General features: G+C 33.0%; 1 long non-coding RNA gene across 1 annotated transcript; it reads right to left on the reverse strand.

Moving 5' to 3' along the window:
* Positions 1-3,437: 3,437 nt before the first annotated feature.
* Positions 3,438-114,435, reverse strand: LOC144375389 (uncharacterized). The gene is made up of 3 exons (XR_013435125.1): positions 113,929-114,435; positions 24,820-24,924; positions 3,438-3,813 (listed from the first exon to the last, which is right to left on the reverse strand). It is a non-coding gene; the product is annotated as an uncharacterized LOC144375389 (long non-coding RNA).
* Positions 114,436-144,179: the final 29,744 nt, after the last annotated feature.

Here is a 144,179-nt window from a genome sequence, read left to right on the forward strand (position 1 = left end):
TGTCTGGTTCTTCACCATTACCTAGTTACAAGACAAGTGCTTCAGGTTCCTCATCATTACTGGTGCTAACAAGGGCAGAGGCATTTGCTAGATACAGTTAATATCAGCACCAATGTATAGGGGTCATCATTTCTATTGTAGGAACAAGCACACAATGAGCACCCCATGCCTACTGCTGTCTATACTACACCTGCCTGAATTACAAGAGTGTTCCTACTTTTGAGTGACCTACAAAGAGTGGACCCCTCCAACTCTGGCTATTATGTGTCCACATTTACAAATAACAGCCAAAGAAAATATGGGAAAAAAGACACCATAGTGTCAAACTAGAAATAAGCCAATATCACATAACAAAGTGACATCTCAAGACACATCTTCAGTGGAACGCCGCTTTCTAAGAAGCACATGCATAAAAATAGGAGAGATATATCATTCAACAGGTGTTTAATTCTCAACACAGGAACACAAGAGATAAGAAAAACAAAGGTAATATGAAATCTCCAAAAAATTCATAACTTTCTAGCAAATTCCAAAGATTCCAAAGAAATGGAAGATGCATAAATTATCTCATAAAGAATTTATAATGATTATAAAGGGCTTGATAACATTTTAAAAAGTACACATAAATAGTTAAATGACATTAGGAAGACTTTGTAGGATATGAATGAGAAATTAGAGAAAGAGATTTTAGACAGACAAAAAGAACTCTTGGAAATAAACAGTACAATAAGTCAAAGAAAAACTCAGTTGAAAGACTCAACAACATATAACATAAAGCAGAAGAAGGAATATCTGAAGTTGAAAAAATGTCTTTGAAATATTCCATTTGTATCTTTTAGAAAAGAAGAAGAAATAGTGAGGAGAGCATTCAAGATCATTGGGATATAATTAAATGAAAAAATATCCCATATTTGGAATACCTGAAATCGAAGAGATAAAGGTTAAGGAAATCAGAAACCAATTCAATGAAGTAACTACAGAAAGCTTCCCTCATTTTGGGAAAGACATGGATGTTAGCATATAGAACCCCAAAAAGTCATTACCAGAAAAGATCTTCATCATGGCATATGATAGTCAGATTTTTGCAGGAGAACACAAAGATTTTTAAATCTGCAAAAGTACCTAGATATATTCAAGGGCAGTCCCTTTATACTAACAGTTTTCTCATAAGAATCTTTGAAGGCAAAGAAGGAATGGAATAACATATTCCAAGTACTGAAAGAGTATAACTATAACCAAGCTTACTATAACCCGCAAAGCTGTCTTTTCAGAAAAAGAGAAATAAAGATCTTCTTAGATAAGAAAAAATTAAGGGAATTCATGACCACCAGACCAGCGTTACAATAAAAAGGGAGTCCTACATCAAGAAGTCAAAGAAGATAATTACCATCATGATAGCATGTAAAACTATAAATCCCACTAGAAGAGTAAATGCACAAAAGAGAAAAAGAAAAGAATCAAACATTATCAATAAAATACATCATCAAACTACAAAGAAAAAAATAGGAGAAAACCAAAGAATATTCAAAACAACCAGAAGAAAATCAATAAAATGACAGGAGAAGTCTTTACATTTCAATAATAATCTTGAACATAAATAGATGAAATTCTCAAATTAAAATATACAATCTTATTGAATAGATTTAAAAAAAATGTGATACCTATAAGAGACTCATTTCACCAGTAAACCACATATAGAGTCAAAGTGAAAGATTGGAAAATTATATTCCAAGCAAATGGAAAACAAGCAGGAGTAGCTACCCACAGAGTAGGGTAAAATATTTACCAGCTATTCATCTGATGGAAGGATAATATTCAAAATACATGAAAAAAATCTAAAAACTAAATAAAATAATTAAATTTTAAATTCATTTAAAATGGTCAAATGATCTCAATACACACCTATCTCAAAAAAAAAGAATTACAAATGGCCAATATATACATGGAAAAAAGTCAAATATCATTAGCCATCAAGGAAAATGAAAATCAAAACTGGAATGAGATACCATCTAATTCCAATTAGAATGGTTATTATTTTAAAAAAATCACAAATACTGGTGTTAACAGGGAGAAAATGTAACTCTCATATACTGTTTGTGGGAATACAGAGCTACTATGGAGAACTGTGTGAAGTTTACTCAAAAAATTAAACTAGGTGTGATCCACCATGTGATCCAGTTTTCCCACTCCTGGATGGATATTTGTATTTATATATTCAACATGCCAAAGATGTACCTGTATGTCCATGTTTTTTTGTGGAATTCTTCAAAGTAACAAAGATATAGAATCAGTCTATATCAAGAGATTAATAAAGAAAACAAGAAATATGTACACAATGGAGTTTAATGAAAAGAATGAAATTTTATCATTCATAACAAAACTGGATGGAGCTGGAAGATATTATATTATATGAAATTAGCCAGACACAGAAGCAAATACTTCATTATCTCTCTCATTTGTAGAAACTTTAAAAAGTGGACCTGAAAGTAAAATAGTTATTACTAGGGATTGGGAAGGGTACAGGATTGGGGGAGGTTGGATATGATCAATATACAGTGTATACACATTTGGAAATATTCATATGTACACTAATATGTACAATCAAATATGTTCAATCAAATATGTACAATATGTACAATCAAACCACTGATAAATTTTAAAATGTATATCCATCTTGTAGACAATTATTGGGAAGTTTAAACAATATTTTGTAATCTAATGCTCAGGAAACCTTAAACAATTACCTCATGGAAGTGTCATTATATTTTATTTATGTTTCTATATTTATGCTATAATTTAATGAATATTTATAAAATCTCTACTTATGTAGGGTTCTGAATTAGGTGATGAAAGTACAAATGACATAATCTCTCCTTTTATGGATTTTGTAGGAAAGCAAGATGTAATTAAAATCAATGTTTTAATTACAAATTTTGATATCTTTTAAAAAAAAAGTAGATGACAGAGCTTGAATACCTACAGCAAATGTCTATAGGTGACATTTGGCCTGATGTAGAAAGATGAGTAATAATGAAAAAAGAGAATATAGAGTGTTCGGGCAGAAGAAACTAAACATGCAAACATTCTGTAGTAAGAGTCTCATGGCTTATTCACATGACTGTATATTGTGTCCAACACTTCACCAGTTGTGTTTCTTTCACATAGATGATTGTGACATATTGTAGTGTGGTTTTCTTTTATATTTTTATGGATGAGTGTGCAGTTCTACCATTAGAACAGCAGATTTCCCAAGTGTTAATTCACCACATCAGTTTCTTGACTGCATACAACCATATAATCCAAGACCTATGTTCCAAGATTTCTTTTAATGGAAGACATTTTGCTGTGTTAATAATCCATTGTGTTTAAAGAGTCTTTGAAGGTGTTTGTTTGTTTGTTTGTTTGTTTGTTTTGGTCATAATTCTAGGTTCTGAAGATCAAAGTTCTTAAAACTTTATTTTAGGAACAATGACAAGAAATATGAGAAAGATTTGAAAGAAAAAAGATGCATTGGTGGTAATTTACACAAGCTAGAGAGGCAAGGGAGTAAGCACAGGTGAGGAACTTTAGGAGCAGCATGGCTGTGGAAGGCCTGTGAAAGTAAAGGTGAAAGGAAAGAGGCTACTGTAGGAAGAACAGCTCAGAGAAAACCTCCGCCATTCCAGTGGGGAGAGACAATGTCAGAGTTGGTCCTGGCCTGGGCAGAGATGGTAATCCCTGTAACACTGCCTTCTTCAGTTACTGCCTGCACAGTGAAGAGGTGTGCAGAAGCAGAGGTGCATCCAGAATGCGTCTTCAGCTACAGGTTCTCTCCTGCAAACAGACCAAAAAAGTTATTTCACCAATGCCTCCATGTCCGCCATCATCTCTTTTACCAATTTTTCCTTGATGCTTTTTTTCTTATTGACTTTCTGGCCTTGGATACATACATTCTGGATAGCATCAAATTTTGGTTCTATATTTATTATAATTTTTCTCAGTATCATTTAACTTCTCACTTTATATGATTTTTTTCAAGCATTTTGTTCTTATTCAGAGCTCCTGAGTTTATAGTTTTCTTTTTTTTCTTTTTTTTCTTTTTTTTTGAGAGAGAGAGAGAGAGAGAGAGGAGAGAGAGAGAGAGAGAGAGAGAGAGGAATGAGAGAATTTTTTTTATCGGTGGACCAACATCTTTATTTTTTATTTTATGTGGTGATGAGGATCGAACCCAGCGCCGCACACATGCCAGGCAAGCATGTTACCGCTTGAGCCACATCCCCACCCCAAGTTTTTTTTTTTTAAATCTCACTTATCCCCAAATTATAAAATTTTCTTTTAATAATAGATTTATAAACTAATAATATTTAAAGCTTTGTGTTTAAATTTATTGTTTTATGGAATAATTTATTTTTGATGAACCTACTTTATTTTTTTCCAGATGAACAGAATATTACATTACTACCATTTATTAAGTGAACTAATCTTTTCTCATTCATTTCAAGCAACATTGTTGCCTTTCCCCATATTTTATCAGCTCCTTTTATGTAGTTGTATTTATAGACTTGTAAATTATATTTGCTCCAGCTTCATACTGTTTTGATTATAGCACCCTTATCGTAAGATGCAAATAAATTACTATAGCAAGTTTCCACTAATTTTTTTTTTCAAAAGTGTATGTGACTGTTACAAAATGAAGAGGCTGGCAAACACATCCTCCCTTGGGTGGGGAGAAGAAACTATGAAGTTGTGCAAAATTGGCAAACAGAACTCTGGAAAGTACTAACAGGAAACAAAAACTGAAAAGTTATTTCTCATAAAAAGCTGCCAAAACCTCAAATCAAAGCCCTTTTGAGGCAGCAGTCTTTGTGCCTGGGCTTGCTCTCATGCTCAGCCCCTATGTGGTCAGCATGGTGCTGGCCAGGTAACAGAGGAGCTTCACTACACAGTGTGTGCTACCCTGACCTGCAACAAAGGATTGAAGCACAAGCCACTTGGTCAGTTAAAGTAACAAGCTCAAAATGCAATGAGCGGGGATAGTCTTTAATTCAGCTGGCCTTGGATGGCAGTCCCAGCTGGGGAGAGTAGTGGACCTGTCATGTATTTTACAAGAAAATCTGAGACAGGAAAAAGTAGTACAAGAGTAAGATAAATCTGAATTCATCCCTAGTGACAAGCAAGATACATTCACATGCAGGGGAGTTCCAAGGGGATACAGTGGAAAGCAAATGCCAAAAGAGACTTGAAAACTACCTTGGCTTTAAATGGGCTCCCCAACTAAACACAGATCCATCTTCAGAGGGTGAAAATCCCATAGGCTCACACAGAGCCTCTCACTGACCACTGGGACCACTGGGGTATATAGATGTAGTAGTAACCCCCAGGAAGAAAGACTGAAACAACTCAAACAAATGAACACATATGAGCAGAGACCTTGACTGCTTTAGAATCCAGAGTAAACATGATGTGTTAACAAGTGTAATGTTTAACAAACAAACAAATAAATAAATAAAAAGAGAGAAAACTCATGTGACATATAAGAAAAAAAATGTACCCCTCAAGAAATAAAGTTAACAGAAGCTGTCCCAGAGTGAGTATATATGCTCTTTTTAATAACCACTTTGGAGCAGAAATGATAAATGCTTGAAGATTTAAAAGAAACCACGATTAAAGAACCAGAAGAATATATGTGGTCAATGTGTCAACAAAAAGAAGTTTTAATAATGAAATAGAAACTCTTTAAAGAGAATAAATGGAGGTTTAAGTGCTGAAAAGTATTAAAAACAAAACAAAAATAGGTTTGCTCAATGGCATGGCTTAGATCGCAGAAGAAAAGAAAACTTGAATATGAATCAAATTAATTTATCCAGTCTGAATATAAAGAAGAAAATTATGAAGAAATAGAATCTTAAAAATCTATGGGGTAACATCAACCTTACCAACATGTATGTAATAGGGATTACAGAAAAAGGGGAAAGGGAAGCTTTTTGAAGATATAATTACTTTAAGTTTTCAAATTTGATTAAAAATTAATTTATGGAGTGTCAAGAAGCTCAGAAACGTCACATGAGACAAAAATAGATCTATATCTAACCGTCTAGGCACCTCATAGTTAAACTTGTATGAGACAAAGAAAACAACTTGACAGCACCAGCAGAAAAATGACTAATCATGGCCAAGGAAACAACAATATGATTAATAACATGATGAATGGCTGAAGTCTCTTCAGAAACAATGGGATCCAGACGGTGGTGAGGTGCCTATTCCATGGTGCTGAAAACAAAGCAAAACAAAGAAACTGTCAACTCAGAACAAAAGTGCCCATGAAAAAATGAAGGAAAATAAAAATATTCAGAGATAAACCAATATTAAGTGAATATATTGATAGCAGAAAGGCCTCAAAATATATTAAAGGACATGACACCAGATGAAATCTGCAGGAAAAAAACAAAGTGCTAGAAATGGCAAAATAGAGATGTATATAACAATCACAAATGTGTATTTTTCTCTTAAATGAAGAAAATATTGTAATAATAAGGAATTAGAACAGTATATTATTTTATTATATATAAAATAGATGGAAATAACATGAAAACAGGAATAAAAATGAAATCATGCTAGAAAAATGTTGCTCTTTCCAGAATAATGAGTTATCATTATTAATCTGAAATTGATTGTAATAAGTTAAGATTCATATAGTAATCCCTATGCTGACAATTACAAAAATAGCTGCTGTGGTTTCAATGTGTCCCCCAAAAGTTAACATGAAACTTAACCTCCAAATTTATATGTTGATTGTACTTGGAGGTGGGGCTTTTGGGAGGGAATTAGGGTTAGATGAGGTCATGAGGCTGGAACTTCAAGGTGACATTAGTAGTATTATAGGAAAGGGAGACTTGATTTGACACTTTATATGATACCCTCTGCCATGTTATATAGCATCAATAAGGCCTTTACCAGGTGTATCTGCTCAATCTTGACATATTGCATTATAAATTATGCAATCTCAGGTAATCTGTTGCAGCAACACAAGACAAAGTTGATCCTAAGAAGTGGGATTGTTGCTAAAACAAATATGTAAACACATGGAAATAGCTTTGAAACTGAATAGCAGGTTGAAATTGGATGAACTTGAAGTTTAGAAAAAGCCTGGATTGTTACAAAAAGAACACTAATGGTGATTCTGCTGAGGGACTGGAATAAGAGAAGGAAAAGTTGAAATTTAGAAATTATTTAATTGGTCATGATCAGAATACTGGTAGAAATTTGAACAGTAATGGCCATCCTGAGGTCTCAGGTGTAAGTGAGGAAAAAATGAAGCCAAGGTCATCCTTGTTAGATAGTCAAAAGGAACTTGGTGAAACTGTGTCCATGTTTTTGGACATTGTGGAATGGAGAACCTATAAGCAATGATCTGGCATATTTGGTAAATGAAATATATAAGAAGCAAAACATTCAGAATGCTATGTGTCTACTTTTAACTCCTTATAGTGAAATGAGTAAGGACCTGCAGATTATTGAAGACATAATTTATAACTAAAAAAAAACAGAGTAGAAAATATTGGATTTTGCAATATGGTCATGTAAATAATAAAAAAAAATTATTTGGGAGAGAAAACAAAAGGTGCAATCAAGTGACCTTTGCTAAAGAGGTAAGCATGCCTAGAAGGCAGCCAGGAGCTATTCATTAAGACAATGGGAGAAAGTCCCCAAGGTTATTTCAGAGGTCTTTTAGGAAGTAGGCTTTTTCTAAACTTCAAGTTTTCTAAACTTCAAGTTTTCATCAGATGCCTAGAGATTTATGAGGGTAGAATGGTTCTGATAATAGGCCCAGGGCACCCTTCACAGACTGATTGCCAGGATACCTTGAAACTTTGCTGTCTGCAATCTAGCACGACATTCCTCTCTCCCAATATATCCATGAAGGGGGATTTACATTCAAGGAAGATAATTCTGTATCCCCCAGACTTTGTTTTTACTGTTGACTTTATATGGGTTTTAGATTTACTTGGATTCAATTACTCCCTTTCTTCTTGCCTATGTCCCCCTTTTTGAGTGGGAATATGTATTCTATATGTGGCTCACCATTGTATCTTAGAAGTGGACATCTTGTTTTGATTTCACAGGCTCATGACTGGAATAGAATTGGGCTCAGGATGAGTTGGATCTTGAGTTTTACCCATACATGATTCTACTCCAGTTGTATTTTGGAGTTGAAGCTGGTCCTATTTATGTATTAAGACTTTACTATATGAAAGGATATGAGTTTTGGGGGGTAGGCTACTATAGTTTGACTATCTCTTCCAAAGAAGACATTCATGTTGATTTAATTGCAATTGTAACAGTATTTAGAAGATGAGTCATTGGAGATAATTAGGCTCTGAAAGAACTGTCCTTTGTAGGATTAATGTCATTACATTTGAAATGGATTAATTATTGTGAGAGTGAGTCATAATAAAAACAAGTTCAGCCCTCTCTTTCTTGCCTTTTGTGCAGCACATGTGCCTTTCTGCTGTTTTGACTTGGTACAGAAGCCCTTGCCAGATGTCAATACCATGCTCATAGACTTTGCAGCCTCCAAAACTGTGAAAAATAATTTTCTTTGCTTTATAAATTACCCAGTGTCAGGCATTTTTAAGTAATAACTCAAATGGATTGAAGACAACAAAAACAAATTGCTAAGAGAACAACAGAGGAATAAGAATAGTACAATGAAAAATATTTAATAATCACAAAACAAGATAGTAAAGAAAAAAACAGACCAAATAGATGTGACACATAAAGAATATAAATAGCAAAATGGCTGAGTCTGGTTAATCTAACCTTATACATTTAATAATTATATTAAATGTGGGTAAGGTTAAAACTTTAATCAGGAGGTAGTGATTTCTAAAAGGAAGAGACTGTTCAACTGGTTAAGACAGAATATTCAACCCTTGTTACATAACACCTCCAGTATCTGATCAATTCTCTCATTCCACATTGTCCACAGGTGATATCTGATCATCCTCCTGTGTCTTCAGCAAGCATACTGCTAAGGTGGGTTTTTTTTTTGTTGTTGTTGTTTGTTTGTTTGTTTTTTCTGGAATTCCATTGTTACTGTATTTTCTCTCAGTTTTTCCTCCCACTGACCTTTATCTGGCTCTTTGGCTAGAAATTCTCTCTTGTCCATATTGTATTCAGAACTGAACTCAGGACTGTCCTGAGGACACCTTTTCCCTATTGTAATAGTTCCTGATTAAGATTTGTATTAAATGTTTTAATTACTGTTCATATCTGCTTTGAACAGTCCTCATGTCAACCAAAAACTGAAGATGAAAACTATGTAAATCAGGAATGAAAGAAGAGATATCATGACACTAATGCTTCCTGAGAAATTAAAGGATTGGAAATGAATATTAGGAATTTTAAGGAATTTGTCCATTTTATCTTGTGTTTATTAAACATGAAATGGACAAACTCTGTGAAATACATCTTACCATAATTGATGCAAAAAAAATAGATAACCTGAATATAAAGTAACAAAATGAATGAGGAGTTAAATATTTCCCCCATAAAGAAAAACTCAAGCCCAAATAGCTCCACTAGAAAATTCAATCAAATATTTAAAGAAAAATAGTATCAATTTTACCCAAATAGTTTTAGAAAATTTCCAAAAAGAACACTTTAGAAATAATTCTATAAGGACATTATTACCCTGATGTCAAAGTCAATCAACCAAAGACATAAGCATTAAAAATCACAGATCACTATCACTCAAGAATGTAGCTATAAAAAATACTTACAAAATACTAGGTAAACAAGTGAATAGGTAAATAAATATATACATACATAAATATACATATATGTGTATATACACACATACATAAAAAATATATATGTCTACATACAAATATAAAATATGTATATAAAAATATAAACACACACACACATACATATAAAAGATAATAGGTCATGTTCTAAAGGGGTTTATTTCTGGAATTCAAGATTGATTTAACATCCTCAAATCAAATAATATACCATTTAAAAGGCTAAGGAATAAAAGACATGATCAACTCAATACCACAAATGTACTGAGTGACAAAATTCAACAGCCATTCAAAACAAAAAATGGAATTCTCAATATATAGGAGATGAAAGAAAACTTCTTCAACCCAATAAAAGTCATATATGCAAAACCTACAGCTAAAAGCTTACTTAATGTTGAATGGAGAAATGTTTTCCTCTTAAGACTGATGGGGAAGAGCGAGATGTCCCATTAGTATTTTAGTTCAACATTGATCATTAAGTTCTACCAAGAGCATCAACGGAAAAGAAGAGAAAAAGAAAGGATACAGAGAGGAAGGGAGGGAGCAGGAAGATTGGAAAGAATATTTAAGAAAAAATAAATAAATAAAACAAATGATAAGTAAAGAAATTAAATCATACAGATTGTGTGCCAAATTATCCTGCAAAATGGTCTTACAGTATTCTTCATTGTAGCCTCAGAGTGGAAACAATTCAATTATCTGACAACAGGAGAACAGATAAAATGTACTATATATCTATACAATGGAATATTATCCAATGATAAGAAAAAATGAATAAACTCCTGATACTTGTAACAACATGGATAAATTTCACAAGCCTACTAACTGAAAGAGGCTAGACACAGACCACATGTTGTATGATTCTGTTGATATTTTCAGAAAAGTCAAGTCTTTAGAGCTAGAATGCAGACCAGCAGTTGCCTAGAACTATAGCAAGTTGTATGGCACAAAGGAACTTTTTGTGGCATTGAACGTGTTCTAAAATGTAGTAGTTGTAATGAAGGTTCAACTTTGCAAATTCACACACACAAAAAATCATTGAACTGCACATTTAACAAAGCGTAAATTTTATAATGTGTGTACTATACCTCAATAAAAGTTTCAAAATTATTTAGTTATTCTGGCACATTTTCCCCTGTGGAAATATATATATAATTTTGTCTTACTCCAAAAATGTACTTTTTAAATCTAAATGACAATGAAAATGAAATAAGCATATATACAGAGCTTCAGTAACTAGATATGTACTTAAATAACTCACAGTTTGAAGTGAGTAAATTTTATGGGTATCATTTTCAAAACTTCTTTCCTGCATCCTTAAGAATCACACATTTCCAAATCTAAGTCTCTTCTTTACTTTTACCCTTCTTTCATGCATGTGATAAGCATCACTGATTGCTGTCTACAGATTGTTGCATTTTAATGTCTCCTATTTATTCTTTCTGAATTTTTGTACTATTGAATCTCTTGGCTTTTTTCTCTGATGTTTCATTTCATTATTGGGATATAAGAAGCATGTTAGAATTTTATTTTCTACCAATTTTAGATTCACAGAAAAATTACAAAATTGCATAGTGTTACCTCATTCACCTCCCCCAGAGGTGGACATCCTATATGATGATGGTGTGATTGTCAACACTAGGGAGTCTGTGCTGTTTCAATACTTTTGATTAAACAGACTTTCAGTTTTTATGTTTTATCCCTAATAATCTCTTTCCAGGGCTTTCTACCCAGGCTTTCAGGTTGCACACATTATTTCTCCTTGGTTTCCTGAATCTGTCATAGTTCTGTCTATAATTGTCTTCAGTGATTTAGAAACTCTGAAAGAGTGTTTGTAATTTATTTTTAAATTTATCTACATATTTGGTTATTTAAATTATATTTTTATTATCTAAATGTAGTTTTTTGCTTTTGTCCAGATTACCCAACCCCCTGACTCCCACAGAAAATGATGTGCTTTCACTGCATTTTATCCCCGGGTTACCAATGATGCTGAACTTGCCCACTAGCTCTAGGTGTTGACTACTAAGTTTGTTCACCATAAGGTTACTTCCCATTGCAATAATGAGTAGCTTGGGGAAGGTACTTCAAGACTACACTAATATCCTGTTTCTCTGTAAAATTTTACTCACTAATTTCAGTACTCATCTATCTGCAATAATTATTACCATAGTGGTTACTTAATAGAGGTTTTGCCTTTCCCTTTTGCATGTTTTATTGTAATTTTTCCATGATAAAGAGCCATTTGTTTCACACATAGAAATACTTTTAAAATTTTTGTATTTTTCAGAATAAACTCAAGGTTATTTATTTTATTTTATGGATTAACAAACAAAAAAATCATCATGAGTTTTGTCTAATTTTTTTGTAGATTTGGTCATTGAAAACTTCATTGGATTAGCACCTGTGTTCTAGTGATAAGCTCTCATTCTTTTTGAACACTTCCTTACATTGTAGAATCACAATATGATCTGAGTTCATTCAGTACTTTTCTTATTCTGATCCTGTTGTCAATCATTTTTCCAAGGAGTTTATGCTCCTCTTATTACAGAGTAGCTTTCAGAAAAAAAAATGGCCCCTTTAATTAAAATTTCAGAAAAAGATTAAAAGTCATTTTTATTAAAGTTCTGTTATATAGTGGTTTTACCATTTCTTGTCAATTACTTATTAAATATGTTTCTGAAATGTTTATTGTTGTGTAGTATGACCAATTTTCATTCCAATCAATCTAAGTGTTCCACAGTTTTCACAAATTAGTAAAGAAAAACAAATATGCATAGTCAATGGAGATAGCATTTCTTTTGTTTTTTCTATTTTAACACTACTTTATAAATATTCTTATTTGTAACACTATATTTTTTCTTTAACTTATGAAAATTATTTGGGTGTCTTTAATGTTTTATGTTATTTTTATTATTTTATCAATTGTATTGTTGTCTACTCATAAAATAGCCCAAATAGTACAACTTTTTTTTTAAAACTTGAAAAATAATAAATTGGGATATTTTCATTCATTGAAAATAGGAGATAGTTGACCTAAATCTAGCTTTTTTTTTCTAGCACCAATGCCTTAATCTAATCTTTTAAGACTTAGGAGCAAAAACTTAAGGACATTAACATAGCACATTGCCTTTTTAATCACAAAAAAATAGCAGAAATATGGGAATAAAACATTTGGGCTTATACACAAAAAGATATTTCCCATCTCACATAGCATGTATGCTGTTGATTGAGAATTAGTATTAGTTATTATAGAATTAAAAGCAACTCCCAGTCAGAATCTAGAGATTAAAGGATTTCATATCATTACTAATAAAATTATGTATTGGTTGACTATGTTTTTAGTCTATCTTCATTTGTTTTTTGTGCTAATTCTAAGAACATTATCTGGAAGATAACTGTTTCATATAATTGTTGTATTACATTAGATTCAAGTAATCTCTTACCTTGTATTTGTTTTGGTGATATTTGAATATATGCAGAAAATGAGGGAATTTTTTAGTAGAATTAATCCTTAAATTATGGTTTTAGTTGTTTTCCTAAAATGTTTATTTTATCTGGTTCCACAGTAAGTATAAAAACATGTTACTATATGTACCATATGTGCTTTGGTAGATATCATAATATTTTCCAGAATGAAAGAAACCACCTGCTTTGCCATATAGTATACATGAAATAAGTTCACACCTAGGAAGTTTGGCCTAACCAAACTTAAATATGTTTTAGATTATCTAAGTGTAGGGATGGTTCAGTGTTTATTCTAAGATCAGCAGATGTAATAACTTTATCCTATTTTCTCTCTGCACAATATTAGAAGTCCTTGCTCTGCCTACTATTTATCAAGAGAAAGATTTATCAAGAGAAAGGAACACCTAATCAGCCAAATCAATAAAATCAGCCCTGATAATAAAGCCTACCAGATGCCCCCATAATCAAGAGAAAAACTCATCATTTTTACCATTCAGAATTTTAAAGTAGAGCTTATTTTGATGGTGGTGAATGAACAAGTAAAGAAAAACTAGTGTCTGCAAACTGTCCAATGAATCTCTCATCCCTACACTAAACAGATTATGCCCACATTTCAAATATTCTTCCCCAAGATAGATCTCAACCACAATGGTTGTGAACCCAATGTCTTCTTATATGCAAATAATGGCTTCTTACATGTAAATTGCATATATGAGTCTGTCTAAGACTTTAACTTTTGGGCAGGTGGAGCATTGTGGGGTTCAAGAATGGGAGTCAAGCTGAGTAAGTCTCAAAATGTCCTTTCAAAACCTAAGTAGAGCATCGACCATGGTCAATGCCCCCTCACTTCAGGTTTCAGAAGTCTACAACATAAACATCAAAGACTCACTTCTAATTGATTTATTTATCCAAAATACTAGTTCCTTAGATGTAAAGAACTACTTCTTTGGGTTAAAATGTTTCTTTCTTATCTTTTTTTTTTTTTTTAATTTTTTTGGTATAGCAAATTTACCAAGATGGGTGGGCAGAGGTTAGGGAGAGGACATATTGACCAAATGTGAGGTTTCCCTGCTTCACTCAAAAGAGTATATTCCCAACAATTTTAACTTCTTTTTCACTTCCCTGTGTTCTACGGCAAGATCTAGGAAACAAATTTCTTTATGAAAACTTCACATAATCTGACAGTCCATACTAATTTGGTTTCCTTTAAAAGACTAAACATTTCTTAAAAACATGGCATAGGATTCCCCAAATTATCCAATTCAGAGCCAATTAAAGGAAAGAGACATCAAAGAAAAAAAAGGTAGACTTTGGAATATTTGATATTTCTCTAATTATAAAAACGAATAAATCCATAAGTCGAAACAAAACAAGTAAAGTTAATGATATTGCCAGATTTTTTTAATAGGGACTGAACTATGCTTACTGCCACAGAAATGAAAACTTCTCCTTATGGTTCTAAAATTATAAAGAAAAATAAATATCACCATGACTTTATCCACATGAGTCTTCTACTGAACATATATTTTTTTTAAAATCATTATTTATTTATTTATTTTTTATGTGGTGCTGAGGATCCAACCCAGTGCCTCACTCATTCTAGTGAACCTGGTGCCTCACATGTGCTAGGCAAGCGCTCCACCACTGAACAACCCCACTGAACAACCCCAGTCCTCTGATGCTTAATCTTTGCTGCAGACAAATGCCAAGCTGTCCTCACAGGACAGGAGGTTAGACACCACTGTACCAAGGGAGCCACTGAGACATTTCAACCAAAGCTCCTTTTTCTTCCCAGGATTCCCATTATTTTACCTTTTATGGTTATGTTAGAATTGTTATTTTTCTCCCTTTACATATAAACTCCAATCATCAATAAAATTAGAGTTTATTTAAAAAAATCATTTTGGTTATTGTTGACAAAGTCAAACATGATTAGTGAATTTAACTGATTCCTGAATTTAGAAGACATAAATTAATCAGAAATTATTATAAATAGGTGAATTAGTACACATTCACCTTTTTAGCATGAGATTCTAATAGGTTATTATTTTATTACAGAAGAGTTTTCTTCAGTTGTTAAATACTGAAGTTCTTGGTTTGAACTAGTGTGAGGAGACATCCTTATCTTTTCTGAGTTGTTAATTATTTATTTTCTTGTCTTTTTTTTAACTAGGAAATTAATTTTATTTGCATTTCTTTGTCCTCTGCTAGCCTATGAGTTTCTTGAAAGAAGGGACTATATTTATGTATGTCTTATGTTCCTGAACCTAGCAAATAACCTGATATGAAATAGGTTCACACTCAATATTTTCAATAAAAATGAGGCTCACAGAGAACATTTTTCTTCTTCATAAAAATAAAGCTGGTAATTTTTTTGCAGACATATTTTCAAAATGTCTAATTTTTCATGATTGTGACAGTTGCTGCATATGTCCTAGAATTTTTTTAAAAGGATAAAATAGCTAACAGATTTTTATATAAAATAATTTATTTCACCATATAATTTTTTAAATAGGCTGATTTTCTTACATTCTCAGGGCTTGCTCCAGACATATGAGCACATACTTTAAAATAAAATACAATTAGTGATTTTCAAAAAGAGAAAACCATTGCCTTCATTTTACTCTCCCGAGGAAGCTGATGCCTAGTGACAGCTCTTATCCTCTATGGGCTTGTCTAACAATTCTGACTAGGCAACTCTATATTGTAACACGGTAAGAATATAATTGTGCTCTTGTTAAAACATGCTGTAATGTCAGGCACACTAAATTTTAATTCCCATGGTGAGTCCAGATAATCAGGAAATTTTCCAACTGCAGGAGGACTTTGAAATAGCATGTGACATTTTTACATCTGGCCATAATTTCATGCTTTGCCACCTTTGATCAAAGTGTCATCTTAAAAGAAGACAAGGAGACAGAAAACACTAGAATGAAATTCAAAATGTAACAGATTCATTTGAATCTAAAGGTAAAGCTCATGTGGAGTTACAATACTCCACTCCCCCAAATTTACATGGTGAGGAAACCACATTAAGTTAGAAAAGTTTATAGCTAACAATAAATTTTAAATGATCCCAATATTATTTTATATCTGATCCTATTACAAGTAACTTCCAAGCATGAGAATGTGAGAATGTAAGAAGGAGATCAAATTAACAGACAACTACAAACAACTTATATACTGAAATACTCACATAAGACATAAGAAAATACAGCTTCTGTGATAAATAATATATGGGTAAGTATTCTCCAAGCTACAACTGTTACCTGACAATCCAATACCTGAGGATCAAGCAGCATGTGTTGACTCTTTCATGTAAAAGTAGTTCTCACTGGGAAATTATCAAGGGTTAGTTTAGCAAGATGAAATATTTAGAGGAACCAAAAAATTTTAAGATACGATATTACTTAGTGGTGGGGAAGGAAGTTATTTGCTCTAAAATCTCTGGGTTTGATATCATTTTTATATCATCATGTTAAAACATTTGTTACCTAATGACACTACAGAATCTTAGAGACTTTTCAAATACAGTTGGAAATCAGCCACCCTATACATAGGAAATGTATTCATTTTATAGCTGACAAATCTAAGATTCAGATAGTGACCTGATAAAAGTCTCTAAGATAAATGACAGAGTAAATCTTTTATCTCAGATTCTTTGAAAGACAGCTGACTTGGTTTATTATGTACTGCTATAAGAACATATTTGAGTCTGAATAATTTATAAATAACAGAAATTTATTCTGTCACAGTTATGGAGGTAGGAAGTCAGATCAAGGCAGTGTCTCTGGTGAGGGCCTTCTTGCCATGTCATTACATAGGGGAAGACAGAGGGGCATGAAAGATGAACACCAAGTCCTCACATGACAGAAAAACAAAAGAAAAAGAGCTTATTCCTGAAAGCCCATTTATGGCCTCATTAATCCATTCATGAGAGCAGAGATCTCATGACCTAAACACTTTCCAGAAGGTCCCACCTGCCAACACTACTGCATGGAGCAGTAAGTTTCCAACATATACATTTTGAAGAGACAAAAACATTTACACCATGGTGACAGGCTCTTAGTAACTGTCACTCTAAATATTTCCTTTACTATCTTATGATTCGTTAGGGCAGTAGGAGAAGGAATTCCTAATCCTTCATGGGAACAGTCTCAATATATTATAATCACACTGAATTTTCCACAATATATTAACACAATATATTCAAAAGGTATAATAATTATATCATTCCTTTGCCCTGATTGAACATCTTTATGCTTTCTGAAAAAATGTCTAACAGGAATTTATGTTTATCTTAAAAATAAATATCTCTAAGCCATGTTGAAATATTATAAAAGCTTCCCTTTTAGTTTTATATTTATAAAATATTAGATGCACATTAATTTTATTTGAATGTTTGTAAAAAAGATATAGAAAATCATGGTAGCCACTTCAAAACAGAAAAGAGCTATGCTAACCTTTTATTTCTTTGAGGATCAAGAGTTTTTGGACAGAAATTTCTAGAAATTTCATTTTTCCAAAAAAAAAAAAAATACACACACTCACACACACACACACACAGAGAAGAATTTATTAAAATATTTGTATCCTGAACAAATGATGCTCTGTGATTACTTATATTTATCAAAATTTGTTAAATGTTTTTTAACAAAAATATTTGTATTTTAGGATTTGTTTATATTTAACGGAAGAATTTGTTTTTTTAACATCAATGGCAGAAAACCCAACAAAGTTTTTCTTTTACAATAAAGTTTGTGAATTTGCTCCAATTTTCTTAAAAATCAGGTAGATATTTTGAAATTCGAATTTCTTATAAAATTCAACAAATAGAAGCACAGATAGCCTTAACAAAGAAAGAGCTCTCAGGTTTACAAAGTTCACTTTATTCCCATGCTTTAAATAAAGTTAATTTCCTGCTTTAAAATATTTCCATAAATGATTTTATATTTTTTGTTTAGATAATAGCTTATATTATTCCTTGAAAGCAGATCAATCACCTTTTTAAAAAAATCTTTGCTCTCAACCACACTTTCAATGAAAGAGGAGAGAAAAGGGAAATAGCACCTAGAGCACACCAGGCTCTCCTAATTCAATGGTCTAACCAAATGTCACCTAATTCAATGATCTAACCAAATGACTACTTTCAACCTCAAGAGTGAATAAATTGATGCTCATGTAATTATTAAATGATACATAGTTATATGCAGGGTTTTGATAATAAATTCAGATAATTTTGATCTGAAAATCCTTTGTCCATTCTTTTGGGTTTTCTGAATTTATAAAGTAATTTTGTAAATCAACTACATAGATAGTGTCCATTATTTGTCAGAATAAAATTAAAACTAAAGAAAGTACAATTTTTAAGCAGAATAAAATTAAAACTAAAGAAAGTACAATTTTTTAGGTGTGAATACCCTTATAGGCATATGACTCCCACTGGCTCATAACTCACCTTTTAAATTGCTATGCTGGTATAAAAGTACATATAATTAATCAGCGTTTTGCAGATGAAAAAAAATTCATCCAAAATTAGGAAAATGATGGACAAACTCATCAACATATGCCTCTAAATGCATAATTTTATCTTTTATAACACTGAGAAATAAACTTAGGTGGGCTTTTGTGTATGCTTCAGTTCCCATTTCACTATAAGATATTAGATATATTTGCACACATTTGAATAGTTACCATGACTCCATTACTTAACATTGGGATTAAAACAAGAATCTATTTATGTTTATTTTGTACTGTTCAATAACTAGAATTGATCAAATATTGGAGACATTCAAGTTTTAAGGTGGATTCACTTTTCAAACAGGCAATTTTTGATTTAAGGGATTTTAGCAAAATATATATGTCAATATTTTATTACAAAAACCTTAAACTCATACTGAAGTAAAAGAGATGATGCTGTGTTATTTCTTTGACAGAAGAGATCCCTGGAAGCAGCTGTGGCCAAAATCATATTTCCTCACATGGAAGGATATGAAACCACCAGAGATGTGAATAATATCCAAGAAAAGAGCCAGGTGATTACCAAGGCTAATCAGGATTTCTGAGGACTCAGAAAAATTTGAGACTATAATAGGATTACACTCTCTGCTACTCAAGGCCTCAATATTTGCATATCACACTAGCAGGGTTTAGAAATTGGGATGGCACTAATAAGCCCAGATTAGTGCCAGACACAGCCAGAACTTTCTTGACTTTTTTTATTGAAAAGAAAAAAATAAGCCTCCTTCTAAGTAGTTGTTTCAAATCCTCATGGGATTCCATCTGATATCAAATCAGACAGGGAAGGTTGAGCATGTGAGAGAACCATTTCAAGTGCTAATTGTAAGAAAATTCAAAATGCAACAATAGTATTTTTAAAAATTCCTGTACTGAAAAACGCCACATAAGACAGAACACAGATGAAAGATAATGTTGCTTTTTCCTAAATAAATACAAAGGAAAGATGTTATCTTCTAAAGTATTTTAACAGACAGCTACAAAATTGAACAGCCTGACATCCAATATTATGGAAGCATTTTCTCATAGTTGAGCAGTTAAATTGCAGTAAAGGAGACCATTTTTTACTAGTGAGCATCTAAATACAAAGTCTAATTTTTTTTATCATTTTTGACTGATGAGCATGGAAGTACTAAATCTAATTGCAAGAGAGAGTAATTAACTTGACATGCCAAGATAGATCAAGTTGGCTGATTGTATTGCATCACTCTAGTTAGTTCTTCAGTAACATGCATGCACTGTCCATGCAAAATAGCGATTTAGCTATATTTTAAACCCTTAAGTTTAAAAACCATATATCTTAACAGAATTACCTCCCTCCTTTTTTAACAGAGAACCACTCAAAAACATATAAATGTACTTTAGACCTACACTCTTCATAAGGTAGTCGTTGACCACATTTCACATCCAGCTACTTAAATTTAACCATAAATTTGTTTAAATTAAATACATTGAACTTTTAGTTTCTTAGGCAAATTATCTCCATTTGAGGTGCCAAGGCTACATATTACTATCATACAAGACAATGCTAATATAGAACATTTTCTTCATAATCGAAAGTTTTATTGAACAGACTGCTCTAGATGTTTTCCGTCAGTGAAATTAAATCTTTGTTTATTACAATACAGAATAAATATTAAGACTTATAAAATCCATCAGAGGTACAATAGCATTGAACAAAACATTATTGATATCATAGCTGATAATGTCTGTAAATGGAGAAATAAAATAAAAACAATAATTTCCTTAATTAGCCCTGAATAAAAAGGGCAGAATCTAAATAGCACACTAGCACATAAAAGTATGACAAATAAAACAAATGCAATACAGATGACTTTTTATTCAATATATAAATTAAACTAAACTTTAAAAAATCCCTCTTCTTTCATAAAGAACGTGACTGTGAATTCAACAAATAATCGCGTATTATCTTTTATAGTTAGAAATTCACATTTTATCTACATTTTTTGTCTTATCTAATAAAAATAAGGCCTTGCTATAGAAGGAATTTTATTCATAATATTTTTTGTGGCAGAAACTTGGAAATAGCAAGAATGTACATCTATAGAATAGTTGCATAAGTTATGGTACTTCCAACATTTAAAAACCATGAAGGTATTTCCAAAAATGTGATATATTTTCAAGCTTTTATCTGAAAAGATAACACAAAATGTACAAAGTTGACATAGTTACTGGTAAAATGTGAATGGAAGAACAAATGTGGGGAAAAATAAAGATATGTGTAAATGACAGAATAATAAGGAAGACCTAGAGTAAGTAAAAAATGTAAAACCTAAATTTAACCCTTTCTATATTTACATATTGATAGGAAAAGAGTAAAGTTGTAAAGAGTTATGCATTGGACTTTCAATTTTGCTTATCTCTAAAAATAAAGGGAAGATATTAATTTGTTTCCTTTCTTGCATTGCTTATTCCTAAGAGCACATCACTTGGCAATTTAAAAATATTTAATTAAAATAATTCACTGTACATCTCCTATACACAAGGCTCACTTTGCAATTTGGGGATCGAGCAATTAATATTAATAAATTAGACTTAGACTAATAAGGACTTCGTAATTTATAATGCTTTCATACATATTTGACCCTTAAAATGACCTTGTCAGGGTGGTTAAGCATAAAATGTTTGTTTTTCCAACTACATCCAGTCAATAACTGGAAAGGCCAGGATTAGCACCTGGGTATTGGGTATCTCTGTTTTATCCTTTCCTTACTATATCCCAAAATGAAAAATGAAAGACTCAGTTTTCATTCCCAAAGAACATATTTTATAGATAAAGAAATTATGGCCTAAAACAGTTGTTATCTTATGTCTTTCCATCTTACTTTACTATTTTAGTACTTTTCTTCAACCCCATTCTCTTTATCCCAACTAAAATCTTTTTTAACAAAGAGTCTGCATAAAATGACGTTGGTAATTAAGATTTCTAAAACCATATATACAAAAAATTATAGTCTCTCTCAAAGATATGCTTTATGCATAAAAGAATATTTAAATGCTGGGAAATTGTTTGTAACTAAAGGATGATGGCATCAAATAGAAGCACCCTTTTAAAGTCATAGTTCACAGAAATATTTCCGTTCAAAAATCTCATTGATCACAAAACCCATCATGTGATCATATCTTGTGGAAGCTAGGGAAATCCTTACACATCAAGTGTTAGAATAAAGCATAACATTGCTGTCAGGCAATAAAAATGAAAGAGGAAGTAAGTACTGGCATGACCAGAAAAGTAAAGGTATGGAAGGAAGTGGGGAGACAAATGACATGTGCAGTCACAAAGCTGGGAGAGAGGAACTTGCCTAATAGAGGTGTCACTAACTTACAAATAGTATAGCATAAATTATGAAAAACTATCATGAGAAGGAATTATGAGAAGCTAGGTGTAAGATTTATCCAGAAGGAATAAAGTCATATTAAAACAGTAATGAAGAATAGCAGTCTATGTTTTAATCCATTTGGGGCTGCTATTACAGACTACTATAAATTGGGCAGTTTATAAACTACAGAGATTTACTTCTCACAGCTCTGGAGGCTTGGAAGTCCTGGATCAAGGTGCCAATAGATTTGCTATCTGGTGAGGGCCCACAGCCAGTTTCCTATGGGATGCCTTGCACAGTGTCCTCACGTGGCAGAAAGGGCTTTCAGAGGCCCTGTTTTATGAGGGTGCTAATCCCATTCCTGAGGGCTTCCCTTTCATGACCTGATCAACTCCTCAAACCCTCATCTCCAAATTCTCACACTGAGGATTAGGTTTGCACGTACGTAGTAATCCTAAATTTCAGCAATTTGGGGAGAACATAAACATTCAACTATAGCAAAAGGGTTTATAATCTCTCACACAGAATGAATCAACCGAATCCTTAGAAAGCTGTTGTTGTACATTATGCTAAACTATATGGGGATAGATGGTGTTTTTAGTACTGATAAATAGTGTCATTTTTTAGGTTGACATCCAGGAAAACAAAGAAAAATGAACACCACCCATCCAGAGCTTCAGTTGGAAAGGACTGTCGAGCAACATTGTACACTTTCCTAACATAGCCAGGCTTTCTGTTCAGCTTCTGTCAGCTTGTTTCAGTTCAGGCTCCCAGGTGTTGTCAGACTCCGTGGTAACCAGGTGGTATTAATGAGCACAGTTACTTAGCAGGGTGCCTTCATGCCCTAGGATTTCTGAAAAACCTCCAAGGAGAAAAATGGCCTGGAATCCAGAGTCAAAAATCCCTGAGTCTGAACTAGCAGAAATAGAAAACAACAAAAAGTAGAATACATAGAAAAAGAAAAATAGGATTTTTGATTAGTAATCTTCTAGATGATTACCAAACCTAACATCTTTGGTATTTTTCAGGTGATTGGCACCACTGAACACTGATTACATGAGTTTTAACATAAGCTATTGGTTATTTTTGGTCACACATTTATTTTCATAGGTCAATATAACTTATGGTAAAGGCATTTTTAAAAAAAACCCACAAAATAGAGCTATTGGAATTGAATACATAATGTCTCTTGAAAAATAAAAGGGGAGAAATAGTGACTTCATGAATGAGAGAAAAAAGAATCAAATTTGCCCAAATAAACATTATGTTTTTTATCTCTGAATAGCAGGAAAAAAGTTTTCAGATTTTCATAGGCCGAACAGCGTGGACTCTTAACTATACAATGAAAACATTTGAAAAAGTGGTTTATCTTCAATTCCAAGTACCCGAATATGGTGTCCCGTGAAGCCTCATAATTCTAGCTAGTATATACTTTCATATTCCAGTGGTAACTCTTCAGGTTTCAGTAGACAAAGAGAAAAAAATATGTAGGAATGTAGGAACTGTGTCAGAGGTTGTATGGAAAGTTATTTACAGATGCCATCTAGAATGCAAAAGTGAAAAGTAAATTTTAATATGTGCTGAATTTACAATTTTTAATTTTTTCAAGCATGAAAGAAAAGTTGTAACATTTGACATATTTATACAAATACTTTTGAATATTATTGACTATTATGAGTTTAAATACTGTGCATTTGGCAAGAACATCAGATACTAAAATCTATGGATATAGCTTAACATCTGATGTTAATAATAAAAGTAGAAACATTTATTCTCTAATATTTAATACAATTTTTACCATAACTTATTAATGACTATTGTCACAGATATGAAGGCTCACTTTCCCTTTTTCACCATTTATTGAATGTTGGCTGTAGTTTTTCTTCACTTGATGAAACTTGACAATTTAATCTAGATATTCCGGGCAGATAATTTGATTCCATGGCTAGCAAGGCCTCTCTGGACTATGTGACACTAAGGATCTCCTAATAAGTGTGATTATTGTGATTCAAGGACACTAGGATAACAAGTACTGTTTCTCCACTCCCTGAGCCTGAGTTGGTGGTCAGGTCATATCTCTGGCAAGGGTGAACACTTGGAATTTATAGTTGGTAATAAAACTCATTTATTCCTATCATTCTAATTTCCCTTAATATGATTATCATGTCTACAAATAAATTTTACAGTTATGTTTACTATTTTTATTATTTCCTATAGCCTATAGTATTTCATGATGACAGGGGCTTTTGCTTGTTTTATCCACTTGCCTGATGGTAATATGTTCTCTATAAGTGTGTGTTGAATGAATTAAAAAAAGGAAATATGAATGTGTTCTAAAGAGCAGTGGATATGATAATTAAGGTAACATTTAAGGGAGAAAGGGAGAGGGGAACTGTATTTTAGCTGGAGGAATGTTTGAAGAGTAAAGGCAGGTAGTAATGCTCATGGTGTGTTCAGAGGACCATGAGGAGATCAATCTGACATGTGCAGAGGTTTTCAGTAGAGAGCATAAGGAGATGAAGTTGAAGAATTAATGTGCAGCCAGATTACCAAGGGCCTTGAAAGTCAATTTAAATAACTCTGGTTATATTATTCTCTGAAATTAAGAGGAGGAGTAACATAAGGTTCAACAGAAATATACATCCCAACTTTAGTAAAATGACTACCAAATATATTACATTGCTCATGAAGCAGAAGGGAAAACTGACCTTTCTATACAGTCTTCATATTACATTATATCCTCCAGCTAAATTTGCAACCCAAACCCAAGATTCATAGAAATTTCCAGTATCATGCAGCAGTAAAGGCAGTTTCTGGGGAAAAGAAAGAGAAAGAAACACATCATTACTGTCTTTCAATCATATCCCGTGGTTCAAAGTACACTTGTGGAAAAAGGATTCATCTTGGGGTAGAGTTCAGAAACATAGGCATCAAAATTGGATAATACAAGTTGGGAGAGGCCATTTTAGGAATGGCTGCAACCTGGAGACAAGACTTTCAAAGACAGACTCAGCAGCCCAGAGGCAAAAGACAAAGTCTAATATCTATTTAGGGACTGCTGTGTTCAAAGTCCAGGACCATTTTTCTTGAATACATACATTGCCTTTCATTGATTCTTTTTTTTAAACAATGCACATTTTCTCCCACATTTTCATATCTACATACTTGAACTGACTCAAAATAAATCTTTCAATCATTTTAAGCCTTTAGCCACATGTCATAATGCATTTGTCAAACCTACATTAGTGAACTTGATTGTTAACCAGGTCAGTGTGATGAGACAAGTACAAAATTACTTAAAGGTTAAATTTAAAACCACATCATGGCCAATTTGAAGAAAGAATTTCATTTGTTATCATTTGAAAATCTTCAGTTGGTATCTTCTGATAAAATAATTTTACTTATTTCTAAAATGCAAACTAGAGAAATATACAACTTTAAATCATTGACCTGAAAAATGGACGCCGAGAGCCAAGAGATGAACATTCTTTACAGTAATATTTTTATCATAATTTATGCAGAAAAAGATGAAATTTTGAGTTACAAAGATATTAAGAAAAGTGAATCTTAAAATGTTCTAATATTTCAGAAATACCCTCATTGATTTGTTTTGCTTTTACTTTTAATGTATGCAAATATTGCTATATGAGAACATAAAAAGTTTTTTAAAAGTACTTAAAGAATAATCTGGGTTCAATCCTCAGCACCACATTAAAAAAATAATAAATAAAAGTTATTAAAAAAGAGAATAATCTGTCTAATTGATAGAAAATAGTGTATCATAGTGTAATTTATAGAACTTCCACGACCTCTCACTATGTATTGAACAACAATGTATCTAAAAGTCAATGGCATATGAGCTTTGATGAAATATAACATGTTCTAGAAATTGTGCTACAAAATTGTGCTACAAAATCATTTTACTATTTCCTTACAATTATATATACTACTGTTTTACTATACCAGTTTTCAGGTGAGTAAAATGAACCACACATGTTAAGTCAATTTTCATTTTCCTACTTCCAGAAATTGGCAGTTTTATTAGAGCCAGATCAGACTGATTCCAAGACTCTTGATCATAATTATGGCAGCATACATCAAACTTTAGTATACTGAATTGCCACCCAGAAAACTTGGCAAATTTAGGATGCTGAACCATTTTCTAAGATATTCTGTTTCTATAAGGTTAGCATATTCTATGTATTGTGCATTGTAAAAAGTATTTTGTAGTAGGGGGTCTGCAAACCTTACTACATTCTTTGATTTTGGCTGATGGAAAATGTACGCACGCATGCATGAAAAACACACTCACAAATAGAACATAGCATATTTGGATTATAATGGAACATAGCCTCTTTGGTCCATGGACTAAAGCAAGGCAAAGTGGGATATAGATCTGCAAGTTCCCTTGGCAATTAAACACAGGCTTCTGAGTGTGGAGAAAAATAATAAAGGTACAAGTAAAAATTGAAGGGTACCAACTGTGAAGGTTAGACAAATCCCAGAGCAGATAGACAAGCAAATAACTCTTCCTGTAGATGTAGACAGTATCCATTTTTTAACCAAGGCACTTACTATTCATCTGACCCACAAAGATATTGAGTCAATCTGAGAATGTTTATAAATGTTAGAAAAATTCATCAATTTGGGGGAGGAAGTGAGGAGATGCTGGCCTTTTGGCTTATATTTCCTTTTATGCAAATAATGCTATGTAACTACTTAAATACATGCCTATGTATATACATATGAATTTCAAATACATTTTGCAATAGAATAAAATAAAATGAATTAATGAAATGGAATGGGTGATGTCTCTTTTTCTTCAAAAGTGATATACTATATTACTTTATTATTGTTATAGTTTTAAGTTAAATAAAAAACAATGTTTAAAATGGTGAATACTTTCAGGTAACATGTCATCTGAGAGCATTCACATATACTCATTAAAATCCGATTATTTAAAACACACAAGAATATTAGAGTAGCATAAACAGAATAGGAATGTTGAGACATTTCTGCTAGAAAGAGTATTAACATAACCAGATTTGAGAGACAGGAAAAGAGGTATTTTCCTTGGCTCTTTGATAATACAAAGTAATAAAGTACATGAAAGTGAATGAGAAGAAACCTGAAAATGTTTTACTTAGAATCTCTATCAATTAATAAAAGCTGGAATCACAGACAGGTAATGGACATGTGCCATGGGTGCGACTCCCTCCTGCACTCTTGGAAGCCCACCTAAGATGGCCACACTGAACGTGAATTCTGTGGTAGACCTTCTACAAGCTAACACAGCACCAGGCATGCATAGAAATTGCCACAGTGACTCCCTGCTACCACATAAAATGAAAAATTAATTGATACAATCCCGGATAAGATTGGCTTCTGCTCTGTTACCAACAAACTGCTGTTTTTCTAAGCTAACAATATAAAAGTATGAGAACACCAAACACTTCCACTTGGTTTTGTTGAAATTGAACTACTTAAGCATATTCAAACAGGAAAAATTTTTTTCAGTCTTTGATTGGACAAGAGAAAAACAAATTTCTTCCAAAGTAATTATTTTAAAAGCCTCATTGAACGTGTAAAAATATACTCCAATTAAACATAAATGGAGCTTCTTATAAACTCTCTCATGTTATCTTTTTATGAAATAAAATGAAACTAACAAAACATATTTTAGAATATTTGTTATCATCAAAGACATTTAAGAACAAAAACTGCATCTATGTAACTTGACAAAAGATTCTTGATTAAGAACCATTTAAAATAAGAAAGAACTGAGTGGAATTTAACAGAGAAGTTAAAATAAAAATGGAAACAAAAAATAGCTTTGAAATTAAAAAAAAAAGTGAAAGGTCAAGCTTTAAGATTTCTCCATAATGAGAAGTAAAGGGATATATCATTTTTCTTACATATATATGTAAGAATATATATATATCTTCTTAAATCTATTTTCATATATATATGAAAATAGATTTAAGAAGATCTTCTGTGTCTAAAAACTAAGTACAGGAAGAAAAACATTTTCAAATCAGTGAAGAAATGGCAGGATAGTGAGAATTTCTTTGGCCAAAACCTGGTTAAGGTTGAACATAGAGGAAAAAAAAGAAGAAGAAGCCAATTTTTCCCTAGTAGAATTTGCCAAACGTGGGTTACTAGATCTTGGATTTTTTTCATGCTTATGGGTCAAGAGATACTGAAAACCAGCCTAGGCCCACCTAAGTACAGAATTCAATATCAGACTCATACATTTTAAAATCTAGAAGCCCAAAGCACAACATCCTCAGGGTGAGAGAGTGACTCCGAAAGTCTTCCCAGATATAAGGGAGGAGACTCAGGAAGAATGGTAAAGTGTTTTATATTCCAGGAATGATGGAATAAACCTTATACAATAATGTGGCTGATACGAATAGAAAATCTGGACAAAATACTTTTAAAACCTCACTTAAGTCATCAAAGATTTATTTGGACAATAAGTTTTTTTTTTGTTGTTGTTGTTTGTTTGTTTTTCTGTTTTCAGTCAATACCTAGGAGAAAGTGAATTCAAAGATGTGAATACAGCATTGGAGGCTGCTTTTCCACTCTTGCTGATTGGTGATTCAAAAGTTGTTACTGAGAAGTAGAAAACCCAACCAGAACATTCTGTAATCTCAAAGGGTGCAGGGTAGGGAGACAAAAAAATGAAAATCAGACCTGCCAACAGTACAAGTTTGGGAAAATAACTGAGACCTGGGAATCTAAAGGGCTACAAAGTATAATTAAGTTGAACTGAAAATAAACCAGAGAGTAAAGACCAGCTGTGATAATTTCAAATGCTGATTGTATTAATTAGATTTATCATCTGCCTTCCAGATGAAAAAGTAATTCCTCTCTGGAGAAAGTTAGCAGTTCAGAAGCTGAAATTATCTCTAAAAATTTCATATGCAACATTCAACTTAACTATAAAAAATTACTATGTATGTGGGACAAAATTTTGATAAAAACAAAAACAACAATAAAACAGAAAATAAAAATATGTAGGAGAAGCATGAAACAGAAAAATATAAGACACAAAAATAAGATTAATTTACACAATGCAAAAAAAACATAAAATGGATAATTGTGTAAAATAAATGAAAATACATAAAAATCTCATGGACATATTACAAATGTATGAAACAATCTCACTGAAGAGGTGGGGGAATGATTCTAGCCCAGGTAACTTTGGAAATAAGTGGAGTTTGCAGGACTTTAAAGGCAAACACATTTGGTGTAAGCACTGCTGTCATGCTGTGCACTATACTATTTATGTTACTGTGTACACTGTTTTGAGTTGATAAATCTGTTTCCATTGGTGCCAGATTAACAAGTATAAAATTACTATTTGTTTATATTGGAATTGAATTATTAAGAAACTGGATGTCAATAATGAGAGCCAGGTTTCTTAATGTTAAAATAAGCAGTTACCAATAAGTAAAATGATGTTGTGTGTAGTTATAGGTAAGAATTGAAGATAGCCCGTAAAGTCATGGTTTGACTTATTATAGATACAGGTGGTTACATATAGAAATATTTATAAATATGTGGGTACACATGGCTTAGTGGGTACACATGGATACTAAGCCATGTGTACTCACATATTTGTAAATATTTCTTTGTTCTATCTGTTGAGAGAACCTAGAAGCAATGAGTACATCTACTGCCCAGATATTGGCTTCTAATTCTATTCTCCAATAAAAAGGACCAGTATATTTTAGAGAAATGGGTGTTTCTAGAACTAGCAAAAGAAATACACAAGATGAAATTTGAGCCACTTATAATGCCAGAAAATATGGATGTGCTTTGTTTACCCTAGAATAGCATACATACTGTGTTAGGGGTATGTCAAAGGGACATAACTGAAAGAATTACCAATAGCAAAACATGAAACAATCTGAGCATGAACCAAATCAAGCAGGGCTGGTTTATAAGACATAGTATAAAATAAATAATACCTCAGTCTATATAAGTAAATGTTATAGAAATAAATGGTTAAATATAAAATAAATATGGAAAATATACAAATTTCCCATAAAGAATTCTTAAAAATTTATGGCAAGGGGTGGGGATGTGGCTCAAGCAGTAGCACGCTCGTCTGGCATGCGTGTGGCCCAGGTTCGATCCTCAGCACCACATACAAACAAAGATGTTGTGTCCGCCAAAAATTTATATATATATAAATATATATGCATATATATATATTTATATATATACATACACATACATACATATATATTAAAATTCTCTCTCTCTCTCTCTTTAAAAAAATTTTAAAAAAATTATGGCAATACTCTGACCTCAGAAAACTAGTGTCACTTCCCATTTACTATGTGTAGGCTCTACACAGTGACTTTGTTCCAAAGGGTACAATATGAAAAGGGAGAGGGAAACATGACTTTACAATTTGGGAACACCTGACAGATATTCACTCAATCTCAAGGTAACATCAACAATGACAAGCTTATGAAAAATATGTATTGATATAATGAAAATTGCATTGTTCTTCTTTGGTTTTCTCTTTCAAATGTATAGCCTTAGTCTATTCATGTGGTAGGTGTTAGATAAATCCCCTTGAAGGATATTCTACAAAATGCCTGACCAGTATTCCTTGAAATGTCATGTAAAGGTCATTAAAAACAAAGAAGGGATCAGTAACTGTCACAGTCCAGAGGAGCCTAAGACATGGTGACTATGATATCCTGTAACAAAAAAGTAGATGAGTAGTAATAAATACTGCATTGAGTAAGTACATAGTTAATAATATTGTTTCATTGATGGTAACACAATTACTATCCTAATTTAAGGTTATTACAATGCGCAATACAAAGAGCAGGGTATATAGGAATATAGTCTATAAAGCTATAGTAATATCTTTATAATATTTCTAAAGATCTAAAATTGTTCCAATATTTTTAAGGTTTAATAAAAAAAATTAGAATGAGTACATGACCATTTACATTAGCACCCCAAAATAATGAAATACTGAGGTAAAAATCTAACAAAATATGTATAAGATATGAATGAGAAAAACTATAAAGCACTGATAAAAATCAATGTAATTTATAATTGTAATACAATGAGAAAAATGATGATTATTCATAAATTCATAAAAACTACTTATGAATAAAAATGTCTCAGATGATTACTAAAGATGATTAGTAGTAAATGTATTATTATGTATATAGAATGTCTAAAGGATTCTAAAGCTAATCTATTAAAACTATAATGTTGAGAGCAGAGTGTTGTAGGCAAAGGCAACAAAAATAAATTTTTCTCATGATTACTCTAACATTGCAAAAATGAGGAATAAATCGGGTTTTATTGGAAAGTCTGTAAATTAGGGTAATGTTTATAGTTATATTTACTTTGACACCAAATTATACAAGTTGACCCATGTTTTATTTTGTTTTACTTTTTGGTTTGTGTGTTTGTTTGTTTTTCATATCTAGAGAAAAGGTTTTTTGGGGTTTTTTGCTGTTGTTGTTGTTGTTGTTGTTTGTTTTTGCTTCTGCATAGACTGTAGAACAAGATTCTTACTCAAAAAATTGAGCTTTGCCTCCATAGAGGAAAGTGCTTGTACCATAACGTATAAATAATTTCCTCAAATAAATGTAGGAAGAATAAACATAAAAATACACAAAAGGAAAGAATGATCAATTAAGAAAAGAAATACAAATCCATTTCATTTATAATGAAAACTATGGTGAGATACTTTTTATAATAATGTTGAAAAAATTTTAAAAACCAGAAATATCAAAAGTGGTGACAATGATAAGCCATGAAGCATCTGATATGCTGCTCATAAAAAGAAATTCAACTGTGTCTATAAAGATAAAGTTATATAATTACTCAGAAATTTCCCTTCTGAATATGTCTCTACCAACATCCACATAGAATTGTATAAGGATTTATACAATACAAGTCTCTATAGCACTATTTTTTGCAGTCAAACAAAATTCTTGTAATAAATTTCAACAAGACAATAATGAATATTAAGGCATATTCATAAAATGAATATTTCATAGAGATTAAACATATTGGAACTCTATATCATTACTAATATGCAAAATATTGAATAAAAAATTGATGAATGTACAAACTATAATAACACTCACAAAGGTTAATATATCCAAAAATATATACTTTGTATGGGTATATTATGCTGGTTTAAAATTATGTCCAAAAATTTTCCAGCAATCTTCACTTCAAAAGATGGGAACTAATTTTTCTTCTAATTAATGTAGAAATATGTGGTGATTTGTTTCCAATAAAGGAAGAATTGCAAAAATAACTGCTTATGGTTTCAAGTACGAGAGTATGAGGATATAATGACTTGTTCCCTGCTCTTGGGGTTCTGATAACCTTGGGAAATGGTTTGGGTCATCATAAAGACGTGCTAACAGCCCAGAGGACTGACTAATATGGGAAGGATCTGAAAGATTCTGAAACCTCTTTCCAATTACCAGCCATTTAAGTGGGTCTAAAATAAAAATTTTAAGAAATTGGAAATACATTAGTATAATGAAATATATTATAATTCAACAATTTGTATAATTATTCAATTAATAAGCTAGAATTAAAAGTAAATTTTATTAGCAAAGGTATGAATATCGGTATTCAGGATTCTAAATTACAATTATTCCCTAAACATAATTATTTATAGAGAAAATACAAAACATTAATTAGCTACTTTCAGACACGACAGAATTAAATAAGTGGCCAAATTAAATAAACATTAATATAATATATGAACACAATTTTCCTATATATGTCTAATTTTTATCACCTAGAAAATATGAAGAAAAAAGTATAGAAAAGGTACAGAGTACACACAAATGCACAAATCATTTTAGAACTAACATAACAACAAAAAAATGATCATGTCTAAGTAAAAAAGAAAAACTATAAAGCTTTCCTGAAAGCCATAAAAGAGGACCTCAATGAACTGAGAGAGCACATATTCCTGTAAGAGAGAATTCACTATTGTAAAAATGTCATTTCTCCTTCAATTACTCTATAAATCCCTACAGGACTTTTATGAAACTTGTCAAACAGTCTTAACATGTATCAGGAACTGAAAATGTGCAATAAGAGCCTACACATTTTGAAGAGAAGAAGAGCGAGCAAAGACTTCTCTGGCAGAGACAAAGCATGCAGTTCACAGTGTTTAACACAGGGTGATATCATCAAAGATATGTGTGGACTTCATCTTCTGGCACCTTGCACATTAATGCTGTATTAAAACATGCGTTTTCATGATATATTGTAAGGATTCTGCTGCCTTATCAACAAATTCCAGTAGAGAATTTGATCAGATTAAAACTTTGAATGTCTTTGACTACTATCCTCTGAAATACAAGCATTGTTACTATATTATTATTTACTATTTATCTACTTTACTTCCTAATTTACTAATTCCTTGCCAGCTCAGAGCTCTTCATTAGGAACTTGCTATCTTAGCTTGTTGGAGTTTTGCTTAGTTGCCTGCTGGTAGAATCCTAAAAGAATTGCTTTATCTAAGAGATGTGGAATATAGCAGTGAAATGAAATCCTGACAAATTAAGCTCATTAAACCTCCAATCCTATTAACTTCAAGTAATTCTACACATCTACCAAAATTCTACATATCTTAATTTTATACAAACCTTTTAGGGAAACTACACTTAAATGATGGATATAGCTACCTAAAATATAAAGGTTCTATGTTGCCAAAACGCCCATAAAAAAGGTAATAAATAACACTGCTAGAGTAAATATTTACAATATATAACAGAGTATAAATATCCCTAATGAATAAAAAATTTCAGTAAACTAATTAGAAAATATAACCTACCAATCGACAATGTTTCAAGTATGAAGAAGAAGAAACACAAATTGTCAACTTCAAAAAAGTACTTAATATCTGTCATTAGTAATATAAATGACCTGGTTAATATAAATTTTAAAATTAAGTTGTAACTTTAAAATGATCATATTATATGAAAAGTAAATGTGAGCAATGCTGATTAAGTTAAGAAACTGGATATTTTCACACAATTATAATAGTACCATTTGATACATATATTTGTGAGGTCAATTTGGCAGGATCATTAAAATGTAATGTATTTTTAATTTGTGCACTAGAACTTTTCAAGATTTCAAAGCAAAGATATGTGTGTAGTAATGTTTATAGCTTCATGGTTTTCAATAGAAAAACATTATAAACAATCCCTAAGTTCATTAATGAAGGAACTGCTAAATATACTACAAGGCTTCAGTGTCTTGGTAATGTGCCAGTCTAGGCAAGAGATGCCTTCAACCCTTCTCTACCCTTGATGCACCTCTGTTGAACTTCCAAGTCAAAGAAGAGCACATTTAAAATTAATAAGTTACAATTTGAATACAAATGTTATCTGGGTACATAATTCCCCAGCTCAACCCAACTTAAAACATTCCAATAAGGTCTATGTTTGGTAAGATCTTAATGCTGGACACTGTGATGAATTAAGACAAGGAAGATTTATTTCCTCTGTCAAGGAATTTGTGGTTCAATAAATATCATCAGAGTAAGCCAGTCTTTTCTAAGAAATTTTCTGGTTGAAACAACTGTTTCTATGCCATGAAGAAAACGTTTATGATAAATGTTATATTTTTTTTCTCTCCAGGAAGATAAGCTATTAGCTATATTTATTCTGTCTCACTCATTTTGAAGGCCTTTTTGTTTACACAGTTATTTGGAAATTTGGGACAGTCCCTTCAGTTTGGTGCATCCCAGTTTCTTTATGCATGATATCACATAGAGGATTAACAATGCAACTTTAAAGTCCCATCATGAAAATTCAATAACTTTATAATTTTTCAGTTCATAAAACCACATATTTTTAAGTAAAACTCATTGAGTAATTGGAAAATGAATAAGAATTAATTTACTGATAATTCTGTCTTGCTATTTCTCATTGAGTATAATAAGACCTTGTTTTATGAAGAGTATTATAAGTCAGGACTATAATTAGGCTTATCCAAGCTAGCATATAGCTAAGTGGGGTGTAATTCATGGTACCTCAGTTTCTCACAAATGTGGTTAAAATATTTTAAAGGAATTTTAGTGAAAATTAAATAATTTAATATATAGATATATTTACACATATGATTTATGTATACATGCATATGTATAAGATATATTTATGCATATGTGAACACATAGTTTTAAAAGGGAACTAGTACCTACTCTGAGCTTAATGCATAGTTATTCTTGTTCCATGTGAAATACGCATAAATACTTGTGAAATCTTAGATAAAATACTTTAGTCTTCCCACATCGTTTTGCAGTTTCTCCACATTGATTACATATTCCTGTGATGTGAAAAGAGGTAACTATTTTAATTCTAAATGTTATGATTTGGATATAAGGTGTCTCCCAAAACTTCCTGTGCTAATGCAGGAATATGTGGAGGTGAAGTGAGATTGTGAGAACAGTAATCTCATTGGTCCATCCTACTTTGTATGGACTAACTGGGTGGTAACTGTAGGCAGGTGGGGCATGGCTCCCAGAGTGATTCACTGGGGGCCTGCCCTGGAAGGGTTCATCTTCCCTGCAGCTGCTTTTCTTTTCCTTGTTTCCCAGCTGCCTTGAGCTAAGCAGCTTTCCTGCACTGCTGCCCTTCTGCCTTGGTGTTCCATCTTATCTTGGACCCAAAGCAATAGAGTTGACTGACCATGGATGCAACCTCTGAAAGTATGAGGCTAAAATAAATTTTTCCTCCCCTTAGTTGATCTTGTCAGGTATTTTAGTCATAGAGATGCAAAGCTGACAGACACACTTAAGCTATTGGGAATTATGTTATTAATAAGATGTGAAATAACACAAAAGATCTTTATCCATGCAATTAATCAGAAAATATCTGAATCAACTAAAAATCATATTTAGAGAGTCACCATGTCAAAGAGCAATGGACACAAGGAAGTCTACATAAACTGATTTCTCAAGAGAGGGTCATTTCGTAGTTGCACAGATATCTAATGCACTTTCTTGAGGTAAATATGGTTGGGTGTGGGCTAGCCAAAGAGAATATCTTCCAGAAACTGCTAGATCAAGAAGAGCTCTGTAGAGACACTGGCTATGCTGGAGCCAAAGGCTTGGATTGGCATCTCAATGACTATCCAACACAGCAATAATTTATCATCAGAATTCTCCCATCCCCCATACGCCACAAATTTGGTTGAGAAAAAATGAGATCCATCTTAATTCCTCTCTTTCCACCTTTCTGGGACAAAGAAGTCAGCTGGAATGTTTGAAATATTTCTACAGATTAATTTTTATGGAGTAGCCTGTACATTTAGAGATTTTGGGGGACCCATTGCCCTAACTGTCTGTCTGCTTTATTACCTGTCTATCCTATCTATTCACCAACAAACACCTGTTTTCTACCAAAAGGACCAGAAAAATGATGGCCTAACAAACAAGTAATAAAACTTTTAGATAGTAACTGATGATCTACTTCAGCCAAACATCTCAGAAAAACAAAAACAAAAATCTATGACCTCATCCTCATTCATCCTAGAAAATGCCACATGGAGATACTAGACTTCCATAATGGGCAGACTATAACCAGATGCCTCAACTCCTAGGCCAGGGTAGTGTTAGAGAAGGCCAATAAAGAACTAGTATTAATTATACCATAACAAGATACTCACTTCTATGTGGTAGAAAATCACATGGGGAACCCTGCCCTTCATTCCCACCCAGCAGTACATACATATTCCATCTCTACCAGAAAGGTAAAAGACGAGGCCCAGTAAAATGTCAGGACTTTTACCACAATGTAGCATAAGAAGATTATCCTCTCCCCATGAAGAGTCAGCAGAACTGATGTTGGAAGCAACAAGACTCTTTACCTTTTCCCAGCAAGGGGAGGGGTGGGGGTATCAGTGGAGACCTAGCAGACAATTGGAACTTCCTTAGACACTCAGCAGTAAAGAGGAGCTCTTCTCCTTCAATTTCCCAAGGAAACTGAGTCAAGAACCTGGACTTCTGTCACCACATGTCTATAATGAAGTGGTTCCATCTCTCCTTCCCCTGCCAGAATCAGCAGATAAAACAGAAGATTACATAGGATTCAGAGATTTGGGCTACAACACCAAGGTTCAATAACACACACACACACACACACACACACACTCAACATTTCAAGATTCCAAGAACCAGGAATATCTTAAAATGAAGGAAAAAATAAATAGGGGCCAATATTGAAATGAAAGAGATATTAGGATTGTTTGGAAAAGACATTAAAGAAGAGAGTATTAAAATGTTTCAATAAGCAATTCTAAACACAACTACAAACAAAAGGAAAAATTGAATATTTCAGAAGAAAATATATAGAATAGAACTAAATTAGATAAGCTGGTATACCTTTGTAATCACATCTACTAGGAGGCTCAGACAGGAGGATCATAAATTTGAGGACAGCCTTAGTAACCTAATTTGACCCTTAGCTATCTCACATTCCCATGTCAGAGGACTTGCCTAGCATGCATAAGGCCCTGGTTTCAATCCCAAGTACCACATACACACACACACACACAAAAAAAAAACCCACAAGGCTTTTAGATAATAGCTGCTTTACTGAAGTGTGATCAGGGAATTTAAACTAAATGAAATTTTAGAATTAAAAACAACAAAGCTGAAATAAAATTCCAGTGGATGAGCTTATCAAAACAAAGGGACAGAATCAGTGAAGTAAAAAACAAGATATTTAAAATTATCTGTTCTGGTTTGAAATATGAGGTGTCTCCAATGAAAGTTGATGAATTAATGTAAAAGATAAAATGATTAGATTATGAGAGTTGAAAATCAGTGGATTAACCTATTTGATGAATTAATAAATTGGATTACTAGATGGTGATGGTAGGCAGGTGGGGCATGGCTGGAGGAAGTAGGTCACTGGGGATGTGCCTTGGGGATTATGTATATTGTTCCTGACTCCTTAAACTCTCTCTCTACTTTCTGGCTGCTAAGAACTGAGTGGCTTTTCTCCACCATGTCCTTCCACCCGTCGTTCTGCCTCATTTTGGGCTCAGAGCAATTTTAGCCAACATTGAACCGAACCTCTGAAACTGAACTTCAAATTAAATTTTCCTCCTCAAAGGTGTTCTTGTCAGCAAGGGAAAATCTAACACATTATCCAATCTGAACAACAGAGAAAACAGATGGAAAAGATGGGGGAAAACCAGGACACTTGCAGTTTTAGCTCTAAATAGACACAGAGCTTAGAGCTCAACAATGCCAAACTCACGAGAAAAGAGCTGAACAAATCTGAAGTCAACACCCTGTCTTATATCTCTCACAGCACTGAGGTTATGAAGAAAACCACCATTCTGAAATCTGGAGAAGACATATGAATCTAAGTGTCAGACGGAATTTGTTTACCTGGAACAGACGTTGATAAACTAATTCATAAACTGCCAGTTAATTTATTTTGACAAATTTCTAGGGGTTGAGTGTGGATATCAAGAAATACAGAAGTGTAGAAATATGGGAGCTATAGCTTTAGGGTAAAGCTCACTATTTTATGGATTTTACTTGCAAGAACCTGGCCAGGTTCTCAGGGTGAATAACTGAGAAAGATTTTCTCTTGACTCTGGCAGAGCAGAGAGAGGAGTAATCATTATAAAATAAACCCGTAGACATCTCCATCATAATGATCAGGAGTAAAGGAATTAAGTCATGCATGAAAATACAAATACCCCAGGAGCTCATTTATATCTGGAATCTAAAAATAAATAAATAAATAAATCTTACAGAAGAATAGAACAGTGGTTATCAGAAACTGGGGAAAATAAGGGATGGGGTGATAAGGAGAGTTTTGTGAACAGAAATAATGTTACAGTTAGGAGGAGTAATAAATTCTCATTTTCTATTTTAAAGTAGCAAGAAGAGAAGATTTTTAGTGTCCTCACCAAGAAGAAATAGTAAATGGTGAAGGTAAGAAATTAGCTAATCATGCTGATTTGCTTAGTACACAATGTATACATAAATATGTAAAATTATCTTGTGTCAATAAAAAAAATTAAAACATAAAAACCACCAGACCTTATTTCAATTGGGAAACCTTTTGACTTTAGCCTTCCCCACACTTCCTTTCTCACCTAAATTATGTGTGCCTGGGATGAAAGCAAGCTATATCACTACAGAAAAGTTTGTGAAGATCAAAGGTCAGAGAAGAAGTCTTGCCAAAAGATTGAAATTCAGTCGTGAGATTGTGGAAAGCTGCCCTTCTTTCATACCTTACTACTACATTAACAAGATCCAAGCCCTAAGGATGAATTTCAAAACTACTGTATTGAGCAAAAAGAAGCCAGACACAGAAGAGTACATACTATATAATTCAATTAATATGAATTTCATGAACCAGGCAAACAAATCCAAATAGTATTTCCCTGTGAGGGGGAAGGCTTATTATCTAGAAGAGGGCTTGAGAGAACTTTCGGAGGTGACATGTTTTCTGTTTAAATTGGTGTGTTGATGACCTAAGTATATCTGCATTTCCATTTGAATTGCTCATTTTCACTTGAATTGCTCATTTTATTATATATAATTATATATCAAAATAAAGAGAGTGAGAGAAAACAGAGATGATTTTTTGAAAAATCAAAAAATATTTAAAGGTTTATAATTATTGAGTTATCTCAAATTTACTGTTTGTTAGGCAATATTTTAAAATATCTCTTTATCTTAGATAACCTTTATAAAAAACTACAAATAATGATTGCTCTCTTTTATTTTTGAGGAAGCTAAGAGGGCTACCTTGTCAGGAGTCACACAAAGCTAGGATTCAAGTTCTAGTAATTTATTTCCAAAATTGAATTTTATATTTACAAAACATAATCATCTTTTATTGATACAATCACTAATATTGTCAATCACTTCTTTTAAATGTGTGCAGGAACTTCATAAAAAATATTCATAATTTAAGTCTATAATCTCTTCCTAGTTATTACCATCTTCACTCAAGTTTGAATCATTATTTATTTGCATATAATTCAAAGTAGCATCTGTAACTCTGGTCTAAATACTGCTATTATTATTCTCAAGAGCATCTCATTTTCACTTTACTCTTTACCCCTCTGCTCCTCCTTGCTCCTGACTGAAAGCCTGATCCCTCTTCTAGTATTTCCTTTCTTTGAAACTCCTTATCATGCAATATGTTATGTAAACCAGAAATATTACTTCATTCAACATATGACAAATATTGTTGAGTTCCTACTTCATAATATACTTTGATTTTTCCTTCAGGAACACTAGCATACACCTCTAGACACAATATCTAATTTAATGGAACTGATGTTAGTGGGAATGATAGGAAATAAACTTGCAAAGAAAAGAAAAAAAATCAAATAATGATACATAAAGACTCTGAAGGAAATTACAGTTAGATGATGTGAAACAATAATTTAGAAAGGAGAAGGGAGTTGGGTAATGTTTCTCTGAATAGCAAAAATATAAAAACCAGTATCAGAAGAATAAATGTAACAGTTGTTGAAAAAAAGTTGTGGGATCAAGCTTAGCATCTTGGAGAAACAGAAAGATGCAGTGTTGCTGGAGCAGAGAAGAGGATAAAAATGTGTGGATGGCACCAGGGAGAAACGCAGAGATTATCATCACACAGGACTTTAAAAGTCCACGAGAGGAATTTGCTTTTTATTCTAACTGGAAAACCAATGGGGATTAGTGGCTTGTTGTTGCTCTTAGGAAAATGGCAGCATTTCTTAAATGGAGCTGATAGATAACAGCTGATGGATGACAGCTGGTCAAGTGCATTTTGTTACCTCCTTCAGCTTTCTTCTGGCTTAAACTTTCTTGCTTTGGATGCTACAATGTAGATGGTTATTTTTCAGTTCCCTGAACTGCATGATTCTGCAGACCACAAGGCATTTATCATGTTGCTTCTTTTACCTGGGATAGTAGAATTGAAAATAGATGAAGGGATCAAATTCACATAGTGTAAAAGTTAATTTATGACCAGGTATAGTGACATACACCCATACACTTGTCCTAGCTATTGGGGAAGCTGAGGCAGGAGGATCACTTGAGGCAGGAAGATCACTTGAGGCAGGAGGATCACTTGAGTCCAGGAATTCAGGGCCAATCTGGGTAGCATAGCAAGACTGTGTCCCTTAAAAAAGCAACTGGAGAAAAAAAAAAAACCGAAAATAAGATAAGCCTTTTTTCCAACTTCACTTCTCACTTCCAAATTTAAGGCTTACTTGTCTGTGCCATCAAAGTTTTTAGGTCAGCCTTTCTGCTGGTGAGAGCCACTGTGAACATCTATAGAGTCATTTCCTCCTTTTAGTATCAGTACTTATCATATACTAGATCACAGGATTCTCTGAAAGGCAATAAAGTCTGAGATAGAAGGGGCCTGTTATGGTGCATTTTATTCAGAGTTAAGTCATGTAAAGTAAAATAAGTAAAAACAAGTTGATCATACAAAGGTCTATGCCATAGAGAGAACAGGGTTGATCATACAAAGGTCTATGCCATAGAGAGAACAGGGTTTCTGTGCAAAAAAAAAAAAAAAAAAAAATCTCCAGATTGCTTTAAACTATGATAAGAAGCAGGCAATGAAAACAAAATGTAAAATCTTATTTCAGGGCAACGGAGCTGTGTTAAATAAATTCCTAATTCAAAGTGGAATTTGAGCAAAATTGTCTAAATAATGTAACTTAAGATCAGAAATATCTGTGGAAATAAAGAAAACTGAGAAAGTCAGACATCCATGTCTGGATCATAATAGGTCTTCACTGCTTGAGAACTGTGTAAACTGGAGTACAGGAAAAATGAAGACAGGGAAAAATACAGAGAGGCCTGTGAGATATTCTTTAACATGAAAGCATGGAGCCAATTTTTTAAACAGAAGAAAAGTAAACCTATAAAAATATTTACAAAGTGAAATAGTATATATAAGACATATTCACTTTGAATTTTCATAAATATTAGAAACTGAAGTTTCTGAAAGAAATCAATAAATATTGAATGCAAAGAGAACTTGTACATATAAGCAACAAATGCTGTAAGAAAAATAAGCAGAAAACATATCTGCATAAGAATTAAAGAACAGATTCAACCAGACATAATGTCAAATCCATAATTTTGAAAATATCCTAAAAAATTAAAGCAATCAAAGACTTAATGATAAACACCGAAGGCAGACAATTACAGAAAGTAGTTTTAAACCATGGATGAACTGTATCTCTAAGGAAGAAACTGGAATAAAAAAAAAGAGAAAAATATCATAATATCTAAAAATATTCTCAAGGTATTTTTAACAACCTGCTTACTTAAGAATTCACTATATTCTACGTTCAGATAATAAAAAAACAAAACCCATCCTGACATATCCTGTAGAAGTCTTGAACTTCTTCAATAAAAGTAAATAAAATCATAAATATATATGTATAAAATACGTGACTACTGTGAAGGACAATTAACTATACTCACACAGTTACCACTAATGTGTAAAGAAATAGAGACTTTTGAATATGTAAAATCAGAACATAAAATGAAAATGATCTATGAATTTTGGTTAGAGAAGGTTAGATTTATAAGATGGCATAATCCCTGATTCTATTTCATATTATTATCTCTGTGATGGTTAGTTCACATATTCATAGTTAGGTTTATATTACACATTAATTCAAATATATTTTGTGCTAGGGAGTATCCTAGCATATGATATGCTAGTAATAAAGACAAAAAATAATTAGAAACATGATATTAAAATTGTAAAAAATATTAATATTGGTTATTAAAGTATAATACCATAAGTTAATAATTAGTTGAGTGTATATTCTCACTTCACATTGCAGTGCAAGAAATGGGGGGATTAGAGACTATGCTAAAAGCATTTTACTTCAAGGGGGAGTCATAAGTAATGAAAATGATACTGAATAGGTCAATTTTGTAAATAAATCTAATCATGCATTATTTTTTTCTGTATATAATTTTAATTTATTAGAGTTATAAATAGTTATTTAGAGAGGTATCTGAAGCACTTAAAAATAATATAAAATGTAAATTGAGTAACTGTAGTTTAAAACTATTTAAAGTATTCAATTAACATTATTGAAATTAACCAAGTATTGTCTCAGTTGCTTGCTGACACATGCTAGACATATACAAAGAATAATAAGATTTGTAAGCTTACCTAAAGAATTATGGTTATAAAATTTATAATTTTAATAAAATGACTCATAAATTTTAATAGACTTACTGCTTATTAAAATCTGTCCTTGAGATTAAAGCATTAGAAAACAAAACAAAAACAGACAAAACCCAAATATCAACAAAGGTAATTAAAACATAAAAAAGTACAAGCAACTAGTAAACTTGGTGCAATAATAGTACTAGTGCCTGCCTTTCTACAGGTGTGAAAGGAAAATTGAATATAAGATGGTTCCTTCCTTCCTTCCTTCCTTCCTTCCTTCCTTCCTTCCTTTTTTTTCTCTCTCTCTCTTTCTTTCTTTGTTATTTGTTCTAATTATTTTTACCTGACAGTAAATGTATTTTGACAACATCATACATAAATGGATTATAATATCTCATTCTTCTGGTTGTTCGTGTAGTAGAATCACACTGGTCATATAATCATATATCTACCTAGGGTAATAATGTCTAATTCATTTTATTGTCCTTCTTACCCTCAACCCCCCTCCCCTCCCTTCACTCTCCTCTGCCTAATGCAAAGTACCTCAATTTTCCCCAACATCTCACCTTATTGTGAAGTAGCATTTGCATATCAGAGAAAACATTTGGCCTTTAATTTTGTGGGATTGGCTTATTTTGCTTAGCATGATATTCTCTAGCTCCATCCATTTATCTCCAAATGCCATAATTTAATTCTTCTTTAAGGCTGAGTAATATTCCATTGTGTATATATACCACAGTTCTTTATCCCATTTTTATCTGTTGAAAGACATCTACATTGGTTCCATAGTTTGGCTATTGTGAATTGAGCTAGTATAAACATTGATATGGCTGTGTCACTGCAATATGCTGATTTTAAGTCCTTTGGGTATTAACTACCTAGGGTAATAATGAGAAGGGCCTCTAGGTTGGTTCCATAGTTCAGCTATTGTGAATTGAGCTGTTATAAACATTGATGTGGCTGTGTCACTATAGTATGCTAATTTTAAGTCCCTTAGGTATAAACATAGTAGTGGGATAGCTGGGTCAAATGATAGTTCCATTCCAAGTTTTCTAAGGAATCTGCATATTGCTTTCCAAGGTGGTTGCACCAATTTGCAGTCCCATCAGCAATGTATGTGTGTGTACCTTTTCCCCCACATCCTCACCAACATTTATTGTTGTTTGCATTCTTGAAAATTGCCATTCTAAGTGGAGTGAGATGAGCAGTTTTGATCTGCGTTTCTCTAATTGTTGGAGATGTTGAACATTTTTTTCATATATTTGTTGATTGATTGTATTTTTTCTTCTGTAAAGAGTCTGTTCAGTTCCCTAGCCCATTTGTTGATTGGATTATTTGTGGGTGTTTTTTTTGGTTTTTTTTTTTTTTTTTTGGTGTTGAGTTTTTTTGAGTTCTTTATATATCCTGGAGATTAATGCTCTATGTGAGTTGCATGTGGTGAAGGATTTCTTCCATTCTGTAAGATCTCTCTTCATGTTATTGTTTCCTTTACTGAGAAGAAGCATTTTAGTTTGAATCAGTCTCATTTATTTTTTCTTGATTTTTACTTCTTGCACTCTAGGAATCTTGTTAAAGAAATCAGTTCCTAAGCTGACATGAAGATTTGGGCCTACTTTTTCTTCTATTAGGCACAGGGTCTCTGTTCTAGTGTCAAAGTCTTTGATCCACTTTGAGTTGAGTTTCATGCAGGGTTAGAGATAGGAGTTTAATTTTATTTTGTTACATATGGATTTCCAGTTTTCCCAGTACCATTTGTTGAACAGGATATCTTTTCTCCAGTGAATGTTTTTGGTAACTTTTTCTACTATGAGATAACTGTATTTATGTGGGTTTTTCTCATGTCTTCTATTCTGTACCATTGGTCTATGTGTCTGTTTTGGTGCCAATATCATCCCATTTTTTTGTTACAGTTGCTCTGCAGTATAGTTTAAGGTCTGGTATTGTGATGTCTCCTGTTTCACGTTTCTTGCTTAAGGTTGCTTTGGCTATTCTGGGTCTCTTATTTTTTTTCCAAATGAATTTCATGATTGCTTTTTCTATATCTATGAAGAATATCATTGGAATTTTAATAGGAATTGCATTAAATCTGTATAATATTTTGGTAGTATGGCTACAAATGTGTTATTTTTAAATCTATTGTACAAACTCTAAATAATATAAAATATATGGATGCAAATATATACCCATATAATTAATAAATAAGAGTTGGTAAAATAATTTTAAATTAAATGCTAATACATAAAGGACACATCAACTATTGTATATATAAAATAATTATATATTCATGAATAGACAATTTCTATCTCATTTGGATAAAAGCTGTATGTGGTAAGAATATGCTAAATATATGAGACATACCTGCAGTGCAAAAGTATGAAGGTAAAATAAAATAACATATGAACAGAGCTTTAAAGAGGAAATTTAAGTGTTTATGTGATGTGTATGAGAATGAATATAGGTACATAATACCTTCAAATATCTGTACCTATTGGTATTGTATTGATTTTTATTTTATGATTTGTAATTTCTTATTTTTTGTTTTTTTATAAAACATTTACATAGAAAAAGAGAGGTAGGTGCTTTAAGTAGAAAATAAATGTGTTTTTGTTACTATTTTGTTTGAGGAAAATTTTTCTCCTTTGCCTAATTAACTACTCAGGTCAGTACTGTTATATTTTAATGAACATGAGTAAAGCTGGAAATTAATTTCTGTAAACAGGGAATAGTCTTAGATATCATGACCTTGATTTGAGTATGTCTCTAGAAATGTGGGATATTAAATGAGCTGGAACTTGTTTATTTTTCATCATTTGAAGGAATATTTATTCTTAACTGATCTACTTGCCCCAAAAGCTCTTGTGATGTACCATTCTACTTTCTAATCAATTGACAACCTTGAAGTGTTTATTTTATTTGAAGTGTGTGTGTGTGTGTGTGTGTGTGTGTGTGTGTGATCAGTGCTAAAACATGACAGAAAACATCATCATAATTTCAACTTGAGGGGATTTAAATTGTAGTATTGGTATTTTAAGCATATCTACATAACATTAAGAAGCATCAACTCCCCTCTGTTCCTCTGAAGCCTGGGTCCACACAGCATTATTCTCCAACTGGGACAAAAGATTCTCTTGCCTTAAATCAGTTTTAATCATTTGCAGTCTCACATAACCAAAGCTAATTGCTTAAAATCCTCTCATACATTTTTTTTTTTAAAACTAAGTTCCACCTTAGGCTTACCACTATTTCAAATTTAGTTTTGCTTATCTTCTCCTCTCTGCATGAATTCTTCCTGGCCCTTCTCCACTCTATTTATTCTTGAGATCTTTTAATTCCTCATTTCTTTTTAATGCTGATAGATTAAATTTACCTCCAGCTTTTCCTCACAAAAGTGCATATTCCAATTCCTGCCAAAGCTCAGCAAAGCAAATGGTCTTCTAATGAACAGGACTCTTCCAAATTCAAAGGTATTTTATAAAGCATGCATTTGGGAGTTTCTTATCCTCTCTAAAAACATAGTATACTTTCCTCAAAGGGAGTTCAGGTGAAAGGATTTCTCTGTATCCTTCCACTGCTACAATATAGCCCAGTAGTGCCAAAAATGTAGTCCTTACACCAGCATCAGCATCACCTATGACCTCATTAGATATGCAGATCCTTGGTCTTAATGCATACCTAGAGATCCCTAACTACTAAGAGTTTCCTCTGGTGATTCTGATGCATGGCCATTTTAAAAACCACTGAATATAGTCTGCAGCAACATTGAGAGAAGTAACATACTTAATTTTAGATACATTTATAAGTAGTCAGAACATATGAAGGGGTTTGAGGTATATCCCAAAGACACAACCTGAGTACATTAATCCTGAATGTTAAAGTTGCAAAAGATCAAAGCCCCTGTAGTCTAAAATTCCTAAAATCTAAAATTCAAAATAATCAAAATCCTGGAAATATCATTCTGAGAAAAATAATTTTAAAAATTATTTAAATACATGTATTTATATTTTTAAAGTGGATTTATTTGAAAAGTATATAAAAACATGACAACATTTCATGGACTACTTTACAAAATAAAAAAGCAATGATAGCATACATATTTTTGCAAGCACAAATAATCAGGCATAATAATAGTTATACAGTATAACATTAATGAGCAATTTACTGATAGTCATAAAGAAATGGGTAACAAAAAGAAATATATAAACACATATCAGCACTACATTTGGCAATTGTGTGCACTCGGCTTTATAATAATAATTACCTGAAACACCTTAATGGACAATTAAGTCTTTAGGGAAAAGCCACCCAAAATGGACATAGGTAACCATCACTTATACAGCTTAGTGCATATATAGACCACTCAGCCAGGAGTTCCTATGGCCAATGCAGCAGAAGAAATATTTTTTCCCCTTCTTAGAGACCAATTTGCCTTTCATGTTTGCTGTTTCCAAATTGTGGCTGATTGGATTGTGCCTTCCCCAAATAAGGAAGGATATTCTCCTCTAAGCCACTCATACTCACAGACCATGTCCTCTGGAGACACCCTCACTTACACAAGCAGACCAATTCTTTACTAGGTTATTGGCATTTGTCTCATGTGCAGTAAAAAGAAGTATGAATCTCTTCTTCCAAACTCTGTGTTCTAACCCCTACAGACCTTTATTTTTTTCCCCAGTGAGAATTCTGGATTTTAGGATTTCAATATATGGGATTACAGTGTTTAGAATTTTGTTTGGGGGGATTATGATCAGCATCACAAATTAAGACTGGCAGAAGAGAACTGAAAACATGGAAGGAGCAATGGAAAAATACCTGCACATTCAAAATAGAGTTCTCTCCATGCTGCCTCCAGCCCACCTGCTCCTTAGCTCTATTTTAATAGCTGTCTTGGGTTAATCTGCCTATTTTGAAATTTCTCCTGTTCTTTTCTTCCTCCTCCCATGTGATACTCACCTCAAGGTGTCTACTCAAGGTCTCCTTCCATTTTTTTTCTGATTTCCTACTTATACACCCTTATATAACCCAATTTGCTAATAATGCCCCCAATCCTATTGAGGAATTTTATCACTGTAATGATTTTAGTGAATATTTACCTGCTGCAGTTTGGCTGCAGCAAAATAACGGGGTGGGGTAGGGGGTGTGACGAGCAACTTGTGTAGATTGATACAGCAGGAGTGGGAGCTGTTTATTGTAGGACTGCAGGGGTGTATATACATTCCACACAGCTTATCTTAATTAACATAAACTAGATACAGCAGTCAACCAATAAGGAATCTCCACACTTAATGGCTTGCTGGCTTTACTTCACAAGCCACTCCCTCTGGCAAAATGCCAGGCGCCATCTTGACTTGTTTACAGACCCTAACATTTACCACCAACATACAATTGGTTGCCTTCCACTATTTTCAAAATAGAGAATTGCTCTAACCAGTGGACAATATAGCTTGATTTAATTAAAATTTCTTTTTCCCTCTTAGATAGCTTACCACAGCTGCATGGTAGATTTGGGCTAGATTGCAAAGAAACTTGAAGGTGTTATATTTTATCACACACAAATGGAATAGTTGAAGATTTTGATAAGATATGGGAGGCTGTCATGGGAGTGACAGGATAAGAAATACTCCTGGGGAGACAGAGTGCCCTGAATCAGCCTGAGTGAGAAATTATAATTGTTAATAGATTGGTGTGGGGTTGGGACAGTAAACATTGAGACAAGAGGATAAATCTGAGATTTATTAAGGAGAAAAGCATATATTCAATTTGATTTAGATAGAGTAAGTGGGAGGGGAGGGATGAGGCAGAAATACCCAAAGTAGTTCAATCTCTAGTAATTCATATTTCTAATTTCCTGAATCAAAATTTTTTTAAACTTTCATTGGCCTGATTTCCTAGAAGGACAGTGCTCTGGGGACTGTGTAAAGGTGATGTGGGAGGGAGATCTCTCATGTGAAGGAGCAAGAGCACATTGGGGTGTGCAAGAGAGCACAGATGTGATTGTCGCTAGAGATGAGCCTCCACCTGGTCCTGTGAGTTCTAGAAAATGGACTGAAGTGCACAGTAGGTCATCTCTTGAGGCAGGTTCTCAGCGTATATAGCCTTTTTTCAGCCTGCCATTGACTGATGGCTGGTTGTTCTTGGCAGTGGGAGTTCTGGAGTAGGAAATGTGTAATTTCTCTGGCAGTTATACTTCTGTTACACAGAAGGATGTTCTCCAGTGAAAGTGGTGCCTTTGTGCCTTTAGAAGCCAGCTTGCACCTTGCTGGCTAAGGGAACTTGCGCAGGAGGAAGGCATTGACTGCAGTCTTGGAAACTAAATAAGTAATGTCAGAATGTAGTAGGTATAAATAGATTATAAAGGCTGTACCGAGTCATGGTGTTAGACACTCTTATGTAAGAAGCAGGCTTTTCAGATCTGGATTTATTCTATGGGGCTGAACTTAATGAAAAAGTAGACTATTACCAAAGATAACTTGAAGAATCTATTTTTACAGGCCTCCTATAAACTACAGCTTCAGTTAATCTGAGAATCTCTAAATTATTCAAGTCAAACCTGAATATTTTATCTTGGAATATCTAAAATATCTAATATTGAATGTCAACCACCCTTGTTAAGTATTAGAGAAAGTCACCCTTGTTAAGTATTAGAGAAAGTTTCATGTTTCTATTTAAATTGAATAAAGTTTTGAATCTGGATAATTTCCAATTCTGAGGCAAAAGTATCTGAGAAAACTGATAACTTTGATAACTTAACAGCAGAGGTTCAAAATTTTATAAGGATAATAGAATCATCAGTTTTCTTTATCTATAAACATTCATTGCATCTTTGAAGAGAGAAATGATTCTCAGGGAATTCTTTGTCTTCCTATAAGTGGTATATAACTTCCTTCTTATTACTTTTGCTATTACAATTACCTTCATTATTGGTGACATTTGCAATCATCTACTTACATTTTCTCATGTATTTTGAATGACTATGAGTGAAAATCTTCTTTCTAAAGAGTTCAGTACTGAATATTTCAATAATTACAAAGATTTTTAGTTTACAATTAACAGTAAAATATTTCAAAGTATTTGATTATAAGAGAAAAAAATCTTATTGATGTTTAATATTTATTAAGCAGTCACCATGTTGCATAAAATGCTTTGTCTGTTTCTTTTCTTCCCTAAAAGAAATGAAAATTATTTTCTTCAACTTTAGCCAGTAAGGAAGAATTCTTACCAAAACATATGAATTTATGCATACTTAAATTTTTCTGAGGATGATCTATAACACCTGCTTTCAATTAATGTACAGGAAACACCCCATATAATGCATGTTCTGTCAGAAAAGCACTATGGAAATGAAAGTTAACATTACAAGAGGCTGCTACATCACTGCATATTGAAAAGTTAGGTCTATCCATTATTCTAGGAAAAAAAAATGCTGGTACTTGTTTTGTGTAACACACTAGCAGTACATGTTTAAAGGAAAATAAAATAGAAATTCTTCTCAAAGTTTCTGCATTTTGGCCAGTGATGCCCCAGAAAAATGGAAGCCAAAAAGAAGGGAGAAAAATACTTAGTGTGGATACCTAATGGGAAAGCAACTGATGAGACATTGAACAAAAGAACCTAACAAAGGAAAAAGCAAGTATCTTTTGCTATCATCTACCTAGGATACAAGTAGAGGGATTGTTCATTCTGTAAAAAGAAGTTATTGATCTATCAAATAACAAGAGGGGGAACATGCCTCAAAATATGATTCACAAGGTAACTAAATCTTCACACATTCCCAAGCTTGCAAATATAAATTTAAAGCATTTTCAGAGTTAAAGACTGAATAGGGCAGAATGTTACAAACCTAAGAGGATTCATGAGATGAACACTCATAATATTAGCCCTATAGCCTCTGAGACTTGTCTCAAAAGGCTTCTTCAAACACTAATCCACTTCCCCATAAGGAATCTTGACAGATTCAAGAATGAAACATCAAGGATTGGTCAATTGTCATTCTTGCTCCTTCCCCAGAAATTGAGTTGGCATTGTACAGGCCTATACATAAGGCTTAGCATGAAAACAGTGTGAAGAGCACTTGAAATTGAAATGTTTGAAATTTCAAAAGAATTAAATGAAGTTGTGTTAGCCTGGCCTCATTTTCCTGGTCAGTAAAGGCTTTTCAGAGAATGAAAGCCTTCATTTTAACAGTGTATTCTATGTAAACAAAAGAATCTTCACACAAGACAACTGTTTTAATTAAAGTAGAAAAAACAAACCTATCTCTTTTCTCAGCTTTCTAATTTGGAGATACTTCCCTAAATTCAAAATCAGAAATGTGTAAAAAGTAAGGGCAATCCCTTGGCAGATCTCTCCCACCCTTTGAAATATGGAGTCATTTACCTTTGAGTATGTTCACATTTTAAGTGCTTATTTTACTCTTCAAAAAGGAGCTAGAGTGTCTTTCTAAGAACTCTGCAAAAAAAAAAAAATTAAAAAAAATTCATCATTTGTTAGCTACATTAGTTTCTAGGCATTGGACCACTGAGGCTTTGTCCTCACCTGGGGATCTGGAATAGATCTTGCCAGAGGACTAGTGGCAGGCAAAGAGAATACACTGGAACTGAGTATTCTACACCAGCAGTTAAGACAATAGAAAATAGGCTGGTGCCTGATCTACATCCTTAGAGAACACATCTCACACCTAGAACAAACAAAATTAATGTACAAAACCAAAGGCTACAGAAGGTCAGATAAATGCAGACAACATACAGGCCATGATCTCTGAAATAAAAGGGCAGTGAGAGCTAGATGCAGTGGCACACGCCTGTGATCCCAGCACCTCACAAGGCTAAGCCATCCTTAGCAAATTAGCAAGGTCCTAAGCAACTTAGGGAGACCATGACTCAAAATTAAAAAAAAATAAATTAAAAGGGTTGGGGATGTGGTTCAGTGGCTAGGCACCCCTGGGTTCAATCCCCAGTACCAAAAAAAAAAAAAAAAAAAAAGGTAGAGGGTCCTGGTTGGCTGCTCTCTGTTGCTGAGTCATAAATCTACTTTCAGAGGATCAGGTTGGCTCAAAAATATGCAGTCAGTATATACTAGTGCAAAAAAAAAAAAGCTGAAATCTATGAAATTATATGACTTAGTATTTAACTATGACACTTTATATATTCTAGTGAGAAACTTTGTTTTTTCCTAGAGCATTTTGTTATCCCTAAACTCTTGCTTTCCCAACTCTCTTTATTCTCTATCATCCTCCTGCTATTATTTTTTTAATTTACAAATAAAGTATGCCTCGAACCAATGCTACTTTTCATAGCTACAGCATACTTTATCCTACCAGTCATATCTGCCATGACAGGTCTGTCCCCTCGATATGGTATCTATTTTGCCATCTACTACTGGAAACAACTTCAAACCACAGAAGCACGAAACCAGAGATGCTGCTACAAGAATTTAACTTCATACACAGTGACACAATGATGAAATTTCTGGTGGACACAAATAGTAAAAATAAGCAGTGTGATGATTGCTTTTATTTCTAAATGAAATGAAAAAGACCTATGTGAATTTCCTCATCCAATGCATTTGACATGATTTTGTTGGTGCAATCAATACCTCATCACCTGATTGTCCTAAATATGCCCCATGGGACACAAAGGGATGCTCCAAAGTTTTATTAATAAAGACAAAGTCTAGTTTGGATTGATTCCATAAGAAAAATTATCACTAATTCCTAATTTCATGTTTTATTCTAAATACTGACATTCTGACATGTATTCTCATTATTCTTTACATAATGTTTATACAAAGGAAATAGAAAAGAAATTCTATGTTCATAAAAGTATAATTTAAAGCAAATGAGATGGCAAATGTAAAATAATGTATTAAAATGTAGACTTTAAAATTACTTTTGTTGTACTATAAATAAATTATGCCCAGAAATATATAGTGATAAAATTACAACTTTGTGGTGGTAATATTTAGGAAGAAAATATAAAGCCTAGGAAAAGGTATGATAGCATTTAATCTCAACCACACAAAGCTTTTTACGGGTTCAATATACTTTACATTGTTTTATGATTAGGATCTGGAAACTACTTAGTTCAATCGAATTAATAAGTATTTTTTTGACTTCCAACATTAAATGATATATTTTTTATAAAAGAAGTGGAATTTCTCACTTTTGCAAAAATATGCTGGTGCAGGAAAAAAAGGATCAAAATTCTTTCATTATTTTACTAGACTTTGTTTCACATAATAAAATCCAGCCATCAGAAAGCTTGATATTAGGAATTTTATGTTATTCTTCTCCAGAAATTGACAAATGAAAAGGAAGAAAGAAGTTCAATATGCACCACCCATTGCATCTGTACATATCACAGAAGTTATAACAACAATATTAATATGCCTCTACTTTCTGATCTTTGAATTATGCTTCTTAAAGTACATTGAATCAATCTTAAAGAATTATATGAGTTGAAAGGTCCTTGAAAGTATATCTGATTCCTCCTGTTGGCTTCAGCTGGAAATACATAAAAGCCATGCTAGACAGGTGAGTCTTGTTCAATAAGTATACAGTAACAGAATCCACAAGTTCTATTTTAAATTAGTCCATTTTTAGAATTCAATAACTTTTGCAATCAAAGCAGTCCTCCAGTATATATGACTGAGTTTATGCTGCTATATCTTAAATTTATTTTTTTAGCAGAAATATACATGACACTGTACATTCAGGATTTTATCTGTGAGTTCCATGGAATGACACCTAATCACAAGAACTCTTACCAAAAGTCCCTTTCATGTCAAAATTAATGTTCAAATATTAGGTTCATATTATATGCTAGTCTGAGTATTCTCTTTAAAGTAAAATAAATGTTCAGTTATCCACATTGATCCTCTTCTGTATTATAGGATTATTGTTTTTAAACTTAAGGAGTTTCAGTATCTTGTTTTAGCTTTGGCATTCCAAGGAACAAATTATGAGTTCTTTACCTGGATTTCAGTATATTGATTTTCTTTAGCATTTTGGATTCAATTTTCTCTACAGGAAGAAAACAGTAGACTCATTATCTTAGGAGATTTACTCTGAACCATATGTTGGTTAATATTACAGAGAAAAGCTCTATAGGGTGATCCACTTAAAAAGTTTGACTAGTATAGAAAAAGGTCAGAATGCTTTTCTAAAGACTCTACTCTGTGTCTCTAAACTCACAAAGAAAGAAGTGACAATACCCCTTCAATATTTCTCATTGTCATAGACCACTGGCCCTACCTAGGGATCTGATTTACATGCAGAACAGCTACCTTTTAGAAAGGAGAATCAAGCTGAAGGACATGCTTCAGGTGAACGGAATCAGCTTCAGAGTTGGGGACAATTGCTTCCAGGGACATTCAGTCAAATCTGTCACTGGCATTTATGTGCACATCACCATTTGTAGTCTTCTTTTTTATGATTTAATAATTTCATTTGTAGGAAAGACAATTTATGCTCCTTAATCAAATCAAGATTTCGAGCTGGCCATATTTATAGAAACACATTCCAAATAAGCATAGATGAAACTCATATTTCATTGTATTCTCTCTTCTCATATTCTTATTTCTAATTCTAATGAGAATTAAAATACAATTTTAATTATTAAATTCCAGATTCAATTTAATTCTGTTTCCTGTGGGTACTCATTATCACATTAAGGAAGTTTCTTCTATTTGTAACTTGTTAAAGTTCAATTTTTAAAATGATGAATAGAAGCTTGATTTTATCACATAGTATTTCTCTCCCAATTTAACAGAGTGTATGACATTTGCTCTTATTTTGTTAGCTTCAATCATTTAATTGGTTGATTACTGGAGGTTAGATCAACCTTACATGCTTGGAATAAACCCAATGTGGCTATGATATAGCATTCTTTATTCAACTATATTGGATATGCTTTTAATTTGTTGTTAATTTTTTAAAATTCACATTTAAAGTAAAATTGTTTTCTGTTTACCTTTCTCTTAAATGTCACTGTTAGAATTAGGTTCAGAACATTCTTGTCTCATAAGGGATAAAATGACCTCTCTCTGCCTGCATCTTTAGAATATTAGCTCTTTATTAAACATTTGGTGAGACCAATAAGGGAGTATATTTTTTGGAAAAAAAAAACTTAAGTAGATATTTAATCATTTCAAAATTGAAAAGACTAGGTAGATTTACTACTTTTCCTTTGGGTATCCAAGCTAGCAGTATTTTATTGCTTCTTGTCTCTCATCTATTTTGTTTCTATTTGCTTTTCTCTTAGACCACTCAACTGTTGCTGCTATGTTAATCACTTGCTCTTTTGTGCAGTCCATCATTTTATGACTAACTTTCCTCTAGCCATTTTCTTCTGGTACTTCTTCCAATTTATTAATTCTTTCTTCAATTGTATCTAATACAGAGGTATATAAATCTATTTATAAAGTACTCATTTGTTTTTCTTAGTTTTGTAGTTTCACTTTAGTTTTAAGTATATTTTATTGATACATAATTTTATGTATTCTCCTAAAAAAATCTAATCATGGGCTTTATTTCCTTGAGTATATGAGAAATAGTAATTTTATAATTGTGTCTGATAATTCCATTCAATGGGTTCCCTGTAGAACCCTTTTTGTTGTGTCTTCTTCTAATTTTATTACTTTTTAGATTTTATCTCTTCATACTCTTTTATTTTTCATTTAACGAAATAAGATGAAGCCTAGGATTATTTTATAGTCACACAATATATAATGATTTACACTTGCTAATAGCAAGTTGGCTAGAGCAATTCAAGTCACCTCAATTTAATTTGGGTACACATGAGATTCAAAGATGACATACCTTTAAATGTCAGCCTCTTTCTCATTTACCCGTATGCTGTGTGCATTAGGTGCAGATGTGCAAGTCTCTTCCCTTCTCAGTGATTCCTAAACCCTAACTTTTTTTCTGTGTCTTGTTGGGTTCTGTTCATATTCTCAATTTGTCAGATTTAGCTGCAGAAAGCCGCAGGCCCAAATATGAGGCTCATCCTGCTTCTTTTCTTTCTTTTCCTAGATCTCCACCTCATGATTCTTCACTGCCTTGATAGCTCTACAATACCGTCAAGTTGAATTTTAATACATTTTTCTTGAAGTCTGAGAAAGCTGGACTCATTTCCTAGATTGCCATTACCTTAAAGTTGAATAATTTTCTTTCAAGAAGGTAAGATTCAGCGAGGTAGTAAAATGAAAAAAACCCAAACAACAAAAATAAAATCACACCTGCATAAAATCATACCTTTAAAAGACAGTATAATTTTCTACAGCATGACTTAGTCTTTCTATAAAAGAAGTATTTTTTTCTATATCTTCTTATATATTGAAACCAAACTTAAAAACTGCTAATTGCAGCAATTTTCTTAACTACTGCTTTCTAAATTTAATTCTGCAATAAACACTTTGTGGGAAAGAAGAAGTTCATAGAGGAGTTTTTCTAATCTATCTCTATTTATTTGTCATCTTTGGTGATCATATCTGCTGCTTCTGGGACAATTTAGCCAGATCACAAAGTAGACTCTTTCAAATGTGTCCCCACTTTCTGTCAACAACCTTCAAGTGTAATGGTTAACTTATCTTAAACTACTTCAGTCTTGGGGACATAAGTGTTAAATTTTATTCAATATTTGTTGTTCACACAGCAGTGTTCTTAAATGTTTTTCTGTTTTTGGATTCACTGTCAGCTTCCTAACAAATACAGAGAAAGGAAGCCAACTTAGTGAATGTATGTTATGCTTCACCCTGAAGAAATAATTTGACAAACTTGTTGCTTTTATAATTTGGGGATAAACTTGAAAGAAGATACCACTAGTGTGTGGGTGTGTGAACACACACAGACACATACATACATTTTTTATTCTCCATGTTAGCTTATTCTTGTTCCATTTTTTAGTAAAATTTGGTATCACTTTTGTGTTCCTGACTCTCTAAATAATATATTTGTAGAACACATTTTTTTTATTTTTCTATGTAATTTATTATTGTGTTTACATGTACATATCCTTAATAGTTTTTTCAAAAATTATACAAACTTGTACTACTTCTCTAAAAACCTCTCTCCAAATTTTCCTCCAAAGTAAATGCTGAAATACTATTCAAAAATACATGATTCTGAATAAATAACTCAATTTTCTAAAAATTCAAAGCTCACATGATAGTTAAAAAGCTTTCTACCTTATTCTTTTAATAATTTAAACTCTATTCCTGAGAAACCCATTGTGTAATTTTATGTAGTCTGAAGTTAACATTTATGGTAAGACTCAGTGAAGCTGTATTATAGGTAAGTCAACTTTCAGAATCAAAGGCACCTCATTTCCATCATGTATAATGTGGATGATGGTATTTTTCTTCCCTATAAAATGTGTGCTATATTTTCATTAACCATAAAGATACATTAAAAACTTATACTTACGGCAATAATGACACCTTTTAAAAAGTGCTAAAAAGTTTAAAAGTATAAAGCCTCTCAAAAGGCATATAATATGCAAAATAAATTATTATGCCACTTCATTTAGTGAATATTAAGTAAGCTTCTTTAGCTCCTTGTGCCATCAGTTTATTTCACTCTGCTGAATAGTCTAATAATATTTTCATTAAATATTTATATGAACAATCAAACACTGCAAATGAAGAGCACATCCCCTGACATTCAAGATGGTTTCCAGACTGGTATCAGCAGTTCGTCATGTTGGTAGGGCTCATTTACCATGGCTTAGAATGATGTTTTCCATTAGATTTAAGTGTCTTATGTCTGACCTTAGAATAAAGGCTATTCATCATGTCTTCTAATTTTTAAATTTTATTCCTTCATCGAGGAAGCACTGATGATAGAAAATTAAGTGCATTAAAAGTTGGGGTCATGTTATGCTAATTCAGCCAGGGAAATTGATTAACACAGCTCATTTTCTAAAGCAGTAGAAAATATATTCTGTGGTCTTATATGTTTAATATCATCCTATTCATATGGTTTAATTTATATTTCCATTAAATGAAGGTGAATCTAATTTTCACTTAAGCATCATATGTGATTTTTTGATTTATGAATGCATGATTGCACAGTAGAGACAATTTACCTATATTTAATTTGAAATCCTACAAATCTAATGACATGCCGTATTGCATTTCTCCTGAAATATTTGGATACTGCACTTTCATAGATTACTAGAAGTTAATAACAAAATGCTCCCGTATATCCTTAAGTCTTAAGTCTAAAAATCATATTCATTTCACAAGCTTCAAAAATACACAAAACTTCATGATTGGCCATTTTGAGTCCTAAATTTATAATAGAAAGAGGAAACTAATAATTACTAGTTTTATTATAGCGTTTTATGAAAAAGAAATAAATTTGTAGCCACAAACTTGGATTAACAAAAAAGGTCATGCTGCTCTATTTAAATCAAATTGAATATGACTTATTTCCATTCCTTGAAAGTAAGAAATTTAATCTTGATTATTACAAGGGCCAGTCTGTACACAGCTCAGGGACATGTGAAGATCCAGGTGTCTCTCATAATTTCAGGCGTCAGTAATTTCTGCCTGCTGTTGGGAACATTGCTCAAACCTACATAACCCATGTGGTCTAGTTTTCCTGCTCCTATTTCTTCTCCTATTGCCTATTTATTTCGTCACAAGGGATGTGAATAGAAGCAACTTATATCTACCATCAAATCTTTTAATCATAGGTAACTAGCCAATATCTTCCAGTCTTTTTAGGTATCATGAGAATCCCACTTGTCTTAGAAACCACAGTCCATAGCCAGGTCCACTTGTTCAAAAATCTCTTCTTATATTTTCAATCTTCCATCCTGGATTCACTAGCTTATGATGTTAAATATACTTCTTGGGAAGATAGCATAGGGTTCTCCATAAGTTTTGTTTTTGTAACCACTTGAGTGATTGAATGTGTCATTCAAATCAAACCAATTGGGGGAAGGAGCTATTAATAATCATAAGAAGGAAACAGATATAGCTGGCTAGACACCCGAAATAGACCCTAATTTGTATTAAAGCAATTTTTTTTTTATCCCAGGAAAACCTGGTAGAGGAATGAAAAAGTAAAACTTCAAGAAGAAAGAGGCCAACCAAGAATATCTCATAGGATAGATAAAATATAAGATATTCAGTTAAATATGGTAATCACTTTAGAAATATATTCTTGTAGTGTAAACATTTCATATACTAAAAGAGAATTCTTTCCTGAGCACCCCGTATTTTCATTTGCTAAATTTGCATCCCACTCAAAATATCTATGGGGAGAGGGTGTGGTTCACACTTAAGGAGAAGGGGGACAAGAGAGCTGGAGTATTTAAACTTCTGTACCCATCTGTCATTGTTAAGGTCCAACGACAGATGAATACAAATTCCCAGGTACTTCAAAAAACTGGGTCACAGATGTGTAAGGGCAGTTCTCCCACCAAGAGACACAAGGACTAGCTGTTGGGACAAAAGTCACACTGGGAGCTGCTGTGCACAAAACTAACAAAAAATCTGAGGAACGACAGGCAGAATACTGGCAGTACCTGCTATACTCATATTGTCCCAGGAAAACTCAAATGTATGGTTTTCCTAACGATACCTAGCAGTCTATGCTTTGGTCTTGACAGAGCCCCTGAGACAGACAAAAAAAAAAAAGAAAAAAGAATTTTTGAAATTGGAGAGCAATGAAATGGTGCTATTCCAAACACTGAAAAAAATAGCCCCCCCAGCATCATGACATTCATATTTCAATAAGTTGCCTTGCCCAAAAAATTAATATATATATATATTAATTTTTTTCCAGATGTGGAAATAAATTTATGCCCTGTAGCCTACTGAACTTTAACTTGACAGAAGTTTAAAGGTCATAAAAGGAAGAAGCTTGCTTTATTCCATACAAGTTTTCTTTTTATGAGATATTATCATCCCTTTACTCCAACTAATGTGTTTAGTACTTACACACTACCTGAAGATCAACTGGAACTTTATATGATACAGAAGGCAATTACTGCCTCAATAAACAGCGAAAAAACTCTATGGAACAAGGTTCTATTTCCTTTAAGGTTATTTTGGCAATTCCATATCCTAAAATTAATGTTTAGACATCCTAGATAATTAGAATGCTAATTGCTATTGGAATTTTCTTCTTCCCCTAAGGACTTTTACAGTTAAATTATTCTAAAAGTTAACTACAGTTTTCTGAATCCTTGGGGTGAGTGGGGAAGTAACATAATAAAAAACTGCTTCCAGATTCTAAGATAGCCTGGAATTATATTCATTATATCGGTTACACATAATATTAATTATTTAGAACATTATTATTCTATTCAGTATAACTGTTGGAATTACTGCAATTTGCCATCATTTAGTTTGATAAATCTGTTACTGCATGTTTGTACGTGTGCTTTATGTAATAGTATATGATTGTTGAATGGCAAGGTCACTGGGCTGACATTTAGAGACTTTGCTAAATAGCACTGTAGAGTCTATCTTCCTTTTAGGAGAGATGAAAAGTGACTTATGTCCAGAATTCTAACTGGGATGTATACTTCCTGGTGAGCTGTACTCTGTATAAATCCTCCTCTTCATTGTTTTGGGAACTAACGTATATCAGTCTTGCTGGAAATTAAGTGATCTTCTATGAGAAAAATATGGTGCAAGTTGTTACTAAAGCAGGAAACCTCCTTGACACCTCCTAACTTACTTGATTACATTAATTCTCCTTAGCTTTGCCTGCGGGGTCAATCTTCACATGCCCTTGCCTCCTTCCTAAACTCATTTCCACATAGTCCCTTTTTAAAGTACACAACACAGCAGCACATCAAAACTAAATGCTGTCTTCCCTTCATCTTTGAACTGTTCCATCTCACTGGCATATTGGCTCTATAAACCCTCTTCACTTCACTTGGCTAATAGCTACTTACCCTTTAATACTCTGCTCAGTAAACACACTCCAGGAAACCTTCTCTTTTCTTTCTTAGGCTTGGTGAGGTACATTTCTTCTATTCTCCCATAAAATCCAGCATATGTACTATCTTCACAACTTGATAAATCAGTTTACTTTATTTATATAGCCCATTCCCTTCAAAAATTTTAGAATAAATATGAGACATTAATTTACTTGCATTCTCTAAACTAGCAAGTATCTGGGACTCATTAGATGGTTTTAATAATAGTTTGTTGAATGAATGAATGGATGGAAACACTGATTACTGGAGCTGAAAAATCAATAATCATGAGCAGAGGATTGAAAATATAAGATTTTACTTTAAATACAGGTCAATTTTATTCTAAATTGATTATTAAATAAGGCTATAACATAGATAATTACTTGCTTATCAAATCATAATATATCAATACTATAGCTAAATGAATACACGAAATTCATTGCAGAGGTTTCTATAAATCTACCATTATCAAAGAGAACATTATAATAAATACAACTTTTTAATACTATTTAAAAATCATTATTTTTTCATATTCATATCTATGTGCATATATGTAAATGTATATGTATATATACATATATATTGGTATATATATATATATATATATATATATAAAGGCAGATAAATGATTATGGTAGTAATACTATGAGGACAAAATAGTAGCTACTTATGTATATATGCATACATCATCTTTAAACTTAAGAGCTAAAGAAGAATTAACTTCATTTTAACTTCAGAGTTAGACAATTGATTTGCTCCACCAAAATCAATTAACAGAATCATTTAGAAAGCCAGACAAAATCCAAACACTCTGATCTTAAAATTTTCTTGCAAAGAGAATTTCATTCAGTTTGATCAGAAAAAAATCTAGATGATGCTTAAGACCAACCAGCTTAGAACTCAATTCCAATTATCCAGGACTGTGCATGTCATCAAAGCATTAGACCATTACCCTCTCTTACTGTTTAATTAGAATATGGTAATTGTCATCTTGCACATAAATTAAATTCTTTGTAGCACATTAGATAATACTCTGAAATTTAAATAATGCTTTTCATCTTCAATATAATTTATAAACACAAACTAAAGTAATCTGCCAATGTGACTATTTGAAAATTTTATCTCCCTTAAAAATGATTATGTTTAAAATTTTTACTTAGTGGCATTGTACTTAATTTTGCAACCATCACACTTTGTGACTAAACTAATCCATCACTTTCTCATCAATTAGCGTTTACTCTGCTATTAAATAGGATAAGTTTTATATACTTAAATAATATTTTTTTTGAGAGTTGAACCAATTAGTAGATTATCCTTCATATTCTAGATCTGTGTTTCTGGGAGAGTTCTCATTGGTGCAGTCCTCTTCTTTGAGAACAAAGGGGACTATTGTCATTCATACCTGTTCTTTTTAGGAAAAAAAAGTTTATCATTGATAATATAACTTAGATACTGTATTATTGGTATGATGAAATGTATTATCTTCCTATTTATATTAAACTGAGACATATTCAGGTAATGCAAGCAATGGAGATGTATTAGGAAGATGTATTAGGAGTGTACAATGAATCGAAATGCATTCTGCTGTTATGTATAGCTAATTAGAACAAATAAAAAAGAAAAGACATACTGGGAAAGAGGAAGAAAAAATATTCCTTTGAATATCATATTTAAAATTCCTCCTAAGAAAGATATTAACATCTCTTTAGCACTCTTGGCACATCTCCACACTAAATTATAGGATACTACTTCTTTGCACAGTCAGCTTATTATAGACCTATCAAATGCTGACAAGATTGTAGAATCACATGACACAAAAGACATTCTTGTACCTCTTTTCTCAGCTAAGGGATAAATAGCTTTCATGTTTTTAGCAAATTTCCAAAGGAGACAAAGGAAATTGCAGGTATCTGAGGTTTAAGGGAAGGAAAGCAACGTAGCTATTAGTTACTGGAGGCTTTAAGTTTTATACAAGGCAGAAGTTATCATTCTTGGAGAATTACTATGTGTGAGATGTGCCACATATATCACATATCTACTTAATCATTACAGCAATGCAAATAAGTAAATATTGCTAACTCCTTGTTACCAACGAGGCCCAGAAATTAAGAAACTTGTCAAAGTGCACACAGCAGAGAAGTGTGAAAACTAGGATATAAAGTAAGATTTGGTCCAAACAAAATTTAGTTCTTCAATGATAATATGCTGTCTTTCATTGAAATTATTATAGAATTAATTAATGGTTATAGATTGTATCCCATGCTGATTATTCTTATGCATATATAGCAATCTCTTGTTATAGTTTGCTTGCAGTAACTTATATAGATATACATATTTATTTCCTGGAGGAAAAGATACAAAAATTATCCACATTCTGAATATAAATAAAATAATATTTTATATATGGCTCAGACTATATTCAATAAAGAAGAGATCATTAGAAATAGAGTCAAGGGGTCCTTGTCACTAATTCCCTGTCTCATAGACTGTCTCATAGAACCATCTCATGATAGTTCTTGAAGGTCAGCATGCTCCCTCTCTGCTTGCTAGCCTTCTGGCTACATAGTAAGCATTCTCATAATAGCCAGAAGAAAAATATTGATAGTGAAAATGATGGCTAAAGCCAATATATTTTGTTAGGATGCATATAAAATTTTAGTATTGTTGGAAAAAAAATTATCTATATGAAGGAAGGCAACATAAGCTCTTAGTCACTGGAGGCCTTAGGTTTATACAGGGCAGAAGTTATCATTCTTGGAGAACTTACTATGTGTGAGATGTACCATATATATCACATATTTACTTAATCAAAATAGCAATATACTATCAATGAATATCTTTGAGAATATGATACATAATACCTATTGACTTCAAGAAAAGCTAAGAACTTGGGATCCTAGGTTAGAACATGTTGAATATATTCTTTCACAAGAATTATAACAACTAAAAAGAACCTTTGCCTCTTTGCTTATTGAGAACAATCTGAATTTTCCTTGCAATCAAATTTTTATTCCATAGTACCAAATGGAGATGGCAGTGATAAAATTTTAAAAATTTAAACAGTAAGAAAAAGCAAATTTTTATTTCTGAAGCACATTATATTTTGTGTCTAGGGACACTGATCTGGAAAAGTGTCTTAGAGACCTCTTATGTTCATGGATTGGAAAAATTAACATTGTTAAAGTGACCATACTAACAAAACTTAACTCTCAAAAGCAATCTTTATAAAGATATCAATGACATTCTTCACAGAACTAGAAAAACAATCCTAAAATTTATTTAAAACCACAAAAAGCCTCAAATAGCCAAAGCAACCCAGAACAAAAAGAGCAATGCTGGAGGCCTCACAATACCAGATTTCAAAATATACTGCAGAATCATAGTAACAAAACAGTCTGGTATTGGCAAAAAAAACAGGCACACAGACCAATGGAATAAAATAGAGAATCTATAAATAAAACCACACAAGTACAGCCATCTGATTTTCAACAAAAATACCAGAAACATGTTACAGAAAGGACAGCCTCTTTATCAATTGTTACCGGGAAACTAACTGCTTAACCACCTGTAAGTGATTGAAAACTAGACTCCCACCTTTTACTTTGTACAAAAACAAATTCAAACTTCCTCTACCAGTGGAATATAAACTAGTCAGCATACAAAAGAGATACCTGCATACCTATCTTTATTGTGCCATTATTCACAATAGCCATATTATGGGATTAGCCTAGGTGCCCATCAATGAATAAAGACACTATGACATAAGTGCCTGTGCCCACACACATGCTGGAATATTATTTATCTATAAAGAAAAATGAAATCACATCACTTGCAGGAAAAATAGATGGAACTGGAGGTCATCATATTAATTGAAATAAGTAAGACACAGAAAGGCAAGTATTACATGATTTCTCTCATATGTGGAAACTAGAAAAAAAAACATCGGATGACCAGAAAATAGAGGAGGATATAATAGGAAAGGGGAAATTATTTGGGAAAGGAGGTAGAGAATAGAGGTTAAAAGATAGTAGTAAGAAGGGTGAACATTATTAACATAAAATATATGTATATATGGAAATGTAACAGTGCAACCCATTAATTTGTACAGTTAATGAATTAGCATTAATAAAAATTAATAAAATAAAATATGGAAATAAAGGAAAGGTTTTTTAACTTATCAACTGAGCTACCTGAGACAAAAAACAGAAATTATATATAATGACTAATGTGTGCTAATGTACGTTTATGAACACAAAAGCTTTCAAACTGACCCCTCGCCCTTCAAACATGCATGACATAAAAAATGAAGCTCTTCTAAAGGAGTTATCTTTTACTTCTATTTTTTAATGCATGTATTTTAATTTTCTCTGAAACTTGAGAGAATATCCATAAAATTCAAAAGACTGCAGGAATTACTTGCTTTTACATAGTCAATAAGGATTCCTGTTTTTCCCAGAGGCTACAACAAATCTAGTTCTTTTTAAGAAACACTGCCTTCTTGGCCTATGGAATTTTGTTCAAAATATGTTTTGCCTTACGAGTAATGTAACTCCATCCACTACTTAAGTCTACAGGAGACACTTCTGTGATGCAGAGAAGCATTAGTCACTCTCTGCTTTCAAGCTTTCTTCTCTCTGTAGATGCCCTCTGGCTCATGCCAACTATTAGCATATTCCATCCTCTGAAATTTCTTCCCTCTCCACCCTCTCTCTTCCCTCCCCACCCTCTCTTCCCTCTCTCTCCTCTCTTTTCCTTTCTTACTCTCTCCATCTTATTCTTAAAAAGTGAATTTTAAATGCCATAGTTTACAATATTCTTTTAACATCAGCTTAATATGTTGAATATTAAAGATACAGAGAGTGCAGTGGGAAATGGCTGAGGAAATGCAAGAATAATTCTTTTCAGGTCCCTGTGATTTATCTCACAGCAACAGTAGAACCAGAAATAAAACAAAGGGGATTCGCAAATAGTAACCACAAATTAGATTTATAATATATTCAGGCTCCATTCCTCTTTGCATACTGAAATAATACCCAGCAAGGAGTTGTACAGATAAATATATAGACAACCAGACAAATACTTTGGAAGCACAGGGAATGCATTTTAGTTAGCTATGCTGAGCAATCAGATTAAAGGTAATTCTATGCTTCATTATGTTTATGATTTTTTTCTAATTTTTCAGAAATAAAAATGAAGTGCTCCTAATATTTAGGTTTATACTTAATGACTAGTTATATGGAATATTATACAGAGGAAACATAATTTAAACATTTTACTAATTAGTTAAATCAGAATATGAACAATATTAATTTCAACTTTAGTCCCTTAGCCAATGTGAAATATGTTTAGTATATTAAAAATCTCAAAAACTGAAGTAACTTTGGGGCAGCAGGATTTATTTCAATTTCCAATGCAAACACAACCCATCCTAATACCTAATTTCCCCATATGAGATGATGTGGTTAACTTTTGAGTTTCAGAAGAAACCAGGGCAGGAATCTGAAGTTCAGAACCTATAGGGATAGGTGTCACAAAAATGCACAGTGGACATTATTGTCACCCCGCCGTATGTCCCTTTGACCCACATCTATGAGATGCATGGAGGAAAGTGGAAGAATTGGTGGCAGTTTCAACAAGAGGACAGCTTCACATCTCCAGCATTTGTAGCTCTCTGTTACTCTGCCTGAGGGTTTGCTTTCTCTGGCTTAGGAGAGCTTGGTAGGCAGTGGACAGGCACAAACCTGAATTAAGAGGCCCATCAAGTCTCGGGACATCCATGAACTTATGGCAGATAGGAGCAGGGAGATAATGCCCTAGAATCCCCCACCATGGGATCATCATGAGGCATGTTCCACACAGTTAAGGGTCTCCCAATGGCACTGAACCCAGTCACACATGATTTTTTTTTCTATTCAGTTCACTAGAATAAAAAAAGAAGAGGTATTCGATCAAATAATACATTGTAAATTTTATACGATTTCAGGATTGGAAATGGAGAGCTAGAGTTTCTTTCCAAACAAGATCAAAAAGTAATAAAAATAATGTATTAATATCCAAGAAGGAAGTTAACGGCAAATGTGATCTCTTTTGCACAAGGTAAGTGGTCAAGTGAATAACTGATTCAGTCAAACAGTACCTCAGCTATCAGAAGTCCTCGACGGTGCAGTCTACTGACTCAACACACTTTTATGAGCATTACCTGACAGCTGGCACACACATTTCCTCTTCCACATCATGCAAGAGAAAGGAAGGGACTCTGGGGGTTCGATGCATTCTTGGCCCTATCAGACGACAGTGGCATAAGTCCTCTTCTGATCTAGTAGTCACAGGGATTCTCTCATCTCTCTCTTGGGAACCCTAAAGCACACAAGCTTTTAATCTTTAGACTTCTCTTTCATTCTCTTCTCTCTTTCATCCCAGACAGGGTAGAAATTTTAACCTCAGGGGTAGAAAAAAACTGACACTGACTGCAAAAAAAAATCTAATCCTTTTGCCATATGGGATCATTGGAAATATCAAGAAAAGAAGTTTCCATCTGTCTACATCTCGCAATATTATCCTCACGTACTTATTCAAACTAATGTCTTTTCTGTGGCAGCAAAGATGTCTTTTTCGGCAGATATCTTTGCCTGCTGGAGACAAAGATGTCACAGAAATTGGGAACGCTGACGTCTCCTTAGACTGTAAATGCTTTTAAAATTGTGGCTTGAATTTTAAAAAACTATGTAAAGTACATAGTACAGTTCCTGAGGTTAATGTGCAATATGAGATACTTGTTCTGCTTTATTATTGTTACTGTAAGACTGAACTAATAGTTATTTTGAGTAGATTTGCCATCATACTCTACTCGATTGCTTTACTTTCAAGGTTTTCCATCTCAAAAATCACCTCCTCACTATTTCCAGTGTCTTAAATAGAACTTTCATTTTCTTAGTTTTTTTTCATACAATTATTCACTTGATCAATATTCAGTTAGGTAGCAAACAGTATGCTTTAGAAGGGGAACAAAATAATAGAGCTAATTAACAAAAATCAGCCCACATGGAACTACAGTTTAATGACAGACATAGATATGAACCAAGTAATTATCCAAATATGAAATTGTTATTATCATTTGTGGGAGAAAGGAAAATTATATGAGAGTGTATTTATCAGGAAGGCCAGGAAAGGTCATATGAACTTATGTGAAATCTGAAAAATGCCTAAGACTTCTCCTTTGGGTATCAACTAAATAAGAAGGAATGAAATGGTCTAGGCAGTATGTGCAAAGTCTCTGCACTAGGAGGAAAAATGGCAGGAATAATGGGTTTTAAGAAGTCTGGGACAGAAAAAGAAGCACAGCAAAATATGAGCACCCTCATATACTAGTGAGGCTATTCAGTCTCATGGGTTTCACCAAGGACTTCAGCCTGAGATTCATAGTAGTAATGAGGGTTAAAAAGAGGAGTAGCCTGGGCATGCTGGAAGAGGGACTGGAGAGGGAACAAATGGAAAGAGGTTGATCTGCTGCAGAACACTTCTGTTGCATTGAAAATGTACAGAAAACTGAGATGTCAGCTTGCAAGAGGGGCAAGATATGCCAGGGGATGATGGAGAAGAGTCATATTTGGAAAGTGAAGTCAACATCACTGTTAATATATTGTTCATAAACGAGTGTGAGAGGGAGATGTTAAGAATGACTAATAGATTTCTAGTCTGAGATTTGAATTGTAGGGTAGGGAGATGAGCCATATCCCAACCTTTTTTTTAAATTTTTTAGAAAAAGGATCTTGCTGAGTTGATTAGAGCCTTGCTAAGTTGCTGAGGCTGGCTTTGAACTCTGATCCTTCTGCCTCAGCCTCCCAAACTGCTGGGATCACAAGCATATGCCACTGCTCCAGGCAGGACAGAAGTATTTTTAATAAGACCATGATGTAGCGGTACCTTAGGATTTGTCGTTCCTGTTATTCTTGTTTGTAAAACAATAACTACTCTAATGGATGCCCATGATTTCCTTTCCCCACCCTATGTGACTATATCATGGAAGAGAAATACAGTACATTCAACAGAATAATATAATGTTAGCAATTTAAAGTATCTTAGGAAATTTGTGATATTTTGAAAAAAAATTTAAATAATTTTACAAATTTTAATAAATCTCTAACACATGTCATTATTTTTTTTCTTTAATGCGAAGGAAGAAATGTAATGACCTATCAGTGTTTCTTGCAAAGACGGGAATATATTGGAATGGCAATAGTAAAAATTCACCATTTATTTTGAAAAGTGAAATGCTTTTAGAGTGATAATCATGTGCTCAAATCCAAGCCTCTGACACCATTTTTATGGACAGAATTTCTACTAGCATTTTATTTTAACTCAACCCCACCACCTCCCTGTAAAGGATCACCTCATATTTGAAGTTATTGTTTACATTCAGTGTCTTAGCATACAGCTTGGTTGTAGCCCAACACCCACTATCATAACCCCATACAAATAATATATTTCAAAATAATAAAGAAGCCTTTACTGAGAAATGGTGAGTATAAAAGATTCCTTCAAAAATACATTAACAATTAAATAACAAATAACTCTAGTTTAAAGATCAATAAATACATATCCCATACATATTTTTGACTTTACAATAGTGTAATCCAAGTTAAGCCTCATCTCTAAGTTTCAACAAGCCCATGTCCTTTCTTTATGGCCATATATATGACAGTTAAATTATAACTTTATCATTTTCACTGAGGGTATCTGACATTCATAGATTGTGGTAAAAACAAATTGGGTAATTTTGCTGCCTTAAAAAAGACAAACCTACTACAAAAACCTGGATGTTCTCTGCTTTCAAAGGAGGACAGTTTTTGTTTCCATCTTTTTTTTCCATCTTTTCTTTTATGTACATAAAACAAATCACAGACATTGAGAAGCTTTGTTAACCACGTTTTTATAAGAAGGATACATTAACTCTTTGCTAATACAATTTAAGAGACAAGTCATTGGTGACTTAAATAAAATAAAATCATTACCACAGTTCTCTTGCTAGAAAAACTCCCAGGCTATTTTGCTGAAGCAGACTTATCATGTATTTTAACTTATGGCTAAGTTGCTGAAAGTTTCAAATTTAACTATAGCTATTCCCATATCAGAGTTCCTTTGCCCCCTTTCAAGACCAAGAGTTTTGCATGACAGTGACTGCCATTGGGGAGGTCTAAAAGGTCTAGATTTTCATTTCAAATGCTAGATAAAAAAAAAAAAACACCTTGATTTTCAAACTTCCACTTTCTCTTTAGGGAAGGGAGTGTGAATTAGATCCCACAACCATTCCATTCATAGCATTTAAGCCATAGTATTGCAGAAGGATTACTGCAGATTCAAGTTCTTCACTGAAAAACATAATGGTAAAATATCCTATGCATTTCAAAAATAGCCCAAGCTTAAAAGACAGGGGTGGGCAAGAAGGATTGGAGCAAAAGAAAATGGAGAACCATTCAATTAGCATAGCTTCAGCTTCACAGATGAAGAGTTATGGAACTCAGTTATCATAATTCCATTCTCTTCATGGCTGAATAGTATTCCAATGTGTATATATTCCACATTTTCTTTACTCATTCATCTGTTGAAGAGCACATAGTTTAGTTCCATAGCTTAGTTATTGTGAATTGAGCTGCTATAAACTTTGATGTCCCTGTGTCACTATAGTATGCTGATTTTAAATCCTTTGCATATATACTGAGGAGTGTGTTACCTGGTGGTTCCATTTCAAGTTTTCTGAGGAATCTCCATAATGATTTCAGAGTGATTGCACCAATTTGTAATTCCACCAGCAATGTATGAATATACCTTTTTCCTCACATTCTCCCCAACATTTCTTGTTACTTGTATTCTTGATAATTGCCATTCTGAATGGCGTGTGAAGGAATCTCAGTGTAGTTTTCACCTGCATTTCTCTAATTGCTAGAGATGTTGAACATTTTTTTTCAATTATTTGTTGACAAGACATATTTCTTCCGTGAAGTATTTGTTCAGTTCCTTTGCCCGCTTAATAATTGGATTGTTTTTCTGGTGTTATTTTATTTTCTTTGTATATCCTGGAGTTTAATGCTTGCTGTATCTGAGGTACAGGTGGCAAAAATTTTCTCCCATTCTGTATGTACTTTGTTCACATTCTTGATTATTTCCTGTACTGTGAAGAAGCTATTTAGTTTGATACCATTTCCTGAAACATGAGACTTAATTTATAATAGCAAGTAGAAAGGAATAAGCATCAAAAAATATATTTAAAAAGTGATGCACAAGTTTTTCAGAAATAAATTTTAAACCTTTTTGGTGGAACATGAATCTGAATCATCTAAGGGAAACACACACTCTTCCTAACTAGAAGGACTCAATAAAATAAAATGCTAAATTTTCCCTAATTAATATTTAATATATTTTTCACTAGCAATAAAAGAGAAAATTCTTTAAAAGAAGATTTGTTTCTTAAAATTTATGAAAATTTAAAAAAAATAATAAAAGAAGAAGTAAGAGAAAGATAAAGGAAAATTAAAGATAAGCAAATTTCTATAAATTCTGACTGGTTGGTACTAGTGCAAGATTTGACTGAGAAAGCCCAAGAAGGTGGAGAAGAGTATTAAATTGAACTGTCACCTATAGGAATTTAACGTAAAGACATAAAATACTTTCTTTAATCAATGAAAATGATGTATTTTTTCAGTGAATAGTATTTTAAAAATTCATACATACTGAGAAAACATAAAACTATTATCTTAGATCTTATACTAGAATTAATTCCAAAGGAGTTAAAGATTTAAACATTTAAAAAATGCAACCATGTGTGAATATACAGTTTCAGAGTAAAAAAAAAATCTAAATTTAATAGCAAACATAAGAAACCATGAAAAAGTGAACTCATTAGAATACAGTAGTATTGGCTCTACACACTGTTACTGGGTCAAAAGCAAATATCATGAGAAACAAAGCAAAAACAACAAAAGTACCACAGTTGTCACAGAAAAGGAATGGTTTCCTTCATAGTTCCTCTGAGTTTCTAATAGAATACCCGAACTCGTTTGATGATCTGTAAAATGCAATGAAGTAGAAGTTCACAGAAAAAAGAAAACAGATATGAATAATAAAAAAAGACAGTCTTGTCTTTTCTTTCAACATAATATTGCTCTAGTGCTCTCCAAAAGTTCATGGATAATGCCTAAATTATAATTAGCATATTCTAAAAATATTTCTAAGTTTGTAAGGGCACAGGGAAGAAATCCCTAAGAAATTATGTAGATCAAGAGGGAAATTAAGTTGAAAAAATTAGCAAGTCTTATAGAAGGGGAAAATATCCAAGTCAGTAAACTAAAGCACTGAGAATTAAGATGCTTTATTCTCAAAGCTCTACTTAAAGGGCCATATGAGAACAAAGAAACTCATCTTGAACAATGTAGGGTTGTGGTGTATATATTAGGTGTCCCCCAAAGGTTCATGTGTGTAACAATGCAAGAAAGTTTAGAGATGAAATGATGGGGTTACAAGAAGTTTAACCCTGATAACTAATCCTTGATAGGGATTAAATTGGTGGTAACTGTAGGCAGAAAGGATATGCCTGGAGGAAGTGGGTCCCTGGTAGCGTGCCTTAGGGGTGCATGTTTTGTCCTTGGTTAGCAAAACTTTCTCTTTTTGCTTCTTAGTGGCTATGTTCTGACCACCTGCTTTCCTCTGCCACATACTTCTGCTATGATGTTTAGCCTCACCTTAAACTCCAAGGAAGGGAGCCGGCTATCTACTGACTGAGACTTCTGAAACTGCGAGCCACCAAATAAACTTTTCCTCCTTTAAAGATTGTTCTTGTCAGGTTTTTTATATTACAGCAGCAAAAAAAAAAAAAAGCTACTGAAAAAAGATAACAACGCTTTTCATAGGCAAAAAAAAGTCTATCCCAATACACAATACTGAAAAAGGTGATGGGCACCAAGGTTCTAGCAGTGCTGTCCAGGAAGGCTGTCTGTGTCAACCTAATACAGTAGCCACAGCCACATGAGGTTACTCTTAAATATACCTCGTGCAACTGATGACTTTGAACTACAATTTTATTTCAGCTTAATTTAAAAGGTGTGCAAGGGTAGGGTCTATGGTTTAGGGATATGGTTTATGCTGTAAAAGGCAATGAGGTGGAAGTTCACAGAAAAAAAAATACATATATGAATTTATTAATGGAAATAAATTAATTTTTTTCTTCCAACATAATAGTGGTCCAGTGCTCTCTAAAAGCTAATAAATAATTTCTAACTTATAATTAGCACATTTTAAAAATATTTCTAAGGATCTTAATAGTTTGAAAATAGGCTACACAAAAGCTTTCTCTTTACTACAACTGAAGCTGGTTGAAACCTGAGTATCTGTGGCATAATATTGAGTGGAAAAAGAGGAAAACAAATACTGGGTTACCTATATATTACTTATGATTATAGGAGTCTTAATTCAATACACTAAATTAAAATACAAATATTTTGAGTACAAGAACTATATTATCCCTTTATTGGAAGAATGTATATGTGCGTGATCAAAATCAGAACACACTGAGCTCTTTGAATTACAAAAAGAAAGGTATAGACACTGGTCATTCCTAGAAATAGTAATATTTAGTATCAATAATTCAATTTCAGGTATTACTATCTAAAAAATATAAATAGAAAAATAGAATATGAAAAATTGATTATGATTAGGAAAGTAAGAAGAAAAGTTTTTAAAGAGAAAGATTAAAAAGTACAAAATAAGATTGTAGAAATATACTTAAAATTATCTTAAAATTAATGAGATAATTCATTTATAAATAATATTGGCTTAAGAAATCCAATTCAACTTTTTCCCCATTATGAAAAAAGATATATATATATATATGATATATATGCATATTTCCATATCTATCTATCTATATATATATATATCTTTATATGTATAAAATTATTTGTAGATGGACACAATACATTTATTTTATTTATTTATTTTTATGTGGTGCTGAGGATCAAATCCAGTACCTCAAGTGTGCAAGGCAAGTGCTCTACCACTGAGCTACAACCCCAGCCCTGAAATGTATATTTCAATATAATAGTAAAGAAAAACTAAAAGTAAAGTTTTGAAAGCATATACAGAAAAATGTCAACTAAAAGAATACTGATTTATTCTTATTGATATTAAACAAAATAGATTTTAAGAAGAGAAGAAATATTAGACATAGAAAATGCTGACTACATAAACAAGAGTTTAAATTAACTTGGAAGACATTAAAATTTAAAAAGTTAAAAAGCCATCTAAATATACGTATGATTGTAGAGAAATAGAAATTGATGAATCTATAATTACAGTATTCCAATGTACATATGGATTAGTAAAAATAGAAGTTATTTCAATGGTACTCTTTAGAAGCATAATTTAATGAGCACATGTAGAATTGTACCAGTAATAATTGCAGAATCTTCTTTGTAAATGGATATAAAAATTTATTAAAACTAATATCAGAATTTCAGAAATGGATTTTTGTAGATTTATAATTGCTAACTGCAATGCAAATAACCCAGAAATCAAATACAATAAAAAGATATCAACCCTTTTCATAGGCAAAAAATCTATCCTAAATGAATTAAAATCTTAAATGAGAACAATATAACCATAAAAGGTTTAGAAATATATGGCACATCTTGTTTATAAAATAGATTTCATTAAGAAATAGACAAATTTTTTAAAGTTAAAAATATATAAATTATAAAAGTTTAATAAATATGATTCTATTAAAATTGAGAATTTCTGCTTAAGGTAAGAAGCCCTGAAGTTTTTTCTTTTTCTTTTTTTCTCTTAGGTTTTTCATTGCCATGAAGTAAAGCCCTGACAAGATCAATAAGATGAGGGAAACTATAATTGCGGTTTACTATTTTAGAAGTCTCAGTTAATAGGTGGCCAACTCCATTACTCTGGGCCTGAGGTGAGGCAGAATATCATGGTGCAAGAGTGTGGTTCAAGAAAGCAGCTAAGGACATGAAACCAGGAAGCAGAAAACTGCTCAGCAAGGACAAAAGATATACCCTAAAGACCTGTCCCTATTGACCCACCTCCTCTGCCTCTCCCTATCTGCCTACAGTCACCATTCATTTAATCCCTCTCCGAGTGGATTGACACACAAATTAGGTTAAGGATCTAATAACCCTATCATTTCACTTCTACATCTTTTTGCATTGACTCACACATGAGCTTTTGGAGGACACCTCATAACTAAAACATAAGTACTAGAATATATTTGCAACACAAAAGATCCAAAACTAGTTTTTATCCAAAATATACAATAAACTTTTACATGATTACAACATGCACAACACCATAGAAAAGAAAAACAAGAACAAAATATGAAGAAATGTTTCCCAGAATGGGAAACTTAAATGGCAAATAAATAAACAGGAAAAATATTTAAAGGTCTAACAATGCCAATTTTGGTAAGGAGCAAAAATTACTATCATAGACTGTTGAAGAAAGAGATAGATAGAGATATGCACACACATATGGAGTTGCAAAACAACTTTGCATTACCTAATAATAATATGCAAATATACCAAAAGGGTTGACTATTTATAAAAATAATTATAAACACATTGGAGATGTCCTGATTATATGGTTGTAATATTCATGATTGAGTTCTATGCAGTTGGAAATAAATTAGACATAAATCAAGAGCAAAGGTCACTAATGAAAATGATATTAACAAAAAATAAACAAAATTGCATGCACAAATTGATTAAAAGGTCAGCTATAATCATCTGAGTTTTATCGTCCATAAAAAAATGAAATGTACTACCAATTACTTAAGTCATATTAGAAGACTTGGCTTCAGCTGTTTAAAGAGACTTGGTCTGTTAAAGCTCAATTTTTATAAAGAAAGTGCAATTTTAGCAATAATTCTACCTGATAAAGACTATTTACAACTCTATGTAGAGACAATGAATAGAGAAGCAAAAGATTATTTGAAGTTCTTAAACATCATCTTAAAACTCCATATTTCTTTTAAATTAATTAAAAAAGAAAGGTTAAAAATAACTTCATGGAAAAAGCCATGTTTATACTTCTGAAAAGTTGAGTCCATAATTCTTTATATATAACTGATCTAAATGGAATATCTATGTACTATTACTATCCCATTTTAGATTCCTACTAGTATCAGAAACATTAGAATCTGTCAAACATCTAATACTTTAAAGGCTGAGTAAATATCCCAGCAAAAAAACAATATGTCTATGAATACACATACACATAGGTTCTCAAAGTGCTTTTTGTTTAATACATTTCAGAAATATTTAAAATGATGTTTTGCTTTACCCTGAATTTACTTTTATTTGTAGAATTTTAAGAGTATTTTTCAAATATGACATTTCTTGAAGCAGTTAATTTTTTCTCATTATCTACTCCACATGTATGAAACAGATGTTGAGCCACCTGACACTCATCCTTACTTGACACTTTTATTTGCAAATGGTCATTACCAAGTTTCTTCTCCTCCTTCTCCTCCTCCTCCTCTTCCTCCTCCTCCTCCTCCTCCTCCTCCTCCTCTTCCTCCTCCTCTTCCTCCTCCTCCTCTTCCTCCTCCTCTTCCTCCTCCTCCTTCTTCTCCTCCTCCTCCTTCTTCTTTTTTTCTTTTTGGTACTAAGATTCAAAACCAGGGGTGCTTTACCACAGTTTTTTGTTTTGTTTTGTTTTTATTTTTTATTTTGAGACAGGGTCTCACGAAGGGGCTAAGGTTGATACTTGCAATCTTCCTGCTTTAGGCTCCTTAGTAGCTGGAGTTACAGAGAGGCAACATGGTACATGACTTCTTTCTTTAGGATTACATTTCCTAGAAGAATACATTTTACTGATCTGAAGTTTATAGCATGGAAATTTAATTAGTGAAGTGTTAACTAAAGATTTCAGAAAACTTGTTTGGCTGTTCACGTGATAGCAGTAACTTGTGGTTGCACGATGATTAGAAAAGCTCCTCCAGATATGTAGATTCATATTCAGATGCATCAGATCCAACTGATGGTGGTACAGAGTTTGGTGTCCAGAGGAAGCAAGTGAAGCAATCAATGTTCATTAAAGCAATGTGCCCTAACGAGAAGTATCTCACTTTTTTTTCCCACTTGACATCTTAGAAGAATTCAATATAATCTACAACAGTTCTTCTAGAAATATCTTCCTCCCTTAGCTAGCTGACAATCTCTTTTCTCATGATTTTCTTCTTCCTATTCCACCACTCCATCTTAATTTTCTACTTGGTCTTGTCCTCCTTTACCTGACTTCTGATTCAGAGAGTTTCAGGGATAAGTTCCAATCCTCTTCACTTTTCTATCTGGAACACCTTCCTGATCACCAATAACAAACTATTTTAAGAATGTTGATAAAGACCTGCTATAATTTATCTATGATCCCGTTGGGTCCTTCTATTTCTACACTAATAATGATTAATTTTATATCTTAATCTGGTTTTCCCTTTGAATTCCATACTTCTATACTCCCTTCCTACACAATATCTCTACTTTGATATCTAATAGACATCTAATTTTTAAATGAAGTTCACAGTTTAAAATCAATTAAAACCAAACAAAATATAAAAAATTACAAAAAGTGTAATGGAACACCATAACAATTATTTAATAACAACTTAAATTCTGAAAGTTTTATTTTTATGATAAACTATTTAGGCATTCATCTATTTTTAATCATCCATTCATCAATAACCAAATACCAACCCATATCCTATGGTGAATAATTATATATCTATTTCTAAAGCACATGGAATGTGTATAAATACAACTATGTACTAGAATTCAAATAAATAACCAAAATACAAAAAAGATATTCATATAGATCTTATTTATACTTTAACCAATATCATTAAGAGTAGAATTTTCTAACCAAAAAATATGAGAAAATGTGGTAGAGAAACTTTGAATGACTCTAAATTACTATGGGTCCAAGAATAAGTCATATCAAAGTCAGAAAATACTTTTAGATACAGCAGTGGATCGATGCACACAGAATATCACTAATGGAAAATGAACAAATAGTAATAACAGTATAAAAGAAGAAAAAAAGTTTACTAGCTAAGAGTCACATTTTACAAAGTAAATACCATTAAAATGAGAGCAAACACTCTGGAAGCAGAAGCAGAAGGTAAGACGTTTAAAAATACAAGCAACAAATGTGATGAACACCAAGAACGTTTTAGGAATAGAGATATGAAAAATGGTCCTTTTGAAAAGATTACTTAGACCAACACAATGGGGACAACAAGAAAGGGGAGAAAGGGAGAAAGTGAAAGGAGAGAGAGAGAGAGAGAGAGAGAGAGAGAGAGAGAGAGAGAGAGAGAGAGAGAGGAAGAATAAGGAATAATAGCCATGAAAAGGGGCACAGAGTTATGGATAAAATAGAGATATGAATTTATAAAATACTGCTAGAGGAAATGTATTGATTACATATTTAAAATATTAGAAGAAATGAAAACTTTTAGAGAAAAATTGAACTTACTAAAATTGATTTAACAACAAAGCCTGGAAGACATTAAAGAAGTTATGACAGTAATCAAAACTCTACTTGAATATTACCTTAAAGTAGAAATGTCAATGATTAAAATGGTACACGAAAAAAATCCCTAGATCTACATTTATATGTAGTTTTTTAATCAAATCCAAAGAACAGAAAACTTTAAAGAAAATAAAGAAAAGATGAGAATTTTGTGAATACTACTTTATCTAGTAAAATTTATGATACACTTAGCCTAATACCCAGTAAATTCATGTTGAGGTACATACCCTGGAAAAAGATTAGCAGACTTTTTCTAAAGGCAAGTAAGCATTTTTAACTTTTTAAAAATGTATTAGTTCTTTTTATTTATATGTAACAGCAGAATCCATTTTGATATAATTATACAAGCATGGAATATATCTTATTGTAGTTGAGATTGCATTCTTATGAAAGTACTTAATGGTGAGATTCAACTTTGGAGGCAATATTTTCTCTGTTGCAATTATTTAAATTTACCATTGGAGTGTGCAAATGTCAAAGATAAAATGAAAGTGAATGGATGTGGCTAAATTCCACTACTGTCTTGTTTACACAGCGAGGAGGTACATTGGATTTGGTCAAAGGGCCAGAGACTGTCAACCTTGATACTAGAAGTTGAATTTGATCCAACTAATTGATATAGGAGGAATTTCAGCAAAATAAATAAACATGCTAAAATATGCAATTCTTCATATCAGATTAAAATAAGGTGTGGATAAAAATGGACAACTAATGTACAATTGTTACAAATTGTACAAAAGAAGTGACAAGACGAAAAAATGTGAAGAGAATCTTTTTAAAAAGAAAAGAGAAAACTCTGATGAATAGTAAATGGGTATTTATTTAATCATGCAAGGGAATACAAAGCAAGAAAACAAAACAAAACAACAACAACAAATCTGATAATCCAGATAGAAAAATGTTAAATATATAAAAAAGAAGAGAATAAAGGCATCAAAATAGGTATATGTGTACACTTATATATTACAGTTAAATTCAAATCCTAAAATTCAGTCCTTCCTAAATACCAAACATAACAGTAATAATAATAAAGATAATAAAGAATGAAGATATGAACTATGGAATTTTTTGTTTTTCATGAAACTGAATGCAAAAGGGAACAGTGATATGCTACTGATGGGAATGGAAATCTATGTTGCCTTTCTAGAACATGGTTTTGACAGCATGTAACAAAACTGCTTATGCAGGTATTCTGTGACCTGGCAACTCCATTTGCAGAAGTCACTCTGAATATTCACCTCCTATAATGTGAAAATAATATGCACCGAACTATTTATTGCAGCATTTTGTGTAGTTGAAAAATATTGGGAATAGTTAAACATAGAAGAATTGTTGAATAATCTATGACCAAGCCATGAAAGGAAGCATTATGATGATATAACAAAGAATAAAGATTTCTGTGAATTGACAGGGAATGATTTTTCAGGTCCTGCTCTTCAATGAAGAAAGTGAGGTACCAGAGGATCTGTAGCATGCTCCTTTCAGCAAAAAAAAAAAAAAAAAAAAAAAAAAGAGAGGGCTGGGACTGTAGCTCGGCAGAGTACATTTGCCTGGCATGTGTGAGGCACTGGGTTGGATTCTCAGCACCACGTATAAATAAGTAAAATAAAGATCTATCAACAACTAAGAAAAAAAATTTTAAAAAAGGAGGAGAAAGAACATATACCTGTTAATTTGCAAAAAGGAATCAGAGAATACAGAAAGGATAAATCAGAAGCTGAAGAAACCCACTATTTACAAATGGGGAGCACAAGAGAAAGTGACTCAGGTATCAGAGATGAATAAGGTATAGATGTCTAACAAAGTTCTGACTCATGGAAGAGTAGCTCTTTCATCCCTGATTGAATATTTAAAAGGGAAAGAAACAAAACCAAGTAGGATGTAAAGGGACCCAAATGAGAGATTCAGGGAATAGTTTGCTGGAATATAGCAGAATTTGAATTGAAACTCATGTATGCTGGTGTCAAATTTTGTGATCTTTCAGTAAAATATTTATCAACCTCTTAAAAATATTCCTCATGATTTTAGCACAGTGGGACATGGTTAATATTCTTAAGTTGAATATCTAATGATGCTTTTTAACCCAAAAAAACATTTCGCAGTCTGGATGAAAAGAGAAAAGAGAAAAAAAAAATGTATGAAACAAGGCAACCACTCCTCCTAAAGTAAAGGTGCTTGGGGAAAATATGTGGTTATGCTAAATAAAATGATTCCTTATAGAGAACCTTTCAAATTTGCATTTAATGAAAGATAATAAAAACCTGAATTTCAAGGACAAGTTATACTTGAATTTACAATTTTTGTACTTATATACTGTTATTCATTTTGACAGGCAATGGTGAAAATATACATCCATTGTATAAACGTAACATTATAAAATAAATGGAAGAAGGAAATGCCTTTGTATTAGAAAGTTACTTGTGTTTCTAGGGAAACAAGGAGGCCTTTCCCTAATGAAAGGGAAAGTGACCTTTCCTAATCTATGGTTTGTTTCTTATTAAAATGGGAGCTACACATCTGCATGTCTGATTTCACATATAGTACAATTATTCTGGATTACTAAAGCCTACAGTGTCTTGATTACATCAAGATGTTTTCCAACATTGGACAAGGTTCCACTGATTTTTGACCTTCTAATGCTTTTAACTGTCAGAAATTTTACAAATGACCTTTCATGCTGTAATTCACTTGCCATTTTGTGGCAATTTCACATTTTTGTGGCTTATGAGGATCATATACTCAATGTAAGTTTCTATGAATGTTTTTAATTTTAAAAATCATGATCTTTTTTAGATTGAATGAAGGCAATTATACAGCCTTACCCATATACAAAAAGGTCATAAGAACCTTGTAAATGCTCATCTTTTTTTTTCAAATACTAGCATTAAGGAAAATATGTGGGAGAATTTTAAATGTCTAATAATAAAGAGAAACATTTCAAATCTTATGTAATCTTCTATAGCCATTATATAAATGAACACATGGTGTTAAATTATTTTGTAAAAGCAAAGTAATATTTGCAATACTTTAGATAATGCTACTACACATAATTTATTTAAGGAAACCAGAGGAAATAGTAAAAATAATGCTGTGATATGGGTATTTACCTTTTCTGTGGTAAACAGAATTATTTGGGGGAAATATCACGTACATTAACTAAATTCTGTTCTTCAATAAGTTCAGAGATGACTTAAAAACTCAAGGACACATTTTATTTGGCATCAAACCTAGTTGAAAGGCACTAGTAATTATTTTTGACAAAATTGCGTGAAAAATAATGATCAGTGTCTGAGTCAGAATTTTGCATTACTTTGACAATGTGATCAAAGTGGTGAAAGGTGGACTTCTGGATAATTATGATAGACAACCTTAACTTAGCCTTCCATAAATGAAGAACCATAAACTTAAAGATAAACTTGAAGATAAGCACATTTAGAAAATAACAAAAAAAAAAAAGGGAGAATGAGGAGTCAGGTATGTAAAGTGTGAAGTTTTATTTCCCCCCTTACAAATTGGTTATACTTAAAATTCAGAAGAGAGAATGAACACAAATCCACAGGTTCAAGCATGTGGCCTGACACTAGGCATCTTTTATCCCATCCTGGTTCCTTGCAATTATGAATCTGTGTGGTGAATATCATAAGGAAAAGATAGGAAAAACGAATGGATGGATGGATGGACAAATGGATGGGAAGGAGAGAGAGAAGGAGGTACAGAGGGAGGAAGAGAACAAGGAAGGAAGGAAATTAAGAAAGAAAAAAATCAACAAGCAAAAGGAAATGGAGGGAGAAAGAAATGTTCTATTTTTTTTTTCCTAGAAAGCAAAATTTTACTATTGATTAAATATACATGTCCATGTTCTCTGGGACCTTTTGTGCAATTTAGATAGTTTAGACAGATTTATTCAATGTATCTCAGCATTTAAATGGAATTTTTCTTCAACCTTAAGATTATTAAAATGGTTTCCTGCTGATCACTCATTCTATTCTCACTAGCCATCCTTGAAAATGATGACATACCATCTTCAGCTACATATAGAGAATTTAGTTGAGCACTGTGTTGAGAGCGAGGTTGGCTGATGGCCTTCCACCTCCTTGAAGATGCAAAGCAAAAAACCTGAACTTCTGTAAAATTGGTCTATCACTGGCACGAGCCCCTGCCACCTATTGATGACTACCTTGCCCAGCTTCAACTCACCCTTGACTCCTCTGTCTTGTCTCCCATTAGCTTCACTCCCATGGGCTCTAAATATACCTCTGTATGGCACTTCTTGGCCTCTAATATTTTCCTCAATTGAGTTGGTAGCTTTTCTTATATGGGAAAATACTATCCCTTCTAAAGAACATTGGGAGGTGGGAGATTTTATCTTTTAATAAATATGAGTTGTCTCACCTTCACCCTTCTTGTTTCATGTGCTTTCTACTTTCCACTAGTCTACTTAGGTGCAGTGTTGTCCAGCTTGGCAAAATCCTTTTAAAACAGAGCACCATAAATTCACAGCCTTCATTCAAGAAGCAGGAATGGTACAGATTAGTTCAAAGTGTGATGCTGATTTGTACCATTTTTCTACTGGTGCCTTCATTTCCATTATTAGTCACCTAGCTTCAGAGGGGATAATTTTCTAGACAGTTTCTTCATCCTTTGTGAAATGTTATTTTCAGTTGACTAAGTGTCATTTTGGAAGGCAAGTGATAAATGACATAATTCTCTCAGTGTTTTACTTTGCCTAATTAAAACAATCTCTACCACTATCAACAATGCAAAGGGTTTGCTGCATCATAGAAGTTGACAATTAGCTCACTTAAAGATTTAATTATTTAAGTATTCTAATTCAGCCATCAACTCAGGATAGCAACAATTTAGACTAGATGACCAGGACCTCCTTAAAAGCACATGCATTACATGATGGAAGTAGGTCCTCTACTTACCCTGAAGGTTGGGCATTCTCATTTTGCCTTAACAGACATTTAATCAACTTTTCAGACTCTAAACAACATGGATTAAAGCATACAGATATAAAAATCTGCTACATTTTAAATATACAGTGTCAATCAGCTGGAAATCAGAATAATGCTCAGATGCAAGATTACAGGGGCAGATAAATAATGGAAATGATTGGAAAACTCAGGCATAACATACATGCTTGGGAACTGCAAATATGATGGAAGTGGTACTGCAGAACAATGGGGAAAGTTTGGCCTTTTAAAAGAATTGTGCAGGCAACTCCAAACTGGCATTCCTATTTCTTTGATACACAATCTAAACTCAAAATAATAGTCTGGTGATCTTTAAAATAGCTAAAATAATCTGTGATTCTTATCTTACTTAAACTTAAAGACTGCAAAGTACAGAGGAGGTAGAGAGGGAAGATGGGAGGGGAGGGGAGGGGAGGGGGGATAGTAGGGGATAGGAAAGGTAGCAGAATACAACAGTCACTAATAAGCCATTATGTAAAAATGTGAGTATGTAACAGAAGTGAGTCTGTATTATGTATTTGGGGAGTACAAAACCCAATTGAGTCAAATGTATGAAAGATGATATGTCTTGAGCTCTGTAATGTTTTGAACAATCAATAAAAAAAAAAAAAAAAAAAAAAAAAAAAAAAAAAAAAAAAAAAAAAAAAAGACTGCAAAGTAGCCTGAAAGGCCTTACATACAACCATACTCCCCAAATACTTTTTGCCTTGTTCAAATTTGTTTTGCCTTCACTTGCTCTGCCCAAGCCACACCAGTATCTTATTGCTCTTAAAATAAGCCAGGATTTATCAAACTAAGAAGCTTCATTACAGCAAAGGAATCATCAGCAGAATGAAGAGACAACTTACAGAATGGGAAATGAGTATTTGCAAAATATTCATCTGACAATGGATTGATACGCAGAATATATGAGGAAATAGAAAAAGCTAAACCCAAATTAAAAAGAAATCCGATTAAAAATTGACCAAAAAGCTAAACAGACACTTATCAAAAAAAAAAAAAAAAGACATACAAATGGCCAAGAAGTACATGAAAGAATACTCAGTTTAGTTATCAGGAAAATTCAAAGTCACAGTGAGGTATCATCTTACTCCAGTTAGAAATGGCTACTATCAAAATAAAAAATAATCAAATGCTGGTGAGGATACAGATAAAAGGGAATTCATATACACTGTGGGTGGGAATGTAACTTATTACAACCATTATGGAAAACAGTATGGAGATTCCCCGAAAAACTACAAATAGAACTACCAAATAATCCAGCAATTCCACTACTGGGTATATATCCAAATCATTATATGAAAAATGTATTTTTATTCCATGTTTATTGCATCACTATACACAATACCTAAATTATGAAATCAACTCAGATGCCCTAAAACAGATGAATAGATAAAGAAAATGTGGTATATATGCACAATGGAATATTATTTAGCTATAACAAGAATGATATCTGTCATTTTGCTGCATCATGGATGGAACTGATGGTCATTATGTTAGATCAAATAAGCCAGACACAGAAAGACCAATATCTCATGTTCTCAGCCATCTGTGGACAACTAGTTAGTCAATCTTGTAGAGGACCTGAATGGAATAGAGAGGCTGGTAAGAGCAGTGGGGAGGTGGGGATGGAAAGAAGTTCATAAAGGGGCACCAAAACACAGTGGGAGAACTATTTCTGGTTTTTCTTTAGCATAGGATGGTATTGTGGAAAGCAGGCTGTGCCCTGCTCAGGGTTACTCCATGATTTATGGAATAGCAGTTTTCAAGCCATTCCTAGACCTGAATTATTTCTTTTGGTAAAGCAGTAGTTTGTCATGAGTTAGTCAATTTTGTATTTAAGTGCTGAGGTAGAATGACTCTACACCTTGCTCAGACAAGTAAGCAACTACCACCTGCCTAGCACAACCATAAAGCACCAACTAACAAATTAATTGTGCTAATAAAAATGACCACCTTTGAACTTATTGAATTAACTAAAGCACATGGATGCATGGGCATATCAAACATGAAAAGTTAGGCCCATGATTTATTGACCACACCAGACCACCAGATTAAGCAATCTCCTCCCCCACGGCTCACAATAGGGGGAACACCTAAGATTGAACACAATACCACCCTGACTCTTTCACCTGGATATTCATCACAAGTCTTGCCAGGGAAAATCGCCATATTGATAAACATCTGAATCTCTGTCCTCTGTTCTTGTGCCTAACATGACCAGGCATGGCCCACTCCAAAAAGGCATCTCAAGTTGACACTCAGAGTGGACACTCTGAAATGACAATCTAAGTAGACCTTGTCCTAGAGTAAGTTCCTGTGTTTTGACAGCTCTATGGCCTGAACAAGTTCTTGGGCTGGTTCATAATTTTATCTGATGCCGCAGTCTGGCTGGGCACAAATCACCAGCCACTGAAGCAGGAACAAACTTTATTTCTGAACTCCACCAGCACACTCCACACACGCTCCCCGGGAATTCTCCTGAACACCATGCAGCTCGCCCAGGAACCAGCAACCGGAAATATCCCTCCACCAGCACTTCCCCAACCAATGGGAATTCTCTGGGAATCCCTGCCAGAGCTCAACTGGAACTCAAGGGGAATTCCCGGAGAACTCGCTGGAGTCACCTCTCAACCACTACTTCTGGCAAAAATGCCATGTGTCATCCTGACTCCACTGTGGCCCTCAACAATCTGAGTACCTACATTGACTCTTTGCATTTGGTGTCTGCTCCCTGCTGTTGCTGTTGTTTTGTCCTGTGAACTCCTGGGGCTGCCTTAACCCTTTCATAGCTATTCTATAATATAAAATGTATAAAAAGTGATGTGTGCCATGAGTGTTATGCATGTTAGTAGTTAATATTGTAATAGAAGAATCTATGATTGGCAGACTTATGGCTAACAAGTGACCCAGAAGATAACTACCACCAATAAAAGTGGTGTAGCCTGTGAATTCAATGAATTCTGACATTGTGGAAAGATACAAATGTGTTTGGTCTAGTTTAATGACATAGATCACTTAGGACAGGTAGCTGTAGATTAAAACAATCTATACTAGATTTCAAAATGACTACCACAAAATTCCCATACCAAAAAAAAATGATTAACGTTTGAAGACTGAAACACTCATAACCCTGATTTATTACATGGTGTACATGTACTGAATTACTATAATCTACCCCATAAAGATGTACAAATATTGCCTCAATAAAAAAAAAAGTGCCAGGAGACTCTTGCCTTCAGAAATTTGTATTGGTTCCTAATGCCTGAAATATTCTTCAACCAGCCACACAGCTCTCTTTTATTTCCTCCTTTTGCAACTCCAAAGTCATGTATTTGGTGGAGACTTCCTGGTCACCTCATCTACTATGGTAAGCCCAACTACATCTAAAGAAATGATGACCATTTTTAATTTTATTGTTAATTGTTTTGAGGGCAGAAAATATTCTGTATAATATTTTTATTATTTTTGAAATTTCTTTAGACTACTTTATGATCCATTATGCACATAATTTAATAAGTAACAAGTTTTACAGAGTAATCATGGCACAGATTAGAGTCTAAATGTTAAATCATTCAAATCTTCTATTTTCTCCCTATTGAAAATTAAAATAGTAAAAGGCATTTCAAAATCCTTTACTACATGGGAAATTTATGTTATACTTCATGTTTCAGGTTTTGTATTATATATTTGGAAGCTATTTTATTAAGTGTACAGAAATATCAAGTTGTTATAGCTTTATGTCAAGACTCCTTTTATTTTTAAAGATGTTTTCACTTTACAATATATTCTGATTTATTTCTGTAGCTATATCAAATGTATATTTATACACAACTTGTCAATTACATTTTCCATTCTTCTACTTTCATTTCTAGTGCCCTTACCTTTATTTGCATCACTTCCAAATTGCGTTGACATTTGTTTTTTTTCTTTTGGTGATGGTAATGTTTGTTGTTAGTATGTATTTACGCTTTCTATTTTCATATTTTATTAGTATTTCATCTACTAACATAGTTTGGCTATTGAATCATTAGGATCTATTTGTGTTTTCTATATTCTCCACTTTTTCTGTAAATACTTTTACTCCTTCCTTCCCCCCAATTTTTTTGAAATTTATTTGTTTAATTTGTTATACACGACAGCAGAATGCATTTCAATTCATAGTACACATGTAGAGCACAATTTTTCATGTCTCTGGTTGTTCGCAAAATAGAGTCACACCATTTGTGTCTTCATACATGCATTTAGGGTGATGATGTCCACCTCATTCCCCTATCTTTCCTACCCCCAAGCCCTCCCCTCTCCTACCTCTCCTTTGCCCTATCTAAAGTTCCTACATTTCTCCCATGCTTTCCTTAATCCCCATTATGGAACAACATCCTTATATCAGAGAAAACATTTGGCATTTGGATTTTTGAGATTATCTAACTTCACTAAGCATTATATTCTCCAACTCTATCCATTTACCTGAAAAGGCCATGATTTTATTCTCTTTTAATGTTGAGTAATATTACATTGTGTGTATATATCACATTTCCTTTAATCATTCATCTGTTGAAGGGCATCTAGTTTGGTTTCACAATTTAACTATTGTGAATTGTGTTGGTATAAACAATGATGTGGCTGCATCACTGTAGTATGCTATTTCTAGGTCCTTTGGGTATAAATCAGAGGAGTGGGATAGCTGGGTCAAATGGTGATTACATTCCCAGTTTTCCAAGGAATCTCCACACTGCTTCCAGACTTGTTGCCCCAATTTGCAGTCCCACCAGCAGTGTATGAGTGTATCTTTTTCCCCACATCCTCGCCAATACTTATTATTGATTGTATTCTTCATAGCTGCCATTTTGACTGGAGTGAGATGAAATTTTAGAGTAGTTTTGATTTGCATTTGTCTAATTGCTAGAGATGCTGAACATTTTTTCGTATATTTGTTGATTGATTGTATATCATCTTCTGAGAAGTGTCTGTTCATTTCCTTGGCCCATTTACTGATTGGGTTGTTTGTTTTGGGGGTTAAGTTTTTTCAGTTCTTTATATATCCTATATATTAGATTAGTGCTGTATCTAATATCCGTGTGGTAAAAATTTGCTACTATTCTGTAGGCTCTCTATTCACCTCACTGATTATTTATTTTGCTGAGAAGAAGCTTTTGAGTTTGAATCCATTCCATTTATTGATTCTTGATTTTATTTCTTATGCTATAGGAGTCTAATTAATGAAGTTGGGGCCTAGTCCATCATCATGAAGATCTGGGAGTACTTTTTCTTCTATTAGGGTCTCTGGTTTAATTCCTAAGTCTTTAATCCACTTTGAGTTGAGTTTTGTGCCTGGTGAGAGAGAGAGACTTAATTTCATTTTGCTACATATGGATTTCCACTTTTCCCAGCCCCATTTGTTGAAGAGGCTATATTTTCTCCAGTATATGTTTTTGGCATCTTTGTCTAGTATGAGATGACTGTATTTATGAACATCATGCTAAATGAAATAAGCCAATCCCCCAAAACTAAAGGCCAAATGTTTTCTCTGATAAGCAGATGCTGATCCATAGTGGGAAGTGGGTAGGGAAGAATGAAGTGACTTTGGATTGTGCAGAGTGAGGAGAAGGATGAGGTAGTCTGGATTGAAAGGACAGTAAAATGAGGCAGACATTATTACCCTGTATACATGTATGATTACACTACTGGTGTGACTCAACACTAAGTATAGCCAGAGGAATTAAAAATTATGCTCCATTTGTGTACAGTGTGTCAAAATGCATTCTACTGTCATTGTCTACAACTAATTAGAAAAAAAACCCAAAAATTTATATTCCTTCATTTTTGAAACATGATTTTCTTTTGTATAGAAGTTTCATTTTATAGTTATAAGTCTTTAAGTGTTAGAAATTATATTGTACTGTGTTTGGCATTCAAAATTGTTGGTGGTAAATCTGCATTGATATAATTTCATCTGTTTATCTGGTTGCTTATAAGGTCTCTCTTGATATTAACATTCTGAAGCTTTGCAGAACATCTAACTCTTTGTGGGCATGTGTGGTTGTCTTGGTATACTTTTATACTTTGTGCTTCCTTTGTGAATTCATATTATTCTTCAGTTTGGGATGATTTGTAGTAGCATCTCTTTATATAGCTTATCTCCTAGCTTCCTTTGGTTTCAAATTCTGTGATTCCTATCAGAAATATGTTAGAACTTACTGTTTGAAACTCTAAGTCAGTCTCTGTGTATATATTTGGTTGTTATAATCTTTTATTTTATAATTTGCATATCTTGCCTAGTTCTTCAGATCTGATTTTATGATAACTAAATTCACTTTTTTTGGGGGGGTCATCTGGAAATTGAACCTAGGGGTGTTAAATCACTGAACTACAACCCCATTCCCTTTTATTTATTTATTTTTTTATTTTGAGACAGCATTTTGCTAAGTTGCTGAGGCTAGCTTTGAACTTGAGATCCTCCTGCTTCAATCTCCTGAGCCACTGGGTTTAAAGCTGTGCACCACCGTACCTGGCTATTTCACTTTTTAGTTGTGTCTAGGCATCTGTTTAAATTATCCATTCAATTTTTAATTGTAAATTACAGATTTCATTTTCAAATTTTACATCTTTTATATCTACTACCATTTTCTTTGGTAGATTGCTTTTGTGATTTCATTCTCTATTTAAACATGTTATATCTAGTTTTATTTTAATTTTTAAGTAATATTTACACTAACCAACATGCATCTTCCTTATGCCAATGTTCAACTCTCATACCTTGTTTCCTTCTGTATTTCTTGGTCTCTAATTATGAGCATTTCTTTCCTTGATCCTACTTGGTGGGAAGCTAGGGACCTGAATGTGAGGTGCTTTAAATTACAAAGAATTTTTATTTACATCTGCTATGATCCAAGAAGTTCTGGTAACTACCTGAAAGCCCTTACTCAAAGGGAAGCCAACTTGGTCCTGCATACTGTGACACGTTCCTATAATAGCATCTGATCCCAACACTGGAATGGATAGTCTTACCTTGGACAAACATAGCTTTCCGGTTAGTTTATTGCTCACTGCTTCCTCCTCCGATCTCAACTCATAGCTTTCTTATTGGCTTGTTTGAGCCTTTGGAGATTTATTTCTTCTACTTCTTAAAGCCCAGAAATGTATTTTTATTCAAGATTTAGTGGTTTTATAAGAGGAGCAATCTTCTTAGTGTCTAATCTGCTATTTAATTGGAAACATATATGTCTCAAAAATTTTTAAATTCTTAGGAAATTTCAAATGAAACTGTTAATTTTTTCTGTGGAAAGGGTTACTTAAACATGTCTTACTCAAAACTTAAGATATCAGGAAAATATAATACCTTTGTTATCTTCAAGTTGCAACTCCTAAATTAATTCAAATCCCTGTGACTACAAATACATTATTTTAAAAGCACCATACCAGTGACTTAAGTGCTCTCTAAGATCTCCCCTCACCACACACACACACACACACACACACACACACACACACACAGAGAGAGGGGGGGGGAGAGAAAGAGAAAGAGAGAGAGAGAGAGAGAGAGAGAGAGAGATTGATTTAAAAGTAAAACAAACACTAGCTGCTTAACAGTGGTTATCAGCATTTAGCCAATCTACAAGAAACAAAAGCAATTATCTCAATCTTATACCTATGATCTCCTAATAAGGTGACATGATTCTTCGCATTCTCCAGATTAGGTCTTTGGCCTCATGAGCATTTAACCTCTTTTGCTAAAGTAATGGTATCATATCTGAAAACAAGACTTCTTATAACTTACATGATTTAATATTTGGTTAGCTATTTCTACTCCATTCTATTATACACTTCCTGAATAGTAACAGAATTTGCAAACACTAGAATATGAGTATCACTACCAATTTGAATTAACATAAAACTCTTCTTCAAACTATCTGTAATTATTTCATGCCTCATAAATCCAAGTGGGTTCTGTTTATTAATCTGCCCATAATTCTTTCAAGTCTTGTCTCCAAAATCTAGGCATATATCTTCATAGCACATTTAGTTATTTAAATGGGCCCATAATTTTAAGGACTCTTTTTCCTCCCTTTCCTAAGTTAGTAATAGGTATTTTCCTTACAGCTGGGGAAAATTCACCTTTCCTGTATGTTCTACAAATACTTAACATACATTGTGTCAATTTTGTCCTAAAATTACAAAATGACTCATTGGATGGCTGCATTCTCCTATTTTTGCCCTTAGCAAGTTTTCAAATGTCATTTAGAGAAAATTAATTTGTCTCCACAGGACGTTCTAATCAGTGACATTGGGGATGTATTTTCAAGCATTTCTTAGTGTTTAAAGTTAGCAGAAAATAAATTCACTGGAGTTATGATACCATTTTTCCCCATTTTTATAAGACCAAAGGAAATGAGAAAATATTCTCTGCCATCACAGCACTCTGAGCCTGTTTTCCCTGGGGCAAAACATACTTAGATATAGGACAGACACTGGGGTGAAACAGTATGTTTGAGTGCTAAGGAAATTGTTCCTTAGAGGCCTGAAAAGTTAATGTGTCTCATTAAATTACTACCACGGAACACTACCAGGTTGCACAGAAAGTCAAAACTAGATGAAGCTGAAGAAATCATCTGGCACTGCAAAATCATTTTCTAGGTAAGACACTGAAGCTCTGGAAAGTTACGTGATTTGGTGAAAGTCACAAAATAGTAAAAGATTCACCATGATAACTTAGGTTTCTGATTCTTAGATACAATACTCTACACTACTGAGAAGATATGAATCTTACTTTTCCCTGATTAAAATTGATAATTTATCTTTTAATTAAAAATATATAGAATATAGTTAGAATGTCAATCATCAGGAGTACAAATAGCAATGAATGGTGCTGAAGATGTGGAAAAAAAGTAACTCATACATGGTCAGTAGGAATGTAAATGAAAATCAGTTTTAAGGTTCCTCAAGAGATTAGGAATGTATACACCCCATGATCCTCCTTTTTTTTCTTTTTTTTATTGGTTGTTCACAACATTACAAAGCTCTTGACATATCATATTTCATACATTAGATTGAAGTGGGTTATGAACTCCCAATTTTTACCCCAAATCCCATGATCCTCCTTGATGTCTATCCAAAGGATTTAAAGTCAGCATATTATAGCAATACATGCATACCCATGTTTACAGAAGCACAATTCATAATAGTAAAATTAAAGAACCAGCCTAGATGTCCATTGATAAATGGATTGTTTAAAAAAAAAGTGGCACACATACATAATGGAGTTTTATACATCCGTAAACAATAAAATTATGTTTTTTGCAGGACAATTGGTAGAACTAGAGAGCATTATATTAATCAAAATAAGCTAGACTCCAAAAGTCAAGGATCATATGTGTTCTCTCACATGTGAAAGTTAGGGAAAAAAGTGAATCATGTTAAAATAGAAGAGGGCCAAAAGGATAAAAGATGCAGGTCTGGAGGAAGAAGGAAGGAGGGTCAAGGGTACTTGGGAATAAAACTGATACTATGACATGTACAAATATGCCACAATGAAATCTATGATTCTGTAATTATTATGTGCCAAATTTTTATTTAAAAAGTATTATGAAAATGCAGTCATTTTTTTTTCTGTATCCCCTAAACCATATGGAGTCATTAAAATATATGAATATATAAACAAAAGGCAGATAGAGAAAGGTTAGATGATGGGTACTAAACTGGTTAAATAGAAGGAATTAGTTCTGGTTTTCTACAGAATAATTGTGGAGTATAATAATTGGATCTATTTCAAAATAACTATAAAGTTTCCCAACACATAAAAACGAAAAATTCTTGAGAAGATGGAAATGATAATTATTCTCACTGATCATTGCACATTGTTTAGATGTATCAATTCATTATACTATACTCCTAAAATATGTACAAATTTTATGTCAATTAAAATATATCTGAGCTAAAAATATGTAGGCAGGAATAGACATTTTTATAGATAACAAATTTATAGTCTTTAATGATTGACAAAATTTGTAGTATGTAATACTGTCCATATGCGGTATGAAATGACCTCATGTTACCATGTAAAAAAAAGAATTAACATTTCAAACATATTATTAAACCCCTTTATGGGTTATGTAATGACTCCTTTAAAATCATCAACTATAAAGCAGGGATTGTGGCTCAGTGGTAGAGAATTTGCCTAGAATATTTGGGGCACTGGGTTTGATTCCCAGCATCACATAAAAAACAAAGATATCATGTCCATCTACAACTGAAAATGTATTTTAAAAAATCTTTTACTATAAGCTGTAGAAAAATAAGGCTATCTAAAAAATTTGAATATGATATTGAAGGCTACAAAAGAAATGAGGCCTTTATAACTCATAAAATAAAGCTGCCCCTCAAAATAAACAAGTTCAAGGAAATTTATGTGACATATTAAAGCAATGAATTCTCCTTCATGACAATATAACACAAGGAAAAATTACAATATAGTAACTCAACACTGAAGTCAGAAATAAATAAAATGTTGTGGTTTACACTTAAAAATTATTCAGTTTAACATATTTCAATCTAATTCAAAATAAATTTTAAGTTTCCTTTAGTGAAGTAGTATTGATGATTGAAGCAGAAATGTGCCCTGTAGGAACCTACTACCAGAAAGCCATCCCAATGTGAAAAGAAAAGCTGCCAGGAACTTCATTAAAGTCAAGCGTGATCAAGGGCTTTAAGGCATGTAACAGAAACAGTCTTCCAGAATCAGAGGAAGACATGAGTTATTCTCATTTGCTCTGACCCTTAAAAATGTGTGTAAATGACTGTAATCAATAACACTATATCATACCTACTGTGTTCCAGGTATTAAATATTTTATTCTAAATAATACCACAAGACAAGTACTATATTAAAATTATCTTATTATGAATGAGAAAATTCAATCAATATTAAGGAGACCAGAATGAGCCCTGTTTTCAATAGCATTAGATTCATTGCTTCCATTCTATCCTATTATATAAGTAATGCTCTGATGAATATTTTGCATTCACATATCATTTTTTACAAATGCAAGAATTTCCCTGTGATACTTAGTAGAATTTCTCAGTAATTGAGAAATCCATTTCACTGGATACTAGCAGATATTTTTTCCAAAGTATTGTATTATCTTCAAATTTGCACTATGTAAAAGAATACAATTAAGAATCTATTTACCTTTAATAACTTTTCCTCCACATTTCCCCTAATACCCACAATATCTTACATATTTATTCTTTGTCATTCTAGCACCAAAAAAGTACATTTTTGCTATATTTGATAATACTTAGAAGTGGTTTTGAGCATATTTTCATTTATTTATTGGCTATTAAGGTTCTCATTTGCATGAATTTTCTATTAAAATCATTGACCATTTTTAACTGGATGATTTGTTCTTTTCTTTTGGTTTGGTATTATTTGTATATTCTGAACACTACGATATACCTTGCAAAATCCACACTTTTACTTGCATATTAATAACATGGGATCAAAGTTTTTGTCTTGTTTTTTCCTTGTTTAAAATATTTTAAAGGTGTAACAGCTGGATGTGGTGTTGGACACCTGTAATCCCAGTAATTTGGAAGCCTGAGTCAAGATTGCTAATTCAAAGCCAGCCTTAGCAAATTAGCAAGGCCCTAAGCAACTTAGCAACACCCTGTATCAAAATAAAAATAAAAAGGGCTAGGGATGTGGCTCAGTGGTTAAGCATCCTGGGATTCAATAAATAGGTCTAACTTACATATCAAAAATTTCTCTCTTTTAAGTATAATCATGGAAGGATAAAATAGTTGAAAAATACCTTCATGACCCTTTGTATTTAACCTTTTCCTACAACACTAGCCTCTCGTAACCACAGACTGATTTATTTACCATCTCCAGAATTCGATAGTAATGTAAGTGGAGTCATAGAATATATAACCTTTAGGATTTATATAATAAAATACTAAATAAACACATGCACACAAATGTGGTATGTTTTATTATGTAGCTGTATCAGAATTTGTTTATTTACCAGTTGAAGGACAGTTGAGTTACTTCAACCCAACTGGAATTGTAATTCCTCCTACATCTATCAGTTATATGGCTCAAAAATGTCCTTTGGGCTACGTATTCACCATGAATAACAGCATATGGGTTCATGCATTTCTTTGTAACTTGGACAGCTACAGAAACTACATGTGTACTTTTTTGCCAGTTGCTTTTATTATGCCTTATGTTCTTGTTGAATCTGGAATTGAATATATATCAGTCAATAAAAAGAACAATTTTAAGCTTGGGTATCAGAATCTAAGGTAAATGAATTCCTTTTTTTTTTTTTGAACATATATGGCTTAGGTTTAAAAAGCAATTAAGAATACATACTTGAAATTTACCAAAATTTAGAGTACTTCTTATAAAAGGGTTAGCAATACAACCATAATATTCAGCAGAAGTCAAAGAAATATTTTAAAGAGAAAAAATTATATTTTTATGAATCTATTTCTAAAATAATTATGTAAACGCAATAAGATAAAGTGACTCATTTTATGAACATTATTTAATCAATATTATAATTACATACTCTTTCATTAATTCATCTATTCATTCCATTTCTTGAAACAATGGTCAATTGTCCTGTTAAATGTAGTTATTTTGTCATGATGATAATGACTATCTTAATATGTTTCAGAATAGTGGTTTAAAAACATGGCTCATGGGCTGTTGCTGTGGCTCAGTGGTAGGACACATGTGAAGTACTGGGTTCTATCATCAGCACCATGTAAAATATAAAGAAAATAAGTAAGGATATTGTGTCCTTCTATAATTTAAAAATATTTTTTTAAAAAACGTGTTTCATATAATCTAAGGAACCTCATACTGGTTTTAATAATGTTGATTCCTGAGTCTCACCAGGGGATTCTGAGACAGTATAGCCGTGATATTGTCCAGGATGCTCTGTTAGCAAAACCCTGATGTTTCCATGCACATACTAGAGAGTTTTCACAGTTGGATCTGGGGCTTGCACAGATATATCTTGGTTACTTACTTGATCTCTTTGAAGAAAAAGAAGGAGAAGAGGGCAGGTCATTGTGGTAGAGTAAGCACACTAGAACTGTGAAAAGGAAGATTGGGAAAATCTATTTGCACAGGGATAATTTGTTTTACTTTAAGGAACATGAATCTAGTAATGGCCTGAGAAAATTTCAAACCATATACTTTGTAAGCAGCTTTTACTCAATTTTATAATTTTTCTTGCTCATACTTTTTCCATTCAAAAGTTTGGGTTTTGTTTCTATTTTTCATTTGCCTGTGTTTCCAACTATTTATTTTTAATGATGTGTTAAAAAATGAAAGTTTACACATTAAAAATGTATTATGGGTTGGCTAATTTTGTTCTCCTACATATTATATTTGATTTTCCTTCTCCTGTGACAACTAAATGTTTTTCACTTCTGGAATTACTAATGAAAGTCTTCTGTTTTCTATAACTTCCTGACAGATTTGTGTTAATTATTGATACATCCAGTCACAATCACTAGCTATAAATTTAAATCAGCCCACATCCAATCTATTCTACTTGTTTGTTTATTGTCTCTCCCCTGCCATCACCTAAACATACTATTTGACAGAATGTGAGTCACATTAATATAGAAGTTTCTCTTTCATAATTTTGTCATTTTGTAAATTGGGGTTAAAAACATTAAATATAGCCAAATTAAATTTTTATGATATGTCAATTAATCATTTTTCACTTTACAGTAGTCTTTTAGGACTATTTGCTATTAATTTAAGTTAGCTTTTTCGCCATCAAATAGTGTTTCAAAGTATAAGACAGATGCTTAAATTGAAAGTGTACTCTATAATGATTAAAAACATATCATTCATATAACTATTTTCCTGGAATAATTGTTGTTATTTTACTGGTTATCAAGTATATATGAATGAAACTTTCTTGCCTACTTAAACATACTATAATTCCAGAAGCTTATGAAGCTGAAAATCATGTTTTTATGATTTCAAGAATGTGCATCTTTAGTAGAAACACAAAAGAAACTCAACATATCAAAAACCTAAAACAATTGGTAAATGAACTGTTATTAATGGACATGAAACTAAAAGCCAAGTTAGGTTTAGCATTGCTTGCTATTTTAAAAACAATCCCCCCCTTGCAACTCTGTGTGTTTGTGCGTGTGTGTTGTGTGAGTAGGGAGAGAGAGAGAGAGAGAGAGAGAGAGAGAGAGAGAGAGAGAAAGAGATTCAAAGACATTGAATTATTAAAGGTTTTGCTTTCTTTTGTAGTAATTCAGTCACATATAATAGAAACTTCAAAACAATAATTCATTTGAAAAATGAGCAATCCTTCTTTTCTTCAGTATTTCTTTCCTCCAGAACATCATGATGTATTAAACAAAGAATTTGTCTGTTTCCACAGACCGTATCTTCTTAATTTAAATGAAAAAAACTATATAAAAGTAAATGCTACAATCATACAACCATTGTTAATGATTTATAATGAACTCTGTATTAAATTATATCCAGAAATAATCTTTTAAAAGGCTTGTTTCATTATATGCTACTCATTAAAAGAGCCCAAATACATCCAAATGAATCTTTGGCCAAGTTATTAACAAAGAGGCAGTTTACCATGAGGTTATTATAGTTCTGATGTCTTTTATAAATAATAATAGCTTTAGTGCTCCATCATCATTAAAATGTAAACAGTTTTGTAGAATGGTTTGAATTACAATTACATCAAGCTGATTAGCTCAATTCTTAGCAGATCACAAACTCTTCTTAGAGGTTAAGGAAACAGAGCTGTCTGCTTATGTTTTAGCATTCCTGCTAGCTTCACATCTAGCTAAATGGAAAAGGAGCAGGTAGAGTCACTATAAAGCCCTTCTACATTCTTCTCCCACAAATACACATACACACACACAAAAAAAGACTGAAATGATTGTATTATTTTGCTTATACAGAGCAAAGGAACAGGAATGTCTATTTCAAATTTGTTGACTCAGTCTATCAGAGATACAGACCCCAAGCTTTCACATGTAAATCACAATAATAATAGGCTGACTCAAATTACTTAATAGGACAGATCTCCCTGCAATTTGAATGCTTATGCATGTAGTAATAAAGAATAAATGCTTACTAAAAGAATTCATGATTAAAACAATACAAATAAAGCTAATAATGAAGCATAAAGAGCTACACAATACTTTAAGCAAGTCCTCTTGTTTCAAAATAGAAATATAGAAAGATTGCTTCAAAGAATATAATCTAAATTCCATATTAACTGTTTATTAAATATCTTAATAATGTTAGATTTCATTTTAAGTTTCTTCTAGAATGTTTTTTCACCTTTTTCAAAAACTTCTCCATGGGTCTGACAAATCTTTACCACTATTGACTGTTTTTTCCCCTTTCTGTCATTCTTCTTTACCTGTAGATCTCAAATATTCATAACCAAGGATAATTTTGATACATATGGCTTAAAAAAAACAAAGGGCACTATATGATAAAAGTTGTGATTTTTATATTTCCCTGTAAGATTGATACACATAAAACACAATGTTGAACATTTTTAAAGATTTAGATAAATGTTTACATCCTTTATTAGGAAAAAAATGAGACATTTCTGCTTCAGAAAAAAAATAGGAAGTAGGCATTTCTGACTTGAAGAGTACAGTGAACCTTGAATACCAAATTCAGAATGGATGCATCCAGGGATAAAAGAATCAGAAATGTGATGTTTGTCCCAGGTGACATGGCAAACTCTGTGATTGAACATAGCTGTTGGGTCAGGTTTGCCAAAATCCACTTGATATCAAGCATACTATAATAAAGAAGAGTTTTAAAGAATTGTATCATTCCAGAAAGATGACAGGAATCTAGAGAAAATAAAAGTGTAATTTAAGGAAGAAATATGGTCACAATGCTTTAGTATCTTTGTAGCACCATAATCTTGAGGACAAACTTCATGACATTCAAGCAGGATCAAGAAGACTTAGCAATCTGTATCCTCTACTTAGCATCTGGGTTTTGAGGAGGTAGTCACAGGTGTTACTCACTGACATTTTCAACACCATCAGCAATACAGAATGCACATCTCTCAGCAACTTCACTCAGTATCACTGATAACTTCATAATAGTGCAACTTTTTTCTTCATTAAGGAGGAGACCATTTCAGTGCATAATTAAAACAGAACTATTCTATGTTTAGAAAAGCAAATGTTACTCACCCCTGACTATTTGTGAGTCATCCCTCTGTCTCTTTCTTCCACTGTATTTTTTTTATTCGTTGTCTCCTTTTTTTGCTTTCTCTCATTTAAAAAAAATAATTACCGTTGATCATCTTCTACATGGTATATAATGTCCTATGAACTAAATGATTGAACAAACATCTGTCTACCTAGAACTGAATTTTAGAAGATGAAAATTCATAAAAATAGTTGAATGGAATTATATTATTCCAGATGGAAAATTCTATGATTAAATCTAAATCTGGATAAAGGGGGCAGACAGTAATCTTGGTGATGGAAGGCAGAGGCTATTTTATATATGGTGGTTAGAAAAGGCATGTATGACAAGATGACATTTGAGCCATAGCAAAGGGAATTGATGGAGGGTAAAAGTCTGAAGCATGGGGAACAACAGGTGCAGTGGCCTCAGGCAAGAGATGCTTAGCTTATTCAGTGTTCAAACACGGTAAGGATTTGTGAGAATGACATTGGAAAGGAGAATTGAGAGGTGGTACTGTAGGTCTGAAAATATGATAAACTTTGAATTGTCCCCACAATGAAGAAGAACATTAGCAAGTTTTAAGCAAGGAAGTGTTAGGATCTGATTGTACTGAAAATGATCCTTCTAGCCTCTGAGTAGCAGGCAGACAGCTCAGCCCACAGTGCATCACAGATGAGTATAGAGAGAAAGGCCCTTTCCTAGTGTCAGGGAAGAGAACTTGTAGTGGATGTAATAAAGGAAAACCCAAACTCTTATTCCATACTATTTTACATTTGGCTTTATCCTTGAAAGAAATGCTTCCTCTATTAAGAAAGGTAAAGATCTTGGATTTTTGCTGAGGTTCTTGTGCAAGAGTAGAAATCCCAGGTGGGCATCTGCTTTCCCAAGTGCCTGAAAAAGCTGCTTTACTGGGGTTAGCAAGGCTGTGTGTGTTATGCTGTTCTTTGTTCTCTCACCCTCATCTTGCATTCTCTCTCCTGTTCTTCCCCTGTGTATCTGCTTTCTGCTTAACCCCTTGTCCTCATGGCACTCTCCAGTCTGGATACAATTTGGGGAGGAGGGCAGAATAGCCACCAGGAAAGGATGAGCCAATTGCAGAACCTCCATCTCTGATTTAGAAGACTCTTAATTGGTGCTAGCAGACATGTGGCTCCATAGTTTTCACTGTATGAGAAATATAAATATTGATTTGCTCAATCTACTAAGTGCAAATAGAGTTCTCAGCAAATAAGTCCTTTTAAATAAAAGTTTAAAAACCTTTAATATCTGATCAAAAAAGGAGTATTTTTTTTATACTTTCACTATGTGCTGATTACTTGCTGGACTTCTCAAAGTCCAGACTCAACATTTTGTGGAGATCTTTTTTCTTTTCTATTTATGGTTTTTGTTTTAATCTGTAAGACATAGCAAATATATAGCACTGAAGACATATGGAAAAGGATGCAGCATAGCAAAGTCAGAGGAAGGTTATTCATTAAAAGGGGTCCTGAAATATTAGCAGACTTCTTTGCCCTCCCAACACGTTTCATAGGATGCTCTTTTCACGTCAGCTCTGAGGATGACAGAAGGTTCCCAAGTGTTCTCATTATGGAGATCCCTTAGAATGACCGGGTCAGGTGCCATATCCTAAAGTGCTGAATGCCCCACCCAAGGCTACCAATCACATTCTGCCCAAAATACATGCTAACAAATGATATATTCTGCCTAGAACAATTTAGGTTCATGGTTAGAGAACAACATTAATCTTCACTTCATACATTCCACAGCACACTCAAATAGCTCTGGAAAAAAAAGTACAAGATCATTCCAGATTAGTTGAAAAGAACCCCTGGTATGAATACTAACTATAATATTGGGCATATATTTTAGTAGATGTTTTTCATCAAATTAAAAAAATTTCTATCTACTTCCATTTTTTTATATATTTTGTTATAGGCATATAATTCATCAAATGCTTTTCTATAGTTTTAGATAGATCTGATGCTATATTCTCATTCTCTCTCTCTCTCTCTCTCTCTCTCTCTCTCTCTCTCTCTCTCTCTCTCTCTCTCTCTCATCTCTCGACAGAAATTGAACCCAGGAGCACGTAACCACTGAGCCACATCCCATCCCTTTATAATTTTTTTTTTTTTGTGACAAGTTCTCACTAAGTTGCCTTATGACCTTGCTAAATTGCTGAGACTGGCTTTGAATTTGCAATCCTTCTGCCTCAGCCTCCTAAACCACTGAGATTATAGGCTTGCACACATGCCTAGCTGTATTTTCTTTCATCTAGTGTTACAGAGAATCGTATTGGTACCAATCACAATAATACTTTCCAAGTTGAACTGACTTTGCTTTGCTAGGATAGTGGCCCCTATTTTGGCAGAATAATTATTTTATCCATAATGGTGTCAGTTTCAAACATTTAACTTGTCAATTTGATATCAATAAATGAGATTAAATGTACCATTTTCCTTTTTATTAACTTGTTTCATTTGAGAATCAAAATTATACCAACCTTATGAAAGAGTTGTGAGACTTCCTTCAACTATATATTCTTTAACAAAGCTTAAAGATTTTCCTAAATCCTACTTTTCTTCCCTATAAAATAAGATCTTGGTGTTCTTTAATTTATTTCTTAAGTATTATTATCTAAAGTTTTAGTTCATCATACTTAAAAATATTAGATTTTTGTTATATAAAATATAGAAGTAGAAAATATAGTAATAAAGTAATAACAAAGATATTATCATGACTGAATCAACTATCTTTATAAAAATGCACTCTAAAAATCAAACCCTCATATTTAAGTTTTATAGGGATTAAAATTATCCCAGGTCAATCCACACTTTAGGTTTATTAAAGATGCCTCATGATGGTTGCTTTATTTTCTTGGCAAATTTTACAAAATTTCACAAGAGCCAAAACAGCAAGATAGAGAAATGTTTGGCAGGCTGGTGTTGTAACTTCCCAGTCTGAAATCTAATGTACATTTGGTTATGTCAATAAATACAAAGACAGATTATTAATGTATAAGCAATTTTCATATAAACTACTATAAAAATACAAAGAAACTAACCCAAATTTGTGATGCCATTCCAGCAGTAAAAATTCAATATTTTCTTTTTTATTGGAAACAGAATAGTTATGACTATGTTTTCAAAGTCAATACTAAAGGAAAACTAGTGAATAAATCAATGCAGCTCAGTTTGTGTTCTCACAAATCACTGAATTAAAATGCTATGATTTCCTCCATCAGAATTCACAGAAAATAGAAACTAATTTCATCAGAAACATTTATAGATCTATCTGGCTAACTTATTTAATAGTGAAAACTGGTTTATACCTCAACAATTAGCATAGAAGAAATATAAATTTTGGGATCATTAAACAAATGACAGCATTCAGAAGTAACAAGTATTGACTTACTTCCAGGTAGCAATCACAGGCTGATAAGCAATATACTAAGTGGTTGTACCAACAGTTTGCTACTACCCATTCACGGTGGCATGATGAAGTGATAACAAGCTAAATTATGCTTTGATCTGGCAAGACAAAGCCTCATTTATCCAACACACATCTATCCAAAGTTCTAATTACTCAAAATGCAGTTTTCTAAGCCACAAAATTCTGGCCTATAATTTATTAGATATTGACACTAGGCAAATTGTTTAACTTGTCTGTGAGTTTCTTCAACTATAAAATGCAGATAATGACAGAACCTCTTCATATTCCTTATGAGGAACAAATAAGGAAATATAATTAAGGTGCTGAGACTAGTTAGTGCCTGATACACAGCTAAGGGCTATGGAAGTGCTACCCTATCATGATCTGTTGCTTTATGTAATATGGATAAAATTATTTAGGGCAGTATCACTACCTGAAAAGACATTTTATGGGAAATATGAGGGGAAGGGGATACTCAGGTCAGGTATTATTACCTGGAAATTATGCAAGAAGAAATACTTGTGAAGGTCACAGACTGGAGACAAAGATCTACTAAACAACTGAGATTTACTAATAAAATCATGGAAAGCTTCTCCTTCCACATATTTTACAACCAATGGAAATAGGCTCCAGTGTAATTACCATGCTTTACAGCTGAAAGAGCAGCAAAATGCAAACAATTTCTGAGGAGAACTCAGAAAAGCCCAAAGTCAAGAAAAGAGACAAAAACGAGGATTCCAGAGACACTTGGAATCAATGTTACATGTCTCTAGCAATCACAGAAATGCAAATCAAAACTGCTTTAAGATTTCATCTCACTCCAGTCAGAATGGCAATTATCAAGAATACAATAAGTATAGGTGAGGATGTGGGGGAAAAGGTACTCTCATACATTCCTGGTGGGACTGCATATTGGTGCAATCACTCTGGAAAGCAATATGGAGATTCCTCAGAAAACTTGGGATGGAACCACCATTTGACCCAGCTATCCCACTCCTATGTTTATATCCAAGGGACTTAAAATTAGCATACTACAGTGACACAGCCACATCAATGTTTACAGCAGCTCAATTTACAATAGCTAAACTATGGAAACAATCTAGATGCCCCTCAACAGATGAGTGGATAAAGAAAATGTGGTGTATATACACAGTGGCATATTACTCAGCCTTAAAGAAGAATAAAATTATGACATTTGGAGGTAAATGGATGGGGCTGGACAATATCATGCTAAGTGAAATAAGGATGTTTCCAAAGATGATTGGCACATGGGACAGCAAACTAACTGGGAAGGCTCTCCCTGAATGTGAGTTGTTCAGTCCAATAGGCTGGAGCACTGGTTGGAAAGAAGCCTACACTGCTGCCACAAGATTTATTCCTCTTGATCAGGTGCTTTGATTGCTACTGAAATCATCTGTGGACATTGGACTCCAGTTTCTTCACTCTTCCAAAGGGGCCTCTGACCTATGATTCTAGGGGGGTTCCAGGACCTCAGTCCTCTAGGGAGGTCATCCTTAGTTTTTCATCTCCAGCTCCATGGACTGAGCAGCTACTAGTTTTTCCAACTCTGTGGCCCACAGATAGTCGTTGTGGGACTATCCATCTTCATATCTGATAAGTCAAGCTAATAAATCCTCTTTTTACAATCATGCACCTGTATATATCCTGTTGGTTCTGTTCCTGTAGAGAACCCTATCTAATACAACAATAATTCAAGTGTAACAATTAAATGACATAGATTCTCAGAACTGATTTAAAAAACTCAAATATTTTCTATCTAAAATAAACCCATTTATTCAAACATAAATATTCTTTTAGGATCAATGTAAAGGAATAAATAGGATATATGATCCTTCAAAAGTGTGGAGAGCACCATCAGACCAAACAAACTTAAGACTAAATAAAATTATCAGGGGTAAAATAAGGTATTGTATAATGATAAGCAGATCAATTTTCCAAGAAGGCACAATCATCCTAAAGTGGGACATACCTACAAATAGAGCATCAAAATGTCTGAGGCAAAAGCTAACAGAAATAAGAGAAGAAATAGGCAAAACCAACATCAAAGCTGGAGTGTATTAAAATATACTCTTTGTTATTGATAATTGTCAATTATAGAATACTTTCTTCAACAACAGCTAAATAATTGTCCTTCTTAAATTCACAGAACATTAAGCAAGATAAAACGTATTTTGGAACATAAAATGAATCTTACCAAATTTAGTCAAATAAAAATCACAAAAAGTATGTTCTCCAAAACAATGGAATTAAGCTAGAAATCAGTAATAGAAAATTAGCAGGAAAATCACCAAATATTTGGAATTAAATGACACACTTTTAAATAGATGAGTCAAATAAGATGTCTCAAGAAGAATTAAAACATTTTGAGCTAATGAATATATAGCTCACAGAAATCACTACCATGCTATAAAAAGTGTTATACCTAAAGACAAATGTATAACATTCAATAATCAAAAGATCTGAAATCAATGACCTGAATTATCACCTAAGATTACTAGAAAATGATTTATTATGATCATTTTAACTCTAAAGCAAGCAGAGGAAAAAATAATTAAAATCAGAACAATAAGTAACAAAACTAACAGCAAGAAAATGATAGAGAAAATCAGCAAAATAAAAACAGTTCTTTAAAAAGAATCCTCAAGTGTATATATACATCTATCAAGCTAAATATTGAAATAAAGAGGAGCTACAATTACTATAAAGAAAAATTAAGAAGAGACCATTATGACTGATCCCATGGACATTAAAATTATAGTAAAGGCATTTATACACAATGGAATATTACTCAGCATTAAAAAATAACAAAATCATAGCATTTGCAGGGAAATGGATGGCACTAGAGCAGATTATGCTAAGCGAAGTTAGCCAATTCCTAAAAAACAAATGTTGAATGTCTTCTCTGATATAAGGGAGGTGACTCAAAACAGAGTAGGAAGGAAGAGCATGAGAAGAAGATTACCATGAAACAAGGAAAAGAGGAGGAAGGAAAAAGGAGGGAGAAGGGGAATTGCACGGAAGACGGAAGGAGACCCTCATGGGTTCACAAAATACATATACGATGGTGTGAGAGGGAAGGGAAGAAAAAAAAGAGAGAGATAAGTGTCACAGTAGAATGGGTACAGAATACTGATGTGAGGGGAGGGGAAGAGATGGGGGAAAGGGAGGGCAGCAGAATACAACTGACACTAGGATTGCTGTATGTATACACATGGATGTATAACCAATGTGATCCTGCAATCTGTACATGTGGAAAAATGAGAATTCGTACCCTATTTGAGTAAAATGTATGATATGTCAAGATCATTGTATTGTCTTGAGCAACTTATAAAAAAATAAATAAAATAAAATAAAATTATATTAAAGGAAAAATATGAAAAGTCCTAGGTCTACGAATTTGATATTTTAGATAAAATAGAGTAATTCCTTGGAAGAAACAAATTTCCAAATGCATTCCAGAAACAAATTACCTGAATAATACTATGATTAAAAAATTACAACAATGAGTAGCCTTTTAAAAAAATGATAAATCACTGGAAAGATATTATTTGATTGGTGAATTCTAGCTAGCAAGGAAAAATAATACCAATTTTCTAAAATCTTTCCAGAGAAAGATTCAGAGCAAACATTTTCTAACTTATCCTTTGAGAACAGTGTTACTCCAATATAAAATAATCAAATAAACAACAAAAAAAAGGAAAACTATAGAGAAATCTCTCTCATGAACATAAATACCAAAAAAAAAACCTCAACAAAATCAACTAATTGGGTTAAACAGTGTACAAAAAGAATGTCATGACCAAATAAAATTCATATCCCATAAGCAAGTCTTGTTCAGTATTTGAGAATCAATTACCATGGTGAATATAAACAGAAAGATCATATGATTCTGACAACTGATTAGAAAAGCACTTAACAAAATCTAACACTATGAAAGGTAAAAGGGATCTCTTCCATTTGATGAAGAGCATCTGTGTAAAACCTATAGGGAACAGCAAACTAAATCACGAGAAACTGGTCACTTTTCCCTGTAGATCAGGGAAAAGGCAATGATATTCTATCCACTCCTATTAGGCATTATACTAGAAGTGAATAACACAATGAGAAAAAAAAATGAGTACAACTATAAGAAAAATAAATAAAATATGTACAAATTGGAAAAGAAAACAAAAAGTCTCTATTTCTACATGATTGTCTAATACAGAATCACACAGAACTGATAAAAAAATATTCTGCAACTAAAAATCAAGAATATCAAAGGTAAGCATACAAAGATTATATACAAAATTAATTTCTTTCCTATAAACCAGACATAAACAATTGAATTTAAAGTTTTTCAAAAATATCACTAGAATAGCAACTTAAAAAAAGAAATTATTTAGTATAAGTCTACCAAAATATATGCAAGATCTATACAGAAAGTTTTAAAACACTTATGAAAAACAATGAATATCCAAATAAATGAGGAGTTAGCCTATGATTTTGGACTGAAATCTCAATATTTTAGCACATTAATTCTTGTGAAGTTAATCTATAAATTCAACACATTCCCAATTAAAACAGTCAACCCTCTATATTAATGGTTTCCACTCATCTATGAATTTAAGTACATGTGCGTTAAAAATGTCAGGAAAAAACCTGCATCTATACTGAACATGTACATATTTTTTCTTGTCATTACTCCCTAAAGAAGATAGTATAACAACTGTCTACAAATTATTTGCAATGAGTTAGATTTTACAGGTAATCTAGCAATACTTTAAAGTGAACCAGAGGATTTGCTAGGCTTCATGCAGATAGCATGCCATTTTATGCAAAGGCTTTGAGATCTGCATATTTTTATATCAGTGGGGAGGGATCTTGGAACCCATTCCTCAAGGGACAACTCTATAAGGAAGTTATTTTGTAAACAATGACAAATGAGTATTTAAATTTATATGAAAATACAAAGTTAGTCATTTAAATACAGTAGAACTTGCCCAGAATTGGATGGCTCACAATACCCAATTTTTAATAGTTACTACAAGGCTACAAAAATCAAGAGTGTGCAGCATTGGTAAAATAGTAGATTAATGGATTGTGGAAGTCAGAATTCTAATTTTTTTCAGCATGAATTCACACATGGGAAAAAGAATAAGGTGGAAATGATCTTTGTAGCAATAAATTAGAGTCTGAGACCACCGTATGAATTCATGTTTAAATTAATATCGATATAGATGATTGCACATGGAACTATTCATAGGTGGGTGTGTTTGTGTGTGTGTGTGTGTATAAACATACACATTGTTAGTATGCATACTTCCAAGCTCTGTTGACTGAGATAACAGAGAAGGAATGACAACCCATCTACTAAGAATATATTTTGCATTCACAACTCAGATTCTATACCATTCTCCATAAAAGAATCCATGGCTTCCTGAAGAAATGGATAATTCTAAAACTTGGAAGAAAAAAAAAGAAGATAATACTGGATCATCTTGAATAGACAGAAAAGAAAACACTCCATGAAAATGAGGATATTTGAGAGATTCAGCAATCCCTGAGGGAACTCTTAATCACCTGGGAAGCAGAGCAACAAGATAGATATTGGTAGTGCTGGATTGCAAACTCAAGTCTGGTATAAATACATAAGTTATGGATAAACTTGTGAGAACATACAAATGCCCTATGCAGATAATTCTAAATAATTTTTTGTAGTTCCTCTAATGAAGAGGTAGAACATTTCTCTGAATTTCTCAAATCTGTGCTCTGGATAGTGACTTTCTTTCAAAGAGTTTGGTATGGAAAATGAAGGAGAAATAGAGGGTAACATTACAGTTACTTCAAAAAATACTATCTCAAGCCTGGTGATTAGGATTATCAATAATTTTTATAATGTACCTTGTTATGATGTGGTGAGGACACGTTCCTTCTTAGCTTCCCCCATACTATATACAAAATACCTAGTAAGAAAACAATAGAATCTGGAAACAGGGAGAATCTGAGAAACTACCAATTACTGAGAAAGATTGAAAATATTAGTAGAGTCTGAAAACATTATTTGTCCATTTCTTCTTTCAGTTCTTACTTTTTGCTTTATTTTAAAGCTGTTATTGGCTGCCAACACATCTAGAGTTGCATGGCTTCTTGATGTACTAATTAATCCCTTTCTCATTATGAAATACCCATCTCTATCTCCAATAATACTCCTTATTCTGAAGTCTACCTGGTTTGATTTTACCCAGCTTTTCTCATTCTTAGAGTTTATATGATGAATATTTTCATTGTTAAACTTTTAACCTGTTTCCTTACATTTAAAATAGGTTTATTATCCCTAATATATTAAACCTGCATATTTTACAGTTGACATCTCTTTCATTTAGAACATGTAGTACATTTATATCTAATGCATTAATGACAAGTTTGGGTTTCTTTGTATTATCTTAGTATTTATTTTGTTTGTAATTTCTTATTGTTTTTTCCTCTTTTATATCTTAATAGATTTTAAAATTTATCTTACCCCCATGCTTAGCTGATTATCTATATTTTTTGTTGATTTAAGAAATTTTTTAGTGTTTAAAATATGCATTTATAATTTATCAGTTTGTCTTCAAATGATACTAACCCTCTTTTCATACAGTAATATTACAACAAATTTCTTCTATTTCCTTCATCATGTCCTTTGTGCTATTATGGATTTCATTTCTACTTGAGTTATAAGCTCCATAGTGTATTGTTTCTTTTTTTTACAGTAAATAGTCTTTCAAAGAAGTATTTTATATGACAAAAAATAGTTAAATGGTTTTTACATTTTTTTCTGGCTCTCTTCATTCATTTGTATAGACATAATTTCTGTTATCATTTCCCTTTATCTTAAATTCCTTTAACAACTCTCACAGTGAAAACCTACTGGCAATGAATTTTCTCCATTCTAGTGCATATGAAAAAGTATTTTTATTTCTATTCCTTCAACTCACAAAGTCTTCTGGGTCTTGGTGCACCTGCTCCCCTCCGTGGCTGAGAATGTTCTTTAGAACATGCCTGTCTGTTCCATAGAGCAGGATGATTAGGACTCACTTTGCTTTCTTCTCTTCACTTAAATCTAAGTCCTGAGCCACTAGTTGTAAAATATCTAAAAAGGTTTTTGTTTGTTTGTTAAATGTTTGTCTGAGTTTCTAGGTATTTTAGATGAGTGCAATAAATCTGGCCACAGTACCCCATCACAGATGAAAGTAGAATTCACTAATGCATATTAGATTTTAATGGTATTAGTGATGAAACAGAAAATTTAAATCTTAAAGATAATACACTAATTGAATTTATAGTGAAATAGCCATTTTGAATGGAAACATTTCCTTTATAAATCAAAGTTTTGCCCAGGACTGCTACATAAACATTATTTAGCAAGAAGTTTTCCCACAATGAAACCCTAGGCAAGATGCATATGGCTATGTGCCTTAACTTGGTTGAATTTCAACTCTGTAACTTTCTTCAATGATAAGTGGGCCACAATTCACTTTGGAAGAGAAAAACAATGAATAAATAATTGTAAGAATGCTGGTAAAAGCTTATAGCTACAGTTCTTCAGTTAGCACCTGCCCAAAAGTTGTTCCTTTGCAACTTTATATGTAGCTTTAACAAGGCTTCTTTATTCTTATCGCAGAGCAAGTTATATCACTTCAGGGACTAACTGTGGCACCTTATCTAACCACTAAACTTGTCTGTAGTTTTTCCCTTCTGCTCTCTGCCTTCTCCTTTCACCTGTGGGCAGAGCAGGAATTTGTGCAAAGGTAGATGACAACATAGAACCTTATAATTAGAGAGAAATATGTTTAAAACCCTGTTTTTTCCTCCAATTAAATTTCAAATTTCAGTCAGGTATTTAAGCTAATGTGGATCAGTCAATATTTTCTTTCTTCTCCTTATCTTATAAACAAAGCCACATATTCTAACAGATTCTTCCTCATTCTGCTTGCTTTTCCTGAAGCTATCGTCTAGAACATTGTTTTGAAGAGAAGGCAAGTTGTCTGTGTGTATTTCCTCTTCATGGCTCTATCCTCACATTCTGGGTAGTATTCAGTCCTGCTGGTTCCTCACATTATTCTAAAAATCATAATAAGGGACTTCATTTCCAACTGCAAAGGCAGTTTGGATTGTATTTATTCTAAGATATATTTATGATTTTGTGTTGTTTTGTTTGCTAAATAAAAAACTTTATTCTCTTATCCCTCAGTGAAATGATGAAATCTGTTCTTGTTGAATAAAACATGTATTAAAATAGATTCAATGAATTCATTTGACCCCATTTGATTATCTAATGTAATCTGGAGTTACCTTGACAAAAACTATGATCCTTTAAAAACAAAAAGACATCTTGGTTTAAAATAATTTCTGGATTACATATTCAATTAACTATTTTAGTAAAATAGTGATTCAATGAGAGTAAATTCTTCAGCTCAGTAAAATATTTTCCATGGCTTATGATTTCTTTTCTATTTGCTGACTAAGCATGTCACTGTTGTTTCAGTTTAGGATATAAATGCTTTCATGCAAAGTGTGCTGAAATTGCTCTATTTGAGGATTAGGCTAACACTAAAATTAGTTGGCTCTCTCCTTTGAAGCAAAGGTAAATACCTATCAAAAATGTTTTGAAATAATTTTAATGGTCATGTCATATTTATAAAAATCACTATGTCAAAATGTGCTACATAAGAGGCAAAGACAAATGAAATTCAGTAGACAGAAGCAATTTTTACTTTTAGAAAGAAAGAATATTAAAGAATATTAAATATATATCCACATACAATTTTAGCATAGATGGTGTTCATGGGATTTTTGTCAGTGTAAGGAAACCTGATTGAAACAAGAGAAAATACCCCTTTAAAATATCCAATATCCCAAAGGTAAGCAATTTGTCAATAAATATTTTAAAAATCTCCAAGCTTTGTCCTATTATTTTAATATTAAGACTTTTAAAATTATCTAGAGAATGAACATCATACAAGTCAAATTTAAATGTAAAAGTGACCAATCCCTGAACAAATTTTTGAACTCACCTCATATATCAAATGAATGTACAAGTATTGGAATTAATCCTCATAATTATTGTGCTAGTTATTATTACTGCCACAAGCATAGCCCTATTCTAAAGGAACTAACTCTCTTTGCAAGCTCACCCTGTGCCACTGACACCAGAAGATTTTTTTAAATACTATCCATGTAACCCTCTCATCCTCCCTGTGTGGTAGCTATTAATAACTCCACTGAGAGAAGAGAAAATTGCCTGACTTGCCCAAAGTCAAACATCTAGCATCAGCAGCTTTGAATTCAAATGAGACTGGTGTAACTTTAGAGTCAATAGGTATACAATATATTCATTTGCTCAAGAAATGAGAAATGTGAGGGTCAGCTTGTGTGATGAGAATCTAAGCAATTCACACTTCTGTTTCTCGATTAAGGAGAGAGAATTCTGACTCACTGCTCAATTTTGTCTCTTCATTGTTTAGAATCAAGGTGATGATCAAGGGAAAATTAAGAGGCATAAAAGTGACTTTGTCTTGTATAGTTTAGGTAGAAATCCATGGGGAAGGCTGGTGCCTGAGACTGAAGAGAGAAGAAAAATTTTATCTCAGATTGAGTAGAGGAAAAAAAATGTAGCTCACCTCTCTTGTTTACTCCACACATCCATTCATATACCACTCTACTCTGAACTGATTGCACCACTTTTCTGGGTGCTGAAATAGTCGTCTAGCTAGTTTCTAAAATTCACCTTTGTCTGCACTCCAATACATTCTTCATAGTACAGAGTGGTTCTTGAAAGGCACATCAATCCATGACATTTTGCTGACCAATGTCCTTCAAAAGACACTCATTCTTCTGGGATAAAAATATGAAATCTTTGATGTGGTCACATAGAACTTTCAGGGATTGACCCTTGCCTACCTGTCTGCATTCCAGTTGCACAAGCTCCATTATGTTATTCATTTACTCATCGGTCATCATGCTCCGTTCTGCCTCAGATCTCCTTGTCCTTTTTGACCATAGTATTTATCTGCCTTTCTCATCCATTTCCCAGAAACTTCAACATACTCTTTGTATAATTTTCTTAAAAATGCTTTTACAAACACCCTAAACTAAGCTAGATATCCCCTGCCGTATGCTCTCCTACATCCCAAACCTGTTCTTCATTGTAATCTTGCCAATTGTAGTAATATAATAAATTGTGTAATGTATAGTTAGGCTATAGGTCACACTGGATGACCACTACATCTCAACTTGTCTCTTCAGTTAATATTTGAGTTTCATGAAGGCAAGAGCCACATTTTCATCATGCTGGCTATATCCCCAGTGCTTTACAGAGAGTGGGAAACCAGTACACATTTGTCAAAATGAAAATAAACTCCCATTGTGCTCTACCAACAACAGATTATCCTCTCCAGTCCACAGCAAAATCCACTTACTGTCGATTTGTAGCCCTCCTTTTCAATCAAGAACATCTGCTTTCACAGGTTTCATGGATTTCTTTCTTGTTCCTCGCATTCTATTCAAGACCACATTTCCTGTAAGTTCCTCTAAGGATATCTGAAAAATCATGAATGTCTGACCTACAAAGTGAACAGAGAGGGGTTCTCATTAGTGCCCTGGACGCTCCACTCCTAGTTAATTGGAAAGTCTATTCCTAGCAGCACTGCTCAAAACTCATTCCTCCACTGTGGGATATTCAAAGACATATTTAAACCACCCACTGGGAACACTTAAAGAAACCTGTTCCTTGTCTACTTGGGATTAGGAGTTGCTGAAGTTTCTGAAGTATGGTAGCATTTGTAAAATTAGTTCACATCTCTTAAGAGTTTTTTGTTTGTTTGTTTGGCGTTTTTCTAAAGATGGGGAGTACAGAAACCTGCAGAAAGTATCTCTGGTCCAATAATACATGGAATTCTTACAGATTATCCCTTCCCTGGACAATGACATGCATCAGAATTATCTATTTGTTTCTTTGCTAGAACCTGTATATCCCTTACTTATCTGTTCTTGTTGGAATTCAATTGTAGTTTCTCACAAGATGCTAACTTCATGATCCTTCCTTTATTAAATTGTACTGTAGGTTACAGGCCCACTTTGTATCTGATGTCCCCATCCCAGAGCAGGTTCCTCACCTTCAGACACCACATCTCTAGAAATGAAAGTCAGACAACATTAATTTATATGCTACCTCCACAAAGCACTGATCCTAGAGTTACATTATGAATACCTTAATAGTGCTTAGGTAAAGTCAAAGAAGATAGGCTTGAGTGCATATGAAGAATGGAAATAGAAAAAAAGAATGAAGCCCTGCATAAATTGCTGCACACCCAGAATTGAAACAAAGGATTTTCCTAGTTATCAATGATCTAAGTGACAAGAACTTCATCCCAAAAGTAAGAAAGCATGAACTTATTCATAAGTGATATTATGATGAGGCAAAAAAGGAATTAGAAGACAATGGTTACTTGATGAAATAGTTTGTTTAAAGAACCCAAGGCACAGCAAAAGGCTACATTGGGGAGAGTTGCCTTTGGAACACAGTGTTTGCTTGGAAAAGTGGCACGTTACACAGGAAGTGATGGGGTTGGTACTGAAGGAGTCATAAGCAGCTCCTTGGAGAACATACAATTTATGAAAATGTTGTATTCTGCAAGTGTCTCCTATCCCCATTCTTTACTAATAGTTTAAAATGATGAGGATTCTAGGGATTTTACAAAAATAATTTTTCTCAAGAAGTGTAAGGATTAAAAAGAATAGACTAGCTTGTTTGATAACTGTTAAAATTTCTTAAAATTGAAAAGGCTATAATTGCTACTATTATATGGCTCTATTTCTCTTCAGTAACATCCAGGCTATTGAAAGAAGATTCTACAGTAGGGGAGAGGAATTGTTTTTTTGTCTTAATGGGGAGAACATAGTAGATTCTTTGTTATTAATTCAGGGTTTTTTTTTCTATTATTTCTATATCCTGTAGGCGCACAACTGTCAGTTTTGTTTAATATTATACATGCCTTATAGGCAAGGGGAGTGCCAGGATGACTAAAATAACTGGATTAAATTTTAAAGAAGCCAGAGACAATAACTTACTTATCAAAAAATAGTATAAAATGGCTTCTTAAAAGCAAATAAAACATTAAATTATACCATTTGACAAGTTTATTGCTTTCACTGATCCCTTTCCAACACCCGTCAATTACCTCTTTCCCACACATTAGTTTTCTTATGATTGGTTTGGCTTGTGGTAAAACCCATTAAACATTATTGCAAACTCACCTATCTAGTGCTAGGACTGGAGCTCAGCTACAGGATCAGGTTATGTCAAGGTTTATTTAATTTTGATGTGTGAGTCAAAGAATTAAATATGAGAGAACTAATGGTAAAATCCAGGTTGTATTCTACAAGGTCCTAGTTGACGTCCCTAAGTGTGTGCCATCTCAAGCGTCTGTGTGCAGACAGGATAGCGGAGAAGATGAAAGATAAGCTTAAGATATTTTCTGGTTGAATTTTTTAAAATTAATAGTTGAGAATATTTAAGAGGGAAGACTAGAGGAAGGCTGCATTCCTACATGCTCTGTGCTTTAGAATTCAAGCAGTAGAATGACTGCTCCTCAGTGACGTGGATGAATTTTACTAAAATTCAATATTGGGCATTCTTAGAGACTCAGAAATTTGGGTACATTAAACAAAGCAGAAGAGTACAGTAGAACTGAGCCAATTAGGACAGTGGTAGCTGTACTGGTGCTGGTTCACCACACAAAGAGGGAGAACACAGATAGAACACAGATTTGATACATATATTAAATAAATTTTAAAAAAGACCAGAAAAGAGGACTGAACTTAGCTAGTCCAAAGGCTGTACTGTGCAGTGTGCATGAAAAGTGGTCTCTGTTTCCCAAATGGCTGCAGAGAACTGAGGCAACAGGCATTTTGTGGTGGCCACACTGCACCTGCTGTCGCAGGAGCCAGGATGTCATAGTAGACTCTGCCACACTACCCCAGCAATCACCTGCCATGTGGCCCAGGGTATATCTAGCAGAACGGGAGTGGAACAGGCACAGAGAAGGTTGTACCCAGGAAAATTTAAGTTGAAAAATACAGTGGAGCCCAACTCACATCTCCTTTGAGTGTGATGGCACATGTGACCAGCTGAAATGGATCAGGAATCTGAATAGGCCGGTGTGAATACTCTCAGGGTTTAAACCTGGGAAGGTAATATTCCAGGGCAGTTCAGTCTGTAGAGGACTGGCTGCCCTGCCTTATGAGTAGAATTTTTGGAGGTTTCTGAAATCTGAACCCCCAACAGGGATTGGCAACTGCCAGACCCTGGGAGTATGTTGATCTAATCGCTCCAGAGCAGATATCACTCAACAAAGCCCTTCTGATCTGATTAGACCTAAGCCCAACCCACCAGAACTTCATTCATAGAACTCTGCAGCAGCTTTACCCTCTTCTGGTTTATGCAGACAAAATTTCAACTGAAAGTACACTTCACTCCATCTGTCCTTATACTGGTGAGAAGGAAAGCTGAGCATTATTTCAACCAGCTTCAAGCTTAGGACACTTCAACTGGGAGCTCAGCAAGCAACACAAAGAAGCAGTGGTTAATAATCCCCCAGTCCTTGTTCTTGTTCTCAGTACATGAATCAAGACGAAATAGAAAGAAATACAGGTATAGATGTATAGACAGTAACCATGCATTGTCATGGACTATTTTGACCACCTCAGTGGAAATGACTCCACTTTTCATTAAAAATATGTTTTTATTATTGTTTTCTTTCTTTCTGTGTGTGTGTGTGTGTGTGTGTGTGTGTGTGTAGAAGGGGAGATTTCTTGATGTGCATATTGGTTGTTCAGGGACAAATATATATGTATATTGTTTTCTTTTTTTTCATTTTTAGCATTTTTTTAATGAGGGGTTCTGGAGATTGAACTCAGGGCACTCAACCACGGAACCACATCCCTAGCCCTATTTTGTATTTTATTTAGAGACACCTCACTGAGTTGCTTAGTGCCTTGTCATTACTGATGATGGCTTTGAATTAACGATCCTCCTCCCTTGCCTCCTGAGATTCTGGGATTATAGGCATGAGCCACTGTGCCTGGCAAATTTTGACATTCTTACTGTAGTTATTTTTTCTTGCTTTGTCTTTTGAATGTTAGGGTCTTTGGAATTATATATTTTGGTTTGGTTCTGTATTTTTTTTTCTATTTGTTTGTTTGTCTCATATCTTCATATATATTTTTTCCTCCTACTAAAATCCAAATTCTATTGTTCTCTCTTTCTCTCTCCCTATACTTTGTTTTTCCCCCTTTTTCCCTTTTCTTCTCTCTTTTTTTTTTTTTGTAACCATCACCTGCTACACCTCTCCTTCATTCTCTTTCTTCACTTTTTGAAATTATAAACTCACTCTACTTATCTGGCTTATCTGGGATATTTTGTTTTCCCCTAATTAAATTTTAGAATTGATCTATGTAACTCCTGCCCCCACCATTAATGCTGATGAAATTATTACTACTGTGGATAATATAGTTGACAACTCCTGTTTGCTTTAAATCCAGATCTAGTTCAAGATTATTGTTTTTACAGTTGACAATTGCTGATCCTACCATTCCTATATTTTTTATGATAAATAGATTTCACAGTAGGAACTGGATATTTATTTTAATGCTATGTGTTATTTGCATTAGTTGTTGCTATTGTTGGTTTTGTCCTGTTCTGTGAAATGCTGGGAACCTATAAGGACACTATAAGTTCACATGGTAGAGACTCCGCTGTTGAGCCAAACTCAACCAAAAATAGCACACCTTACTCCACACTCAAATTAATGACACTCAATCTACAGCTATACTTTAAAACAAACAAACAAACAAACAAATAGAAGAGACAAAAACCCAAACTAATATCCAGGCCACAAGAAAAAACAGATAGGTTGGGCACCCACGTCCCACCTACAGACAAGCACTGCTACAGAAAAACCTGAAAATTAACACAAAGTCTGTGGATACCACATCTAGGAGGGAATCTCCATCTGGATCACTCTAGAACACTTTGGAAATGAAGATTGTGCCCTAAAATGAAAATACCTCCCAACACATGCATAAAACAACACAGAAATACAAGAAATATGAAAAAAAAAACCAAAGTAACATGATACCTATTAAAGTTCACAATTCACAGGAACTGAACCCAAAGACACTGAAGTGGATGAAATGTCAGATAAAGCTTTAAGAGAATGATTATAAAAATGATCAACAAATTATAAGACAGCACAGAAAAACAATTGAGTTAATTAAGGAAGTTAATGCAGACTATGAATAAATATTTAATAAGAATATAGAACTACTAAAAAAGAACCAAAAGAAATCTTGGAAATGAAAGATGCAATAAATCAAACAAAATGTTCAGTTGAAAGTCTAATGGAGTAGACCATGCTGAAGACAGAATCTCAGAGTTGAAAGACAAAGTGTCTAGCCTTGAATATTCAGACAGTATTAAAGAAAATAAGTATCCATGATCAGAGGTACAAGAACTCTGTAGTTCCAGTTAGAGACCACATTTAAGAATCACTGGAATTGAGAAGAGTTGTGATATGTGGACTAATGAAATTGATAATGTCTTCAGAGAAACAATAACAGAGAAATTTTCTGAACATTGAAATGAGATGGACATCTAGATACAGGATGCATTCAGAACCCCAAATAGATAAGATTTAAAAAATAAAATATAATAAGAAGAAAGAAACTCTCTTCTCTTCATGACACATTATAATTCAAATGCCTAACATAGAGAACAAGGATAGAATTTTTAAAAATTTAAAAATGGCAGGTCACACTTAGAGGCAATCCTATCAGAATTACTTCTAATTTTTCAGTACAAATTCTAAAAGCTAGAAGGTGTTGGAATGGTGTGTTTCAAATCTGAAAAGAGTATAAATTTCAAACAAGATGGCTACATCTAGCAAAGCTGTAATCAAAAATTCAAAATAAAATAAAAACTTTCTGATATAAACAGAAACTAAAACAATTCATGACAACTAAACCAGCACTACATAATGGAATACTCCATACAGAAGAAATATAAAAAAGAAGCCCAGAGTTCACAAATGAAGTAATGCTTCCTGGTTCATGTTTTTTGCTAAGCATTACTTTAGCTATCCTGGGACTCTTGTTATTCCAGATGAATTTAAAAAAATGTTTTTTTCTATTTTCATGAAGAAAATTATTGGAATTTTGATGGGAATTACATTGAATCTGTATAGTTCTTTTGGTAGTAGGATCATTTTGATAGTATTGCTTCTACCTATCCAAGAGTATGAGAGGCAAAAGATAGCCTTTTTAACAAATGATGCTGTGAAAAAAATTAATTATCTGTATTCAGAAGAATAAAACTAGATCCTTAACTTTCACCCTGCACAAAAATCAAGTCAAAGTGGACAAAAGACCTATGAATCAAATCAGAAACTATGCAGCTTCTAGAAGAACACATATGGTCAACATTTCAGCTTTTAGGTATAGTTAACAATTTTTTAATAGAACATTTAAAGCTCAGGAAATAATGCCAAGAGTAAATAAATAGGATCCCATAAAATTAAAAAGCTTCTGCCCAGCAAAGGAAACAATTAAGAATGTGAAGGGAGATCCTACAAAATATAAGAAATTTTTTGCTAGCTACTCCTTTGACAGGATTGATATCTAGAATACATAAAGAACTCATAAAACTTTACACCAAAAATCATATAACTCAGTTAATAAATGGGCAAGTGAATTAAACAGATAATTCTCAAAAGGAGAATGCAAAGAGATAACAAATATGTGAAAAAGTGTTCAACATTAATAGTAATTAGGAAATGCAAATCAAAACTACACTGAGATTTCATCTCACACCAGCCAGAAATGCAGTCATCAGGACTATATATAATAATAAATGCTGGAGAAAATGCAGAGAAAAAGAAACAATTTTACACTGTTGGTAATGATTATAAATTAGTAAGACCACTATGGAAATCAGTCTGGAGTTTCCTTGTAAGGAAAAATAATAAAGAGAAACACAGAAATGAGATGTAGAGGTAGGAAAGAGATGGCAGAATGGCAGAGAGGCCAAGCTGACAAGCCCTATTTATACCAATAGATTACTTTAGGTCATTGGCATCATTAGTACATACTGTTTATTGTATTACTAGATAGGTTACAGACTTAGTAACATCCTGTAGCTTATTCCTCACTTACATACAATATGCAATGTTAGGAGGTTTGTGTAGCTCTCAAGAAAGTCCATGGTATAAAGTTCCTGTTACATGGACAGATTTTGGTTCAATGAAACATTGTGGATTTCTAATAAGAGAGTCCATATATTTCCAGGAGCTGTGTGCCTGAGATGAAGGTGGAAGCTGATAAGAACACAGATCTTCCTCTTAAAAGACATTGCTACAGCAGCCAGGCATCCTGTGTCTTTACATGAAAGTTTCCTACCAGCCAGACATTCTGCATCCTTACACAGAAACGTTTAACAGCCAAACATTTTGTGCTTTTTCACAAAAACTTTCTAGCCACCAAACATGCCACAATCACAAAGTTTACTAAAAACCCCAATCCCAAACACAGTTCTTCAAAAGACATATGAATGTCTGACAATAAATTCCATTCATATGTACAACTATAATACACCAATAAAAACCATGAGGAAAAAAGTCATAAATGACAGTTTTTCAAAAAACAAACAGATTTTGACACCACAATGCACTAGAATAGTGCTATTGTGCAGGGTACATTCAGTCACACTGAATACCTCAGATTATAAAATTTAGAAAACTCATTGATTCCAAGAGTTAAGAAATTCTTTAAATGTTATCTCAGAAAGTATGTTTGTTCATCTCTCCTCAAATTTATTTAACCTATAATCATGCATTCATTGTGTTAAAAGCATGGGAATGGTACCTTTTCTAGAGCATATTGTTTTCATTTATTTAGATAACAAATTCCTCATCACATTCTTTTAATTGATGTGTATTAATATATATATACACATCATATATATATATATATGTTTTAAAGAGAGAGAGAGAATTTTTAATATTTAATTTTTAGTTTTTGGTGGACACAACATCTTCATTTTATTTTTATGTCATGCTAAGGATTAAACCCAGTGCCCTTCACATGCCAGGTGAGCGCACTACCGCTTGAGCCACATCCCCAGCCCCTGCTCAATATATTTGTGGTTGAATAAAATAACAAGAAGAAGGAAAATAAGACAGCCTGTACATTATTACAGATATTACTAACCTGTCACCTGTCCTTATTTAGTATGACATAATAAGATGTTAGAGTTCACATTGCTGACTGGAATCTGGAGCAAGGCTGACCATACCTTGATAGTGGCAGTTTGGGAGGAGGGGATGCTACACTTTTTACATAAAAACTGAGTAGATAATCTTTAACTGAGCACATATTATTGCAATTTAATCCTTCATCCCATATCTTATTTTTACTTGTTAAAAAATGAAAAATAAACATTGAATGTACTGTCGCTCAATACACAATTTAAACAGACTTTACTTAGCAAGCATTGGAAAGAAAACTATAAAGAACATTTGGTTTAGAAAACAAAACACACACAAACATTTATCCAGGGGACCACTGTATTGATATCTATGTAAACAAAGAGATTAGCATTAAGCACTCTCTTATGACCTTTAATTACTTAGGACTACTTCAAAAAGATACTCCAGTCTAAAGTATTTAATTCCAAGAGTTCAGGGAACTTTAGATCCATTAAAATAAGTTAAACCAGTATAGTTTTACCAAGGGAATATTAAGAACCTTTGAAATCTGGAAAAAAAAAAAAAACTGGTAGAGAATCCAACCTAGAGGTCTGACTTTGAAACACTACTACTAAAGTACCTTTTCAGCCAACATGTAAGTGGGTCCAAGACAGAAGATTTAGTTGAAATGTTTAATTAGTGTATTGTCAAAATATAATCTTTGAATACCGAGTTTCTTAGCTCTTGGATTTTCCTTGTCACAAGCAAAAAAATAAAAAATAAACCACATTTGATGATCTTAACAATAAGAGTTGCTAAGATTAGATCAGAGTAAAAATTAGAAAAATAATGAGTGCTTAATACAAATTTAAAAAATGACACTTTTTATTGTTGACACCCTTTATTATTTCGAATATTCATGATTATGCACATATGATTTTAGCATCTTGATTACAATCAAACCTCTATTCAAAGATGCTGGGAACTGAATTTCCATATGCATGTACAGTGGGACACTGATCTCACAATGTATGTAAAAATTAAGTTAAAATGAATTATATGGAAAAATGCAAGAGCTAAAATCATAAAACTTTTTTAAGCATATAAGTAAATCCTTATGATCTTTGATTAGGCAATGATTTCTTACACACAGAGCCAAAAGCTAAGAAAAAGCTAAGCAGGATTTCATCAAGATCAAAAACTTGAGTGTCTTATGAAGCAGTGTATGGGCCAGGCTACATGGGTAATGACCTAATAGACTCCATCTTACCCTGAGACTCCACATAATGTAGGAAACTGCTTCTCTCATGGGAAAGCCCCGCCTCTGTACCATCAATGGTTGATTAGCATAACATGTTTGGCAACACAAAATGGCAATTCTTATACAATGTAAAATTGTTCTCTCTTTGGTTCCCATTTTTCTTGGACAATGTACCCTATCAGAAATTGATTGTCCAGATGTTAGTAAACATTCTTTAACTTGTACTAACCTAGAGACATTTTGACTCACTCCCCCTGCTGCTTATGATTTTTAGATCTCATGACATTTATTAATAGTTTTGAATTATAGCAACAGTCACTTATGATTAATATGGTTTTGGACTATAAAAGGTGTACTCTGACTCCAGGAGGGGATCAAAGGGTACAGATCTACAGCCTGCCCCTTGGCACACTTGGTAGATCTGGATGGTCAACTGGTAAAAAAAGTTTTGGTCTCCTGCTTTAAGACCAATTCAGTGATTTATTGCAATCTAATCTTAGCAGAGACATCAAAAAAGTGACATAGACATTCAAGAGACTGGAGAAAATATTGGAAAATCAAACTTCTGGAATGAGCTAGAATAATCATTTTTATGATTTTACAATTCAAAGAAAACAATTTGAAAATGAACAAAGAACTGGAATAGATACTTCTCTAAAGGAGGTATACCAATAAAGAAGTAATTAGGAAAATGCAAATCAAAATCACAAAGAAATAACTTTTATATATTTTGGGACCACTAAAACAAACAAGCAAACAAACAAAAAACAGACAATGATATAATGTCGAGAATGTAGAGAATTTGGAACCCTTAGGGGAGGAATGTAAAATGGTGCAGTTTGGAAAATAACTTGGCAGTTCCTCAAAATGTTAAATATAGGGTTATATAAGACCCAGCATATGTACCCTAGAAAATTGAAATAGAAAAACTTGAATGCAAATTTAATAATATTATTATAATTGCCAAAAAGCAAAAACAATTCAAATGTCCATCAACTCTCAAATGGGTAATAAAATGTGGCATATACATATAATGTTCTATATTATTCAACAATAAAAAGAATGCAGCAATAACATATGCTACAGTGTGGACAGACTTTGAAAACATAAAACTAAGTGAGAAAAGCCTGTCATAAAATACTATATCTTGTATTATTCATTTATAGGAAATGGCCCGAATATAGAAATCTATAGAGACAGAATACAAATCTATAGAAATTAGTGGTTGTTCAAACCTGCAGCTGAAGGGATATAGAAAGAACTGTTAATGGGATTTCTTTTGGGGACAATAAAAATATTCTAAAAATTAGATCAGGGTAATTATTGCAAATCTCTGTGAATATACTAAAAACCAGTGATTGTATACTTTATAAGGGTAAATTTTATGGCATATAAACTATTTATCAATAAAATTATTTTTAAAAAATCAAATATCTTTGCTTTCAAAACTATTTTAAAAAAATCAAATATCTTTGATTTCAAAAAGCAGTCTTCTCTTCAAAGAACAGTACAGTTGGAAATTTCCAGACTTAGAACAGAGATAGTTTTGTGGAACAGGAACAATAAAATACACAAATGAAACTGCACAATAACTAGAGAAAGGAGAGAACAACAACAATTTTCTTTAAGGGAAAACAGACTCACACACAAGCAGTGAATACTTCTCATCTGAATAAGGAAAACCCCAAATCCCACTGATTTAAGCATATAGAACAAGGGAGGATTGTTAGCACAGGGAATAATTCAAGACATATAAATGGAAAGGTTGGAAAGGGCATATTTGAATTTGGATGTAGATATCTTCTTTCATTTTTTAAAATTAATTAATTAATTTTAATTAGGTATAAATCACAGCAGAATGAATTTTGATTCATTGTACACAATTGCAGCATAACTTTTCATTTCTCTGGTTGTACATAATGAAGCATCACACCATATGTGCAGTCATACATGTACTAGGGTAATGATGTCCATCTCATTCCACCATCTATCTGCCCCCATGCCTCCTCTCCACCCCTCCCTACCCTATGCCCAATAAAAGTTCCTCCATTTTCCCCATGCCCCTCCATTCTTCTTTCCTTTAATCTTGCTTTGTCTATCAATCTATCCATCCATCCATCTGTCTGGCACTCTCAGAAATATGATTAAATATGGCTTGATAGCCTTATGTTGAAAAAGCACTCGTGACTACAAAATCATACACTGTATCCTTAATTGTTTGCAATTTTCTTAAAGAAAAGCTAATTTGCTTTAAAAAATATATCTTAAGAGGGTCATCCAGAAATGACTTACGGAAAAGAGGCAATATACTTAACTGTGTGTATATTTTAGTAAGATTTTTTTGCAGTTTGAACAAAAGACCTGACATGAATCATTAGAAGAGGACACGTTTATTTTGAGGTTAATGGTTTCAGAGGTCTCATTCCATAGACTGCCAACTCCATTCCTCAAGACTTGAGGTGAGACTGAACATCATGGTGGAAGAGTGTGGCAGAGAGAAGTGGCTCAAGACATTACACCAAGAAGCAGAGAGGAAGCTAAGTTCAGTTTATAATATACATAACCTAAAGGCATGCCTCCAATGACACACCTCCTCTAGCCACACTCTACTTACCCATAGTAACTACCAAGTTAATTTGTATCTGGGGATCAGTGCATAGATTAGGTTAAACCTTTTATAACCCAATCATTTCTTCTATAAGCCTTCTTGCCATTGTCTTTTGGGAGATACCACCTATCTAAACCATAACAGTGTGTATTTATCCTAAAAATCTACCAACAAGACAGACAGAAACTTCATTTCAGTTTCTCCATCTTTAAATTGAGAATTATAAGAATACCTACCTATAATAGTTATCTTCTGTTGAGTAACAAATTGCTCCAATACTTAGTGGCTTAAAGCAAAATTTATCATCCAACATTTCCTATGGGTCACAACCTGGGTGTGGTTTAGCTGGAATCTCTATCTCCTGACTCAGTCTCTGTCTTAGAGTGTGGATCAGAGTGTTGATTGTAGCTTGCCTCTGGGCAAGAATCTACTTCTGAGCTCATTCACATTGTTGTTGGTAGGATCCAATTCTTTACTGACTATTGGACTGCATGCTCAGTTCCGCCATGCCTGTTGGTCAAAGGCTGCCTTCAAATTCTTGATACACAAATGTTTTCTCAAGACAGCTTGCAACACAGGAGCTGGCTTGTCTCCAACAAGCATGTAAGAGAAATTGAGAAAGCAAGGATGAGGCCACAGTCTTCTGTGACCTGATATTGAAAGAAATATCCATCCCCTAACTTTTGCTATACTCTCTTTGGTACAATTAAGTCACTAGGTCCACCTGCACTCAAGAGATGGGGATTACACAAGACAACTAATATCAGGAGATAAGGATGATCTGGGGCTATCTTGAAGGCTGCCTTTGCCTTGTATACTGTCTTAGAGAATTTGTTGGAAATTCAAAGAATTAACATATGTAAAATACTCAGAACAGTGCTTTATGTGATAAGCACTATGCATTGAATTTGATCTGTGATTCAAAGGTATTGGCTGCACCAATTTGCAGTCCCATCAGCAGTATATGAGTGTATCTTTTCCCCACATCCTCACCAACTCTTATTTTTGTCAAATATAATTTAAAAAATTAATTTAAAAAAGGGAAAAAACATTCTGTTGCACATAGAGATGCTTTTTTTTTGCGGGGGGGGAATGGTGATTGAACTTAGGGGCACTTGATCACTAAGCCACTTCCCCAGCCCTAATTTGCATTTTATTTAGAAACAGGGTCTCAACAAGTTGCTCAGTTCCTTGTTTTTGCTGAGGCTGACTTTGAACTTGAAATCTTCCTGTCTCAGTCTCTTCAGCCTCTGGGATTACAGGCATGTACTACTATACCTGGCGGTAGAGATTCATATACCAATTATAAGTGCACATATTATTTTTAAAATGTTCTAATGAAATACATCTATATTCATTTTCAGTAGTTGGAGGAGGTATCAGTTTACAATTTCTGGCCCTGGTGATACAAATAGTAAGGTAAATATTGTATTTCCCAAATTCTAAGAAAAATATTTCAGGTTTTTTTTTAATCCTAAAATAAATTCAAGTTTTCAAATATGAACAAAGTAACTGAGAACTCCCATATATTCTTCATTAGTAATCTATTATTTTTTCTCTCTTGCTGTTTCTCTGGGTATGTATATAAATATTTTTATCTATCACCCAAAATAAATTAAAAATATTATGAACTAATTATATTTTTAATATTTCCTAAATATACATTTTTCCCTACATAACCATAACAGGAAATTAACACTGATGTGTTAAATCATTATCATCAAGGTCTCCACTCAAATTTTTCCAGTCATCCTGATACATGTCTTTATATATCCTGGACACAAGTTGAATTTTGTCAATCTATACATTTAGTGTTAAAATTGTAACATTGCCTCAGTTATTTCTTATATTTTATGGTTGTCTTAGTCAGTTTTCTGTTGCTCTGACAAAATACCTAAGACCTAGTAATATGTAAAGAATAGAAGTTTATTTGGATCTCAGATCTGGAAGTTGAGAAGTCCAAGAACATTATACTGGAAACTTCTTTGCATCTTATGGAGTCTTACTGCTGTAGCATATCATGACACAAAGTGTCATATGGCAGGACAGCAAGGCTGCTAGCCTGGGTCTGTCTTAAAAAAATCATCATGCAGTATATATATGTATATAAAATCATCATGCTGTGTGTATGTATGTGTGTGTATATATATATATATATATATATATATATATATATATATATATATATACCTCATTTAATCCTAACTATCTTCCAAAGATACCACTTCTAAATACCATCAACATATACATTTGGAGATTAAATTTTCAACACATAAACTTTGGGGGGGGACACATTCAAACTATGGCAACGGTTTTCATACTTTAATAAATATGAATTTATAATTTTGTAGAAAATTCCTCATTTGAGATTTGTCAGATTTTCCTCATGAATAGGTTTTTTGTTTTGTTTTGCTTTTGGCAGAAAGACCAAAGATATTATATTGTTTTCTTCTGATAACCCCACATCAGAGCACATATAATGCTGCTATTTTTCATGACTAGAAATATTAAATCTTATTACTTTGTTAGGATGACATCTGCCAAGTCTTCCCACTTAAAATTAATTAATATGTATCTTATACTCACTTATAAATGAATGATAGCTATTTTATGCAGAGATACTGTGAGAGCTTCTCTTATAAAGCTATTTAGATGTTCATTAGTTTGTAGAATTCTGGGCTCATGGTTTTCTGTTATGATTAAAATATTTAAAGTTAAGAAGCTGTATATTTTATTTTGAGGTTCAATTCTTTCAATATTTTGGAGAGGTATTAAAACTGTTTCCAGGGGCCTGGGGTTGTAGCTCAGTCGTAGAGCATTTGCAGCTCATATGTGAGGCACTATGTTCAATCCTCAGCACCATATAAAAATAAATAAAGTGATGGTATTGTGTCCATCTAAAACTTAAAAAAATACTTAAAAATCAATTAATTAATAAAACTGTTTCCATTACCATTTGGGTAGATCGTCATCATTTTTGAGCAGTCCTTACTTCCTGGCACCAAAACATGTTCCAAGGTCACCATGTATTTTTTTTTACCCCAGCAGTAGGCTCAAACATTTATCCAATTAATTATTTATTTCCTCTTTTTGGAGAATAGGTGTTAGAAAACAAGATCAAGGTCTCTGAATGAAAGTTCACACATGTTGAAGCAATTATTGGAATGTGAAATACAATACTACAGCTTATATTTGTTCAATCCCTTAAAAATTATTTAGTATATGACATATAATGTACATAATACACTATTAGTATAATAATACATGCATATATTGAGAAAACAAAATATATTTGGGGTCATAATAAAGATTTACTGAGTCAAATTCTTAAACAGAAAAATATAAAACCCTGCCTTTGAACATAGCTAACTAAGATGCTTTTAGCTCTCAAAAACGTACTTAGGCATTGGATCACAAAACAGGACAACAGGAAAAAAAATGTTCTCAGTTGGCAGCTAGTACCAACAAGCATTATCTTGTAATATGTCTACCATAAAAATTAAGAATTTCTAGATCTTCACTGTTCAATATGGTAGTCATGAACCTCACGCAGATATGGGCTACCTTGTTGAACCATACAGGAGAAGCAAACAAAGTGTACCTTTTCCATATCCATATTCAATGTCCCCTTTCTCTGATTCCATTTTCTTTAGAGATAATCCCAGAGAAACTCCTACCTTCTCACACTCCAACTAATAACTATGATTCTATTCTATAAAAATCCTGGTACTGGGGCTGGGATTATGGCTCAGCAATAGAGCACTCACCTTGCATGTGAACGGCCCTGGGTTCGATCCTCAGCACCACATAAAAATAAATAAATTAATTAAAGATATTGTGTCCATCTACAACTGAAAAATATATATTTTTTAAATCCTTGTAATGTTTCCTAATCTAGTCCCCAAATACATGGTACTTTAGACAATGTAATTGTGAACTTCTATTTTAGGGTTCCCATCACTAGACACAGGTTCAGTTATTTGCTAAAAAGATTCATAGAACTCAAAGGCTTTTGTACTCCTAAGTGTAATTATAATAAAAATTGGCAAAGGAAAACGATAGATTTAGTACAGCCTAGTATACGTGCTCCTTCCTCCAGCAGTGGGCAGTGTTTCTGCCCAAGAAGACTCAAAACTTTTTTTAGTTTTTATTGTGGAGTTTTTATTGTAGAATGATCATTCAGGAACATTCTATCCTACACACACTCTATATACACACCTACACACTCATATACACTTGCATACTCATACACACTTACATGATTACACACTCATACATACTTATATACTCATACACTTACATGCTCACACATACCACAACACAGTTACAACCATGAAAATCCCAGATGCACAAAAGGAAAGTATTCACCATGAATTACACTGTTTGTGTCCAGTCTAAGCAGGTTGAGCAACAGAATTCAGACACACAACAACCCTATTTCCAGGGAACATTTAGAAAGCCAGCCCAGCCAAGGCTGTAAGGAACCTCTTTTAATAATCACACTTTCCATGTTTGTTCTCCTATTCACTCCCTAGTGTTCCAGTTGTGACAAAACTGACTACCTGTCACATTTCATAGTTACAGATCTGCAGTTCACCTTATTTTAAAAGGACAATAAAGGATTTAGTCTTCAGTTATCAATAGTTACATCATTTTAACCTTCAACATGCTTAATGCAAAGTTTTCAAAATTAATTTTCTGAAGCTACCAATTAAATCATATATGTTCTTTAGGAAAGATCATCATGGCCAAATGGAAGAATATGTGATAAAAAATTATTGATAGGGAAAGCAAGAAAGTCCAATTTCACATATTGCACCTATAACTATTAACCAATGTGGTCTTTCTTGTTTGAATTAACACAAGTGTATCCTTTTATAGCCCCATTCTTTTTTATATATTTTTATTTTTATTTTTATGTGGTGCTGAGAATCAAACCCAGTGCCTCATGCACGCCAGGTGAGTGCGCTACCACCCAGCTCTATGGCCCCATTCTTAATTTACTATTTTTTCCTTACAATCTGTATACTGTCTTCAAATCTGGGAATATGAACTATTCTGAATAACAAATTCTAATTGTAAGACACATGTATTATCATTTTCTTTGTTTTATTTTGCCAAAGAATAAGTATTTACTTGCACTTTTATAACATCTTTTTTTAGATGCAAAAAATCAGTGCAAAAACACTAACAAAAACACAGACATTGAACCTTAAATTGTCCTCTTTTAATAGTTAGATTTTTCTTCAATAAATACTTCTAATATAAGAGGTTGTATTGATAAGTAATGTTTTAAATTTGTTGGCAAATGTAATGATGAAAAGTCATGATTTTGATTTGTTTATCATATTTTTCTAAAATATAGTTTACCTCATATTGAGTTCCTAATTTCTAATCCTCATCAAAAATTTGGAAACTGAAGTTATGTCATGTAGTTTGGACTCAAAAAAATATAATGCCAAAAATAAATCTGAAGCTTTTAGCATCGAATTATTTTTCAGGAGTAGACAATAAGAAACTTAAAAGATCAGTTATGTCTGTAGGGGGTAAATTGTCCTTGAAAGAAATAAAGGAAGCATAAAGAGGAATTCATGATACATCTCTTGGGCTTAACAATATTAATTTGTCTTAACCATCTTTGAAGTCCTGACCACAGTGATAGTTTCCTAGGTGCATTTTAATTAGGCTGGTACTGTCTCAATAAGCTACCCAGCATTCATCAGAGAACAAGCCATTTTCCAAAACTATTCATCATGGTATATATTACAATTGGAAATTGATAAATTAATGCTCATATGAGAATGAAAAGTATAGCATTTGAAAAATAAGACTTAGAAAATTATTTTAATTATAGTTCACAATGACCTCAATGATTTGCAATATATGCCATCCTTTGGGGAAAAAAATCATGTTGTGAGAAGAGGTAAAGAAGTACTTTTCATTTTATATCAGTATAAGGTTTTCAAGAAGCTAGGTGTTGTGACTGTCTACCCCAAAAGTCCCATCTTTTTCATTATTTTTAAGTATTGAATCATCCTCACTTGTGGATAAGCCATCTGCTCGAAGCAATAATTTTAGGAACAATGTCCCAAAACAGCTTCCCATAGATAGCTGCTGCCAGCTCTGGCATTTGGGAGCATAATCCTTTTAAATTGAAATCTGCCCTCATAGGTACAGGTTTCCAGATCCTCAGAAAATCATGAGTTCTTTGTATTTGTGATGAAGGTCAAATTAGAGTAAAGGACATTTAAAATGAAATTTAGCTGATTTTCTTTCTAAATTGAGCTGTTAAAAGTCCAAATAATCAAGAATATGCTCAAAATCGTAATAAAAACCTAATATTCATCTTATGGAAACTGTTAACATACATGATTCATGAGAAACTGAGCAGATTATCTGTAAGTTACAGGTGACTAATCTGTCTTTCCCGTGTTACATTTTGCCTCTCAGCCTGATTGCCACATCTCCTCTCCTAAAGTACAGGAGAAAGAAACCTCTTTTTTCCATTTCTAGTATTTCTACTTGGCCTATTTCACGTTGGACATTGACCCTTTGGCAAGTACTGTGCTGTCCTTTAAACAAGGTAGTGTATCCCAAACATCCATGTGTTAAAGGCTTAATCCTTGCTGGGGCACTGTTGAGAGGTACTGTGGATCTCTAAGAGGTGGGGCCTTGTGGGAGGTCCTTTTTCCACTGGGGGATACAACCTTAAAAGGGATTGTGAGCCCTACCCACAATCTCTCTCTCTCTCTCTTCTGGATGAGGATGTAATTACTTGCTTGCTTCTGACAGAGACTCCATCTATTACTGTCTGCCATATACCATGGACTAATGCAGTCAAGGGTCAGCCCCAGCTAAGCCTTTGCTGCAAAGGACTTTGAATTTCCAAAATTGAAAGATAAATAAACCTATTTTTTTATGAGTTCACAGCCTAACACATTTCATTGTAGCCACACTAAACAGGCTAATACACACTGGGAAGGATTTCTTTTAGCCTCTCTCTAATTCCTTTCTCCAGCCTCAACTTGGAAAGATTAATGACTTAGTTGTTGATTATAGAGGAAGAAAAAAATGAAATATAAGTGGCTTAGCATCTTCTCTTTCAGAGGATCTGTACATTCTCTGCAGACACTAGTATTCTCTGCCCCTCCATTGTACTATGAAAGACCCTTCAACTGCAAGATGAAAAGCATGCATGGCTAGGTGAGTAATTTCAATTTATATATGAAGAATGAAAAGAATAGGTGGTTTAATAAAATAGATGGTCTGTTTCTATTTTCATTACTCCTAAGTCTTATTTCTTGCTTATTTTGGGACCTCAGAAACTGAAAATTTTTTAAACCATGAAGATGTCATCAGAAATCCAATGCTTTGTGGTCTGAATGCCCCCTCCACACGTAACCAAATTCATGTGCCAAAACTTAAGTGCCCATTTGGTAGTATTAAGAAGTGAAGCTTTGAGGGAACAGATAAAGTCATGAGGATCCTGTCTTTAAAAATAGATATATGATGAAAAGGGCTGGAGGAAATGTTTTCCCTTTTTCTTTTCCCTTTTTCTTCCCTTCCACTATGTGAGAGCATAGCATTAATCACCTCTCCATAATGCAGCAACATCCTGACAGCAGAGAACACCAGCCCTCACCAGACACTGGATCTGCTGATGTCTTGATCTTGGACTCCAAGTTTCTAGAAGGGTAAGAAATAAATTTCTGTTCTTTCTAAACTACACAGATTGAAACATTTTGTTACAGCAGCGCAAATGGACTAAGACATCCAGGAAAATAAAAATTTTCTAAGAATATATAGATCAGGTTAAAAGGAAGAGAATGTACTTTCACAAGTGCTCCTGTTGTGTCTTAAGTAGGCAACTTCATAATTATGAGATCTCTGAGGTAGTGTTCACTATTCTCCAGATCAGCCTGTGAATAAAAGGAGATATACCATGTTAAAGTGTTGTAAGCAATGAGTCAGTATAGTGTATAGCCTGAGTCTATCCAGAAAGGCTGTAACTAATTTTGACAATGTTATAGATATATAAGCACTGAAAAATAAAGCAAAGAACCACAGTTTATTTTATCCTTAACTTTTGTAAGATGTGTCAAGGATAACTTTTCAATTTTCTCAAAAGATTGATATTTCAATATTTTGAAAAAATCAGTGTTAATTTTGAGTTGGCAGATGTAACCTAACAAACTACCATTATGTTTGTTCTAAGGAAGATACCTTTCAATAAAATTATTGAAATGCAAAAAAAAGAATGTATAGATCAGATAATTCTGATATTATGAAGACTGGAATTATAATTTTAGAAAGAAATATAATTGAGTAATGTTAGGCACAATTAATCAATTACCTCAAAAAAGGTCAATTCCCTTTGAAAATAATCATTATACTGCTATCATTATCATTTAAATTGCATTTCTTTGAGAATTTAAAAATGACCTCCATATGTCTGTTAATTAAGTTATTAATCTTTACAACATACTTATGAAGCAGTAATGTTTGTTAAAGGAAAAGAGTTTCAAAAATTAAAATAGGAAAAATATAATTTACTTAAGCAAAAATTTATTGTTTCTTACTATGTACCTAACCATGATGCATCCTTCTATGTGTTATTTTTAAATATGCTTTTATTTAACAAAAGATAACCATAAAACCATAAATATTATCTGAGAATATCTTAGAAAACTGAGTATTCTGTTATTTTAAGGAAACTCTGAAACTAATTACACATTATTTTAAAAGCTATAGTTGATAATATAAAAGCAAACAGATAATAATTTCTGATCAAAAAATTTCAACAATATTTACATGAAATTATGACAACATTTTTACTATAATTTCTGCAATACAAAACCATTTAACAGAATTACATAAACATCTATGCATTTATCTCTGAAAATTTTATGTCACTCAATAAATCATGTTTGTAACAGACCACATTGTTACTAATGACTTTCATGTGATAGCTCGTTTTCCTATGTGGTCCATCAGGTGACTATAGCTCTTAATGGCCAGGTCCTTTTGCAGAATTCTCCATGTGCTTTTGACCAAGAGAACACAATGAAGCTACATCTTCAAGAAGACTTGCAGTTCAAATAGCATTTTTTGAAACACTTGTTGTTGGAAAGCAGACTCCCAGAACATAGCCACAATTCTGTGCAAAGTACAGATCACACAGAGAAGATATTTTAGCCTGTAACCCGGGTGAGATTAGTCCCCAGTCAATATTGGCTGCTAATCATATGAGTTATACAACTTGTACATATAGCTCAAATGGGTCTAAGGTCCCAGACTGTTCTCTGTTGGAAACTTTGTAAGAGAATCCAAGTGAAAAAAAACTTACCTGATCCCACTGAAATCATACAATCATGAGAGAATTTTTTTCTCTTAATGATTTTAGATATAAGGTTTTGAATGCATTGTTATGGAGCAGGAATAACTAAAAGAGACTTTGGTACCTAGAATGTAGTGCTACAATTAAAAAACACTTACACTATATGACATTAACCAGAGGACTGAGTGGCTAATGGATGCCTCATAAACATCAAGAAAAGTTTTAGTGCAATTTGGAAAAATAATAAGGAAATTTTTCTTGGAAGCTGAAGGAAGGGTTACTCTTGTTATATAAAGGAGAAGAGCTTAGTTTTAAAAAATGTTGTAAGTATACATGGAAAATAGAAAATGTACCAAGTAATCTGGTACATTTCATCAAAGATGTTTCCATAAAAATGTTGAAAGTGCCAACTGGCATTCTATAGCTGTATATGATAACATAAAGCTAGAGAAAAAATAAGCTATAAGAGTTCTATTTTCATGAAAAATTTAGAGGAAATAAAAAAGAAGTTAGGAATTTTTAGCTTAAAACACTACATTATATTGTCATCTATTTGGAGGACAAAAGACTCTTAAGTAAGAAATATACTTAAAGACCATCTCAACAGTATAACTATTTAAACCCTTTGTTGAAGGGTTTGGAAAGATTTAAAGAACATCTTTTGGACTCTCTCAAATAGAAAAAAAAATGCTTCTACAAATTTTAAAAGCATTCCTCCAACATATCTTAGTAAAGGAGAGCCCTATCCTAAGGAGATATGTAGTCATGGCTTCTGCCTGATGAAAATGTCTATATAAGGGGGTTAGTTAGAATCATCTTTGGGGGGACATTGTTTGACCTAACACAAATTATTTCTTATATAAAAAGATTTTTAAATTATATAATCTTCAGCATGCAGTAAGATATACAGAGACAATTGAAACTCCTAAAATCCTTGGGAACCCAAACCATTTAAGGGTAGGAATAAGGGTGAGGAACTTTTCAAGATGTAAACATAGTCTGTCTTGCGGGGGTAGGGGTGGGGGAAGATGATTGAGAAAATAAATATCTAGATGACAACTAGAGAAAAGCCACGGGAGAATCACATCCAGGTAAAAATATTGAGATCTGATCAAGGAAATCATGATGTGTTTGACTAGATTGAGAATTGCTATGGACAGGTTTTTGGTATGTGCCACCATTCTGGCTATTGCTGAGCAAAAATGACTATTTCATTTGTCCTATTCTTTTAACACCATTGCACATTGGGTAGTCTTTTCCTGGAGCCAAATTCAAGTGAAGATGAGTAATATTCTTAAAATTTTATATAGAAGATAATTTATATTAGGGCAAATAATGTCTCTCAAAGATGTTTATAAACTAATCTGCTACTATGTTGTCCTAATGACTTCAGAAATGTTCAAAATATCAGCATAGAGGAATCATCCTGGATTAACTGTGGGGCTCTAAGGCAAAGACCAGCACTCTTACAGGAGGAATGCATGGAGTCAGACAAGAGAGAAGGTGCTAGGAACATAGCTTAAGAGATGGAGTAAGGAATCACAAATTTAAAAAATGCAGATGGTCTCTAGAAGCTAGAAAAGGCAAAGAAGGGAATTTTCCTCTGAAAACTTAAGAAGAAATGTGATCATTAATTTAGATTTCTGGTTGTAGTTTTCTGACTTCAGTTTTAGACTTCATATATAATGGAATCAACAAATATTGTTTTAAGCCACTATAGTTTCATCAATCTCGTATAGCAACAATGAAAAATTAATATATCACCTCTAAGGAAATTTATAATCACCTGGAAATTATTGGATTATATCCTGGACTATATGGTTAAAACTAAAGTTGTTTTAACTAAAGTTGTTTTAATCTTTGGACATCTTGGAGGTGAAATACATTGCATTTGGAAGAATATAACAGGCAGCTGAGGAGCAAACAATAGTACATGATCTCTAAAGATGTCTCCCAATGAACCATCACAAAGGTGTTTTGACTTTTGTGTAGTCCATTCCCATTGACTCTTTTCTAATCCTGTGACTCATCTCACAAATATAGTGAAAATGAAGCTGCTAGAACTTTACAGCTTCTGTCTGGTTCTCTTTGAATGCTCATTTTAGAGATGATTCCCTCCTAGAATCTACCTACCATTCTGTGAGAAACCACATGTATGTGCTCTGGTCAGCAGCTATATCTGATACTTTCAGCCACCTGAACCATCACAGACATGGAGATTAATCAAGCTTTCCATGACTTCAGGCCCAGCCACTACTGACTCGTGCATGAAAGACTAAATGAGAATCATCAATTAAGCCTGGAGTACACATAGAACTTTGAAATATAATAATAAGTAGTATTTATAAATTGCCAAATTTAGAACTGCTTATTATACAATCATAGATGATAAGAATGTTTCATTAAGTCATGATAATAAAGAAATCAATCATGATTTGCTATTGATTAGTATTTAATATTAATCATTTCATTAAATTATGACTTTAATAAATCAATCACAATTTGATATTAAGATTAATGTTAGGCGTTCTTACCCTTTCATAAAAAAGCAAGCCACCAAATGCTAATTGATTTAAGTTTTAGCTAAAAATTATCAGAGATAGAGAAGACGGGAGAGTCATTCTTTTCTGGTTTTATGAGGCAAAGACTGAACATTATATGTAAGGATGCACAAAGGACTAGGAGAGCCATGAAAGATCTAGAAGGATTTATAGAGAAAATAATGCTTATAATTTTAAAGAATGAACTAAAATTAGAGTATGGAGAAGCTATAGTCATTCTGATCTATTAAACACTAAACAAAGTATGCACATTTAAAGATAGAATGCAAGAAACAGATGCAAAGAAATTACACAGAATACAGAAGGGCTAGAAATAAACAGTTAAAATATTAAGATGAGTTTATATGCATATAATTAGATAATGGAATGCAAGTCATTATTTGTATACACTGTGGATGAGAAACTCCAGAATTAGTAAAATACCCAAATAACTTTATTTTAAAATATAAACAAGAAAGCTTAAAGAAAAACTTCTACACAAGAAAGTCTCATCAGCAAGAAAATGAAATAGAATTTTTCAGTACTTATTCTCCTGCAGAAACATCAATTTGAACAACTATTCATGCAGGAAAATGACAAGACTAAGGAAACCAGGTGAGAGATTACAGCTTGAGTGTACACAGCAATAAGAAAAACTGCATTGAAGAGGGTAGTAGGTAGGATAGTTTTGTATTACAAGTATCACTCAACTTCAGGTAACAGAACATCCCTCTGTTTGGGGGAAGGAGTCAGAAGTGATTACAGATTTGGCCTGAATTTCAACACTACAGCCATGCCAGTACACCTGAACATCAGAAAGGACCCCAATGGCTCTAGACTCCAGACCATTACCCACAGGTTGAGTCATCAGATCTGCCCTGGTTCTAGGCAGGATTCCACAGCCCTAGGCTCTGACCTTGCTCAGAAGATTCAGCCACTGTGCCTTCCAACCCACTGGCCCCAGACACTTAATCAGTGCCAGAACTGGATCTTCCTCAATCAGGCCCAGGCTTCAGAACTGTCCTAACACCAGGCCATCCTCCACAGACTCAGTCTCTAAATTGCCTCTAGCACCAGGCTAGCTCTCATGGTTCCAGGATTCAGGCAGTTCACAGCACCACGAAGACACACACAGGCTTAGTTATCAAGATGGCCCCTGGAGGCTGATTTGTTCCAGATTTCAGACCAGACCAAAGCAAAGCAAAACACCATAGCTCTAGGCTTTAGGCCCACCCTACTCCACATTAGCACCCTTAGCTTCAGACAGCAGGCTATCACCTACAGACCCAGCTTCCAGGCTTACATGGTACCATGTTAGTGCTTGAAACTTCACTTCCAGGGTAGTCATTTTGACCATACATCTCAGTAAACATAATATGCTATAGCACACCCAGAGGCCAGTGAACTCCGATGCCAGGGTGGACCCTACAGATGGAGGTTTCAGGACAATCCCTGGAATCACAGACTGGAGGCAATTATCCTGGTCTTAAATTCTAAACCACCACAGTGTACTCAAACTCAGGGCCCATTCTACCTCCTGGCTGGTCCCTGTCAGTTCAGACTCAAGGACCTCCTCAATCCCAAGGTCAGCCTCTATAGGCCTAGCTTTCAGGTTGGCCCCCTACCAGGCCCACCTCTATGAATTCAGGCTCCAAATTTTCCCAGCCTTGCAGACCCAATAAATAGGTCTACCCTGGTGTATCCAGGCTCCAGTCTCAATTCTTTAGACACAGGCACGAGGCCAGGCTGCCTAAGAACACCAGCAGTAAGTGAGTCCATGGATCAAGACAGACAGGCTGCCAAAAATCTCTGGATGGTCTGACTGATGAAGGAAAAAGAAAAAGCCAGTCTTCAAAGACTCAAATTTCAGTCCCTATTTCTTCCAATGTTCAGACACCAATATACATTCATGAGAATCAAAACAAGTAAGAAAACATGATAGTCCCAAAGGAAAAATGCAAACAACCTGCAACTAACTCCAAAGAAATAGAGATTTATGAACTACCTGACAATAATTCAAAATAATTTTTTAAGGAAGTTCAGCAAACTTTAAGAAAACATACAGAAAAAATTCAATGGAACAGCAAAATAAGTGACAAAAATGAGAAATTTAACACAGAAATTTTTTAAAAATCTGGGGCTAAAAAATTAAATAAAAAATATAATATCATCAATGGAAAAAATAACTAAGAAAAGAAAGAATCTGAGAACTTAAAAAGTAATTATTTAAAAATACTTAGAGTAAAAAGAAAAATACATGGAAATGAATAAAGAAAGTGGAAGAAATTAAAACATTAAAAGAATAAATATTTGAATAATATGTATTCAATAAGGAGAAGAGGTGTAGAATTTAGACTATTAGCTATACACTAATAATGAATTATGCAAAAAATGAAACCAATAAAACAACTCCACTTATAGTAGCTACAAAAAAATACTTAGGAATAATTTAACCAAAGAGTTGAAACAATATACACCCCAAACAATAAAAATTGGTGAAATAAATTTAAGAATATGTATATGAAAATAGAGATATTTCATGTTCAGATATTGGAAGAATAATCGTTACAATGTCCATATTACACAAAATGATATTTATAATCAATGTAATCCATATCAAAATCCTAGTAACATTTCCACAGAAATAGAAAAATCAATCCTAAAATCTATACAGAATCAAAAAAAAAAGGCAAAGCAAACAAACAAAACAACAACAACAAAAACCCTGGAGAGTTTAAGCAATATTTAGCAAAAGAACAAAGCTGCTGGCATCACACTGACTTCAAAATATACTACAAAGCAATAGTAACAAAAACAACATGGTACTGACATAATAATAGACACATAGCCTAATGGAATAGAATAGAGGACCTAGAATTAGAAATAAATCTGCACATTTACAATAATTGCTTTAAGGAAAAGGTGGAAATAACACATAATATGAAAAGGCAGTCTTTTCAATAGATGATTTTAGAAAAATTAAACATGCTGATGTATAAATTAAACCCTACTTGTTCCTATACAAAAATCAAGTCAAAATAGATTAAGAACTTAAAAATAAGACCTGAGATTACAAAACTACTAGCAAATATATATATATATATATATATATATATATATATATATATATATATATATATATGGGGAACATGTCCACAACATTGGTCTGAGCAATGATCTTTCTATGGAGATGACCCCAAAAAGCACAGGCAAGCAAAACAAAAAAATAGACAAATGGAACTAAATCAAACTGAAAAGCATCTGCTTGGCAATGAAAATAATCAATAGAGTAAAGGGAAAACCTATGGAGTAGGAAGAAAACTTTTCAAATCACATCCAGATAAAAAGTTAATATGCAAAATATATAAGGAACTCAATAACAAGAAAACAAAAACCTAATTTAAAAAATGGGCAGAGGATCTATGTAGATTTTTTTTTAAAAAAAAAAAAAGAAAAACAAATGACCAACATGTGTATGAAAAATGTTCAACATTACTAGTCACTGGGGAAAATACAAATTAAAATCACAATGAGATAAAACTTCACACCTCTCTGAATGATTATTTTGAAGAAGACAAAAGATAACAAGTTGTATTGAGAATGTAGGGGGAAAGGAGCCTTTCACATTGTTAGTGAGAAAGTAAATTAGTATAGCCATTACAGAAAATAGTATGGAGGTTCCTAGAAAGTTTAAAAATAGAACTACCATAGGATTGAGCAATTCTACTACTGGGTCTATACCCAAAGGATATAAAATCAGTATGGCAAAGAGATTCCTGCAATCCAGTGATCATACAGCATTATGCACAAAGCCAAGACACAGACTCGACCTAAATATCCATCAAAGATGAATAACAAAAATGGGGCATGTAAACACAATTGAAAAAAAAAAATTCTGCCTTAAAAAGAAGGAAAACATAGATGAGCCTGGAGATTATACTAAATAAAATAAGGCTGCTACAGAAATACAAATACCACATGATCTAACTTACATTGAACTCTAAAAAAACTGAACTCACAGAAGCAAAAGGTAGAATAGTGGTTTCCAAGGCCTAGGAAATGGTATCAGGGTGATTTTGGTTAAAGGATAAAAAAAATTTCAATGAGATATCAATAATAATATTTTCAAGAACAATATTGTGTTCCTAAAAATCACAGATTATGTTTTACATGTTCTCATTGCAATAAAGCAAAGAGCAGTGTGTGAAGTAATGCACATATTAATTAGCTCAATCTCACTCTTCTAGAAAGTACATGTTTTTCAAGCCATCATTGTACACAGTAAATATATGCAATTTTCTTTTTTGGTACTGGAAATTGCATCTAGGGTTACTTAACCACTAAGCTACATCCCTAGCCCTTTTATTTGTTTATTTATTTTTTTTATTTTGAGACAGGGTCTTACTAAGTTGCTTAAGGCCTCCTTAAGTTGCTGAGGCTGGCTTTGAACTTGCAATCCTCCTGCCTCATCTTCCCAGCTGCTGGGATTACAGGTATGGGCCACCACACTTAAATAAAATCTCTACAAAGAAACAAGTAATTGTCGCTATTAAACAATAACAGAAAAGAGAAAACATTAAAACATGACGTGGAAAAAATTTCTGAGCACTCAAAATATAAACCAGGATAGTTGAAAAATATTTTAGAAATTGAGGGATTAAATAACTACAACCCTAGAATCTTATGTGCAATCAGATACTTAAGAAAACAAAATCAAAGTTATTTTAGAAAGATAAAAATTGAAGGAGTCTATTAGCAGTTCTACCCTGGTAAGGAACTTGTGAAAGACCTACTTTGGGAACAACAGTGTTGAAACAAGAAAGAGGGGCATAAATATAAAAAGCAATTATGAACCTAGATATTGTTATCATGTAGCTGAAAATAAGGAACTAACAAATATGTGATAATAATAACAATTACAGTAAAGTAGAATAAGATTAAACCAAGATTGGCATAAAAATGAACAAAATACTACATAAAAAGAGGAGAGGATAAGGAAAGAGAAGAATTAATTTTAAAAAATTCTATTCAATTCAAAAGAAGATAGAAAATAAATTGAAAACATAAACAACATAAAATACATTACATATAATGCTTATGTAACAATATGTTAATGTACTAAACTCCTAAGTTAACAGGTAATAGTTTAGCAGTGGTAAAAATAAAAGTACATTAAAAATCTGTCCTATATAAGATTGTACAATAAGATGCTATCTGACAATCAGAACCTGGATCTGATTATAAGGGTGATGAAACTGCAATGAAAATTAAATATAGAAGCCCCTCAATCAGTCTACTTTATTAGTCATGGTCTTGTTTAAAAGGATTCTGTTAGGTCAGAATTCTGTCATACTAAGTTCAAAAATGCAGACATTGGATGGGAAAGTTTGGAAATTATAAATCCAAATTCCTTACCCCACTGGGCCAGAAATCCATGTATCTGCCCTACTAGAAGTTCAGTTCAACTTTCACTCTAGGGCAATCACACTGTGCAAGGTAGCATATAGTCTTGCCCTAAGCATATAATGCAGCACATCCCTTAGCCAAGTTCTTACAAAAGAGCTCCACAGAGATTTCTTATTCTACCCCTCTCCCCCAGCATAGGCACAGCTTCCTTTTCTACTCTGGCTCATCTCTTGAATTCCAGCAGGCTGCCAAGGTCCACATACTCAGGTCTGCAGAGTGGCTGCAATCTTCTTGAAATCCTTCTGCTGCTCCATCCTCAGCATGTTATCTTCAGGCAAAGAGCTGTGGTCACTGCAGGACTTAAAGTTCACCTTTCTCATAATTTACAATCATGGGCTCCTTGTTGTTCACAGTCTAAAAACTGTGATCTCACAGATTTCATCCGTTTTATGTTTCTTTATATTAAAATGTCTACTCTGTTACTAAGTACTCTCACCATCAGAAGCAAAAGGCATTTTGTACTTGCAAATGAACATTAAATATATTTTTTAATTTAAATTGCACAATCTTTTTACCTTAATTTGGGACATAATTAAGAACTTCCACATGTGTTCATTTAATAAGCTAATTTGAGCCGTTCTACAATGTATACATATTTCAAAACATTACATTGTACAAAATAAATATACACAACTTTTATTTCCTAATTAAAATAAAAAGCTATTACACAATAAATCAGCAAAATATATTTTATATATAGTTCAATAAAGTTGGAGTTATACTTAATATATATGATATAAAACAGTATATTAAAGGTGCTATTTATAATCCAAGTTAACAATGCTATAATTATTCCCATTTAATATGAGGAAATTGATGATAGTAAACACCTGAAGTTTCTAAAAGACTGGGCTCTTGTAACCATAATATTTGTTTGTGGTCAGGCCCCACAAATTATTAGCTATGATTTTAGGGAAAATATTTTTAATTTATCTGTTCTTCAATTATCTCATTTGCAAAACAGGCATTATATTGCCTAACTCAGAGTTGTAGAGAAAATCAAATCATTTATCTGAGGTGTACATAAGAACATCTGTCTCCAAAAGATTAATACTGGTATATGTGAGTTTCAAAAACATGTCTATGTAATGTCAAATTCTTTTACACTTAGCCACTTAGGTTTCTTCTTTTATATACTTTGATTCCTGGATATTTTTAATTATTATTACCATTATGAAAAAGATCTACTTTAAAAGTTTCATTTACAAAGAGGTTATC

Source organism: Ictidomys tridecemlineatus, chromosome 2 (genome assembly GCF_052094955.1).
Source record: "Ictidomys tridecemlineatus isolate mIctTri1 chromosome 2, mIctTri1.hap1, whole genome shotgun sequence".
Lineage (NCBI taxonomy): Eukaryota > Metazoa > Chordata > Mammalia > Rodentia > Sciuridae > Ictidomys > Ictidomys tridecemlineatus.